Source organism: Dama dama, chromosome 30, assembly GCF_033118175.1.
Source record: "Dama dama isolate Ldn47 chromosome 30, ASM3311817v1, whole genome shotgun sequence".
Classification (NCBI taxonomy): Eukaryota; Metazoa; Chordata; class Mammalia; order Artiodactyla; family Cervidae; genus Dama; species Dama dama.
In genome coordinates, this window is record NC_083710.1 from 88134172 (window position 1) to 88262599 (window position 128428).

Genomic DNA, 128428 nt, shown 5'->3' on the forward strand with positions numbered 1-128428 from the left:
GATGCATGAGACTGGACACACATCCAGCCCTGGGACGGCTGCCCCGAGCGGCGCTGAGCTACGGCTGTGCCGGGACCTGGCGTGGAACTGGGCCCCTAGGCGTAGGCAGGACGGTCAAGGCCATGCACGGCCACCTTGATTGCCAGGGCTGACCCCTCCTCCTACCTCCCCTCCCCTTTCCTGATATCTTCTGGGGCAAAGAGAACGCCGTCGTGATCGGGATGTGTGAGTAGCTAGCCCCTTCACTGGCAGTTTCGCCACTAAAAGACCTCATTAAGCAAAGCATCTGAGAGTGACCAAATGGAATTATTAGCTTGGGGGAGTTCCAGTGTGGTCTGCATTAGACCATGACTGGAGAAGTTCACTCCAACGACAAGCCGAGTGCTGGTGTTTCCTTCTGAAAAAGTGACTTTTAGGCGGCAGCCCTGGTGCTCTTTCCAAAGAGCTGTTATGTGATACTGTGTGAACTGCAGGAATTTTCCAAGTGAACGCATGAAAGCAGTGCTGCTTGGTGGGCCGGGATTCCTTGGACAGAGACATGAAAGAAAATGTGCCCTAAAAATAAAGCCCAGAAAGAGAACCTCAGTTTCCAGCTGGAGGTCCCCCAAAGCGTGGCTCAGGAGCTGTGCTGATTCTCCAAGGTCTGTCCCGGGAAGGCAGTGAGGAGGGAGCTGAGCTTCCTCTCGGGCTTCGTCCGAGTCCCTGCTTCTCCTCCGTCCCAGGCTGCGCTGATCCCTGAGGGTTTACTGGTGGTTTCCAGCCCAGTCTTCCGCCCTGGTCAGGCTCACATACAGGGTAAAGCTGGGAAAACAGCGAAGAGACGGGGTGTCTCCCTTGTGCAGCCTGAGCCCCTGAGAGGCCTCGAGGGTCCTGGGTGAACAGACGGACCCTGCAGGGTGGCGATGGAGACTCCCGACCGCGTGTCACCTGACAAGAGGTGGCGGGGGTCACACCAAAGCCCGTGCTGCCTTTCCCCAAGGCTGCAAGAGGCAGCAGGTCACAGCACCCAGCACCAGCCACTGGCTGATGACCGTGGCCGGGGGATGGCTGAGCAGTGTCTTGAAGGAAACAGTGTCCCCCCTCCCCCACGCGTTGTTTGTGAAAGCTGACTGATGGCGATAATCCGACCCCTGTCCGTGCGCTGCTTCAATAAACATTGGTGCAATCGAACAATAGAATATATTTAGTGAGTTTAGTGAAGTCGCTCAGTCGTGTCCGACTCTTTGCGACCCCATGGACAGTAGCCTGCAGCAGGCTCCTCTGTCCATGGGATTTTCTAGGCAAGAGTACTGGAGTGGGTTGCCATTTCCCCATTTCAAATAATGAAGATGCTCTACATGTACTGCCATGAAACAGCTTCCAATACCTAAGGTGAGGCAGTGGGGTTAGCATGCTCTCCTTTGTATGAAATAGATTATACACATGTGTGTACAGACACCGATTGCACACATGTACAGTGATTGCACACACTGCACACATGTGTACAGACACTGATTGCACACGTGTGTATGTTGATTGCACATGCATGTACAGATGCATTGCACACATGTGTACAGACATTGGTTGCACATGTGTGTATGTTGATTGCACATGCATGTACAGACACATTGTACACATGTGTACAGACACTGGTTGCACATGTGTGTATGTTGGTTGCACATGCATGTACAGACACATTGTACACACGTGTACAGACACTGGTTGCACATGTGTGTGTTGATTGTACATGCATGTACAGACGCATTGCACACATGTATACACACTCTGGTTGCACACCCATGTACATTGATTGCACACACATGTACAGACACATTGCACACACGTGTACAGACACTGGTTGCACACACTGCACATGTGTGTACAGACACTGGTTGCACACACATGTATATTGATTGCACATGCATGTGTGGACACATTGCACACACGTGTACACACACTGGTTGCACATGCGTGTACAGACACTGGGGATGTAGACGAACGTAACTTTGCATATGACATCTGTGGTGTCACAAAGCTGGCACCAGCACTCACTCGTCTCTGGATGGAAGAGCAGGAGCCGGGGGAGGCCTGATGCTCCTGTTACACACGCAGAGAAGGTCACAAACGTGAGCGTGAAGTGGAATGATTAAAAATCGCTCCGTCTTCCTATTGGCCATGTTTACTAACCACCCATGGCTCGCCCTGCGTGAGGTGCTGGGGTGAGATGGAGAGTGAGAGTCAGGCCTGGAGGCGAGGTGGGGACGTGGGTAGTGGGGCTTCCCCGTGCAGCCGGGAGCCCAACGTGGGCCACCCCGGGGGTCCCGGGACGCTGCTCCCCGAGGGGCTGTGGGCTCCAGGGGCTGTTGGGAAGCCCTGGGCTGGCGGGGGGCTGTGTCTGCAGGGTCCCGGCACCTTCTGGGTCCACACTGCTGTCTGCAGGTGCAAGCATCAGCACCACTTTGCCTTCAGGGAGCTCAGCCTCTGGCCTCAGTTAGATGGTGTTTCCCAGAGCAGGGAGGGGGGAGCTCTGTCTGCTCATGTCTGCCTGGGACAGTCAGGGTAGACGGGCAGGGTGGGCAGTGAAGGATGGACACTGCAGGATGCTGGGGTGTGGGTCCTCTGGGCTAACAGAACTTTCTGGTTAAGAGCAGGGCTTTCATTGTGTGCACTGCCAGTCCGTTTGCAAAGCGCCTTAGCTGGAATGATTCCGACTCGCTCTCCTGCCTCAGAGGCGCCTCAGCGCTCAGGGTCACCCTAGAAGCCCATTGTGGTTTCACGGGAGAACAGAAGATTAAGTACTCTAACATTTGCTGGGAAGTGGGGTCTCCTGCCTCCGAATTCCCCCTGTGCCTGGGGGCTGGCCCTTCGCCAGAGGACAGCCCTGCACTTGGACGGCAGATTCCTTGTGCGAGGTACCAGGCAGCAAGGCCAGGGGTCTCCAAGCGGAGGAGACAGGCTGCAAGCATCACACTCTTCATCTCACTCTTAAATGGCAGGAGGAAACAAACTACAAGTGTCAGATCTTTCCCCTTCTCTATTCAAATTTAAAAAGAGGTTTCTCTTAAAGTTCTATGTCGCCATGATGACACCCAGTTCCACCTGAATTTAACTTTTCTCAAACCTTGAGCTAACCAATGCATTTTTCTTAAGGAAATGTTGTCTTAAGCGTTGTTAAAGAACTATGTATTTACCCTAGACTGTGTCTTTCTTCACGTCTGTTCTGCTTAAGACTCAGAACCGATTTTGAGTTTATTTTTGTGTATGGTGTTAGAAAGTGTTCTAGTTTCATTCTTTTACAAGTGGTTGACCAGTTTTCCAAGCATCACTTGTTAAAGAGGTTGTCTTTTGTCCATTGTATATCCTTGCCTCCTTTGTCAAAGATAAGGTGTCCATAGGTTCGTGGATTTATCTCTGGGCTTTCTATTCTGTTCCATTGGTCTATATTTCTGTCTTTGTGCCAGTACCATACTGTCTTGATGACTGTGGCTTTGTAGTAGAGTCTGAAGTCAGGCAGGTTGATTCCTCCAGTTCCATTCTTCTTTCTCAAGATTACTTTGGCTATTCGAGGTTTTTTGTATTTCCGTACAAATTGTGAAATTCTTTGGTCTAGTTCTGTGAAAAATACCGTTGGTAGCTTGATAGGGATTGCATTGAATCTATAGATTGCTTTGGGTAGAATAGCCATTTTGACAATATTGATTCTTCCAATCCATGAACACAGTATGTTTCTCCATCTGTTTGTGTCCTCTTTGATTTCTTTCATCAGTGTTTTATAGTTTTCTATGTATAGGTCCTTTGTTTCTTTAGGTAGATATACTCCTAAGTATTTTATTCTTTTTGTTGCAATGGTGAATGGTATTGTTTCCTTAATTTCTCTTTCTGTTTTTTCATTGTTAGTATATAGGAATGCAAGGGATTTCTGTGTGTTAATTTTATATCCTGCAACTTTACTATATTCATTGATTAGCTCTAGTAATTTTCTGGAAGAGTCTTTAGGGTTTTCTATGTAGAGGATCATGTCATCTGCAAACAGTGAGAGTTTCACTTCTTCTTTTCCTATTTGGATTCCTTTTACTTCTTTTTCTGCTCTGATTGCTGTGGCCAAAACTTCCAACACTATGTTGAATAGTAGTGGTGAGAGTGGGCACCCTTGTCTTGTTCCTGATTTCAGGGGAAATGCTTTGAATTTTTCACCATTGAGGGTGATGCTTGCTGTGGGTTTGTCATATATAGCTTTTATTATGTTGAGGTATGTTCCTTCTATTCCTGCTTTCTGGAGAGTTTTAATCATAAATGAGTGTTGAATTTTGTCAAAGGCTTTCTCTGCATCTATTGAGATAATCATATGGTTTTTATCTTTCAATTTGTTAATGTGGTGTATTACATTGGATTAAAGATCTAAATGTAAGACCAGAAACTATAAAACTCCTAGAGGAGAACAGAGGCAAAACACTCTCCGACATAAACCACAGCAAGATCCTCTATGACCCACCTCCCAGAATATTGGAAATAAAAGCAAAACTAAACAAATGGGACCTAATGAAACTTAAAAGCTTTTGCACTACAAAGGAAACTATAAGTAAGGTGAAAAGATAGCCCTCAGATTGGGAGAAAATAATAGCAAATGAAGAAACAGACAAAGGATTAATCTCAAAAATATACAAGCAACTCCTGCAGCTCAATCCCAGAAAAATAAATGACCCAATCAAAAAATGGGCCAAAGAACTAAACAGACATTTCTCCAAAGAAGACTTACAGATGGCTAACAAACACATGAAAAGATGCTCAACATCACTCATTATTAGAGAAATGCAAATAAAAACCACAATGAGGTACCATTACACGCCAGTCAGGATGGCTGCTATCCAAAAGTCTACAAGCAATAAATGCTGGAGAGGGTGTGGAGAAAAGGGAACCCTCTTACACTGTTGGTGGGAATGCAAACTAGTACAGCCACTATGGAAAACAGTGTGGAGATTTCTTCAAAAACTGGAAATAGAACTGCCATGTGACCCAGCAATCCCACTTCTGGGCATACACACTGAGGAAACCAGATCTGAAAGAGACACGTGCACCCCAATGTTCATCGCAGCACTGTTTATAATAGCCAGGACATGGAAGCAACCTAGATGCCCATCAGCAGATGAATGGATAAGGAAGCTGTGGTACATATACACCATGGAATATTACTCAGCTGTTAAAAATAATTCATTTGAATCAGTGCTAATGAGATGGATGAAACTGGAGCCCATTATACAGAGTGAAGTAAGCCGGAAAGATAACATTACAACATACTAACACATATATATGGAATCTAGAAAGATGGTAACGATAACCCTATATGCAAAACAGAAAAAGAGACACAGAAATACAGAACAGACTTTTGAACTCTGTGGGAGAAGGTGAGGGTGGGATGTTTCAAAAGAACAGCATGTATACTATCTATGGTGAAACAGATCACCAGCCCAGGTGGGATGCATGAGACAAGTGCTCGGGCCTGGTGCACTGGGAAGACCCAGAGGAATCGGGTGGAGAGGGAGGTGGGAGGGGGGATCGGGATGGGGAATACGTGTAAATCTATGGCTGATTCATGTCAATGTATGACAAAACCCACTGAAATGTTGTGAAGTAATTAGCCTCCAACTAATTAAAAAAAAAAAAAAAAAAAAGACTCAGAACCGATAAGGGCTCAGCAAAGCTGTATATTTTGCTCATACATTGTTCTCCTAATCCATGTTAATGAAACTATATATTTACTTGGAAACCTGCCTTTCTTCAGGATTCATGTCAACCGTTTGATGGCCTGGGATGACTCACCCGGTGCCAAGGTTATCTCAAAATGCATGGTTGTGGGTGAGGGGCCTGGGGCCACTCTCTGAGCTCTGGGACATCTTTCTCTCATTAACAGCCTGCTTATAGGAAGATAACCTGCGGTTAAAGGTTAGCAGGGGGCGCTCTTTCTGCCCCCTCTGATGTCTATGTCAGAAGCGTTCTGATCTCTTTTATACTTAAATAAAACTTTATCACACAAAAGCTCTGAGTGATCAAGCCTCGTCACCGGATTGAATTACTCTCCTCCGGAGGCCAAGAATCCCGGCATCTTTCCTGGTTCAGCGACAACCTTTCAGTTGCCTGAAGTCTGAACCCTGAGTGCCCGAGCGATGAACAGCGTGGGACAGCGCCAGCGCCTCGATTTCAGCGGCAGGGAGTCTTGGGTTCCCGAGCTTGGCCTTCATGGCAGGGCGTGGTGGGCGAGGTCTGCTCTGAAAGGACGCGGCGCAGGCCTGCGGCAGACGCTGACCGCCAGGCTCGTGGGTGACTCCTGCGCCCCGCCGGCCACCTCGCGGGGGCGGGGGGGGGGGGGGGGGAGCTGTCTGCTCCCCAGGAAGCTCTCCACTCCTCTCACCCCACGCTTTGAATCTACAGGAAGGAGCATTCCCCCGCGGGCCTCACCGACCTCAGTTGATTAGTGAGCTAGGATTAGGGAGACACAGCTGCCCAGCATCCGCGTCGGGCCTGACTCTCCCCGCAGCCGGCCGCCCGCACCTGTGAGTCGGTGAGTGACGGTGCATTCGGGCCTCACGGAACTTTCACTCACACCCTCAACAGCCCTTTAAAGCGGGCGTTTCCTCCTCGGTGTTGCGGAGGAGAGAATTCGGGGAGGTGGGCCGCCTGCCCGCCTCGCCACGTAGACGTTTAAGGGTGCCTCGGCCCCGCACGCGGAGATGCTCAGGAAAGAGTGCATCACCTCCCAGCACGCAGCGTCGCGGCCCTCCCCGTGGCCGGCGGTGACGCCGGGGTGATGCTGGCTCCCCCGGCCCGGCGCTGGGACGGAGCAGAGGCCGGCTGCCGGCATCCTCGCCGCGGAGGGCCAGCGCAGGGTCCCCCTGCCCTGGGGACGTGAGGGCCGCCAGCCTCTGCTTGGAGCCCGTCCTGGACGGAGTGTGCGGAGCAGGGACGGGGCGTCATTTCCCTCGGTTTCGGGGTTCTGCCTCGGCACTGTCCGTGAACGGCGCTTCCTGTTTTTCAAACAGGCGCCCCGACTCTAATGCAGGCTGTGCAGGTATGACGGGGCGTGGTCCTCGGCGCCCCCTGCTGTCCGGCTGTCCGTCTGTGCGTCCCCCTGTCCTCCCACGCGGTGCTCCCGGCTCAGCCCTGCGCTGTCCTCCTCTCTGGAGGGCAGCTGCCCCAAGCTTGCTTTTCTTCCATGTGACCTCGGCTACGCTGGGTCCTTCATTTTTTCCATAATAAATTGGAGAATTTTCCGTAAGGAAAGAAAGCCCTCTGTGATTTAAATAAAATTCTACTGAATCTACCAGACTCTGGTTTTACCTTTTTTATTGTTATTTTCTAGAGTAACATTTTTACTCAAAACAAGATTCAAGGTTCATGTAGAAAACTGGAAAACCTATTAAAACAAAAACACAATAAAAGAAAAATTGCTAGGGAATTCTCTGGCAGTCCAGTTGTTAGGAGTCTACGCCCTCAGAGCTGAGGGTTGGGGTTCAATCCCTGGTCAGGGAACTAAAATTCCATAAGCCCCCAGGCACAGCCAAAAAAGAAAAAGAAAAAAGAAAACTAAAAAGAAAAAAAGAAAAATCACTAAATCAAATCTTACCATTAGAGAGAAGCACTGCTAACATTTTATTTATTTTTTTACTGCTAACATTTTAAAGGCTATTTAATCATATTTTTATATGCAATTATATACAAAATACTTATTGGATAAATGCGCACATGTATGGAGCATATATGAATATAATCCATGCATATAATTATAGGGTCTTCCTGGATGGCTCAGTGGTAAAGAAACCACCTGCCAATGTGGGAGACGTGGGTTCCATCCCTGGGTTGGGAAGATCCCCTGGAGAATGAAATGGCAACCCACTCCAGTGTTCTTGCCTGGGAAATCTGCCAAGGACAGAGGAGCCTGGCCGGTACAGTCCATGTGGTCACAGAGTTGGACACGATTAAGTGACTAATACTTAACTTACTTTAAAGTAAGACAAAAAGAGCTCTTTTGACAAGTATAAAGTGAAAATTCTAAATGTTGAGAGGAGCAGGGTTTTTCGTTTAATTGTGAACACTTTCCCTCTTAACTGGATATGGACTGATGGGATGTACCACGTGTCTGCGGATGGCTCACGATCCACTGGTTCGGTTTAGTGTGGTCCGCACTAGGGGCCGCTCCTAAGTGGGAGGTGTGGGGGCGTTAGTCCACGTGCTGAGCTGCCTGGTTCACAGCGGTTGCAGGGCCTGGAAACCCCTGCATCCCCCATAATTGGGAATCAGCTGTAGTTTTGTCTTGACTGACATGAGTTATCAGTGGCTCCTGCTACTTACCACGCCCAGATTGAGATGTGACGTTGCGTTTTAAGTACCATAGGTACTATGTATTTTTGTTTATTTATGCCGAGTCTTAGTTGAGGCATGGGGCGTCTTTTCTCAGTTGCGGCGTGCAGACTCTTTGCTGCTGCAGAGCGGATCTAGCTTTGACCAGGTAGGTGTCAGACCCTGGCCCTCTGGTTGGGACGGGGGTTCAGTGGGCATCTCCAGGGGCCCGGGCAGATGATGCGGATGGCACCGCTGCCCCCTGCTGGTGGAGGGGAGCATCGTAGGTCAGCGGAGCAAAGGTCACAGAGTTCCACATTCCAGGGGAGCTTTCCCACAGGCGGCACCGCTAATTTGATGCGGAATCTGGGATTGTCCTGTAACGTCCAAGTGAATACCACCTGGATACACAGCTCCGAAGCACTAAGGCGTTGCTACTAGAGTCAAGCTAGTTTCAGGCAGAATTTGTATGTATTTCCTACTGCTCACCAAGTTCTAGATATTTATGGTGAAGCTGTTTTTCCTGGGTACCTGACATTGTAATGATCTCAAATGTATTATTTTGTCCTACGTTGTGTGTTCACCTTTATTAGCTTCTTAACTTGCAGATGGCTACCCTTTAAAGGAATCATGTAAGTTTATTTTACTCTGCTGTGGGTTTTGTGCCAATTTTTAGCATTTGTTTTGTCAATATGATTTTTTAATTTTAATTTTTAAAATTATGAAAGTATAGTAACACATTTATAGGAGACTTGGAAAATACAGAATAAGGTTACATGTAGTCTACTATATTTTATAATCTTTATAAGTAGATAAGATTTTTAGTTGGGAGTTTCAATAGTAAACTCTCAAAAATTAATAGAATGAATCTACAGAGAAGTAGTCTGTATTTTATACACATTTATTCTAGTTTGTTTTATGTTGCTGCTTGCTTTTTATTTACAGGTATTTCCTGACATACAGTTCCCATGTTGGCTTTTAATGGTACATGAAGTGCTTGTAAATTTACTAGTAAATTTGTTGTGTTTACTTGTACCCTATATAACAGTACTTAAAATACAATTTATCTCTTGTTGGCTATATGGCTTTCCATTTTTCTTTCTCAGGTTTAAATTACTGTGATTGAAAACATCCCAACTGGATTCTAATTTAAAGAATTAAAGAATTTAATTTAAAACATCCCAACTGGATTCTAATTTAAAGAATTTAAAGAATCCCAACTGGATTCTAATGTACAGAATAACTTTATGTATGTGCACTCCTATAATAACACTTCAAACTAGCTTTCAGTACATAAGTGATTTTTAAAAAATCTGAAGACTTTGTGGTTCAAAATAGTCCTTGTTGGGTCAGGAGCCTATATTCTGCATGTGGGTGGGGCTGGGTGGGGACATTGGCTGCTGTCCCCGTGGTGGTCACGACGCGGAGCTGACGATGTGCCGAGGATGGGAACATAAATGACCTTTGTGGGTCAAGGACTCTGGGGGCGGCCTCTCTCGGCAGCAGGTGACGCCACCGTTAAAAGTTTCCTCTGAGGCAGCCACTTCCTGCCACTTTCCCCAGGAAAATCTTGGGAAATGAGGATTTATTGTCTCCAAGGCCGTAGCTGTAAGCACACACAGGGTGGGAACACAGGCCTGCAGACTGCCTTCACCCCCGAGGACATGCCCTGGCGTCTCTGGAGGGCGAGGCTGTGGTCAGAGTTCCGGCCCCGCTGCGCCGCCCGGGTGCACGCGCGCCCTCAACGGCCCCCTCCCCGCTGCAGGGGGCGGCACGCGGGGACCCTGCCGGCCCTGAACCGGGCTGCCCCTTCCGCCAGCTCATCTCTGCCTGCAATTGCGTGGGTTCATGGAAATCAGAGACCTAGGAAAGTCAGTCGGGGTGGGGGGACACAGGGAGACACTGGCCCAGAGTCCAGCCGCCAGGGACAGAGCTAGACTCCTTCCCTTCCGCGCCCACTCTTGGAGGGAGACCGCTTTCCCAGAGGTCAGTCTCCTGAGTGAACTTCTGTGCCGGCTGGGGGATGGCGTCCAGCTTCTCAGCCTGCCTGTGGAGCCCGCCCAGCGGAGGGTGTGTTGGGGAGATGCTGGCGGCCGGGCCCCACGCCCGTCTGCAATGAGGGCTTCAGGATCCAGAGCGGTCTGCTGTCCGCAGTCACCGATGGCCTCCTCACGTCACGGTGGGAAGGAGGGTTCAAGGCGCCCATGCTGCGGCTGACACCGCGGTGACTGGTTAAGACATTTAAAGGGGGTGGCCCCCAAGTCCTGCAGCGAGCTGAGCAGGTGGGGGTGGCTGGCCACAGCAAGTCCAGCAGGTGTATCCCCTCCATTGAATCTGAGCTGCCCTTTCTTCCAAGGAAGGTCCTGTCAAAGTACATAAACCACTGGACATGCCCAGAAAAGCCCAGACCTCACACTGCATTCATGTGATCATGGTTCCTCCGTCTGCCATGAAGAGGACACGGTGTGCGGGAATGGGGCTGGGCGCAGAATAGAGCCAGCGCGAGCACTTCTGGGCGCTTTCCAGCCCTGGTGGGCGGTGGGGTCGGGCGGTGGGGGGACTGAGGTCCATCGGGTCCACGACCCCTCCCGCGGGTCCCCAGCCCCGTTCAGGTGCGGCTGGCTTCCGGGAGACCCCACCCCTTGGATCTCCCACATCCAGGGTCACAGGCTGTGGTCACCGCCAGCAGCAGGCTTGGGTTGAACACCGCCGTTTCTCTTAGCAAACACAGACGCCCCCTGGGGCAGCCCAGCAAGGCTGAAGACTCACTGGCTCCTCAGCTGCTCTCCGCCCGGCAGACAGGCCTGACGGTGGGCTGCCTTCCCAGAGAAGCCTCTCAGCTGGGCAGTGAGGGGCTCCGGTCCAGGGTCCCCTGCAGACCCCCGCCCCTCTCCTGGGACCGTCCACTGCCCCCTCCCGGAGCCTCCAGGAAGGAGACTTGGCCCAGAGCCCCTCCCCACCTCCTGCCCGGAAACACTGCCCTGCACCTCCTCTGTGTGAGGGCTCCCTGGACCCTCCTGCTCTGCAAAGGGGAGCCGGCCTCAGGGAGGGGAACTGCAGCCCCTTCCCGCCAAGGCCCCGGGGCCTGGGGAGGAGCCGCCCCACACGTGAAGAGGGCGTCTGTGCAGCGTCCTGCCCCCCGGCCGCCCCGCCCCAGCCATACTCGGGGGAATCGATGCTGGATAAATACGTGAAGATGGAGCCAAGTCTGGGGAAGATGGAGTCACGTGCAGGCCCCAGGCTCCCTCCTCACTGCAGAGCTCGCCTTCTCAGCACCCTGAAAGCTCCCCAGCGGACGCCCCTCCCCTACCAGGACTTCAGTGCCCCCAAACCTTTGGGTTTCCTGCTGGTAATTTCCTGAAGGGCAGTTTTCAGGTTGAGAGAGGGATCAGGTTTGATAGTTTACAACTTACTTTGTAAATTATTTACCTTTCAAGCCAACTCACTGATCCAACATGTATGTGTACATGAGTGTTACTTGCTTAGTCGTGTCTGACTCTTTGTGACCCCAAGGACTGTAGCCCGCCAGGCTCCTCTGTCCACGGGAATACTGAAGTGGGCTGCCATTTCCTTCTCCAGGGGATCTTCCTGACCCAGGGCTCGAACCCAGGTCTCCTTCATTCCCGGCAGATTCTTTACCGACTGAGCTTCAGGGAGGTCAAACATGAATTTCACTCAACACCTCATTGAAAATTGAAGCCAGAAGCAAACACGCTCCGTGTGAAGATGAGAGCTGCAGACGCGGTCTCCCTGCAGCTCCCCTCATGGGTCCCTTCTTCCTGCCTTCATCGCCCACAAAGCCTCAGCTGCTGGAGCACCAGAGAGACCAGGTCGGGGGCCCAGCGAGGCTTCTCCCGGCTGCGTACAGCCTCTGAGCCCCAAGGCTGCTCTGCTGCCCTCACACAAAGGAACCTGGTCCTCTGGGGCCGAGTCGTGAATGAGCCGGTGCCATGGCAGAGGCCAGGGTTTGTCTTTGGCTGAATTGCGGGTTGCCCAGGTGCCGGGCCCATTGAAGGCTCTGGAGTCTGAAGCGGGGGTTGGGGTGATGCTCCTGCCCGCCATGGGCCGGGATGGCTGGGGGCCCCCAGGAGCTGCAGGAGGCAGGCAGGATGCTGCCCGTCGCGCCTCCAGACTGTGGGGGTCCCTGCTGCTGAGGCCGCGTGGTGCGTCCCCCTGCGTCACATCAGTGCTGGGGGCTCCTGACCCGAAGTCGAGGGGGGGCGGGCGGCGGGGGCACCTCTGGGTCCCGACGAGCAGACGGGTGCAGGGAGCCAGGCTTCGTCCCCGCGTGGCCCGGCGGGGCTGCTCTGTCATCCACCCTCTCGGGGCAGGGTCGTCATCAGGGACCCTCCGGGGTGACCGCCAGGACCTCTGGGCGCTGCTGTCCCGAGAGTGAAATTGTCAGTCGCTCAGTTGTGTCCAACGCTCTGTGACCCCGTGGACTGTAGCCCGCCGGGCTCCCCGGTCCACGGGATCTCCCAGGTTAGAACCCTGGGGCAGGCTGCCTTTCCCTTCTGCAGGGGGCCTTCCTGGCCCAGGGATTGAACCCGGGGCTCCTGCATTGCAGGCAGAGTCTTACCATCTGAGCCACAGGGAAGCCGCTGCTCCCCGAAGCCTCATCTGATTCCTGCCTGTGGTCCTCCGGCTGGAGGCGGGTTCCCGCTCCTGTGCGACCACATGCCAGCCCTGTCGTTTGTCCAACCCCGTGATGCCAGACGGTGTCACTTCTCTCAAAGAAAGGTGAGGCAATCAGGCGTTCATGGCCCGCAGGCTCAGACGGCAGCAAAGCACTTCAATCCCGGGACCTGTCAGCGCCTCCGGCCAGGACCAAGGGGCCAGGAGGCCGGCAGGACAGTGCCCCTTCAGGCCCTGTGCCCGGGACGACCGCCTCACCTTCCCACGTGCCCCCGGCCCTCTCCTGGGCAGGGTTCCTCCTCATCCTGCCTTCCCACGACCGCGGGGCCGGCCTGGGAGCATGCTCTGGGCTGAGGCTGGGCCCCCGGAGCCCCCCACGCCGCCCCCTCCTGTTGCGTCCTCCCACTGCGGGGTCAGGGACAGTGGGGAGGCCTGAAGCGCTGGTTCTGCTGGGACACGGACGCTCCCAGCTGTCTCCTCCTGCCCCTGAAACGCAGGTCTTCCGTTCCGCTTTGGTACAAAGCTCAAGCCAGAAACCTGGTACTTTTCTCTGGCTGGGGTGCCTAGTGGCGCGAGGAGACCCTTCTGTGGGGCTTCACGGTGGACGGGCAGGGCTGGGGGACAGGCCTCACAGCCCTGCTGCCCTGCCGTCCCCTCCCATCCCCTGGGCGCACCCGCCACATGTCCTGGACAGAGAGCAAGGCCCTGAGCAGGGAGACGTGCTGGGGCGGGGTGTGAGCCTGGGGCCCCTCTGAGACCCCGCACATCCTCCCTGCCCTGGGCCCCGGGCCCCTCGGGGAGACACCGTCCTGCCTCCGGGGACAGCTAAGAGATGGCAGAGAAGAGTCTGATCAGGGGGCCCAGGGCCCATCCCAGGGGGAACTCCTGGGGTGGCAGGGGGGAGGGACGGGGGCAACCTGGGGGCGGGTACAGTCAAGCACATAGGCCAGGTTGCCAAGGACGGGGTGGTCGGCAGGCCCGACTGAACGAAGTGGAATTCAACCGGACAATACCCGGTCAGACGGTCCTCAAAGCTGTCCACAAGGGTCAGAGCCGACGGACAGGGTGAGGGTGGTGAGTGACCCCCATTACCTCAAACCCGGGGCCCTCGGGAGCTCTGAGACCCCAAAGTCTCCTCCCATCACACCCAGGGCCCTCGGAAACACAGAGACCTCAAAGTCTCCTCCCATCACACCCGGGGCCCTCCGGAGGTGGTCTGTCTGGAATAGCCCTCCACGCACAAACTCTAATTAGTGACCTGCACTGCCGTGAGTGTGACCGGGGGTTTAGGCGCCTGAAGTGTAAACCGTCAGGCCCCTCCGCGTCTGAGGCGCGGGGCTGAGGTCTGTCTCCCCGGCCGTCTCTGCAGCTGCGCGGGCGCTGCCCGTCTCTGGCCTGTTTCTCTCCCTCGGGGCAGCGCTTCGTCTGCTGAATCTGAACTTCCGTCTAGGTTGGACTTTCCTAACGTGTCTTCCCTGGTGGCTCAGTCGGTAAACACTCCGCCTGCAATGCGGGAGACCCAGGTTCCATCTGGGTGGGGAAGATCCCCTGGAGGAGGGAACGGCTCCCTACCCGTGTTCTACCCTGGAAAGTCCCATGGACAGAGGGGCCTGGTGGGCTGCAGTCCGCGGGGTCGCAGAGCCGGACACGGCTGAGTGACCCACACCACCACACTCCCTGACGGTAAGACCTGATCATCAGCCGCCCCTTCAGTTTCCGGTGGCGGGGGTCGCCCCCCACCGCCCCCTCCCCTCAGGCAGACCCTGGCTGCGCCCCTCCCGTCCTGAAGGCCAAAGGCCCCCTGTCCCCTGCAGCCGTGTATGCGGTCCTCTCCGCTAAGGCTCCCCGTTCCATGTGCAGGCACGTTATGGGGAGCTGCCCCCCGCGCTCCCCAGCCTTGCTGTCTGCTGTGGCCCCTCTTCCACAGCCCAATCGCACGTGGGGACCCTACCCCCCCCCGCCCCGGCTTGAGGCTCGTGTGCCCACTTCTGACGCAGCTCCGGCCTGGCCAAGCACCCCTCCTTCCTGAAGGCTCGCTCCCCGCGTCCAGTCAGCCGGCTCTCCGCGCTCCTCCGGCAGTCTGCCCACGTCTTCTCTGCTCGGGTCCCGGTCCTCCGGCATCCTTCACACAGAGACGTCTCCCTGTCTTCTCTCCCCACACACCTCTCTGGCTGAGGTCACCCTTCCCACTACCGCCAGCTAAGCGCGTCTCAAGCTCCACCTTACTAGGTCTTGCCGAGGCTCGGACCCAAAGCCCTGAGCCTGCACCGGCAGCTGGTACCCTTCGTGCCCGTGTGACGGGTTACCCGGGCCCCCCTGGAAGCGCCTGTGGCCCCAAGCCCCGCCAGTTGCTCACGGGACCTGATTTGGAAATCATCTTCGGAGAGAGCCAGGCTAGCCTGAGCCCAGACCTCTGTGTTCTTACAAAAAGCGGAGAGTTGGACATGGAGGCAGCTGCCTCCCAGGGAGAACGCCCGTGAGGGTGAGGGCGGGGGTCTGGAACAGGGCCTCCCCTGCCCACAAGGGACCAGCCCTCGGGCACCTTCCTGTCAAGACATCTGGGCTGCAGAATCCTTCCGTTGTCTGAGCCTCCAGTTTGCTGCACTTTGTTACATTATATATAACATACGTAACATCTTTCAGGGAGCCAAGGGCCCTTGAAGTCTGTTCCAGGCGTTAACCAATAAAATCCTCACCAGCTGGTGAAGCAGAGGCCGTTTCCCCATTTCTCAGCTGGGAAGACTGAGGCTGTGGAGGAAGCCCCAGGCTGCACGGGTCCCCAGAGCCTGCGGTACAGCCTTTCTGCTCCCCTCTGACCCACCAGACCACCCTGTCCAGGGGATAAAGGAAGAGTCCGTGCAAAAAGGTCAACAGCCAGCGCACCAAACCACACACATCAGGCTAAGACACCAGGGAGAATTTGTAAATCTTGGTTCCAGTGGGAAGCCGTAACACCCCCTCTCAGAATCTGACCAGTTAAGAAGGAAATAAACAGACATTCAAGATGCAAATAGGAAACAAATAAAAAGATGCAAATAGGAATCAGGGAGTGTGTGTGCGTAAGACACTCTCTTCTTGTGAAAACAGAAATTTCCTAATTTCTTTGATGTCAAAGGACTTTTCCATAAATTGCGAAAAATAGAGTTCTTACAGACCACACTAATCTGGAAATTAATAATAAAAAGCCAAAGCAATTATCTACTTGGAAATTTGAAAAAAAAAATTTTGATTATAGTTCCCTGTGTATGTAGGACCTTGTTTATCCATCTTATATATGATAGCTTATATCTGTGAACCCCAAACTCCAAATACTTCGCTCCCTTACCTCTCCTCTGCCTTGACAACCATAAGTCTGTTCTCTACGCGTGTGAGTCTGAGAAACACTTTAAAAAGTGATTCCCAGATCAAAAGGCAAATAACTTATAAGTGACTAGTTATATAGATCTGTGAGGTGAGTACATGCGTGTGTGCTTAGCCGCTTCAGCTGTGTCTGACTTTTTGCGACCCGATGGACCGTAGCCCACCAGGCTCCTCTGCCCCTGGAATTCTCCAGGCAAGAATGCTGCAGTGGGTTGCCACGCCCTCCTCCAGGGGATCTTCCCGACCCAGGGATTGAACCCAGGTCTCCCGCACTGCAGGCGGATTCTTTACCATCCGAGCCACAAGGGAAGCCAAGGAACATTGGAGTGGGAGCCTATCCCTTCTCCAGGGGATCTGCCCGACCCAGGGATCGAACCTGGGTCTCCATCATTGCAGGTGGATTCTTTACCAGCTGAGCCACCAGGGAAACCTCAAGGTGAGTATATTGCATCTTAAAACCTTTAAGATGAAGCTAATGTCATAAACAGAGAAGATTTTGTAGCTTTATCCATAATTTCACTGTTGAGCAGGAAAGTTTGAAATGAACAAGTTAAGCATTCATTATAAGAAACCAGAAAAAGAACGAACAAAAGAGGCTAAGAAGGATAAAATTAAGAGTGATAAAATTGATAGAGTGTCAAAAATCCCTGAACTAATAAAAATACCTAAACCTGGCTATTTAAAAATATATATATTAGGAAAGAGAAGTTCCTGGCAAGCCTGACTTTTAGGAAAACTGAGAGGGAACACACACAATCCAGTCGAGAAATGTGCGCAGAGAGGCGAGAGATGAAGAGAGCTGTAATCTCTGTCTGGCTACCTTTCTGTCAATGTGGATGAAATTAATGACTCTGTGGAGACTCACCCTCGGGGTGGGAGTGAGCCTGGGTGGGTAGCCTGATCACCCTGTGATCCCGTGAAGAGCAGAGCAAAGACTCTCCGTCAGATAAGGGTGAAGAGCTGCCAAAGCCAGCCCGTTTCTCAGGTGACTTTACCAGATATCCAGGGAACACTCACACCGTCCCTGCTTACACAAACTGTTCCAGAACAGAGGAGAATGGGGCACCAATCACTTATAAAACCTTCACAAACAGCCTAACAAAGATCCCCGCCACCCCCACACCGTAGGAACTGCCCTTCCTCCAGACAAGCACACACACCACGGGAATGGTGAGCAGGCTGGACCCAGCTGTGACACGCTCAGCACATACTGGTCCAGAGCACGCAGGCTGCTTTCTCACTGAGCGACCCCCCAACGCCACTCAGCACACCCCACCTTCGAGAGCAGTCCTGGGATCTGATCACCGCATGCCCAACGCGTATCTGGTGACCTCATGTTTCCTAATCACAAGGCGGGTGTCAAGAGAACTTAAAGACTATAAGAAGAGTATCTTCCGGAAAGCAGCAACAAATATCTCAACTGAGGAGACTCTGATGGTGCGAGAAGCCCGTTTATGTAACATCACCGCAGACGTTTCAATCAAAGCCGCAAAGCAAGAGAGCTGAGGATAAGAATATTGTCAGAGAAAAGTATTAGACCAAGGGAATTCAGCAAGATGACTGGACATGGGACAAATTTATGCAAAAAAACTTTCATATTGACATTATTGTTAGAAAATGAACTGGAAGAAATCCCATTTGTAACGGCAGCCAAAAGCAAGAAACATCCAAGAAGAAGTATAGCGAGTGTCTACGGGACGCAGTTTGTGTGTGTGGGCGTTAGTCGCTCAGCCGCGTCTGACTCCGTAGTTTACATACTCAGGAATAACCAGCATCACCGCAGAGCCAGGCTGGAGCGACACGTGCTGAATGGGACGACAGTCACGTGCAAAGGCCCGTTCTTTTTCAGTTAACACAGAGATGCAATGCAGCTGGTCACTAAATTCTCATGTACGGCAGGAGAAGTAAGCGCATAAGAGGATCGAGAACAGAAACGGTGACGAATAGAGAGGAAACAGTGTAAAGAGGCGTGAACACCGTCTAATGGCCAGAGAGCAGGACAGAACCCGGGTGCCCTTCCAAGCGCCGGAACTTACTCTCGGACAAAGGTCACGTCGCAAACCCGCGTGAAAGGACGCTACTCCGTCAGTGTCTGTGGCATGGTGCCTGGATACGTAGGAGAAAACAGACGTTGATGCTGGTCTCATCCCATATGCAAAAATAAATTTCAACTGGATTAAGAGCAACTGTAAGGAGACCCAACCAGTCCATCCTGAAGGAGATCAGCCCTGGGTTGTTCACTGGAAGGACTGATGCTGAAGCTGAAACTCCAATACTTTGGCCACCTCATGCGAAGAGTTGACTCACTGGGAAAGACCCTGATGATGGGAGGGAATGGGGGCAGGAGGAGAAGGGGACGACAGAGGAGGAGATGGCTGGATGGCATCACTGACTCAGTGGACATGAGTTTGAGTAAACTCCAGGAGCTGGTGATGGACAGGGAGGCCTGGTGTGCTGTGATTCATGGGGTCGCAAAGAGTCAGACACGACTGAGTGACTGAAGTGAACTGAAGAACAACATAGAAAAACAAGATCATAAAAGCATTAAAGGAACACACAGCGCAGTATTATTGGAATCCTGTGGCTGGGAAAGCAATTTTATCTAAGAAGTTAAATTCAAACAGGAGGACAAATTTGGCAAAAACCTTCTATAGTTTAAAGACAGCAGAACAAAGTTAAAAAACAAGAGATAGAAGGGCCAAAATGTGCCATACATAGAAGATTGATACAAAAGCTGATATAAATCAATAAAAACGGCAATCCAGTAGAAACGTACATAGAGCATACAAGTCACAGAAAAAGTAATTTAGATGACCGATACGCTTATAAAAGGATTGTTACTGAGATCTCTCTGTATTGAAACTGGCTTCGAACTATGGCCAAGTCCTTGTTTAAATTCAGTTGAAAATGTTTTGTCCCAGAGAAACATACTGAAGCTTTAAGACACGGATTCTGGGGACCCTGAGACAGAAGCAGCTTATGGTCTGGGGCTGCTCCAGCTGCCCCCTGACCGGGGTCCATGACTCCTCATTTTCACATTTGATCAAGTCTGACAGGCGCTAGAGACAGTTCCTGTTTTGTCTCTTAAATTTGCATATCTTTATTCATTATGCAGACTGATCGGCAGAGCTGTCTCGTCACTTTGCGGGAGCACTCCTGAATTTGGCAGATATATTCTGTCGCACTCCATAAATAAGTTTCTGAGACGAGTTTGTGTGCTTCACATTCAGAAATTAAAGGCGGGGCAGGAGGGCTTGGGTGATGACTTGCATGTGGCAGCGTGTGTAACTCAGGCAAATCTACACTCCACCGAAGCTGTGTTTTATTCTAACTTCTTTGCTATGTGCAGCCTCTCTCAAGGTGAAGCAACTACTCCCTTTCCAGTTTCAAAACCAGCCTCAGATACTTTAAATATCCCCATTCCGGCTTTAAAAATCCCCACCCAGTCAAGGAGCCAACTTACTCAATCTCAAGTAATTTGAATCAGATGGTGAAATTAAAGGCAGACCCGACCGTGGTGAGCATCTGGGATAAATCAGAGATGGCCATTCCCGAAGGCTTTCCGGGGAGCGCTGTTGGTTAATCAGGAGCAAGGCGCCCCGCGGCCCCCACGGAGGGTCTTGTTCTTGACTCTGTGATGCTAGAAGCAAAATTAAACTTGGCTCCGTCGGGTCCCAGACGTCCTATGAAATGCTAATTTCTCTGTCATCTCGTTCCCCATTTCTCTGTGCCAGTTTTCAGCTTTTCCAGAGAGATCTCTCCTGTGACTTGGCTGTATACATTTTTTTCATCAGACAGGTGAGCCCTCGTTATATTCAGGGAGGAAGGAGGGGCTCTCAGCCTCTTTCTAAGACGTCATTACCGGCGTCACTTAATTTTCAACCACAAACACTAACCAGGTACCTGCGGACGCTCTGGGCACAGACTGGCCTTGCTTATCTTCAGGGCCTCCTACAGTTTCCGCCAAATGACCCCTGACACCTCGGTTCCCAACCCCTCCCCTCCCCCACGAGCATTGCAGAATTTAACCCCATCTTCCTCTTTGAGGTTAAGTGGGTCATGTATACCCAGAGCCTGGAGATACTGCATCCGCAGTCCCTTCCTGGGGCCTGTGTGAGCTGCCTGGTCTTCCCTGCTCCCACCTGCACCCTGGACGGGGATGTGTGTGTGCACGCTGGGGTGCATGTGCAGTCACACCCGGATCTGCTTTGGTATCTACTGCGTTCACAGGGACGCCTCCGGATCGGCTCGGGGCCACGGTCTGGTCTAGTCTCTCTTCCCAGTCTGAGGGGCGTGGGCTTTGCTCACGTGTTCAGGGAGGGCGCCCTCAGGCGGGTGTTAGGTGTCAGGTCCCCACATGGTGGGCTTCCTGAGTGGTTCAGCGCTAAAGCATCTGCCTGCCAATGCAGGAAGCGCGGGCTTGATCCCTGGGTCGGGACGATCCCCTGGAGGAGGGCATGGCAACCCACTCCAGTGTTCTTGCCTGGAGAATCCCATGGACGGAGGAGCCTGGCGGGCTACAGTCCGTGGGGTCACAGAGTCAGACACGACTGAAGCGACTTAGCACACTTAGACTTAGGCACTCCAGAGAGGATAAAGCACGTTCATCAAAGTGAGCGCTTCAGTTCACGTCCAGTAGAAACCATTCGGATAAATGAACTTTGCAGCAACTCCTGTGACAGTGCCTTTCCTGCCTGATCCCCTGAGGGGTGAGGGGGGTCGGCCTCCAGGCTCCCTGACTGTGACCCACTAACGCTCCATCCGCCACCCCCGTGAGCACGCCTCTCAGCCCGGTTTCCTGCGGCTCAGGGGGCCCCTCTCTCCCGCGTCCCCTCCCTCTTCCTGCTGCTGCTCTCGGCTGGAGCCTGGGGGGCCGACTGCTGACCCCCCCCATCCCAGGAAGCCCCCGAGAAACGCTGGGAGGGGTCAGGAAGGCCGCCGTCTGTCAGGGGCCTCCCGGATCCCGGTCAAATGGGAGACTGGCTCACATCACCACCGTGTGCGGCGTCTGCGCCTGGGGTCAAGGCAGAGACTCCACCTGGGGCTGGGAACGGCTTGTCTGCGGGGCGGGCTGGCGGCTCGGAGGGCCTTTCCTGTTTCTGGAAGGTTGGTGGGGAACACAGGTGAGCAGGGCCTCCTGGGCTTGTCAGCCAGGGCCCGTGAGGGCGCAAATAGCTGGTTGCTTTGAGAAGAGAGGCAGGCAGAGAAGGTTCGGGAGGAGTGAGGAGTCAGCTGCACGCGCCTGCAGCACGGCCTGGCCAGGCTCTCCCGGTCCCCCTAGCCGGGCGCGCTCTCGTCACGTGTCCCGCCGCTGGGAGAAGCTGCTGCCTCCAACAAGGCTGAGGCTCCTCTGCCTCGCAAGCTGCGCGTGTCCCTGCAGCCAGCCTCCACCAGCCCGAGCCGGCACGTCCCCTGAGGGGACCCCTCCTTCCACGTCAACCCCGAGAGTCCTGAGCTCTGCCGTCCTGAGACCCGGCTGCCCGCGGAAGGCCGTGGGGCACGGGGCCATCGCTGGCACGTGGATCAGAGCTTTGTCCTCTTCCGGGACCTCACCCTCATCTCCCACTGCAGCAGCGGCCACGGCTGCAATCCCAGCCCCGGGCGTCGCCGGCTCCGGGCAGACGGTCGGTCTCTGGGGGTGAAAGCTGCCCTGTGCTGTCGGGGCCCTTCACGTCCTCTCCTTTTCCAGAGTTCCAAGCGCCGGGAATACAGAATCGTGTCATTGTTGTGAGCTGGAGAGTTAATGTCGTTTGATGTCTGGGCCCATGTTGTTTTGCTGGCAAAATCAGCTCAGGCTATTCTGAGTTACAGGAAGTGTCAGGAAAGCCCTAAAGCAGGGCATGAGACGATTCTTTTAGCAGGAGGGGGCGGGACCAGCTCGCTGAGAAGTCTGCTGCGATTTTTGTAGCTGTTTCTGAAAACACTGGAGATGAATTCACTGGTGACAGCGCTGTGGCGGTGGTCAACGGTGAAACAGAAAAACCTAAATTTTTTCCAGCTTTCCAGCTGCACGGGAGTCTTGACGTTGAGGGAGGTGCCGGGGAAGGGGTGGTAGGTAGAAAGCTTGGGCAGTGGGCTTAGGATAACCCAGTCAAGTTGTTCTAATCTGATCTCTTATTTTATCCTTAGAACATTTTAATGTCTTTGTCTCAGATCTTCCTAAACAAACAAAAAAACCCACAACAGCAATGAAATGAAAAGGCGGCTGTCTCCTTCGCCTGCTCCCCCGTCGCCCCCAGCCCTCCGGCCCTCCGGTGTTGCTGGGAGGGGGTGGACGCCCCTCCCGGCCCCGAGGTCCACTCCTCTCCTGCACGTGCGCGTGTCTCCACCAGCGGCTCGCAGGGTGGGTCTGCACCTTTAAACGTGCACGCACGCACCTGCGCTGTAGGCGCCACCCTGCACTGCTCCCTGCCGTCCAGGTCACGCCTTTCGGTCCCCGCGACCCCCGGGAAGCCCCGGCTCGTGTCCACGGATGGCCATGCAGGGTCACGGTTCACGGTCACAGCGGTCCGTGAGTCCAGCTGCCACGGCTGGACGCATAGGTCGCCTCTGATTGTTCGCTCTTACGATGAACATCCTTGGATGTGTCGGGGTCACACAGTGTCTGAGACGGTCCAGGGGCTTCTAGGGAGACGGCAGCGGGGCCGAGGAGCCTGGGGGCCGCCCTCTCGCGCGCTCCCTTGCGCCGCCGTGAGCTCCCTGCGCGGAGGGCCTCGTTTCTCCCCTGCCTGCTCCGCCCTGCGGCCTTAGCGGAAGTGACGGCCCCTTGGACTCCGCGGCCAATGCCTCTGCCGCCCTCCACCTCTGCGGCCCGACGGGTCACTGGAGCACACGTGGAGAGCCTTCTCCGGGACCCCGGACGCTCGGCGCTGGGCGCTCTCACCCCGCCTGGCCCACGCAGTCTCGCCCCCTCCGCAATCCCTCCCTCCTGGCCGAGGCTGCCCGGGTCACCCTGGCCCTTCACTCTGCTCGTGGTTGCTGTCATCTCATCTCCCTCCCCCGGGGCCCTTGCCTAGCCGCATACCCCACATTTAAAGGCAAATTCCTAGGCGGCTTATGGTTTTGATGTTACTGTTAAGTGCATTTCTTTATTTCATTTTCCAGCTGCTTGCCACTGGTATTTAACACAAGGGCCGATAAGGCTCTTCAGATCAAACACAGAACCAGTGACAGTTCGGCATGAAGTTGATTTTGGTGAGTTAAGCAGAGGAAAATCTGAGCGTATTCCTAGTCAGTGTGAAAATGACGCCCACATTAAAAAAAAAAAGTATTAATGAGAACATTCGTTTTCTTCTTAAAAGTCCTAATTTAAACATTTCTTCCCCATCTATATTATTCTGAAGCCGATTCCAGGCAAAATAGAATTCCAGTGTAACAATTCAGTGTCATGGCTTTGAACCACGATGTATCAATCACCCAGGGAAGTGAGGAGGCTGCCCAGGCAGAGCTTCTATGAAGCATTCTCACCCCCAAGAAACAGTCGAATTCTGTGCAATTCCAGGACAAACCAGATGTCCTGATCTTTAGCAGATTTTAGCAGATTCAGTTAATGCTTTCCAGTAACTGTCATTAGCGGTTCACCATGAAGTCTTTGAGATTCTCTAAGACACAGTCCGCAGAGGGAATGAGCGAATGGCATTAAGTTTCCCCTCTCTTGCAACTCGGCCATCCTGGTGACTTCAGGATCAGTCCCTTGAAACGGCTTCCGAGGGCACCTGGGCTCGGGCGTGATGACAGGTGCCAGCCCGGGAGAAGGTGGCAGGGACTCGGCATGCAGTGACTTCTGGGACACTTCCGAACAGTGGCCCAGGGCGCTTTTTCCTAACGTACAGAGAGGACTGAACGTTTTAAATGACACACCAGGTATGCCAGAATGGCTGTTCTGTTGCCACTTGTTAACTAAGATTTCTGTATTTAAAAGGCTTCCATGTATTAATATGTGCTGGCTCAAAGAAGCTGAGGAAGCTATGGCTGTGGTTCTTTGTGAAAAGAAGCCTGCAGGGACAGTACTGTCAGCTGACAGCAATTCATAACGCCCCCTACCCTCCTCCCAAGAGAGACCCAGTGTCTCCCAGGAGAGCGCCAGTGTGCCTGTAGACGGAAAGCAGGGACAAACCGGAGGTGGTAACAGGTTTCCAACGGGCGTGCCCGACGGGCAATCAGAAGAGGGAACCACAGCTCACCAGCAGGACCAAGCCAACAGCTCCCGCCACAAGCCCCACCGCCCCCACACGCGGGCAGGCACACCCAGAAGCACACTGAGTGTGAGAGTTTTTTATTCAATCTGTAAAGGACAGTTTAAAAACAAAATGTTAGTGACACTCAGAGAACACTGCTTTTGTTCATCTGACACATCTTCTATCTTCACCAATTTTTATTACAAAAATCAGAAAAGTAAAAATTCATGACAACTGTCACACAGTGTAACCACTAGTTGCCTAAACAAAAGCTAATTTCTATAAAACCATAAACTTAATGCAGCTTTATTAAGAGAGATTCAAAATTCTCTCAGTTAACTGGATACACATAGTGGTATATATTTTAAAGCAGAAAACCCCAAGAAACAAAAGCAAGGAAAAAAGAAAGTATAGGTCGAAAGAGTCAGTTAAATATGTTGAGCTGACAGTCCCTACAAAGAGTAACTTCCACTGCATATAGAGGAAACCGTTATCTGTGGTAAAAATCCTCAAGCCCGAGTAGGAAACGTGGGTAAAAACGCATCAGCTCGGCAATCAGGCCCAGGCCGCACGCGCTGTCGGTGAAATCAGGGCGGCGACCGCCACCATTCGAGGAGGCACCGCGGCTGTCCTCAGACCACTGCGTGTTCCACAAGGAAGAGCTTCACCCCGCGGCGGGCAGCAAACTTTCCAGGAAAAGGCTTTGAAAAAGACAAACGCTCTTTTCTTCATACAAATCACTGCAAGAAATCTGTGTAAGGCTGTACCTTGCATAGGGAAAGAGTTGTCTTCCGTCAAAAATTCTACAGGGAAGAGGAAAAGCAAGCTCTTCAAAATGATACCCACGTGCCAAGGGGCGGGTTTACCAGGCACCTCACTCACTGTCTCCGATTCTTCATCAGATAAAATTTAATTTGACAGAAGGTAAAACAGCAACTTATGGTGACGTTATTCAAAAGAGAATATCGAGACTGGCAGCAGAAAACGTGAGTTCCAAAAGCGCGTCCTGAAAGAGGCCCCCGGTCCGGCGGAGAGACAGCCGTGCGCTGAGTGAGCCCTGCGGCACTCGCGTTAGGACTCGGCCTGCCGCACGGAGCGCGCTTTTCCGGAAAGCGCCGTCGGGCGGGGCGCCGCGGCGGAGGCCCGCGCCCTAGGAGCCGTGGGACAGGTGCGCGGCGCCCAGCACGGCGCTGTGGTAGCCCTGCTCCACGCTGACGGAGCTGGCGTGCTCCACCACGCTGCTGAGCTCGGGGATGCTCTCGGCCGTGTCCCCGAAGCCGTGGTAGTGTCCGTACTGCAGACTCTCCTCCGCCCAGGACGGCCTGCTGGCCACGCAGCTGCTCGGGCTCCCGTTGAGGTGCAGAGAGCCGCACGTCTCCGGGCCGACGCGCGCGCTCGTTTCCGGCTCCTCAGGCCCGGGAACGCCGGGGGCGCCCTGGCTGCTCCGGAAAGGCGGCCCGGGAACAGGGCCAGTGCCGACTCCGCCAAGTCCTGCCGCGCACTGGCCACGCCTGCTGTCCATCCCACCGGGCTGGGCCGTGGAGGGGAAGTCCAAGTGTCCATTGGCGACACATCCATTTGTCAGTGTATTCGATACGGAGCTACTGTTTTTCATATCTGCATTAAGAAATACACCTGTCACCAAAATTCAGAACCAGAAGGGAGGAGAGACTATAAAACGCTTCCTTGCTGCTACTGTTTTACAGGATTTATTTAGCTTCTTTTCTTTACACAAACCAGTTTCTTTTGCAAGGCAAAAAAACTGTGCGTAAGTGATTTAAAAATAAAATGTAACCAGTTGCATTTGCCTGGTAAGATAGGAAACACTCAGAAATTTCACTAGTGTAGGGGAACCAAATGGAAAAAAACCAGCTGACAAATATGCCACGTGAAAAATACCAATAGCATTGAACTGTTCTCAGTTTAAGACTAGGTTTGGAGAGCAGTTTTAAAAATCATGACCCTCGAAAAAGTCCGTCAGAAATGAACGTTTAAGTGTTCCCAACAAAGGGTTAAAAAAACAGAAAACTTCAAGCTTTTTTTTTTTTTAAGAAAAAAAAAAAGAACAGCAAAGCAATTGATGAAGCGTGTGAATTAAGGAAGCTCCCAGGATGACGTTGACAGCGTCACCGGAGCTCCTCACCGTGCCTCCTCCAAGGCGGGGGAGCCCACAGGAGTGGGAGCGGGGCTGTGGCTCCTTAGCAACACCCGGATCACACAGCATTTCTGCAAGATGCCAGAGCAGCACGGGCAGACCGCAGAAGACCACGAACCCCAAGATCCCATGCGTGCAGTCCCGAGTCACGAGCACGTCCTGAAGTGTCCTCTGGGTTCAGCAATTACAGTGACTATGGTGTCCAAGGATCCACTGTCAAAACCCATAATCTGCATATACAGACATCCGTTAAGAAGGGATGTCTTATGGGAAAAAAAAGTCAGTCACAAAACATTTGGCCACATGGGAACAGGCAATGACAAGGTATTTTTCTGTATAACAAAACTCGAGGATTAATTCACATTCACAGGAATTCACACAACAGTACAGAAACGATCTAAGATTATGACTTGCTTGATGATGTTCAATTTTACCCCAGTGTCCTGCACTATTAAAGCAAGGCATGACATTAACTACAGAAGCACGGACTCTGTCACCTTCAGAGTGAGGACAGATTGCTGTGTGTCCCCTGACCTTATCACAGCCCCCACACCGTTACCCCGCCCCCTGCATTTGCACTCAGATAGGTTTCTGTGTGTCCCGCAAGTTTTCCTGATGATGGAAAATCATGGCTCATTCAATGAACAAAAACATCTAAATGTGTCACTAATTTTCAATTTTCTGGCAGTTTAAGTGATAGTTTAAGAAGTTCTATAAATTCTTCAGAAGATTGTGGATTATTTCTTTTCAAATTATTATGACGCTTTTCTATTTAGTTAAACTCAAGGCTGGAGAACAAGTCTTTCAAAAACTAAACATGAGGTAAAATTAAAAATAACACAAGCTATTCCCAGAGGAGTATTTGTTTTTTCAAAAACCAGAAGCTTTCCCTGGGTAATAAAACTCATGGGTAGGATGGTGACCTTGATAGTTATTAAGACAACCATGCCACTGCTAACAGAGATGGAAGTTGTATTTTCAGGGGACTGGGCCTCAGGAATCCGGGTTAACTAGGCTGGTGTTGTTTCGTTTAATGTTCTCTGTGTGTGCACTGTTCTCTGCTGCCCAGTTAGAGTACACCAGTTCCATTATGCAACCTCAAAACCAAGGTTAGCGGAACCTAACATCATTATGGAACATCTAGTAAAACTGAGTGTGAAAACGGCAAGCATCCCAAAGACAGGCTGAGACTAACGCCGCTGGGCCAGACCTGCCTGCTGACGGCCTCTGGTACCGCTGGCCTGGGACCCCGCAAACTCTGCTCCAGTCTGCCTCCCAGGACTCGCCCCTCCCCCCTGTCCACCCACTGCAGGTAATCTCTAGCAATTTAATTTTGTTTATTGAAAGTGTTATAAATGAAATGATGAAAAATATGGAGAATGCTTACTTGATACCCATTACATGGGATGAGCTGAGTTTAAATAATGGCCTGTTCAACGTCAGGTTCAAGTGTGGCATTAAATTTAACTTCAAAACCCAGGGAAATAAAATGTTTGAAGATCAAAGAGTGATTACTTCTGTCTTTTTAAAAGCATGTAGGAATGCCATTTTTTCTTTAAAGCTGGCTTTGAGTTTTGTTCTTTATCTTTAGCCAAGATTTTTAAATGTATTTTTCAATCAGAACTTCCCTTGGAAAATCTACCCACTTCATTTAATTACCCGGCAAAATGGTGACTCTACCCGTAACAGTTCTGTAGCTTCTAAAAAGATGCACACATTTTCATTATATGAACAAATATGATTTTTTCATGTACCCCTGGGAAACAAAATGTATAATCTTTTATCTCAAGTAAAGAATTTAGCATACAGACATAATAATAAAACTGTAAAAAAAAAAACAGTATCTATTTCCAAATGCATTAAAACATTAGGAGAATGGCTGAAATGTTTTCATGCTCATCTAAATAAAAGAATGATAGAAAAAAGCATTAACTAAATGGCTAAATGTTTACTCTAAATACTAACAGGAACAGAGCCCTTACCTTTTAAAAACCAAAAGTGACTATCAACTGTTTTAATATACTAAGGATTTTAGTGAAAAATGTGTTTTGTGCTGATATGGTCCTCAGCATTTTAGTAGATTCAGAGTGAATGTCACACAAACCAAAGCAACCAGGAGGGTTGAGTGGAAGATTCCACACTGGCCTGACTGGTTACAGGTCAAAACCATGACATCGGCTAGTTCTCAGTGTTTACAGCCAGCCATTCCTTTCGCTGTTTATCCCTTTGAAACTACTAGCAATAGCTATTTGTTTGATAAATTCACCCCAAGGTCCTGTATCAGAAAATGAAAAATGTTAAACCTCACTAAAATCAAACAAGGCACATTAAGCAAAAGCCTCAAATCAAAATTGCACTTATATTTTTCATATCCATAAAATGCACCAAAACACTTAATTCTTGTATCTACAAACTTGTCCAAATCATAGCATAACATTTGTTAAAACGCTGGACAAAGTGCAAAAATTGTCTGAGCCAACTCATGTTAGAAATAACACGCATACTGGTTCTTGCAACGACAGGGGGTCTGCATTGCCGAAACAGTATAGATTTCTATTTCTTTTGGTCCAACGGAACCACCCTCCGGCAGTTTGGTGTCTTCGACCGTTGGACCGTGGCTGCGGCTAACGGGAAACTGTCCGCCCCCACCTGTGACAAGGTCTCTGTCCACGTGCATCTTGTCGGGGTCGTCTTCCGCCTCACCACTCGCAAGCGGCATGGACTCATCCAGACTGTGGGCTGCACAGAAAACAGACAAGTTTAGGTTCCTTGCACCTACGCAGAGAACTTCAAGACAGATGCGTCTCACTCCTTGTTGTCAGAGCACTGGATGCTCCCAAACTGTCAAATGGCTTAATAATCTATGGATCACCAATGACTTTGGCACACTACCAAGAAACTTACTTTCCCACAACAGAGAGTAATTTCTGAAACGTGCAGCTTTGATGAAATCATGGCAATTCAGACACCTACTTGAGATTTACTTGCTGGTGTAAATTCTCATTTAGGCTGGTATTTGGGCAACATAAAGCAGTTATGTAACTTGAAGTTACATAAGTATTTCTAAATACTTTTAAAGATTCAGGACACTCTGTTACACACACACCCCCAAATGTTCCTTCAGTTTTCATAAAGAAATGATAATTCTTGAGTAACAAAAAACCATTACAATGATCCTCAAATTAAAAAATCAGTGATTTCATTAATAGAAAACAAAGTAAATCCCAAGATCAAGACAAGCTCATCCGATACGGGCTGAGAGCAGCTCTGGCCCTGTGCCCCAAAATGTGACGCAACTGGAAACACCCAGTAAGCTTCTGGGCTCCAGGACGTCACACGCCTCAGGGCACGCCCACGCTCACATCGTGCAGAACAGCGAGTGTGCACACTTGGTACCCCTTCCTGCGGGGGTCACACACTCTGTGTAGAGACACCTCCTGCTAACCCGGGGGCCCCTACTTCTCAGGGGCAGCCACTGCCACGCTGCGCGTGGCTCTCCAGGCTTAAGAACCAGGCATTTTTACAGCATCGGATCTGAAAGGTCACTTGCACATCTTGCCTATATTCATTTACCATGAAATGAACACATCCCAACAACTAAATTCAAAAGGATCCTTAAAGCTGAGTAACAGCTCCCTGAATGGCTGGACCACCAACAGCTCACCCACCACCCAGCTCCCCACTGCTGCCTGAGTGGGGCTCCTTTTCCATCATGAACACCGTAATTAACTACCATCCCTATAAACGCACTTTTGCATACACTTCTGCTTCTTCACCAAGATAAACTAGAATGGTTTCTGGGTCACAGCATATATACAACAAGTCAGTAAAAACACTCAGTGCTTTTTCTTACAAATAAACATTTAAAAACAGAAAGACTTGAACTTTGCAGCTTCAACTACTCCTAGAGGCACATGAATCATTTTCAATATCGGAATGAACGTTATTAGTTTCAGGGTATCCCCAAACTGCTAAGTTTTAGAGGACAGTCTTAACAAGAGAAACACAAATTCTCGATGATTAGTATGCGGAAGAAACCAACAGAATGGTGTGACTTGTGCCGATAAGAAAAAACAGAAATGTGCACAGACACGAGGCCACAGACACCCGAGAAACAGAAATGCTTTAAAACCAGACGCAACAAACTGAGGCCCTCAATGGTCTTCAGAGCTTTTCTTAATCCTCCACAGGCCCCACTGAGGTCAGTGATAGGCTAGGTTCCAGCTTCACTATCAAACAAGGTACTTTCAAGAAATCAGTGGTAGACAGACCATCTTTTCTTAAAGAAAAAAAAAAAGAGTGGGGGTGGTTGGGGGAGGGAAGTTCAGGTAGCAGCTGACAAAACCCTCCCAACCTCCGATTCTGTCTCCGCAGTGACGCGGGACCCACGGCTGATAAGCCAGACCAGGCAGTTGACTGGGAAGCAGTGTGGGCTACTGGGCAAAGCCACAGACGGCCTCGAGTGAAAGGTCAGACCTCACTGGGGACACAGCAGCTTGACGTGGCCATCCTCCCGATGCCTGGCTTTGTTCTGGAACTCAGGGCCAGTGCTCCTCAGGGAAAGGGACATCTAGGTTTCAGCTGCAACTTCAGATACCTAGCAGGTTTTAAAAAGAAAAGCGGACAGGTACCACACGCGGACCCCCTCCTCCCCAAAAAGCACGACAGAACAGCTTCACGAAAGCAGGTAAACTGTCCCTTCACGCCCCAAGCCCAGCGCCTGGAGTGTCTATTAGTGAACGAAGCCCTTTGTAGCCAGAAAGGGGACAGGCAGAGAGAGCAGGCAACACCATCAAGAACAGGTAATCGAGACTGGCAACGAAATGAAGCAGGACAGGATGGGAGACCTGCCACTAGGGGGCCAGAAGAGCTGGTGGCGGAGGGAGCCAGAGGACATTCAAAGGAAAAATGCATATAGAAAGGAGCAAGACCCAGCGCCACTTTAAAGCAGAAGCTGACCCCTTAACTAGACACCTACGCGGGGCACCAGGGTGCTCCTCCCAAGGCTCTCCTTTTGGGTGCGTCTTGTTAATGCAGTTTCTCACCAGCAGAGCAGGATAAAAATGTAACAATGAGACAGACTAAAGGCTTTCAGATTTTAAGTAAAGAAACTCTACTAGACGTGGGAGGCATACATGCAAACGTGGACAGGCTACAGTTACTTTCTCCATAGACATCCTTTGTGAGGCGTTTTCCCCATGAAGGACCTATCTGCCAGGACATGCAGCCACTTGTCTGCTGCCCCAGCTGCCTAGACCCCCTCGTAATGCACCTTATACCGTCTCCGTGTTTTTCTTTCCAGCACCTGGAATTAGGAAGGGCTCAGACAGTGCCCCGGGAGCGCAGAGGGTGTCACCACTTACCTTTCAAAACTGCATTAGAAGTCACGACACTAAACCCAGCCTTGCAGCACCGGAAGAACACGGATCTGGACTTGACTCCCCTCTCCCACACATCGCTACCGCCATCACCAACGCAACTACCGCAACGCCTCATGCTGCCTCTGAGAAAGGTGTCTTGTAGACACTTCAGAAAAAGACTTCCTTCCAAAATGTTTGATTCTATGTTTTAGAAAAGAAGTATTTCCCTATCTTCCTACTCCAGTTAAAAGGAAAAATGACCAAACACTTGTTAAGTGTCCTTAGCCTTTGACTTCCAAAGCAGTTATCTGTTGACATGACTCTGATACATGTCAGACAAGGCATACTTATGACAGAACATCACCTAGGATCGCCTCAGAATAAATCCGGTTTTCTTCTCTCAGAGGTAGTCAGGACCAGGTGTGACCACTGCCCAAGAAGCCTTCTGTTGTTGACGCTGGGGCTAGGAAAGATGTTCCATTCGGGAAGGTGCCCTGGGGCAGCATGGAAACCTGCCCCTGAATTTTCATATAAACCAGAGAGCTGAATAAAACTAAAGCCAGGTACCAGAGTGAATCTAAAACTACAAAACTATTCCTGATCAAGGATTTATGAAAACGTCGGGAAAACCTTCCTTAGCTTTCAAAGACAGGGGTCTGCAGCACCATAGCCACTGTACCACCAAGGAAGCTTCCCTCTGTGCTGGCTGGGTCAGCTCGGGGAGATGTGCCCGAAATCCTGATGCAGAACGTGTACGCAGGACTGATCGCCAGGCACACTTACAAAGGTACCTAGGGCTTATGAAGAACACCTCATCAGGCTTCTTTTAACTTTAAAGGCAGAGAAATCTCTCAGTAGGCAAAACCCAGTCTACCCTGTCCTGTACTTGATGTTAAGTGCTTCAGTTAGCTCACGGGGCGTCATCCTCTAGACACCACCTGACGTGCACACACTGCCAGGCACGTGCCCGTGTGGAGCCCAGTGAAGCCTGGGGTCAGAGTAGCAACCTCCTGCCTTCTGTGCCTCTTGAAGCGAAGTCCTAAAAGCTGAACCACAGCCAAGGTCACTCCCACCCCTCCAGCCTCCCCACTGATGAAACCCCATTCCCCAAGGAATGGCTTCCCTCCGTTACTAACTAGACTGTCCTCTTCTCCTACACAGCACCTTTTACCCAGACCCCTTTAAAGGAAAGGCCCCGTCAGAACCTGAACACTGCAAAAGGCCGGCGGGAAGGCGGTCCTTCCTACCCGCAGCCTCTCCCGGGACTCCCACCAGAGCCCACACTGCGGCAGACGGGGGTGGGGGGGTTTAAGGGGGCAGGTGAAGGAAGGCGCCAACTACAGAGGAGTGACTGCCGCGGAAACACTGAGCAGGGAGCTGGGGTCTTGTTAATAGAGGATGGAGGGGAAGGTGCGTGTGACACAGAGGACCCGCTCCTGGCCGACGCGTGCCGCAGCCACTGTACGCGCGGAAGGCAGACGGGCCTGTTGAGCTCTGCTGAGCTCAAGACTAACCCGAAAGAGACTGGGCTTTTAAATGTAATTCATTCAGGTTATATATATATATATAAAACACTATGTCTTTGGAGATCAGAATCATCTTTTAACTGGAACACAATTACAAACGTTTGGTCAAATTTTAAAAAGCAAGTACAGGTATTTACTGCAAGTTGGAGAACACTAAGGACACATCAAAGGTTAAAGTCTTTTGCGGTCAGATACATGGACCTAAACTAGAAGGAACTACATTACAAATTTGATTTCTGGAGAAGGAAATGGCAACTCACTCCAGTATTCTTGCCTGGGAAATCTCATGGACAGAGGAGCCTGGTGGGCTAGTCCATGGGGCCACAGAGGTGGACAGACTTGGTGACTGAGCATGATCACTCAGCTATCTCAAGTCACATCCATCCTCCTTTCTCCTTGTCTTTTTAAGCCTGGTCATCCATGAACAATTAAGAACAGAAGGTGGAGATTGTTATTTCACCCTCAGGAATGTGGGCTGAGCAACTTCCTATGACTGATTTTAAGCAGTCAACCTGTATTTTTCCTAAACAGTGTTTTTCAATACCTAACATGTTATACATGAGATGCTAAGCTCAGTAACATACTTATTAAAACAAAAACCACGAAGTCAACTTAACATCTGAGATTGACCTGGCACCACCATAGCCTCCTGGGGATGGCAACTGTTCACCCAAATAAAACTAGGTACCTGGGTCAGTCTGTCACTCACTGCCTCTCCCCAGTCAAGGCTCTGGAGCTGCACCCAAAGTACTAAAGATTAAAAACAAGATGAAGCTTCTCTCATGGGTGGGAGTGGCATTTTTCTCTATCCTAGATCACTGATAATTTGGACAAGTTTCCAAGGAGTACACTTGTGAACAATTGTACTGTTACTCCTATAAGCTAGAATGCTAACAGACCTAACACATTTTATTCAATAGCCGCAGCTGAAGTCCTGAGGCCCACCTGTCACTCTATCCTGAGCAAATGGTTGGTCAACGTGGAAGGGACAGAAAAAAACCCCAAACCTAGCTATTATGAACTGGTATTAACTTGCATTGTCCTAAATGAACCAAATCTCCCACACCAGGGAAAATATTACCCTGAAATACTTTTCATCAGTATCAATCTTGGATTTTAACTCACCCTCCTGACCAGGGTGCATGCTGACCCTGGTGTGAACGACTGCAAAGACATCTTCAAGTACCCATGTCTGCTGGACTACTTGCTTTCAAAGGATAGTTTGTATTTGAGCCATACAAATATCAGTGCCTTAAATTCTTTTACATCATATGGTTTTCAAAGGAAAAACCACTCCAATTACCTTAAAATATTTAAAAACAATTTATTAAGGAAGAGATCCTACTCTCTATGGATTAGAGTAGGTAACTTTCACAATCGTGACACCAAACTTGAGTCAATTTTGCAGGATACATCCATCTTTTAAGAGTTGGCTTAGCCAGAAAAATCTCTGGAATTAACAGCTTTTGGGTATACTCCACACTAAAAACATCAGTACGTGTAATTTATTAAATTCTAGGAATACAGAACAGACTAAATTTATTGATAAGGTCCAAGTTATGTATTTATGTAGCCAAGATACTTCAGGCATGTTTTTAAAAAGGTAAAAGAGATTTAACGCCCAGCCTTAGGTGTGTGTAATCACCTGTGAACTCAAATGCCAGGTTCCAACCTCATTTTCTTAACTGGCTTCCTTGAGCTGACTGCTAGGAATGGGGCAGTAAGGGAAAGTTGTACCTTGAGCTGAACGTGCAGAACATGAATCTCTAACCCAGCTGACCAAGATGAATCCTTGTCTGGAAGAGGAAAATAAAATCCCCTAACACCTGTATAATTCTTCAAACCCAATTTGTGCAGCAACAGGGCCTAGGATGTAAATTCTTAAGTTTCCAGGAACCCTTGGAAAGGCTCTTCCAGACACTTCAATAATGAGATACTGGCCAATGCAACTGAACTTGAAACCTGAAGAGACTAGTTTAAAACTCTTTAGGTACATTTGAATCATCATAGAATGTTAAGTGGTATCTCTTTTAAAAAGCTGAACAGAATTTAAGATTTATCCTGTATGCTATCCTGTATCCTGACATGGACACGTATGATTCCTGCACCAGGGCACAGTGAAACTAATGATACCATTCCAAAATATGAACCAGGCATTAAATAAAACAGGGAATAGTTTTTGAAGTTTAGACGTATCTTCATGTTCTGGGTATGACTTTTACAACATCTTTCTAAAAATTAGGCCCATAATTTATACAAGTTATGAATTTTAGAAACTATTAAGGTCATATATTCATTTCTATGGAAAAGTTGCATAATCACAACTTTTCACAGTGCCAACATCTTAAATGTTGTGAAGGAGATAATTCACTTTTTATTGACTCTGGGAGAAATGCTTTTGTCTGGATACGTGCCAGTTACACTAAAGAGGCACAGCGCTGGGAGGGTCAGGCTGACACATCAAATTTAAAGGCACGAGCCACTCAGACTATACTTGAACAGTTGCTTTTTTTTTAAAAGCCAAAGGGCATGATTTTGTATTTATCCTTGGCAAATCTTACCTGAGCACATAATTTCAGTGATTACTTTGACAGTCACCTCTAAACTTCCCTTTCCATGTAAGTTTGCTAAACATTCCTGCCAAGCTACTAATGTCTTCTGATTATATATATTAACTTTTTCCCCCTAAATGAAAGGGGAACCTCAAAGAGTGACCAGCTGACTCTGTTTATTTACACGTCCTGAAACCATCTAGAGATAAAAAGCTGGAAGGACAGAGAACTGAAACAACTTACCTTGGAGACTGAGCCCCTCAGTGTGGAAGCGGCACGCCAGGCCCCGCTGTGACATACACCACACCGGGGTGCTGAGGCCAGCTGAGGCCACGCAGCAGTGCAAGCACAAACACCTACCTTCCCCGATGTGAAACTGTATTTTACTATCAGACCAACAATTGTTGTAAGTCCAGGAAAATTCACAGGAAAAAAAAATGAGGCACAGGGGCAGATTTTTTTAATAGTTATATTTCAAACAGGTACAACAAATGAGAAGACTCTAATTCATGGCAGGTAAACCTGGGTGTGCAGAAAGTTACACACACACATTTACACTTGGGCAGTAACTGCCCTCTTATATCCTCCCCTCTCGTTAAATGGCCAATCTTCCAAGAAGCAACACAGGAAAACCTCCTCGATCACTGCACCAGAGTCCTCCGGGCACATACCCTTAGTGAGGGAGTCATCTCCAAGGCGCGCTCAGCAGTAAAAGAGAAAACACGTTAGAGGAGGAGACAGGTGTGCTCGCCCACCCACAACGCGGTCTCACCTGCGGTTCTAGCTTTCTTCACTCCAAAGGGTTCCGCATCTTCCAAGCATCTCTTGCGGTTTATTCCCACACTAACGTGATTGGGAAATACACTCAGATGGCCTCCGTTTAAGGTGCCATTGTGACAGAAACGAGTCAGATGACAATTCTGGAGGTTCAAGAGAAACTGGGTACACTCTTGGAAACCCTGGGTTTGAGCAATGTCTGCTGCCGTCAGGCCACTGGCATTTCTCAGGCTGTACGACACAAAAACACTGGATTACGTCCCGTCAGCGCGCGCGTCGGGTTTCTGCTCCTGCGCACTGACTGACTATCTGAAGGTGACATGAGAGGGCATACAGATTTACGGCAAGTCTTCAGTAAAGAAGGGGCTGCTCTTCCTATCTCCGTAACTAACTTCTCTCTTACGCACATTTGATTACTAAACAAGATCTGGGAGATAGTAATTTAAAAATCAACATACTAAACTTAAAAAAATAAAAGGCATCTTCCTATTTAACGTCTCAAAATCATGTTTTATGTTAGTCTGAAGAATGAAAATTTATGCTAACTTCAGACTTAACCTGAAACTGAATTCTATATTATCTGCACTTAATAATTCATTCCTTTAGCTCCAATAAAATCATAACAAACAAACATTTACTGAATTGTCCATGGCATTCATAACAATTGACTTCCTAAAAGCAAAGACAAGTGGCTTAATGACAAGCCAGAATTTGTGCTGACATGTGACACCATAAGTGGAAGTTTAGATGGATGCCCTGAAATTGATTTATTGTCAGCCTGGAGATCTGAAAAGCTGAGTTCTTTGAGATTTTGATATTTTGGCCATAGGAAAACTCGCAGGAGTTTAGATTTTGGCATTTGAAAGCATGTGAGTGGATGTCTTCTTCTAATACTGTCCAAGGAGCTCATCCCTGAGGCCAAGTCCTACCACCAAGAATCAACATCACTCTGTGGTTCATCCCACTGACAAGCACAGGCCTGATGTCTCTGCACCAGCTAAGATTCAGACTAGTCAGGAGGGGTGGCAGAGTATAAATGAAGGCTCTGAGTAAGATGGAAAGAACCCGTTGAAACTGTAAGTCTTAATTAGGAAACAATAAAAATCAAGGGAACAAAAGCAACTCCACTATGAAGTTCCCCTGGAAGACAAGAAAATACACTGCTCTGTGAAATGAATCAGTAGCAAATCAGGCTGTCAGCTGCAGGCTGATACAGAAACTGGAGAAGCCGAGGAAGCACCCACACCTCACGGCAGACGGCTCAGCTCTGACCAAACACAGGCCTCGCCTTGTCTCGAAAGAACAATGCACAGCCCTGGACGCTTGTTTAACACGTTAATGGGGGGAAAAAACCATTTCAGAGAGAAAACTACAGAATCAGGGACAAATAAGGATCTTCCATTTTAAAGATAATGATAAGCCCCGTATTCCTAGTTCCAGCCATAATACATAAGACAGTCCAAATTCAGGAATGAAACATCCATACACTTTTGGACAATCACTAGATATGTTTCCATGTTTAAAAGCATGAAAAAAAGAAATAATTTATACAGTTTGAAGAAGGGAAAAAGCCTGAACTCAATTTGGTCAGATATAAATGAGACAAGACTTGAGAATCCCCCAAACCAACGATATTTTCTTAAAAATGAGAGGCATTGGATGGAGGACTACTGGGAACTAAAACTGACATTTGCTTTGTGGCTATGATTTCTGATAATTATTCTAAAATTTCATAATGTTTTAATTTTGACATATAAAAAAAGGAAATACCAAAATTTTGGCAGAGTTAATTACATTAATTATCTGCTTATAAAATAATCATATACTTGATTTTTAGTATCAGCATGCTATAGAAATTTAACACTCAAGTAACTAAGACTGAATAATTTTTTTAAAGGGTGTATTTCCTTTTCAGAAGATACCATGAGTGAATGGTCCAAAAAGGTCTACTCTATCAAGAATGTGAACAGAGTAAGTTGCCACAATTAAAAAAAAAAATTTAACTCAACAAAATTTGAAAAGATGAAGACCTAGAATAAGCAGAGATTATAAAATGATTTCTATAGACATAAATATGAACTTGCTCTCCGAAATCAAATGCAGAAACGAGAAACCGTTGCTTAAAACGAGGACACACAAAGTTGTCAGTAAAAATTACTCCTCCAGTGGATGATAAAATAAAGAACAGCACACAGACTTTTAAAATGGCATTTACACCATAAATGCCAGTTCACCAAAGAAGCTGAGATGCTCAGGGAGCATGCCAACTTTTTAAAGTCATTGAAAACAAAGCTATCCAAATTACATTCAGTTCCTTCACTCCTAAGCAGCCCCGAGTCTGAGTTGGAATAGCAAGTTTACTGTTCTTCCAAGGAAATACAAAGAAACACAACAAGTAAGGCCGGCATCTAGAGATCACAGAGACTGTCTGTGTCTGAGGGGGCGCAGCTGAGGGAGCACAGGCAGGGTCTCCTGCCACCATGGGGGTTCCAACACTAGCACGTCACTCGGCTTGGCTGGAGCCCACCAAATTTCCAGGTGGGGTGACGTAGTACCTTCACAACTCCAAAGAACAGTCACCAGAGTCAACTCATGCTATGTGCCCCCATGTGTGGACCAAGAAAGAAAGAGCAATCATAAGCCAAGCTGAACTTCAACTGACTCCTCAAATAACTCTGAGGGGTTGATGAGTGATCCAAAAGGGAGTTCCAAACATTTCAGAAGACATACGGACAGACATCAGAACCTGGGACACATGGTAGCTGTTGAAGAACTACTGGAATCATAATGTCGGCATTATCTGTGCAGTGTTATTAGAAATGGGGACATATAGTATCCTTTCTCCACTTCTGGTGAAACTACGGAAGACTTCAACTATGTGATCTCTCAGTTCCTAAGGACTGAATGCAACGTCCAGTTTAATAGTGCTCGTGTTCCTCTAAAGCAAAAAGATCTGTGAATACCTGACCCCGCAGAGGACAGCAAACCTCCCTTTCCCTCTCTGACCTCCCGTGCGACTTTCCTACGTGCCCACACTCACGCCTCCTTTCTCCACCTAGTTTAACACGCTCCTCTGCTCCGCTCACCCTTAAAACCTGCTCTACTGGCCGTGCAATTGTATGGTGCACAAAAAGTGGGTGGGAAGGAATGGAGGGGACCACTGATTCAGGGAGCAGGCACTTTTTCTGTAAAGGGCTGGCCAAGCTTTCCAGGCCGGACTCCACGCTCTCGCTGTCGCCTGAAAGCAGCCTGAGATAGGTGAGCAATACAGTGCTGGCTATGTTCTAATAAACCTTTAGCTACAGGCACTGGAATCTGAGTTTCATATATTTTCACATATCGTGAAATTAAATATTATTCTTTTGATTTTCACTCAACCATTTAAAAAATGTAAAAACCACTCTTAGTTTATGGGCCATATAGAAACAAACAGTGGGCTGGACCAGCTGAGTAACATCTAACCAACAGACGGTATCAGTAACTCGTCTTCTACTGTTTTAAAATTCTGTGCAGCAGACACACAAGGTTAATTTCTGGTGTGCAGCAAAGCAGCTCAGTTCTATATACATTCTTTTTCACATTCTCTTCCATTATGGTTTGTCATAATTGAACTTATGATACTGCAGTTTCTTGTGCTGTAAGTGGGACCTTGTTGTTTATCCATCCTGGATCTAAGAGTTTACACCAGCCAACCCCAAACTCCCAATCCTTGCCTTCCCCACCCCTCTTACCCTAGGCACCGGGTCTGTTCTCTCTGTGAATCTGTTTCTGTTCTGTAGATAAGTTCACCTGTGTCCTATTTTAGATTCCACATACAAGTGATATCGTTTATGGTATTTGTCTTTCTCCGACTAGTCCTCTAACCCTTAATAAGAGATGTCTGTTGGTTCCTGAAAAATGTCTCTCTGGTAATTTTGCACACTGTTCAATTCAAACAAAATCGAACTTTTTTAAAAGGCTGCCAAATCTGTTAAACCACAATGTCAAATACCAAGAAAAATATCTAAAGGTAAACTTCAGAAGAATGTAAAAATAAAAGGCTCTGAGAGAGCTCGCAGAAGTAATACAATCATTCCTATTTCATTTGAGTGTTTTCAGTTGAAAGTTCAGAGTGTCTCACAACTGAATCAGGCAAAGTGCTTAATGTGAAGAAGGCGAAACTGCCTTTATAGGTCTGAATCCTCAAACCACCTCTTTATACTTCCTAAGTAAAGGGCTTTCAAGTGTACTCCACAGAGGCTGAAAATCATGCTGGTTTTTTGCTAAAGACTAGAATAAATAATAATTAAGTAGGGTAGTTCCCAAGACACTTTAACAAAACAGGCTCAGGTCTTTAAATTCATTTTTTAATATACGCTTTCTTGAGCATGTTTCAATTTTGACATTTTAAGAGTTGAAACAGTTGCCCTGGTTACAATGTATCCTCAATTTATGAAGCCTTCAAATTCTAGTGTTCCAAGTGTAAGCAGATTTTAAACCTAGTGATTTTGCTAAAAATCCAATGGGAGCTGGGAACATGAATGTGATTTAGGATTTACAGGCTCTAGGATAATTTTACATTCGAATGTGGTCTCTTGTTCTGTTACGGTTCTTTTTAAACAGTCAGGTCTTAACTCTTCAATCCTGAGGTGTTCACTACACTTATGCTGACCACGCCTACCAACCCCACAAGAGACTGCTGAAGACAGTTATTCTGGACTGCAGCCCGCACACACCAGTCCAAAGGGAAATTCACAGTATCTGGCAGATACTGTGCAAAATTACTCTAAAGAACTGTGCTCTGCATGAAAGCTGGGGTAGTAATCAAAGTGTATACGTTATTTTTAGATTAAACCATTAAACATACATACCAATTCAATGTCTTTGGTTGATTGTACTTGGGCAAACAGACTAAACCTGACCTAAAATTTACCTGTGCCCTGTTCTGAAAGCAAAATGCCACACATGGAATGTGCTGTGAGGCTGTTCAAATTCTACTTCACCTCTCTGGCCCCCTCTGGTATCCAACTGAAAAGTCTTTGAAATTGGGCAGAGATTTTAAAAAACCAGACATCAGTCAACCTGGGTGTTCAAATTGGGTCTACTCTGTTGAAGTTTTAAAACTGACTTTCTTTAAAAGCTGATCCGATCAGATTCAGAGGCTAGTAAAATCAATCTGCTACAATTCATTACGAAAGCTAAGACAACTGTCTTGTGTCGACAGACTTTGGTTCCTGTAGTTTTCACTGAGACTACAGAGTCATTCTACCCATATTCTCCCAATAGTTCCTAGTGTTCTTTCAAAATTGGAATATGAAAACATGGGAAGACAAAGAATAACATCTGCTGTGAATTATTCTGCTGAATAACTGGCAAAATAAACCAAACTTTTTAAACTATACTAAAGTTAAAACATAAATGCTCATAAACTCTATTTTCTGTAATAAAATTCTGAATGGTTTATTACATCTTATTATACCTAACATATATCCCCAAAGAACTTCAAAACAAAGCTCCACACTGCTGCCAGCTAATCCCCCACCTATTTTCCACTTATAGTGTCACAGCATCAGAATATGAGAAACTGTTCTAATAAAGTTTTTTTTTTTAATTCGAAAAACCACGGATCCAAAGTATCTGAAATATATTTAGAATCTGAGTTGTCACATCACCTTCAGGATGTTTTCTTTTTAGTTAATGCCATGTGACAATAAAAGATAACCACAATGTTTATATAAATAATATTTCTGTTAAAATTCTGATCTCAACTTAACTATTGTTAGTTTACAAATAAAAAGGTAGATATCATAAATTAGGGTAAGCAAAGCATGCAAATCTAAAGAATCTATATCTGAATTCCTAGATTAGCATTAAAACCAATCACCGCAACAAATACCTCAACAGTATGCCTCGTGTGGAGAAAGGAAGCCATACTGAACATTCAATGCCACAACTGTAAGGTTTCGGAGAAGCACCTGTGGCAGTTTCAGCAGTTTCTATATGGAATGCTCCCCCTTTCTAGGATTACTTGAAAAAATCAAGTCAATTCGAATTACGTAGCTGTAAAACATTGACATGTGTAGTTTTTACAGATTCAGAATCTTCTAAGTGATTTAAAACGGGCAATGGTTCATAAAACAGGAAACTTAAATAATAAGGGATCACATATTTGCAGGCAACATTTTGATTAAAAATACATATACATACATGAGGTGCAGAAGCACATTTACTGAGCGTAAGCCATTGTCATGTGACCACCTTGACCAAGAGCTATCGCTCTAAAACACTGCCTTTTCAATTACTTCTAGTAATTTTTAGCATGAAGCCAATTTAATTATGTCAGTATTTCAACAAAAGTTTAACAGTATGGACTAAAAACCATTAACTCACGATTCTGGTTACTTTAAAATTTGGTATGCTGTATCTCAAATACATTAGTAACTATTCCTAGATGGAAATAAGCAAATACATGGAATCATTAAAAAAAAAAAAAGATAAAACATTACTAAATGCCCATTTGTAAAGACAGAACATTACAAACATCTAAAATGTCTTCAATAAAAGAAAAACGTGTATTTTTAACCCTTTGGTATCCAAACTCTTAAATAAGTAATTATGAAAACGTTCATAAATATATTTTTCAGGTAACAATAGGAAGAAACTATTTTTTAAAGTTTCTACTTGAATAAAATTTGGTGCCAAGTTTTCATTTCAAGTTCAACACTACTGGGGATAGTTTTAATTTGCAACTGAACCCCAACTATGTTTGCATACATTAAAATACAACAGCATCATTCAAAGAGTCTGACAAAATAGTTAACAGGCTCCCACTGTAATTTGGCAAAGGAAAAGACATCTGAATTTAGAAATCACTGATTTTATTTGAAAGCACTATTTATAAAAGCAGCAATTAAACAAATATTGAAACATGGGTACTACACAGGCTGCTGTGACAAGTCTAGAGCACCACAGACACCCCCCATCTACCTGCTCCTTCCCAGCAAGCAGATCCCAGCAGCTGCCTCGGAGTGATCCCTCCACCTGCCTGCAGTCGCTTAATAAAGGAAACCAGAGTCAGGAAACCCAGTGTGCTGCAGTGACAAGGTCAGAATGGAACACACAGGATCCCAAGATCAGAAACTAGTAACTCAGATGACACTTCTCCTACATTTCATATTTGCACTATTACTCTCAAGGGCAAATAGGTGAACAAATGAAACTTCAAATGTGAATAAATGTCTAATAAAGTAAATACAGATTACATTTTGCCAAGGGCAAAAGTGGCAAACCAACTTTCAACACTAACATTAAATATGCTTGTCACATGATTTGCCCCAATGAAAAAATTCTGCTTCTAGACAGAGCTCTATGGGTCAACAAATAAAGGTGGGTCATAAACCTGAACCATACTAAACCAACTCCATTTCAATTATGAATTCTTAAAAGTTCAGCAGAACACTTTTTTTCCCAACACTGAAAAATCTATTAAGATCCCATGTGAAGACTTTTGTAACTATAATCACCTGTGTCCATTTTCTAAATCAGGCAAGAAAGACTTTTTCAGAGTGAATCACTGAACTTGCCTATATAAGGCCATGATGCGTCTCTCCCTATCTGATGATCATAACTAACTTTCTCTTGGGATCAAAATAATTAAGTTAAAATATATGTAGCTCATTGGAAGATCTATCCAGTCACCAGAGAACCAATGGTTTTTATGAAATACTCTCTTATAGAAAGCTGTGGGACTCTGTCACAACATAATTAAACACTAGCACCTGTATAAAGTGATATGAAAATAGACTAGCAAACTGGCCTTCAATGCAAGCAATTCTGAATCTCTAAATCTTATTAAATCTATTTTTCTACTCTGAGGCATTAAAAAATCTACTTTTATAGACTGATATGGAAACTTTCTCCATTATCTCTCAAGACAATAAAAATATTAAAAATCAATCAGTGTCAAAGTACTGAAGTAAAGCTAATTCAAGGGTAGAAATCCGTAGATTACAAAATTGGTAGTAAAAGGTCATCTTAACTATCAGCAGACAGCAAATGTTCAAGATTCTTTCTTGGAATCACATTAAAACTTAATTTTGTATTGTTACTTGTTTAATCATCCAAAAGAAGAATCAACTTTTCCATGTTATGATTCGCCCTTCTTCCAATCAAACACCCTCTATGTGTAGCAAGCAGCATTCAAATCGTGACTGCAAAGAACTGAAATGTCACATAAGCAAAGTTAAAGATGGTGACAGTTTAGCTTCATGAAAACTCCTTACTTGAGAAAAAAATGAGTGAGAAGCATCTGTAGAGGTTTGGTTCATTTAAAGCATACACATATTTAATCTGGCCACAGAACCGCCACAATCCTGTTGGTTCTTAGTTGTGGATGTAAACAGCGGCAAATAGCAACGACAATCATATAAGCAGAAGCAAAACCTCACATGAAAAAGAAAACTTGGCACCAAAACTCAAGATGTAAAATAAGAGAAGAGAAAGAAACTCCATCAACATACTCACGTGTGGTGCTAGAAAGTGCGCCGCAGTGCACGGCAGCGGCAAGCGTTACCTTACAGACGCGGCCTACATTGACAAGTAGGTTATGTAACAAACCGCTCTAGCCACGATCGCCTGGCCCGCGGGCCCTCACCATTATCTACCCCATGACCAAAAAAGCAGCAACTTCAGATTTTGGCCACTTTATGTAGCAGATATATAAAAAGCAAAGTAGGAGTTAATAACAAAATTATTAATTACCACCAAGTGTGATAAATCACTGATACAAGATAGCTCTTAATCTAATCACAGAAAAAGGAAAATTTCCACGACTGTGTCTGCAGCATGTGATGTTAAAGTTAACACTCCAGTTCAGTCCGGACTGGGGGAAAAATTAGTAACTTTAAGGAAGTTAATTTTGTGCCCCTTGATGCTCTTAGAACAAAAAGGCACTGGTCAGGACTGCACCTTACCGTATGGGCAGCCTAACAGAAAACAAAAGACCTAAGTATCATAATTTGGCGGGGGGAATCAAACTATTACTTGTTGGTAGACTAAAAGTGTTACACTATATAAATGTGCAGAATAGACATTAAAAAGCAACTTACAGTTTGGCTTACTGGCAAAATTGACATTTTATCTGTATGTTAAAGCTGAACAACCACATACACAACAGCAATTAACAATGACCACTTGTGCTCTATCTCCAGGCCAGAGACTTATAACTTTAAAACCTGCTTTTGGCTAGGTGGCTCGGGCTAAGTATTTGCTGTAAACCTATGTGGAAGCTCAGACAAGGGAGTCGCCACGTGCAGGGAGCCGGGGGCGGCTTATACTGAGAAGGGAGGCAAGCTGGCACTCGAGGCCATGCTCTGTCACACTGGGTGGGAAAGAGACACTCGAGGGTCCTGGAACAAGGACAGAACTGTAAATAAAACGATCTCATTTAAAAAAGACACCTATTAAAAAAAAGGACATAGCGAAAAGAAAGATATTTATTGGCTCAAAGGATTAAGCTATCCATTAAAGTGAATAAAACTAATATCTTAGCAATAAAATGCTCAGGACCAATATATTGTTTAGAAAAACAAGTCATTGAGAAGATCAGCTTCTGATTATTCATTATTTTAATAAATGACAATTAAGGAATTTAATCAATTATTATGACTCTGTATTTCATAATCAAAGCTTCTGTTATTAAAATTAAGGATCAGAGTTTTAAAGCTAAAAACAGCTAACAAAATGGCATCTATAACTTTGCTTTAAAGCAATGCATTGAGAATCAGCTCAGTGCTTTTTAAAACTGTGTAATATATTCATTAGGGAATCATCAATTGTTTTTACATTACCTTAAGTTATAACTACATATGAAGTCACAAGGCTCCCTGCAATGTAACAGTTAATACAGGTCACAGTTATAATACTAAATGGTTATATAGGTAAATGATCCAAGCCCATACTAATGTCCAATCTTAACAATATAATACTTAATGAAACAGAAGCTAAGATACTAAGAGCCTAATGATAGCCCTTGGTATTACAGGCCTTACATTAATGTATATGGTTCTGCTGTCCAGGATCTATTTTCAATATTTATTATAACACAGAGTCAAAACAATGAAGTGGAAACCAAAGGGTTAAACTAAGTTAGTTTTGTGGGTTTTATTTTTCCCAAAGTCTAAATTTTCACATTTCCAATTAGAATAAAGTGATTTGTAATTAATTTTAATGAAATATTCAATACACTCAAGGTAAAACAAAAAAGCTGATATTATCACAGTTATTTTGGTTATTACAGCTCTATAGCTTACACTCAACATTTAAGGGTGAAAACCGCATCCATTTTGTTAATGCTGTGAACTGCAGAAGAAAAATTTTTATAATAAATCTTTAAGAGAAAGTTAATACAAATGAATTTAATACTAAAATAAATGTATAATGCCATGTCTAGCTAATGATTTGCATACACAATCACATTTTAAAATTAATACACTTAAATGCTAATATTGTTCTATGAAGCTATAAATAGACCAGTTGATGTAAACTGGGCTAAGACAAGGATATTCTAAAATAATGACATCAGTATCAAAAACTCAGAACGAGCTTGAAGTCTTTATTGTATATAGTTCCATATTACATGGAATTATAAAATCATTAAAAATCGTAGTTAGGTTTTAAAACATAAAATGTTCTCACATCTAATAATAGATGAGGAAATAAAAATTTAGAAAAGCTAATTGTCTGCAAGATATTTTGAGCCAGAGAGGCCTGAAAAGATAACGTAATCCAATTCAAGGCACTCATTTGGAAATTAAAACTTGGCAAAGCTTGAAGACTCGCCCACAGTGACACAGCTAGGTGGTGGTAAAGTCAACAATGCCAGGCTCCAAACTTAATGAGTTAACTGTCATCTCCACCCTAGTACCCTCGCTCGCTCTCTCTCCCTCTCATGCCAGGAATTCCAAGGCTGCTGTGATCAAGGCCCCTTCTGCTAGTGGTCAACTTTACCCACACAACAACCTGCTTACTACTGCCAACTGATCTAAAAAGCAGAACTATATTACTAATGTTAAAAACAAAGCTCAGAACTTGTGCTTGCTCTAAGCCTGTCTCTAAACACAGCACCCCTGACTACATATTTGGTTGGCATGAATAAATGAAGATGCTTACTCGACTTGAGCCCCGTTAGCCACCAGGGCACTAATGCAGTCCAGGCTCCCAGAGCGAGCCGCCTTGTGAATAGGAGTCTCGCCCTCACAGTCCTGAAACGACAAAATGATACACAACAGTGAAGACATTCAGATCCACATTCTAGAGTCATTAATGAAGGCCATGGACCATCTCAGCCTTCTTTGAAACAGAATAAGGTGAGCCGAATTTGATGCAAAACACAAAGAAATGTAGATCAAAGAGCAGAGCAGACCAAGGAAGGAGCACACTGCTGGACTCTCAGGACGAGAACAAAACAATCAAGGGGCCTTCGCAGCAATGACAGCATGGACACTATAGGCACCATTTAGAAATAATTCTTACGGTGAAAGAAAGTGAAGTCGCTCAGGCATGTCCGACCCTTTGCGACCCCATGGACTGTAGCCTACCAGGCTCCTCCATCCATGGGATTTTCCAGGCAAGAGTACTGGAGTGGGTTGCCATTTCCTTCTCCAGGGGATCTTTCCGACCCAGGGATTGAACCTGGGTCTCCCCCATTGTAGGCAGACGCTTTTATCGTCTGAGCCACCAGGGAAGTCTTCACTGTGCGAATGCATATACAACCCAAAATCATTGTCCTCAGACAAAGCTAGTAATCCAGGCCTAACATCCAACGTCTGGTCTAGTCTACCCACGTTCATCTAAGTCTCCCATAGGACAGCCGGAGGCCACACATCATCTCAGGCACACCCAGTGCCCTCACTGCCCCGGATGTTTTATCCTGAGCGCCAATCAGGCCTACACTTTAGACAAGACTGCTGAGATAAAGGGTCGAGAAAAAATAGGAAGAGAGAACACGGGAGTCAGACGCAGGCAGCTCCGTACACAATTTAGGCTGTTTGTGACAGGCAACTTTGTTTAAGGACTTTCAGAAAGGCTGCATTAGAACCTGACTGACCCTTCAGAAAACAACGTTGAAGGAGGCAGAGAAGTGAGCAACTCAGGGAAATGACTCTGAAGAATAATACAGTCATTAAAAAAAAGAATTACTCTACACTGTATGAAAGAACCAAACAAATCTGAAATACAATTTCATTCATAGACTCTGGGGTAAAATAAAAGGTCAAGAAAGACAGCAATCAAGAGAAGCTGTTTCCATTAGAACAACTGATTTAGGACTTTCTGCCTCAGAAACACCATCATATCCCATCATCACTGAACGTGAACTTGGTACAGAAGACCACACATAGGTAAGGGAAAAGGCGCAAAGCAGGAGTGGGGCAACTGCTCACGGTGCGCAGCACAGGGGAAACTAGGTGAGGGCTGGAGTAGAAAGAGGGGTAGAGCATTTTATTAAAAAACATAATGTGAAAGACTCAGCTGCTTACTGGAGGCAAAAGCATGTGTATTTAAGTTCAAAAGCGACATAAAAATTCCCAGCAGAATTGTCCCATTTTTGAAGAAAGAAGCAGAAAATCATGAGGCTATACAGTAAACTGTTTGGTAAAGTCAGACTTAAAACAACTACAAAAACCTACCCCTATTCTCTGAAAAGGGAAGGGAGGGGAGAGGAGGCACATACTAAGGACATGTAAAAACGAGGACATGTAAAAAAATCTCCTACGTGTATTGCCAGGAAAAGCAGAACTAAGATTTAGATGAGATTTTGCCAAATAACACAGAAACTAAAGAAAACAAAAAAGGATTTTAAAAACTATCTTTAGTACAAGAAAAAAGGTTTTCTATGTTATTTCAAGAAGATGGTGGGATAGCAACAGAAGCCAGAGAAGAAAGCAAAACTACCCTGCTTCTACTTTGTGTTATACGAGGAGACCACATAAGCTGGGAAGGGCAGAAGGAACACTATTTAAAGAAAACTGCAACCAACAGAACGAGAGTCAAGAGCCATTTTATGGTTACTCACATCTCAAGTTCAGACCAGTCATATTTCAAAAATACCAAACAGCTTGTAATATGACTCTAGAACTACTGCTGGCAAACTCTGAGTCATAAAAGACAGAGGGAGAAGTGCCAGAAATCTGAAGCAGACAAGTCACCTTGAATTTTAATTGGAAAAAAACAAAAATTCTCATTTCTAATCTAGTTGTAAGAAACTAAAGGCAGTGTCAAACACCAGCACCATTCTAGAAGGGGTATTAAAGAGGTGACTTATGGACTACAAAAATACCACTTAAAAACTAACTTCACTTCCTCTTTGGGTAATCTCAGAGCACTGAGCCTCGAGACAGCACATCCATGCTTCAGTAACCACTCGTGCCAATCTTAGCGATGGCAGCCAAAGTCTCCATTAAACTTGAGGAAAATGAACTAGAAAGGTTAGTAACTAACATGCCAAAAGATTAAGACTAAAACATGAGTTAAAACAAAATTTATTAAGAAGACTAGGTTCCAAAAATCATATGCACACAAAGAATAAGAAAAAGTTGGATCTGGCTATGTATGTTTATGTGGGAACTGAGGAAAAACCATCTACCTTGAGATGATCCAACAGGAAGCCTCCTGGGCCTCGGGATGCCGGTCACCGCAGCCCAGTCTGGCAGCAGCGCCTCAGACGGGTCGAAGTTCCACATGTGAGACCAGTCAGCCAAGGCCCTCCCAAGAGCAACGTCAGGAAATTAAGACACCCGAGCAATACCCCCGCCCGTGAGAGGACTGGGGGTGTGGAGCCAGGTGGGCTGTTTCAACACTAGAGGAGAGCTGCAAGGAGACTGGGATCTGGGGACGTCTGCCCTGGGAGCAGAACTGAGGAGGGCTTCCACACAGTACCATCCAGAGCAGCTCAGGGAAGGGGTGTCTGTGGAAAATACCAAGCTGCTATAAATCATTATATGAAAAGGGGGCTTCTGGGCTTCAAAATCTTTGAAACACAGCATTCGACGACATCTTTAGAGCTCTCCAAATTAAATGTTATGTAACAACTAAATTAAAATCATCATAAAGAATGTTCTACACTTAAAACTCCACATATATACTAAACAGTAATTACTGCTATTCACACTATCCTATCTCACTGATAAGGAAAATGAGTCACAACCAAGGAAACAGCTTGCCCAAGGCGAGAGAGACAGGAGGCAGGGCGCGCCCTTTCCACCAGGAGGAAGAGGGAGGAGAGCCCAGGAGCAGGAAGGAGACCAGTGGGGACAGGCAACGCCTAGCGCCACAACCACACACAGCTGCCCACTTGGAACTCCTGAATTCTCGGACAACGGCAATAAGGCACAGAAGGACCATGTCTGAGAGGAGGCGGCGTGGAGGGTAACAGGTAAGCAGAACAGCAAGAAATGGGCCTAAATCCAGGCTCTCCTCATAGCCCTTCCTTCCTACCCAGTCTCACAAAGAGAATAAACAGCCCTCACCCCTCACTCCCCTTTCTCACTGACCCTTGACTTAAACGACTGCTACAACACCTTTCCTCAATCTGGTGTCCAGGAGTCACTTTCTACACGACACCGGACTACCTCCCTCCATCTGGGCATCATCCCCACCTAGTACCTGGAGTGACATAACTCAGGTGGTAAACCTGCCAAAGCTAACGTAACCAGATGATTGTCGATGACTTCACAGCCATTCTCCTGCTCAAACAGGTGTGTTCTCACAACTAATGGTGGACATGAAGCTAAGGCAGCTGTGAGCGAGGGAGCCAGGAAACCTAGGCTCAAGACCAGACTCCTTCCCTCACCAGCTGTGACCTTGGGCAGCTTGCTGTGGATCACAGGAGGCCACACAACAGGTGAAAGCACTCTGAACAGAAAGCATTGCTATGTGAAGGCCAATTATCCACAAATAGTTTAATAAACTTAAGTTCCAGTTGGCCCACAGGTAAAGATCTCAAACTCTAATTAAGGCCTCAATGTAAAACTCAACACCGTGTAATTACAGCTGCAAGGAGAAAACAAAAACAAACCACGTCAGTCACAGGCACTCCCTTACCGGTTTGTTAATGCTGGCTCCTGCTTGGATCAACCAGACGAGGCACTGAGGGTGTCCCCCAAAAGCAGCGATGTGGGCTGGGGTCTGTGAGTAACGGGTGGTGGAGACGTCCAGGGTGGCTCCGGCTCTCACCAACTGTATCAAGCATTCCAACTTGGGGAAGAGCAGGAGAGGATGAAACAGGCACAAAAGTCAGTACACTAGTAACATAACTCAATCTAAATTCTATGGTGGAGATGAGTGGTGTCTTGCTAAACTTTTTTCTATTTAACAAAGTCATGCCTTCCCAATATCACAAAATTTAAAAGACCTATTTAAAAACACATTTTTTCTCTTTTTGTAAAAAAGCTGGTACACAGGAATAGGAAGTCAAAATGACGGACACAATACAAATTTAAATGTTTTTCCTACAACTAACAAAACCAATATAATGCTGTAAATCAACTATAATTTGATTTTTAAAAAAGCCCAAATCAGAAGAGACTAGATTGTATATTCAAGGATTTTGATCAGAGCTAAGCTTTGCCACCTTCACGAACTATTCTAAAAAATTATAAACAGTTAAGAGTGATTGGTTGGATTTTCTGCATCCTGCACAGGCCACACTCAGGCCCAGCTCCAGATCTCAGGGAGAAGACGGTGCAGGGCAGGTGAGAGGGGAGCACTTCATCTTGTCATCGTCTGTAAGGACCCCTCCCCCCATCAAGGATAAAACTAGCAGAGAGGGGCACAGGTGAGCTCTGCCCAGGCAGGTGACTCAGACAGACAGATGGGCGGGAGTCAAGATGAGACTCTGCAGGCAGGCAGTATTCAGCAAGTGCCCACGCTGTGCCCAGCACTGTGAGGGAAGGTCCTCTGTCCTCAGAGACGCCCACTGTTCCACCCAGTGTGTCCTCAGATCGAGGACGATCGCCTGTTTCTCCTCCCCAACCACCACGCAGAGTCAACGGGGAAGGGTCTCACCCCGTGTCTCTTATCCTCTTTCAGCAATTTCATTGTTTCCTTCCAAAGGACAGAGCACTGCCATCAATGATTTTGTGAGGATGAACTCACAGTTGGTGGTATAGATTTAAAATATGATTTGTCTTCAAGAAACCTGAATCAGAGTAAAGGCTGAAAAAGAGGTGCTATTTTGGTATATTTTTATATATTGCTTTTATTAATGTACTGAGTGAAAAATGAAGGCCAATAATAGTAACAAGATGAGCAGGTCTCAAAGTCAACAAAAATGAAACAAGAATAAAAATAGCTTGACATGCCAAATGTGGTTAATCTTAGTATGAACTGAGAGGTCCCCGGACTTAAATTTGTTAACCGCGGTTTGACGAAGGAAACCAGGTTTGGAATTTTGTAAAGATACTGTTCAACACGACATCTTGTAAAAACAAGGTGTAATTATAGTTTTTAAATGATATCTGGTTTAGTCCTCTGGAGTGAACAAGCCTCATAAAATGGTTAGGTAATTTGTGCGCAGTTGGCACATTTCTAGGAACACAGATTGAGGGCCGAGAGCAGTTCACGATGCGCTAAGTGCTCAGCTGGCTCTCTCGCAGCGAGAACAATGAAGGCTTGCTTGCATGCTCAGTTGCATCTGACTCTTGCAACGCCACGGACTGTAGCCCGCCAAGCTCCTCTGCCCATGGGATTTCCCAGGCAAGAACACTGAAATGAGCTGCCACTTTCTTCTCCAGGGACTATTCCCAACCCAGGGATGGAACCCACGTCTCCTGCATTGGCGGGAGAGGGGTGGGGTGGGTGGTTCTTTACCACTGAGCCACCTGCGATGCCCTGAGAGTAGTTCGCAACATGCTAAATGGTTGGCTGGCTTTTGCACAGGCAGAGAATAGTGAAGGCTTGTGTGTACACCAAAGGAGGGAAGCTGCTGGCAGGGTGCGGGGAGACAGGGCTGAGAACCCTCAGTCTGGAGTCCTGGCCTAACTTCTGCCCTAACAGCCTTTTCTCACGGCCCCTTCTGTATCTAAGACCCAACAGTCAGAGTAAAGACAAGGGAAGGCACTAAAATAAAAGGCTCCAGTTACAACTTTCGGTCTCTGAGGGTCATCTACTACTTGGTGTCCAACGTGTACTACTCATGTTCTGTAGAAGTAGAGACTTGGTGAATTCAGCTGGTTTCATTTTTATTACAAAACACACATGCATAAAATACACATGCATGAAATTCACCATCTCCATCATCATAGCCATCCTCCAGTTATGGCTATTTTTAATTCCTAGATACCTGAAGGTACCTGTGCCTTGGTAAACACTCCAAACAGCCCTTTGTGAAGAGTCCGTAGGCGTTTTACAGAACGTTTGGGGTTGCCCTGCTGTGTCTTCTCAACCAGGCTAGCGAGGGTCAGAATCAATAGGGGAACCTTTCCCCCCAAAATCTGCCTTGCCTATTACAAGGGTGGTGGTGGTTCTGTTTAGTCCCTAAGTCGAGTCCGACACTTTGGGACCCCACTGACTGTAGCCCGCCAGGCTCCTCTGTCCACGGGATTTCCCAGACAAGAATACTGGAGGGAGTTGCCATTTCCTTCTCCAGGGGATCTTCCCAACCCGGGATGGAACCGTCCCCTGCATTGGCAGCCGAATTCCTTATCCTTGGGCCACCTAGGAGGCCCGTTACCAGGGTGTCTTCACCCCCCACCCCCAACACTAAGATGCCAAGAACCAATGCTTTATAGTTTAATGTAAAAATGAAGCAAGATGCGCTCAGCAGGGACATGGCTCCCGAGCTAATTGACCGGCTGGGGAAATCCACATTCCAGGCAGAAGGGAGAAGCACCGGAAGGCGCTTTTATTCTTGTTTGTTGACACTGATTTCCCCCGGGCACGCGGGGTGTCGGAGGATCTCACGGTCCCGGACGACTAGCCTCCTCGCCCCGCCGTCGTGACTCCCTCTCACTTCTCTCACTGAAATAAACCCGACTTCGTTTTCCTGGGGGCCGGGAAGCTGCTTCCCAAAAGTTCTCGCTGGGCTGTGACCGCAGCGGGCACAAATAAGTCATTACGGCCGCTTCTGAGAAGCCTGGCGGACCTCCCTGGACGAGCACTCCTCGGGTCAAGCAACCCCACGGACCGCGCGGACGGGGCACGCCGGTGCCTCTCGTCAGATTTAAAGCGGCGCCAGTACTCTTGCCTGGAGAATCCCATGGACAGAGGAGCTTGACAGGCTACAGTCCATGGGGTCGCGAGAGTCGGACACGACTGAGCGACTAAACCACCATCCGCTCCGCCCAGTCCCGAGGTAACTGACGCGCCGTGGACGTGACCAACCCGGGCAACACGCGGCACGGAGCCCCCCAGAAGCTTCCAGCGCAGCGTCCGACAGGCTGCCGGGGACGCGGCCGCCTGACCTCGAAACCCTCCAACTCGGCGCTCTGGTGGCGGCCCCGCCTCGTGAACTGAGGGCGGCTCCCCACCCACCCCCCCACCCCCCGGGCGCGAGGAGGCCCGGTAGGGGCTCCGCTCGGAGAAGTTCCCCTCAGAGAACCTTCCCTCAGAGACGCGCCCGGGCGGCGTGTCAGAGCGGCGCGAGGAGGCTCCGCTGGGAGAAGTTCCCCTCAAGAGACACTCGCGCCGGCGCGCCGCGTCTCCATCACGGGCTGCCCGGCCCTTGGCCTCGCCGGCTGCGGACTAACCTCGTCGCCAGGGTGGCGCCTCTGGGCGGCAGCCCGCGTCCGAAACTTGCGCCGCCGCACATGCGCCGCGCGCCCCGGGCCCGTTTCCGCCGGCGCTCCCGGCACGCCCCGCGCGCCCCTCGCGGCCGCGGTCGCCCCCCCGCGCCGCCGACCAAACGCCCGGGCCCCTCGGGGCGCCGCCGCGGCACCCCCGGTTTCCGCCCCCCGTCCCCGATACGCCCCGCGACCCCCAAGCCTCGGCCCCCGGCCCCCGCAGTAAAGCCGCGGAAGATGGCGCCTTAAAGGGCCCGCGCCCACCTTGCCGAAGTGCGCGGCCCAGTGCACTGGCGTCCAGCCGTAGAAGGAGTCCTCGGCGGCCAGGTGAGCGCGCGGCGTCTGCTGCAGCAGCGAGCAGAGCGTGGCCAGGTCCCCGTCGCGGCAGGCGCGGTGCAGCGGGAAGCGGAGCGACAGCAGCTCCTCGCTGGAGAAGCCCGCCTCCACGCCCGCGCCCGCTCCCACCGCCGACATGGTCCGTCACGGAAGATCGCGGACTGGCGAGCAGAGAAGACGCCTCAGGGAGGACCCGAGAGGCCACCGCCGCCGTCCGAGCACAAAGGAGCAAGAGCAGCGCGGCCGCCGCGTCCCGCCCGCTGCCGAGCCGAGAGAGCACAGGGACGGGGCGGGGCGGGGCGGGGCGGGGGCGTGGCCTGCGGCGCGGGGCTGGGGCGTGGCCTGAAGCGTCGCGGGTGGAGCCAGGATCCCTGGGGGCGGGGCCGATGCCGACGCTGGAGGGGCGGGGCGGGGCTAGGCCCTTCTCGGGCCCTGCGGGTGGACTTGCGTCTCCTGCCCAGACTTTAGGGCTGACCCTGTCTTGACCCCCTTAATGAAAACTTCCCGGAGCCGCAGGTTTGGGATGCGGGCGCGGCCCCCTCAGGCTACGGCCGCGCGGCTCTAATTCTCGCAGTGAAACAGGCGGGGCGTCCCTGGGGCCCCGAGAGCTGTTCCCGCGCTCTGGGTCCTGCTTCTCAGGTGGGCTGCACGCTTCCGAGAACCCAGGGCAAAATCGCTGAGAAGTCCTGCAGCACGCAAGGAAATACCAAATGCTCTCTCTGTGGTCGAGATCACAGGTCTTTGAAGATTTTTTTTATGATTTGAGTAATATGTGAAAATCATCAATCATTTCATTATCAAGGAGTAACGTCTATTAGGGAGAAGGGAATGGCAACCCACTCCAGTATTCTTGCCTGGGAAATTCCATGGATAGAGGAGCCTGGTGGGCTACAGTCCATGGAATCGCAAAGAGTCGGACACGACTGAGCGACTGAGTGCAACCTCTTTTAACGTGTGTTCCTGCTTAGTCGTGTCTGACTCTGCGACCCCATGGACTGTAGCCCACCAGGCTCCTCTGTCCATGGAATTTCCCAAGCAAGAATACTGGAGTGGGTTGCCATTTCCTTCTCCAGGGGGTCTTCCCAACCCAGGGATCGAACCCCGGTCTCCTGCACTGCAGGCAGATTCTTTATCACTGAACCAGGGGATTGCAAGTAGTCCCACAGGACTGAGCCGCTAAGCACACATACAATTTAAGTAGCTGTCCCGAAATAGGCCAAAAGGATGATGGCTGCCTAAGACATCCACATGGTGGCTGTGGATATGAGAAAGATAAGGGGTGGTCTTGGGAGTCCTGCTAAAGCCAATAGTCCAGTTGTTTGGTCCCAGGTTTTGCCCAACTTTTACAATTATTACTAATTACAGATTTTCTTTAGGGCTGTTGTTTTTAAAATGTCCTAGGAGGAGAAAAGTATATTCATAACTCACATCCTTTGATTTTATTTGATAAAGCAACTGTATATAAATGACAAGGGTTCTCTCCTTGACTGAACTCTACTCAGGCTCCCCTAAATTTCAGCAAGGCCTCAGCATTTGGACTTGTGTGTTCATCTCTGCATTGTCCGATTTTAGTGAGAATGTAAGTTGGTTTGGCTAGACTCCCCCATCTCTGATAACCATCTATATCTAACCAGGTTCTTCATCCTCCCCCCAGGTGACATCTGCTCTCCCTGGCCTGCCTTCAGCAAGAATCCTGTTAGGTCAGTTTAGCCAGAATCCTGGACGTTTAGTTGACCTCTTAGTTATCCTCCTCTTAGTAATTCCCCATCCACTGACACCCTCCCTGCTCCTTGGCCTGAGTCCCCACTTACCCTTGACATATTCAGAGTTCAGTCCAATCCTTCTGGACTGCAAGAAAAAATGAGATCTCCCCAGTCCCATTGTGGTGACCCCTGCACCCATTTGAAGGCTCCCATTGAATTAAGTCTGCCTTTCTACACTTTAACAAGTGTCTTTGAATAATGTCTTCTTTAACAGTTTGAAAGAATTTTTTTCTTTTTTTGGTAGTTTTTTTCTTTAATGTAAGCAAAATTGGGTATTTGAAGATGTGATGGAAAAAAGGAAGATCCAAAACTCAGTATATGTGTTAGAAACAAAGCCAAACCCAGCCCTACCTTTAGGATTGGCATTGTGTTTTCCTAAAGGGGATTGTGTGTGTGAGGAACTGCTCGCACAGGCCGGGCTCAGAGGAGGAAAGTTCCCATGAGAGATGCACAGAGGGGTCCACAGCCTTGGTGGGCAGCGGCGAGCCTCTTCTGGCGCTGTGGTCACCCTGGAAACTGGACCCAGTGGATGGGGCGTCTCGGGAGACGAGGCTGGAGAGGAGGTGGGCGGCGCTGTCCACCACACGCAGAGCCTCTATGGTTCCTCAAAGTGTCAGTCCTCGAGGGCTCTGCTGTGCTGAGTACGGGAGGGGTGGGGTGCAGACGGGGGACAAAGAGGGGGTGCAGTGGCTCGCGAGGGGCGGGAGGGGCGGGAGGGGTGGGAGGGCCCACTGCGGTGGCGCCTCGCCAAGGCCTAAGAGCGGGATCAGAGCCCCTACTGTCCTGTTCTCCCTGCGGCCCCTTCTCCCCGCCCCTCCGCCTCCCACCACGCTGCCAGGTCCGCCTGTGGAGACGGCAAGTCTGCGTGAACTTGGCCTTGAGAGCCTCAGTCCACTCAAGGGCTGCCATCAGAACTGCTGCATCTGCCTGGCTCAGACGGCAGAGATGTGTTTCCTGCAGCTCTGGGCATCCGGGTCCGGGTGCCAGCACTGTGGGATCCAGGGAGGCAGGCGTCTCCGCCCGGTTCAGAGGCCTTGTCCTTACACCATGGACAGTCGCCCCGTTCCTATAAACCCTCAGTACAGACTTGCTGAGCTTGGCAAGTGCCGCTCACAGTGACAGCCTGCTCTCTACTGTGCTTTGGGGCGCTAAGAGGAAGGGGCCACCCTGTGGAAGGGGCAGTGTTCAGGAGGGGCCGTCTCCCAAGGGCCAGCAGTCCCAGGAGCCGGGCGAGCTCCGTGAAGTGCAGGCTGAGACTCAGATCTGATGGATGGCCCCTCCTTTTCAGAAACAGAGCCTTGCCCTGGGCCAGGGATCTCCGCTACAAACAGCACGAAGGCTCTGGAATCTTACCGATTGTCCTGTTTGCCTTAAATCTTTTTAGAAAAGTGATTAGCACAAGTCCCCTTGCAATGAAATAGAAACAGAAGTTCTGTGCTCCCCTAGAAGCAGAACGTGAAAGCAGAACCGTGGGGGACGGAGGGTGAAGGTTTGCCGAAGGAAAGGGGAACAGCAGGCTGGCGCCCAGAGATGGGCAGATGGGTCGGGCTGCTCGGGGTCAGGGCCCCGCTCGCCGCTGAGAGTGACTGCAGGCCCCTCCCAACTGCTTGACCTTTAACTTGCCAACTCGTGGGAGAGAAGAGCCCCATTGAGCCCCAGCTATTATTAAATGTGCTGGCCATTCCTGGCAGGCAGAGGGGTGGGTGGGTTGAGTGGCCCGGAAGTCCCCTGGAGGCCACCCTGTGGGCAGAGCCCTTGGGCAGAGGCTGCTGACAGCTGTGGGCTGGACTGACCACGGGCACCTGCTGTCTGTCATGTCATCCTCGCCCATCCTGACACGCCCACCCCTGAATGTGTTCGTTAAGAATGTTCCAGAAGCAAGAGGACACAGCCAGCCTGGGAATCTCTGTTACCGAGGAGAGTGGGATCCTAGCCCCCTGATGAAATAACTGGAGGGAGGCTGTCACAGTAAAAGCACCCTTGCCCCGGAGGCGAGGTGGGAGAGAAAAGCTCCTGTCTCTTGATCCCCAGGTGTCTACCGGGAAGACTACCGCGTGGACGCCACTGTAGTCCCACTCTGCTGGAGCCCTGCACCCCTTCCTGGCCGCGTGGGGCTGGGGGTGGGGGAGGTGGCCAGAGACAGGCAGGGTGGACGGAGCGGCGGCCCAGGGCGCGGTGGCCGGTCCTCCAGCCCTGCCCCGTCTCCCCCAACTCAGGCTGAAGAAAGGTTCAGCTCGGTTCAGGGGTCTCCCTGGGCTTCCCTGGCAGCTCCAATGGTAAAGAATCTGCCTGCAATGCAGGAGGCCTGGGTTTGATCCCTGGGTTGGGAAGATCCCCTGGAGAAGGGAATGCCAACTCACTCCAGTGTTCTTGCCCGGAGAATTCCATAGACATTAGAGCCTGGTGGGCGACCGTCCATGGACATGACTGAGCAGCTGACACTTCACACTTGGTTGCAGGAATGTTTCTCAGCCTGTTGGCATGATCTGCTTATTCATTAAAGAAGATCAACATTATTACCGCTGGTTCTGCACAAGGGTCCCGGTCAGGGTCAGAGAGGTTGTGGGTGTGGAGGGGTTTTAGATGGAGAGGCTCTAGGTTACTCACTGTTCTCCAAAGCCTCTGTATTATCCTGCCCCCTGCCCCGCCCCGCCACCAACAGTTTATAAAATTTCAGTGACGCAGTGTCCCTGGCATGAGCCGTTGCTGTTAGGTGTGTCTTTTCTCTTGGAGACCGAGTCACAGTGACAAGGCACCCAGGGCTCTTGTTGTCAGACACGGGCACCGCTCAGGGTGTGAGCCAGCCGCTCCAAGTGTCCCCTTGGAGCCTGCCTGGCTCCCGGCACCGCCGGCGCTTGGGAGACGGCCCCTCCTGGACACTGCCCTTCCCTGACCCCCTCGTCCCCGGTGCAGGGTGGCCCCTTTCTCCTCACGCCCCGAAGCACAGCGCAGAGCAGGCTGTCATGCGAGAGGCACTTGCCAAAGGTTCGGAGACAGTGGCGAGGGCTTGCTCCTCTCCCAAGAAGAGTCGGGGACCAGGAGCTGGCGTCACCGTCGCTCACTGGACCCTGCCTGCCTCCGTGCCCCAGGGGTGAGAAGAGGGTAAGTCAGAGAGTCATGCCACACTCAAAATCTGGTCCGTGTGGACTAGAAATGTGGAAGCAAAAGTGAAAATGGTTCACAAGGAGACAGCAGACCATCTTTATGGCGTTAGAGTAGTGAAAGATTTCTTAACAAGACCCACAAAGCTACCCACAAAGAAGAACACATGACTACATTATAATCGATAACTTCATTTTGACGAAAGTCACCAGACACAAAGTGAAAGGTAAGCAGCAGACAGAAGGAAAGAGTTTGCAAGTCATTCGACAAAGCATTGGTATTCAGCACACACAGAGTCCACAAGAGAAAGATGAACAGCAAAAGGAAGCCGGCAAAGGCCGTGGACAGGTGGTTGGCCGACAGGAAGTGGAAGTATCCCATAAGCGCGTGGTCGGCGTTGCTCCAGCCCTGCTACCTGGGGCAACACGGTCTACGGGTGAGCCGGGACGCTCTGCCCTGGGACGGCAGCGCTTCACTAGGTGTACCCTCTCAGCTGCTGCGAACCGGGTCCAACGTCAGAGAAGCCTCGTGTTCCCTCCTCCGAGTGTTCCAGCCGGGCGTCAGCCCCGGCATGCCGCGCCCCCCAACCCCGTGACAGCACAGACCTTCCTGTCGCCAAGCCCGTGATCAACCCTGCATCCTAGTCTTCCTCCACGGACGCTCGGCAGGTTGGCCCTGACCACCTGGCTTCAGGGACTCCCCAGCTCTCCTGTCGCACCTCCAGATGTTCAAGGATCCCAGGCCTGGGTCCTGGGTCATCCGTTGCTCTCCCTGCGCTCTTCCTGGGATGTCATCACATCCCGTGCCCTTCTGAAGTAAAAGTGAAAGTGTTGGTCGCTCAGTCGTGTCCAGCTCTTTGCCACTCTGCAGGCTATTGCCCTCCAGGCTCCTCTGTCCATGGAATTCTCCAGGCAAGGATACTGGAGTGGGTTGTCAGTCCCTCCTCTAGGGATCTTCCTGACCCAGGGATTGAACCAGGGTCTCCTGCACTGCAGGCAGAATTCTTTTTTTTTTTTTTTTTGCAGGCAGAATTCTTTACCACCAGGGAAGACCAGGAAGATGGTTCCTAAATTCACCTCTCCCACCCTGACCCCAGTTGGGGTTTAAATCCAGTTTGCGGCTGCGTTTGGCAATCTGCCAGATGTCTCTGCTTGGCCCCAGCTGAGATGCTTGGGGTGCCCCACACGTGCTACCCCTACTCACCCCCCACCCCTGGCTGGGCTCTCTGCCTCTCTTCTCAGAGGACCCCCATGTCTCTGCCTTGGCTCACACCCAGCACTGGGTCAGCACTTTCCCCTCCGGCTTGCATCCCCACACAGGTCCTGGTGGCCCTGTGCCCAGCGGTGCCTGCAGGGGCCAGATCCTTCTCCTTCCCCACCCCCCCACTCCCCACCACTGCCTCTTTATCTACAATCAGTCTCTTGCTTAAAACCAGCCTGATGGCTTCTTCACTTCTCCTGGATCTTCTCAACGTGCAAAACTAACAGCACTGCCGGCCAGTACCTTTTCATTGAACTTAAGATCCAAATGGCACAGACTTAAAAACGTTCAACAGTACTTAATCTTCATCAGTTCAGTTCAGTCGCTCAGTCGTGTCCGACTCTTTGCGACCACATGAATCGCAGCACACCAGGCCTCCCTGTCCATCACCAACTCCTGGAGTTTACTCAAACTCATGTCCATCGAGTCGGTGATGCCGTCCAACCATCTCATCCTCTGTCGTCCCCTTCTCCTCCTGCCCCCAATCCCTCCCAGCATCAGGGTCTTTTCCAATGAGTCAGCTCTCCGCGTCAGGTGGTCAAAGTACTGGAGTTTCAGCTTCAGCATCAGTCCTTCCAGTGAACACCCAGGACTGATGTCCTTTAGGATGGACTGGTTGGATCTCCTTGCAGTCCAAGTGACTCTCAAGAGTCTTCTCGAACGCCACAGTTCAAAAGCATCAATTCTTCGGCACTCAGCTTTCTTTATAGTCCAACTCTCACATCCATACATGACCACTGGAAAAAACATAGCCTTGACTAGACGAACCTTGGTTGGCAAAGTAATGTCTCTGCTTTTTAATATGCTATCAAGGTTGGTCATAACTTTCCTTCCCAGGAGTAAGCATCTTTTAACTTCATGGCTGCAATCACCATCTGCAGTGATTTTGCAGCCCCCCAAAAATAAAGTCTGACACTGTTTCCACTGTTTCCCCATCTATTTGCCATGAAGTGATGGGACCAGATGCCATGATCTTAGTTTTCTGAATGTTGAGCTTTAAGCCAATTTTTTCACTCTCCTCTTTCACTTTCATGAAGAGGCTCTTCAGTTCTTCTTCACTTTCTGCCATAAGGGTGGTGTCATCTGCATATCTGAGGTTATTGATATTTCTCCTGGCAATCTTGATTCCAGCTTGTGCTTCTTCCAGCCCAGCGTTTCTCATGTTGTACTCTGCATAGAAGTTAAATAAGCAGGGTGACAATATACAGCCTTGACGTACTCCTCTTCCTATTTGGAAACAGTCTGTTGTTCCATGTCCAGTTCTAATTGTTGCTTCCTGACCTGCACATAGGTGTCTCAAGAGGCAGGTCAGGTGGTCTGGTATTCCCATCTCTTTCAGAGTTTTCCACAGTTTATTGTGATCCACACAGTCAAAGGCTTTGGTATTGTCAATTTGAATTTAAAATCTTAAACTTGATTCTGTGATTGGAAAAAATGTTAAGTATTTTTAAACAGCCTGAAAACAACTTGGGGATGAGTGGCTTCTGTTTTAACTGTAAATATTCTGAAATGATCCCCTGGAGAAGGAAATGGCAACCCACTCTAGTATTCTTGCCTGGAGAATCCCATGGAAGGAGGAGCCCGGTATGCTAGAGTCCACGGGGTCGCAAAGAGTCGGACATGACTGAGCGACTTACATTCTTTTCTTTTCTTTCTTATTCTGAAACCTAAATACAGACCAGGTATTCCCAGTGGAAACCGAATGCTCCAGTTGAGATGCGTTGTAACGGTTAAGTGCATGCTGTAAAATCTTGGTAAGAATAGAAGAATATGAAATATCTTACCAGTAATTTTCAACACTGAGTGCATGTCAGACTTATAATGTGTTGTATGTGCTGTGCTGTGCTTAGTCGCTCAGCCGTGTCTGACACGTTGTGACCCCACGGACTGTAGCCCACCAGGCTCCTGTCTGTGGGGATTCTTCAGGCAAGAGTCCTGGAGTGGGGTACCATGTTCTCCTCCAGGGGATCTTCCTGACCCAGGGATCGAACCCAGGTGTCCTGCATTGTAGGTGGAAATATTTTGGTTACATTGGGTTAAATAAAAAACATTATTCAAGTTGATATCACAGTTTATTTTTATTTATTTTTAGTGTGGCTAGTGGAAAATTTTAAATTACATTTATGTACCCTGTATTTCGTGTCTGTTGGTCAGCTCTGGCAAGCTGGAAGCTAATATATCATGTAACAATAAGTCAGCATGACTAGTTGAGTTTTTTTTTCCTACTGAGGGAAGTCTAACCATCCCTCTGAGTACTAGGCTTGACTGAAGGCCTGTTTTCTTTGGAAAACTGTGTGTTCAGAGGTTTTGTCCATTTTTTTGGGGTCACTTGTCTTTCTATTATTGAGTTGTAATAGATCTTTTATTTATCTTTTAATCTTTGTTTTATGTTGGCGCACAGCTGATTAACAATGCCATCAGTTTCAGGTGTACTGCAAAGTGATTCAGTTACACATACACACGCATCCACTCTTTTTAAAATTATTTTCCCACTTCAGTTATTATAGAATATTGAGCAGAGTTTCTTGTGCCATAAGTAGGTCTTTGTTGGTTATCTGTTTTAAATATGGTACTGTATATATGTTAATCCCAATCTCCCAATTTATCCCTCCCCACAAATAGATCTAAAAAGCAGCATGCTAAAAAGCAAAGACTTTACTTTGCCAACAAAGGTCCATCTAGTCAAGGCTATGGTTTTTCCAGTGGTCATGTATGGATGTGAGAGTTGGACCCTAAAGAAAACTGATCGCCGCAGAATTGATGCTTTTGAACTGTGGTGTTGGAGAAGACTCTTGAGAGTCTCTTGGACTGCAAGGAGATCCCACCAGTCAATCCTAAAGGAAATCAGTCCTGAAAATTTACTGGAAGGATTGATGCTGAAGCTGAAGCTCCAGTCTTTGGTCACCTGATACGAGAAGTCAACACATTGGAAAAGACCCTGATGCTGGGAAAGATTGAAGGCAAGAGGAGAAGGGATGAGATGGATGGCCGGCAGCACTGACTCAGCGGACATGAGTTTGAATATGCTCTGGGAGTTGGTGATGGACAGGAAAGCCTGATGTGCTGCAGTCCACGGGGTCGCAGAGTCGGACGTGACTAAGCGATGGAGTGAGCAACAAATAGATCTTTTTATGTTTTAGATACAAGTCTCTTATCAGATATGTGATCACAAAACATTTTTTTTTATTCTGTGGATGCTCTTTTCACTTTCTTCACAGTGCAGCTGTGGCTATACACTTTAAGGTATTCTTTTTTTTTTTATTGTGTTAGAAAAACCATAGCATTGAATTTACCAGCTTAACCCTTTTTAAGTGTACAACTCTGTACGTTGAGTGTATTTACGCTGTTGGACAGCAGATCTCCAGGGAACGGGAGCTCAACTCTGTGCTGGGGGCCCAATGTGCTGTCTCAGCTGTTGTGGATATTGTCACTTAGATTGGGGGCAGTTTTGTGTGGTCAAAATATTAAATCATGGCACTTGCAGGATCCTAAAACTGCTGTACTGAGAGAAGTTAAAAGGATTAGGATTGATGCTGAAGCTGAAGCTCCAATACTTTGGCCACTTGATGCAAAAAGCAGAGTCATTGGAAAAGACCCTGATGCTGGGAAAGACTGAGTGCAAGAGAAATGAGTGACATTATTAGAGACATGCAAATCAAAACCACAATGAGGTACCATTTCACGCTAGTCAGAATGGCTGCTATCCAAAAGTCTACAAGCAATAAATGCTGGAGAGGGTGTGGAGAAAAGGGAACCCTCTTACACTGTTGGTGGGAATGCAAACTAGTACAGCCACTATGGAGAACAGTGTGGAGATTCCTGAAAAAACTGGAAATAGAACTGCCATGTGACCCAGCAATCCCACTTCTGGGCATACACAGCAAGGAAACCAGATCTGAAAGAGACACATGCACCCCAATGTTCATCGCAGCACTGTTTATAATAGCCAGGACATGGAAGCAACCTAGATGCCCATCAGCAGACGAATGGATAAGAAAGCTGTGATACATATACACCATGAAATATTACTCAGCCATTAAAAAGAATTCATTTGAATCAGTTCTAATGAGATGGATGAAACTGGAGCCCATTATACAGAGTGAAGTAAGCCAGAAAGATAAAGACCAATACAGTATACTAACACATATATATGGAATTTAGAAAGATGCTGTGAAAGGCCGTTTGATGCTGTGACAATGAGAAAGTCAATGTCTCTGAGTCGGGGTGACTTCTCCCTCCCAGATGCTGTGATGAGGGCTGGATGGCACTCTGTGCCTGCAGACAGTGCACAAACCACAGAATATGCCACAAATGGGGGGTTCTGGGCAGAGCTGTGTCCCCTCGAAGTCCTTTAGAAAGATAACCCTATATGCAAGACAGAAAAAGAGACACAGATGTATAGAACAGACTTTTGGACTCTGTGGGAGAAGGTGAGGGTGGGATGATCTGAGAGAATAGCATTGAAACATGTATATTATCAATTGTGAAACAGATCACCAGTCCAGGTTGTATGCATGAGACAAATGCTCAGGGCTGGTGCACTAGGATGACCCAGAGGGTTTGGATGGGGAGGGAGGTGGGAGGGGGGTTCAGGTGGGGAACACATGTAAATCCATGGCTGATTCATGTCAATGTATGGCAAAAACCACTACAATATTGTAAAGTAATTAGCCTCCAACTAATATAAATAAATGAAAAAAAAAAAAAAAAGAGAAGTGAGTGACAGAGGATGAGATGGCTGGATGGCATCACCAACTCGATGGACATGAGTGTGAGCAAACTTTGGGAGACAGTGAAGGACGGGAAGCCTGGCATACTGCAGTCCATGGGTCACAGAAAGCTGGACATGACTTAGCGAATGAACAACAAAGACAACATAAGGTTCAGAGGTGGACCGGGGAAGGTCGAGGTCAAACTTGAGTTTAATCTGCAGAAGGTCATGAAAGGGGCTTTGTAATATCTTCCCTACCTGGGGGCAGCAGTGCTGAGGAAAGTGATTATATCAATATGTGCTGATGGGCAAACAGTGATGGGCGTGATTTCATAACATTTAGTGAGAAGACCCTGGCCTCCAGATTAGAAGGCCTGCTGGCGTATGGGGTCCACCATGGGCCGTTTGATGCTGTGACAATGAGAAAGTCAATGTCTCTGAGTCGGGGTGACTTCTCCCTCCCAGACGCTGTGATGAGGGCTGGATGGCACTCTGTGCCTGCAGACAGTGCACAAACCACAGAATATGCCACAAATGGGGGGGTTCTGGGCAGAGCTATGTCCCCTCGAAGTTCACATGCTGAAGCCCTAACACCCAGGAACTCAGAATGTGACTGTATCTGAAGATGGGTTCTTAAAGGAGTGCTCATTAGGGTGGGCTCTAATCCATTCTAACAGGTTTGGACACATACGGGGGAAAGACCATGGGAGGATGCAGGGAGAAGATGGCCGTCTGCAGGCCAGAGAGCAGCCTCAGAAGGAACCAGTGCTGCCCCTGATCTGGGACGTCCAGACGCCAGGCTGGGAGACAGTACACTGCTGCTGTTTAGGCCACCCCATCATCCGATGCTGGGATGGCAATCTGAGTAAGCTGATACAGGAGTCAAGTAGGAAACAAAAGCAGAAGTAATGTCTGTGAAACGTCCATTTATTATCAGGGGGCTGCAGAATGGGGCTGTGGAAACGAGAGAGGCTGGAAATCAGAGCTCTTTGCTTCCTGCTTGGCCACCGACTTTCTTGGTGACCAGCGAGTCTTGGGACCTCTCTCTGCCTCAGGTTCCTCGTCTGAGAACTCAGGGTTGGATTAAGGCCTTGTTCTCTGACTCCAGTCCCCCAGTCCTCCATTTTACAGTCATCTTGATGACATCTGGGAAAGAGGGGGTAAGGGTCTTGTCTGACTGAGAAAAGCATACAGCCAGCAAATCACAAATAAGATGGTTTAGTTTGATTCTATCTCTGTTGTTGTTCAGTCGCTAAGTCATGTCCAGCTCTGCGACCCCCTGGACTGTAGCATGCCAGGCTTACCCTGTCCTTCGCCACCTCCTGGAGTTTGCTCAAGCTCATGTCCATGAGTCGGTGATGCCATCCAAACAACTCATCCTCTGTTGCCCCTGTCTCCTCCTGCCCTCAATCTTTCCCAGCATCAGGGTCTTTTCCAATGAGTTGGCTCTTTGTATCAGGTGACCAAAGTATGGAGCTTCAGCTTCAGCATCAGTTCTTCCAAAGAATATTCAGGGCTGATTTCCCTTAGGATGGACTGGTTTGATCTCCTTACTCTCCAAGGGACTCTCAAGAGTCTTCTCCAGCACCACAGTTCGAAAACATCAATGATTCTGTCTCCAGCTGCCTTTGAAAGTGGTGTTTTAGAACCAACATCAGTCTGCTGCCGAGTCTGCACCTTGGACCAGAAGTTCTCTCTCCGTGGCTGTTTTTAAGACAAGCTTCATAAACTTTCCCCAAACCTGCCTTCCTGGAGAAATGCGGAAATCTCCCTTTCCAGCCTGCTCACCTCACAGTGCTGATCTTGCCCACAACCAAAACCTATTTGGACAAAAAACCACTGAAGACGTGTTGACAGCTGCTGAGAAAAAATTTTCACCATCTCCCAGAAAACACTGGTGGGCCAAGACCTCTGCAGCTGAAGCCCTGGTGGTGACAAGCCTTACTGTCTCGAGGGTCGCTGGCTCCTGGAGCGTGTTCGGTCTCTGTGCCACAGCCACCTGCATTCTGATAAAACAGAGTTCCAATGCAGTGAAATTTACGTGGACTTGGGTCATTCGGGACCTGAAAGCTTTCCTCTCTGTAGGGATCTTGGTTTCACTCAGGGATCAGATTCAAAACAGTTAGGCATCCTTCGGGTTGGACGTGGCCGTGAACCAGCTGGCCCCAGGGAGGTGTGGTATCGGCACGGTCCCCCGTGAGGGTCAAACCACACGGCTCCCTGGAACGAGGGTTCATCGTCACAGAAACCCAGAGTGTGTTTTCTGATCCTTCACGAGGCCATGGGGTGCACACACTGTATACCCGGCCGTGCCCCCTGCATGATGCTGGGCAGGAGGGGGGCGTGGAAGGGCTGGTTGTCAGGACGTCATAGGTTCTGGTCTTCATGGACAGATGTGAATGTTAATTTCATGCGTTAGCTTGACTGGGCCTTGGGGTGCCCAGACACTTGGTCAAACATTATCCTGGGTGTTTCTATGAGGTTGTTTCTGGATGAAGTGGGAGGGCCTGGTCTGAGCAGCAGAAGGCCCAAATAGAACAGAAATCTGATCCTCTCCAGAGTAGGAGAGGACTCCTCCCACCAGATGGCCTTCCAACCGGGATACCAGCCTTTTCCTGCCTTTGGACTTGAACTGACACACGGGCTCTTCCTGGGTCTCCAGGCTGTCAGGCTTCAGACTCAGACTAAAACCACACCGTCGTCTCTCCTGGAAGCAGCTCTCGGGACTTGTCAGCCTCCATGATCACGTGATCCAATGCTTCATGACTCTTATGATCTTTCTACGTTTGTACTCCCATCTTGCAGGTTCTGCTCCTCTGGAGGAAACTGATGGTGGCACAGTCTCTGAGGTTACGTTTTTTTCCAAAGCTCCTCCTGGTAGGCAATAGAAGCTTTGGACGCTCCTATTTTTCAGGCTCAATTAGATTTTCATTTCTTTTTTTGTTTAAGGAAAAAAAAAACCACATTGCCTCTAACTTAATATTTAAATAGGTTCATTTTATTTGGCACTCCTTGAATAAACGGTTCTTCTTTATACAGAATGGTTAGTAACTCTACTCCCTCTTCCTTCCTAGCGGTGGGGGTGAGTGGGCAGTCCCTCGGGCAGTCCTGGTTTTTCAGTCGAGGCTCTCTCTCCGCTTGCGGTATTTGCCTCCCCTAAACAAATGTTTATACTTCTTTCTTCTTTTCATGAGTGAGCTCCCTGTTTGGAAAGAGGAGATTTTCTTGAGAAATTCTAGGTATTCCTGTGAGCCTGCATTTCAGACCTGCCCCCTATGGCTCACTCACCCAGGAGAGCCCGGGCCGAGAGATAGGGCTCCGGGTTCATTGATGGCACAGAGGGCTGCGGGGCGGTGCTGGGTCCCCTCACCTGTGGTCCCTGACCCAGGACAGATGCCTTCCTGGGGTCGCCAGAGGTGCGGCCCTCCCACTGGTCCAGTCGAGCGGGTATGTGTCAGACCCTGGGCTAAACACTCAGCCAGCATCAGCCCCCTCAACCCCCTGCCCCACCAAGGAGGCAGCTGCCCTGAAGAACCCACTTGGAGGACAAAGATGCTGAGGCTTCCTGTGTGCTGTCCCTTGCCCAAAGTCACCCCAAGGTCACCCAAGTCACTGGGTGCCCAAAGGGGATTTGACCCAGGTCAGGGAGCTTCAAATCCTTCATTCTTAGCTGCAGCCAAGGCCCGAGGGCTGGCAGCTGGGCCAGGCCCTCAGGGAAGGGCAGGGTCCCGCTCAGTTTCCCCAGAGGAACCAGATGGCTGGAAAGAGACGGGGGAAGAGCGGGTCCCGGGAGGGGGACAGAGGCGGCCCGGGCCTTCCGAGTCTCCAGTGCTGGGCTGGGCACCAGCCCTGTCGGCCTCAGAGGGTGTCACAGATGCGGGACAGAGCCCCAGATTATGGGGCATGTTTGTTTGGAGGGAAAGCGGGAAACGTGGATTTAGGGGAGGTTGTCAGAGAGCGAGGAGCGGATGGAGAACCAGCAACTTTGGGGGAATAAGAGGCCTTGGCCGAGGTCTGGGAGGAGCCTCGGGACCAGCTCTGGCCCCCAGCGGCTTTTAATTTGATAAAGTCCAAGGAGGGAAGGCCCTGCCTCACCCTGAAGCCCTGGGAGGTCGCAATGCTGAGCCTAGACCCAGTCCTCATGGGCGCTGAGCCAAGGATAGGACGGCAGTCTTGCTGCCAGAGGACAGCAGGGCCCTGGAAGAGCAGCCATAGTACGCTTCACCACCCAGCAGTTCCCGGTGGGGCTGTGTGTGTGTGTGCGGGTGCGGGCTCCGTCTCTTCAGGCGTGTCTGACTGTTTGTGGTCCTGTGGACTGTAGCCCACCCGGCTCCTCTGTTCATGACATTGCCCAGGCAAGAATACTCGAGTGGGTGGCCATGCCCTCCTCCAGGGGATCTCTCCGACTCAGGGATTGAACCCACGTCTCCTGTGTCTCCTGCTTTGCAGGCTGATTCTTACAGCCGAGCCAGTGGGGAAGCCCTTCTGCGTGTGGGTGGGGAGGGGGCAGATAATCCCGGGAGCTGAGCCCAGCGCCTGGCGCGGGGCACGGGCTCGGTCCACGGGAGATGAGGTTGAATGCGGGTGGGCGCGTGGCGCGTGTGATGCTGCAGGAGTTCCTGGAACCTTCAGCATGGTGGCCAGGTCTGACTCAGAGAGGCCCGGAGGCCGCGAGGCCGGCCTCGGAGAGGCTCGGAGGTGTTCTGGAGAGTTCCAGGGACAAGAGTGGGGCCGGAGGCAGAAGCGGAGGGGAACAGCGCGGGTGACTTCAGTAGTGAGGAGGCTGCGGCCCAGGAGGGGCGGGAGGCCGGCCCCCAGGGGAAGGTGCCTGTGGAGAGGGGCGTGTCTGCCTTCCTGGGCCTGGTCATCGGGGACACGGTGGGCTTGGGGAGGGGTGTGTGTGAAGCCCTCCTCCGCATCACTCCTGGGAAAGAGGCTCGGCCTTGCTCAGTTCAGTTCAGCTGAGAAGTGCGGGAAGCCTGCTAGCGGCCCCGTGACTCCTGGACTGTAGACTCGTGAGTGGGGCTTACAGGGTCCCCCAGGATAGAGTCACTTGCTTGTCCAGAGCTGCTCACGGCTCACGCGGGTCCCTGGAGTGGATGAGGTACCTCCCTTCTCACCAGGGGGGACAGCCCCAGCTCAAGGACCGATCCTCCACACTCATCTATAGCCAAGGTGGCCCCTGGTTCCCTTTACCTAAAGATTTCCGGAGACTTTCAATGATTCTTTCCAGAGCCGCTAAGCTTTTAATCTGATAAAGTATTTCTTTGTCCTCGTCTGTAGGAAAAAGTAAGCACAGTGATCAAGATTTGCTGCACAACTGTGGTTTAATTCCGCAGTGTTTTTCTCTCTCCACAGTTGCTATCTGTCCTGAAGGACTCCTGACAATATGAAAATACATGTGCATCAGTTACCCATCTCAACACTGCTTGCAAAATGTTGGAAAGAGGCTGAATGCCCATGCATAGAAGGGTGGTTGAATCACCTACATGATGTCCACACAGTGGATAACCATGCAGCTGTAAAAAAGAGAGACAATGAGGAAGCTTCCTACAAACGGACCTAGAGAGCTTTACAGTGTATGCTGTTATGTTAAAAGAAGGGAAAGTGAAATCCCTCCCGTGTGCTAGATTTCATGTAAGAAAGAGGGAGTGAGAAAACGTTCATGATCATAGCTCAGTACAGTGGCTTAATACACACTGGATAAGAAGGCAGGCACTATAATGGTATTGTGCTAAGTGAAATAAGTCAGACGGAGAAAAGATAAATATTGTATGATCTCATTTACATGTCGAACCTAAAAAAAACAAAGCAAACGTAACAAAATGAAGACAGTCTCATCGATACAGAGAGTGACGGAGGGGTTGCCAGAGGGGAGGGGAGTTGGCAAAATAGTTGAAGGGGATTGAGAAGTGCCAACCTCCGGTTATAACGTAATTAAGCCTTGGGGCTGTAATAAGCAACGTAAAGAATATGCATAATAATACTGTAATAACTGTTTAGGGACAGATGGTTAATAGACTTATCCTGACGATCATTTCATAACATATGCAAATGTCAAGCCTCTATGCAGCACACTTGAAACTAACATGATATTGTATGTCAACTGTATTTCAACTGGAAAAAAAAAAGATGTAAAACAATAAACAGAACAATCTTGTACCCAGAAAAGGAGCATTTGCGTGTACTTGTTCCTTTGTGTCCAAGAAAATGCAGAAAGGACAAGCCAGAAAGTGGTGAGGCTGACTGCGGCAGGAGGCAGGAGGGAGCAGGTAGAAAGAAGCGGGTGGGAACGTGTTTGAGGATTGAGGGTTAGACTCCCAGTGTTCGATGTTTTCTATTAGAGCCTGGGTCATGTTTCACACAAGGGCTTCCCAGGTGGCTCAGGGGTAAAGAACCTGCCTGCCAATGCCGGAGATGCGGGTTCCATCCCTGGGTCAGGAAGATCTCCTGGAGAAGGAAATGGCAACCCACTTCAGGATTCCTGCCTGGGAAATCCCATGGACAGAGCCTGGCGGGCTACAGTCCATAGGGTCACGAAAAGAGTCAGGCACAACTTTAGCGACTAAACAACAACATGTTTCACACACTCCAAAACAAATTAGTAAAATCAGCCAAGAGGGAGACAGATCCAAAATGGAATACAAGACCCAAATGGAATTATAGGTGAATAAGAGAGCCCCATGGGAGAGCGGGCTTCCCAGGTGGTAAAGAACGTGCCTGCTAATGCAGGAGATATAAGAGACGTGGGTTCGATTTCTGGATTGGGAAGATCCCCTTTAGAAGAGTGTGGCAACCCACTCCAGTATTCTTGCCTGGAGAATCCCATGGACAGAGGAGCCGGGTGGGCTACAGTCCCTGGGGTCGCAGAGTCAGACACGACTGAAGTGACTTGGCATGCACAGAGCAGGCATGCAGGAAGGGTGTGGGAAGAAAAGAACTAATAAGGAACTTTGGAGAGCAGGTCGCCAGTGCACACGGCAAGGCTGAGAGCGAAAGGCTGGACCTGCCTCTGGTCTGACAGCAGCTCCGTTTCCCGCAGGGGTGGGGATCCACCGGGAAGTCTGCTCCTGTGTCCTGGAATTCCAGAACTGGGTCAGGGGGTCCGCCCTCGTGGCGTCTGGGGGTCGGGTTTCTCTCAGTGAAGAGGAGAGGAGGACTGGAGGGAAGGGATAGTTAGGGACTTTGGGAAGGTCATGTACACACTGCTGTATTTAAAATGGACAACCAGCAAACACCTATGCATAGCACAGGGAACTCTGCCCAGCGTCACGTGGCAGCCTGGATGGGAGTCTGGGGGAGAATGGATACGTGTCTATGCATGGCTGAGTCCCTTTGCTGTCCACCTCAAGCTACCACAACCTTGTTCATTGGCTATACTCCAATATAAAATGTTTTTGGTGTTAAAAAAATTTAAAAAATTATAAAGGCAAAAAAAAGAGGCTGCGGCTCAGGTGAGCCCGAAGGTCAGGTGGGGTCAGTCTGAACTCATGGAGTCTGACATCTGAACAGGGAAGTGTAGAATAGACAGATCTGCACACCCAAATCTTCCCGGCCCTGTCTGCGGGGAGGGCCTGGAAACCACGACAGGTCAGGAGTGGGGAGCACGTGCAGCCCCAGACCTTGACGTCCAGCCACCGTCCCCCAGGACGAGGACTCAGGGCTCCTTGGAGATGTGGGGTGGGGCTAGGGAAAGGGAGGGAGCGGCCTGGGGCTTCTCGTGTTGCCAGAAAGCTAGAAGGTGCTCCAAAGTGATGACAGCATGCCGAGCTCCTAGGAAACAAGTCTGAGAGCCTGAGAAACTAAATATTCATGGTTTATTGCCCACTATTAGTATCAGCTGTTAGTATAGTTCATAGAGATGTAAACACATAATGGAATAAACAATGAATAAAGGGAGGAGAAAAAAGCGTTCTTCCTTGCAGTAAAATTCTAACCAGTTCGTGTGGAAGGAATGATGGAAACAGGAACTGACCTTTTGGCAAATAGATGGGGAGACGATGGAAACAGAGACAGACTTTATTTTCTTGGGCTCCAAAATCACTGCAGATGGTGACTGCAGCCATGGAATTAAAAGACACTTGCTTCTTGGAAGGAAAGCTATGACATACCTTGCCAGTGTATTAAAAAGCAGAGACACCACTTTGCTGACATAGGTCCGAGCTGTCAAAGCTATGGTTTTTCCAGTAGTCGTGTATGGATGTGAGGATTGGATCATAAAGAAGGCTGAGCGCTGAAGAATTGATGCTTTTGAACTGTGGTGTTGGAGAAGACTCTTGAGAGTCCCTTGGACTGCAAGGAGATCAAACCAGCCAGTCCTAAAGGAAATCAGTCCTGAATATTCTTTGAAAGAACTGATGCTGAAGCGGAAACTCCAGTACTTTGGCCACCTGACGCGAAGTGTCAACTCATTGGAAAAGACCCTGATGCTGGGAAAGATTGAAGGCAGGAGGAGAAGGGGACCACAGAGGGTGGATGCCTCTGGGAGATGGTGAAGGACAGGGAAGCCTGGTGTGCTACAGTCCATGGGGTCTCAAAGAGTTGAGAGTGGACAACAACAAAAGCAGTGGTTATTCCCGCAGGCAAGAAGCAAAGGACACTAAATCCATAGGTGAAAATAAGATGAGAAAGAAAGATATTTTCAGAATCTGAAAGTGTCTCCCCACAAGATATTAATTATTTACACATGCAAAAACTTTTAACTTGATTATGGAGAAACCAGGTATTTACCACCTTAACCCAGCAATGAAGCAAACTTCCCTGACAAAGAGACATATTTGCATCACATCTTTCACATTTTTGCCCCAAATGCATAACCTAAATTTAGTCGTGGAAAAATGTGAGACAAACTCAAATGGAAAGAGAGTCTATGAAAGAACTAGCCCGCGCTATCTTCAAGGCCGTGAAGGACAGATCAGGAAACTTCCCAGGTTGGAAGAGACTAAAAGTGACATGAGAGATAAATACAGTGTGGATTCCTGGATGGATCCTGGAGCCAGAAAGAAAAATTGGGAAAATAATAGACCAACTTGGCACTGGGTCTGTAGGTCACCTGACCGTGATGCATCAGCAGAGCTGCATGGTTTTTGTGGTTGTGTTTGGGTTATGTGAGATGTCCATGGCAGGCAGCGCCTTGGAAAGGGAGAACGGGAAGCTGTCTGTATTGCTGTTACAAGTTTGTTTTGCATAAGTCCGAAAAGATCTCACAAAGAAGACTGGATTAAACGCTTGCATTGTCCTCGTTTTGCACGAGGTATTGTTTCCCAGACACGCTGCCACATGTGCACGCACACTCAGGGTTACACGGCAGCAACCCACTTCCGTTTATAAATCGCTGGAGACGGCCTGCCTGTGGCCAAGAGCACGTGGCGAGGACGTGTCTCTGTTCAGAGGCACTGTCGTGGTCGCTGCTGAGGGTGACAGTCCTCTGCCCCGCTCACAACTTCCTTCTGTTCCTGCTCTGGCACTCGGGAGACCCCATCTGCACCCAAGTGCCACCCCTTCCCCTCTTGGAGCTGTCCCTTCGAGCTCCTAGGTGACCACGCTAAGGCTTTTGTCTCCTCTCGCAAACCTCCAACGCCCTCTCTGCCCCGTCTCACGTCCTGCCCCGATGCCAGTTCCCCATGGACTTCTCCCAGAACAGCCGCGGTCCAGGCACCCAGCCCTCTAACGTGAGGAGGTGGATGAGGCCAGAATCAGGAGCACCCTCGCCATGGCTGGCGGCTCTGCTGGCGACCGCGTCGCCCGCTGGAATTCGGCGTGATGAGAGCCGGGGAGCGGGGGTCTGGCCTCCTTCCATGTGCCTCACTCGCCTGCCTCCTGTATGGGTCGCCAGCTTTGCTCCAGGTCACCCTCGGCCTTGACTCTCATGGGACAGTGGCCATTGGTCAAGAAGCTGGGGGCCCAGACATAGCGCGGGCCAGCACCGGCCCCTGCTCCCAGGACACACCGCAAGGGCAGCTGCCCCGGAGGTGGGGTCTCTGCGTCCTGAGCCTGGGGCTCATGGCCACCCCCAGTGGCATCCCGGGCCCTGGTTTCACGGGGCGGGGTGGTCATCTCAGGACAGAGGGGAGCGGCTTCTTCGCTCAGGGAACTTTCCGCCCCACCCTACCCCGCTCCCAGGTCCTCCCCCAGGCCGGCCCTCACCCGCCTGCCCTGCCCCAAGCTCATAACTCACCTCTGCTTTCTCTCATTCACACCTGGCGGTTAGGAGCAACACACTTCCATTAACGGATCCACCGGCTCTGAAGCCCCGGGGCCCTCAGGAATCTACCGTGGTGCCAGCAGCTCAGGGAGCCGCCCACGGGATGCCCCGCTGGGCCCTCGGGTCAGTCTCAGGATGGAGGGGCGGCCAGGGACACGCATAGTGGCGGGTGTGGTCCCCACTGCGTCCGTCCACCACGCGGCCGGCTGGGGAATCTCACAGTCCCTCTGAGGACCCCGGTGCGTCCTCGGACAGTGGACTGGCCCCACCCGGTCCTTCCCGCCTCACCCCTGACCCCCGACAGCCCCTCCAAGGACTCCCATCCCGGGACACTCAGCCCATTCTCCCCTCTTCAGTGACTGCGATGGGCGGGATGCAGGGAGCCTGTGCCCCCAGGCCAGGCCAGCTCATGCTCAGACCTCTCGGTACAGACTCGCCCCATAACTTCTCCCACCGTGGGCCCGCAAGAAGATGTCCAACTTTATTTATCTCATAACCACCAGGCCGTTTGCACAGTTAAGGAGCGGGCTGCGCCCAGAGGTCTTAGAAGTGTTAACTGGACTGGACTCCTGTTACTGCTCCAGCTTCCAAACCCAGAGGCTGGCTCCCGGGAGAGCCCGGAGACCAGGGACAGACTGAAACCTGAGGCCCTGGCCCTGCCTTAGCGGAGCTCAGTGGGGCCCGGGAGTGAGTACTGGAGTCAGCGCCCGTCCCCCAGGACCTCGTCTCGCTTCCAGACCTCAGACTGGGGCACAGAGGGAGGCCCGGGAGCTGTGTGACGCCCCCTTTCTTGTGCTTGGCCTCCAGGCTAAAGGGCTGCTCTGTGACCCCAAAGGATGCTGGCTCTGCAGCCTCAGAGCCCTATCTCACTGCTCTTCATCCCCTTCCCTGGGGGCGCTCCCCTCGGGGACACTGGGCTCTCCCCGCCCCCCCTCGCCCCGGGAAGGAGCAGTGACCGCCAATGGAATTGCGGGGGCAAGGGGTGGGGCAGCACCAGGATGCCCTCCCCTGCTGGGGCGGCCGCCTGCCTGCAGGACGGCGTGCTCCTCAGACCCACGGGCAGGGGTGGGGCTGGGCCCCCTGTCCCCACGAGGCGGGGACCTGCCCGACCCGACCTGGGGCAGTGGCCTCACTCTCCGTCCAGGCTGTTCACCCCGGGAAGGAGGCATCTCTGTCTGCAGACTCTGGTCCTCCCACCACGGCTGAGCTCTGGCGGGGCCCACCGGGGTGCGTTTACCGTTAAAGAAGAGTTTGTCGTCCTTCTTGGCAGAGAGCTGACTTTCATGTTGCATCTTCTTATTAGTGCTGGCCTGATAATTCATTTTAATACGGGCTTCTTTGATGAAGAGCATGGAAAAAAAAAAAGCCAGGGAAAGCATGATGCAGGGTTGCTCTGACCCACACTGCACTTTGGAGCCTGCGGCGGGGGCGCTAACACACTTTCCAGCTTCTCCTGACAACGTGCTCTAGGGAGTCAATGTGCACAGGCGGGCATTCTCTGACCTCTGTGAACCCAGCCGTTTGGCGGATGTTCTGAGAGCTAATTCCAGAAACTGGCATTGACATATGGATGCAGAATTTCAAGTAAACGCTGACCTTCCCTGCTGCTGAATGCGTTCCATGACCGGTTGTAATTTCAGACACGCGGCTCTCACCATCGTTGAGGGTTAACCGAGTGTTCTGCTTGGAACTCAGGGTGCTATTTCCCTTTTCTGTGTATGTTTGGACCACGCTAAGCTGCAAACTCTGGGAGATGGTGAAGGACAGGGAAGCCTGGCGTGCTGCAGTCCATGGGGTTGCCAAGAGTTGGACACAACTGAGCGACTGAGCAACAACAAAATTTCACTTGGGAAAAGCACGCTGTTTTGTTCACTATCAGCTCTGTGGCCGGGGCCAGTCCATTCAGACCCTAGTTTTGTCCCCTGTCGACTGGGCTCAATTCCCCGCCCCTGCTCTCAGGAGGCTTAGGGGAGCGTCACACTCGCCGGGTAGTCAGAAGCTCCGACCTGCATGCATCCTGGGGTCCTGCAGTGACTAAACCCCACATGCACCCCGAGCACCAGGCCTCTCCTGCACGTGCCCCCAGAGACCCCCCCAGAGTACAGGAGCTTGTATCTGCACGTCTGGATTTGACCTTCCTGCCTCGGGAAGATTACAGAAAATATGGGACTACTGTGTCCTTCACATCTCCGTCTGCTTTCGCCCCAGGAGTAGCTGAGCTCAAAGATGCTGCCAAGATGAAACTGTGCATACACACCACAGACCTCCAGGAATACAGGCAATTAAGGCTTGAAAAAGTGTATACTTGCTTTTTTTCTTTGTCGGGGTCGTTGTTAATGTTGTTGAGGTTGTTCTTGTTGGGAATGTTGGTAGTGGTTTTTGTGCGTCAAAAAATGATGATCTATTTGACTCCATCATCTCCTGGACTAGAATTTCATCTTGGGAAAAGCACAGAAGGACACGTGTTAAACCCTTCTGCTCTGCATGGCCCTCAGGCAGTCGGAGAAAGCAGGACTGGACACAGGGACCCAAGGCCATGGAGAGATGGACTTGGTTACTGAAAACCTTGTCCAGGGGCGGGGAGACCACTGCCTCCCTAAGCAACTTCTGGAAACCTGAGCTTATCCGGGTCCCTGGACACGCCTGCTGGAGACGGGATGCTGGACGCCTGACCCTGCGTGGTCATGATTCTCCTTCTGCCCCGGGGGCCGCTCTGTCCCCTCTGAGACACCCTGCCTCCGTGAGCTGCACCTGGCAGGCAGGCAGGCGCGAGCGTCTTTCCTGATTTCTACCCAAGGCGGCCGGCTTCTGCCTGCGCATCCCCGCATCGCCCAGGGAGCGTCTACCGCGGGCCCTGGCCTTGCTGTCGGCAGCCCTGGACCACACCTGGCTCTGTCCTCACTGCACGTCCTCTGACACACGTGTCTCTTGGGCCTCGGGCTTCCTTGTCTGTACGATGGGGTCTGCACTTATCTCATCAGGATTTGTTTGAGGTTCAAACGAAGCCGTGCGTATAGGACACGGTTAACACAGTCAGGGACCGGGGTGGGAGCTACATGAACACACGTCAGAGCCAAGCCCCAGCCTTGACCCCCGCGGCCGAGCTGACCAGCCTGTCCACACGCCGGGTTTGGGCTGACTCCCGCCCCGCGGGGTGACCCACCCGCCCCTGTTTGCCCTGCTTTTCCTGTTTTATCAAGAACGTCCCACATCCCAGGAGCCCCTCGGTCCCAGCAAGGAGGCCGGCTGGTCCCCCAGCTCCAGCTCATGTGGAGACACATGGAAACATCCACACCTGTGGGCGTCATACGTGTAACTGTCTCTGGAAAAAACCCCAGGTAGAGATGAGCCCAACAGTCGTGCAAGGTGAGAAAAGCCCAAAGGTGCTTTTAAACCTCGTGTATTTCCTAATGTAAACTTTCCTTTCAGAGAAAGGAGATGCTGAACGTGCACACGGACAACGACCAGACCTGCTTCACACAGAGCGCGCGCTGAGCCCCGTGTGAACGCCCGCGGGGCAGCCGGCGGCCTCTGGACGTCACACCTGCAGGACGCTGACCGCTGACCCCGCAACGGTCCTGGAGACTGGACACCCGCCGTGGGCACTGTCAGACCCTCCAGGACAGCGTGCCCAAGCGGGCACCTGACCCCGGCCCCGGGGCTGCGGGCGCCCCCGTCACCGCTCCCGTCGGGCGGGGCCTCAGACCCGGCCACCTCCCCCGCCTGTGCAGCTTGCACCAGGGTATCTGGGCGACGGCCCCGCACCCCCCATCCTACCCAGACGTGGCCGTGTTTGAGAGGAGGAGGTTCCTTACCAAATATTGTAGCCATATCATCATCCAGACTACTTAAATTTGCTGGCGTTTCAGTGCTTGAAGCTAGGGGAGAAATAAAAACCCTAGTAGGTTAACAACGTTCCTTGAACTGGCACTGACTTCTCTCTAAATAGGTTTGGTTTTGTGGGCCCACCAGCCTGCTCGAGGGGAGGGAGACCTGCTTGGGATCTGGGGACCCAGGGCTCTTCTGGAAGGAGGTAGGAGGGTGATGATGGTGGCCCTGCCCTGGGAACTAGCCCCACTCCTGGCAGGCTCACTGGTGCCGCCCTCGGGGAGGGTAAGAAGGGACACATGCGTCCTTCTGTGAAAACCACACTCTTCTCCCCGATGATGAGTTCCAGCCACGAGCCTGTCTGGGGGCCGAGGACGTGGCGGGGAGGAAAGGAGACGGGCACGGCCGCCCGCCCTCTGCCCCTCTGGTTGGGGACCTAGAGAGCCCCGCCCCTGCGGCTCCTCGTCTGTAAACAGCGATCCCCGGGGGGCTCGGTCCCCGGGGGCTGGCCTCTGGAAGCCAGTCCTCCGTGGGGCCCTGGACCCCTGTCTCCACCTTCCCGGCCTCGCTGACCTGAATCAGCCATGCGGAGCCGGGCAGGGTGCGGGGCCCTGAGTGCCGGTCCCCGCTGCACCCCCAGGGTGTCTCCCACTCTTCGCAGAGCTGGGGTTGGGGCCCACGTCCTCCACTCAAGGTCAAGATCAGCCTTGTCCTCCAGCCCCGGGGAGACCAGAGAGCAGACGGCCACCCCCAGGATCCCCGGGGACCCCAGGAGACCAGAGAGCAGACGGCCGCCCCCCAGGACTCCTGGGGACCCCAGGAGGCCAGAGAGCAGACGGCCGTCCCCTAGGAGCCCCGGGCAAGGCCGCCTTCCCACTGCGGCACTCAGAGCGTTCAGGTGGTGTCTGCGGGCATTCAAGTTCCTGCACTAAACCAATGACGACGCTGATTTTGAAATGGTTTTAGTGACGGACAATCTGCATAGCAATCGCTCATCTGCACGCACGCGGGCTTAGAACAATGCAGGAAAACTGCAGAGAAAGGTCTGTGCTGTGATGACAATCGCCTCCCAGTGCGCTGACCTCCGTCAGCGCCGCAAACAGAAGCACAGTCCTCTTCGGAGGCGACGTTAGCGAGTCATTACTGACGGGCACAGCTGCTCCTGTGAGCGCTTTGTTAAAAACATTCTTCTCGTTTTGCGTCTGTCCCTAATTATAATGGAGCCATTGTGCAAGCCCGCCCGCGCGCGTGTGCAGAGAAATATTGATGTTTGGTGACATCCGCCCGGCCCGTGCAGCACGCGGTCAGGTGTGGTTGCCTGTCCACCTGTGTCTCCTCCGCCGTCCGGGGGTCCCCCAGCCCTGTGCCCGCGCGGGGACGACGCTGCTTGCCCCGTGTCTGCACAGTGCGCGTCCTGGCCCCGCACGGGCTCGCGTGGAGCTCTGCGGGCGCACTCTGCTCCATCCGGGGAGTCAGGATGATGACCTCTGCCCTCGCGGGGCCCAGGGCTGCCCCCTTCCTGGCCTCGGGGTCAGGCCAGCCCGGTGTCTGCCGAGGCTGGAGGCCGGAGCAGAGACCACGGCCCGGGACCCCCCTGAGCTGGCCTCGGGGTCAGGCCAGCCCAGTGTCCGCCGAGGCTGGAGGCCGGAGAGAGACCACGGCCCAGGAACCCCCTTCCCAGCCTCGGGGTCAGGCCAGCCCGGTGTCCGCCGAGGCTGGAGGCTGAGAGCAGAGACCACGGCCCGGGACCCCCCTGAGCTGTCCTCGGGGTCAGGCCAGCCTGGTGTCCGCCGAGGCTGGAGGCCAAGAGCAGAGACCACGGCCCGGGACCCCCCTGAGCTGTCCTCGAGGTCAGGCCAGCCCGGTGTCCACCGAGGCTGGGGGCCGAGAGCAGAGACCACGGCCCGGGACCCCCCTGAGCTGTCCTCGAGGTCAGGCCAGCCCGGTGTCTGCCGAGGCTGGAGGCCGAGAGCAGAGACCATGGTCCGGGACCCGCCCTGAGCTCCCTCAGGGTCGCCGCGGACGCTCTGTTGGGACGAGGAGCCGGCCGGGCTCAGGGCTGCATCGGGAGACTCGGGTCAGTCCCAGCGGGAGCCGTTTCAGCCGACGCCGGGGCGGAGAGCCACAAAAGGAGCTGCAGTGGGGAGCCAGCGCGGGGTGAGTCCCCGTCCCCGCCTGTCACAGACCCCGCGTCCCGGCACCCAGGGGATGCCTCCCTGCAGGAGCCTCAAAACTCAGTGTCCTGAGGAAAGACCGCTGGAGACGCCAGCTTCTTCACGGCGAGGTCAGGCAGGGGACCCCCTGCCCTCCCGCCCAGACCCGGAGTGGGCTGGGCCTCCCCGGTCACTTGGGGCCGGGCCGAGGCCGTGTCCTCCCCCGGGGGAGCTGCCCGAGCCCTGTGGGGATCCCCCAGGCCGCTCGTCCACTGGGAGCCGGGCAGGGGGCCTGGCAGGGCCTCGTTCCTTGGGCTCGTCCCTCTGAGGAGGGTGAGAGGGGGCCTGGGCTCAGGTCTCCCGGCAGAAAAGTGGGGTCATGGGGGACCCCGCCCCCGCACTCCTTGGGCAGCGAGTCACATCCCAGGAAGGGGGCATCCACTGTCGCCTTCCTCCACCCAGGGGTCGGGATGCAGCGGCCGGAGCCCAGCGGGGCCTGCCCGGGCGGGATTCGAACCTGCCACCTGTAAGGGACATTCTGAGACCCGGGGGGAGGTTTGGGCCGGGATCGGCCCTGCTGGGGAGCTTTCTTCATTTTGTCAGTGCTTCAGTGACACTGCAGGTGCGTGAAAGGAAAATGCCCTTATCTTAGCAAGACGCGTTTGCAGGGAATCCTAAGACATTTTGGGCGATGGCAAAATACTCCAATAACCACAAAAGTGTGTGTGTGTGTGTGCAAAACAAGATGGCAAAATGTATATGACTGAAACCAGGTAATGGAGTTTCTTTCCATGACTCCTCTACTCTTGGGTAAGCTAGAAATTTCCATCATGAAAGCTAAAGTATATAATGCACGCTACTCTCCCATGGAGTGTGGGATCCGAAAAATTCTTTGAATATAGGATAGCTGTGCAGCTTGCTCCGTCCTCCAGGAATAAGTGGTAAATCTGGGGCGGCACACAGGGGAAGGGCCTGGGAGAACCCCGCACCCCCGGACTCACCCGGGGGCCACATGTCCTCCCGGCCACGACCGCCCCGAGGCTGTACCTGAGGTCACGTTGATCGGCGGGAGCTCGGCTCCCTGCCCGCAGTAGAGCAGCAGGACCAGGAGGGTCACTCCCGTGGTGGCCGCCATCCCCTCCAGCAGAAGGAGGACCCTCTCCTGAAGGCCCCTCAGCTTCTCCCGCCTCGGTCTCCAGGACGCAGCGGAATGCCCAGGGTGTGTGACATCATGGCAGGAGAGGAGCCGGGTCCTGCCCGTATGTAGGGGGGCAGAGAGAGTTGTGCTCAGGGTCTGTAGCTGGCAAGGGGGTGGGAGGTGGGCTGGGGTCCTGTTCTGGCTCCTTCTTTACTCCCGGAGACCCGCTGGCTGTTTCCCCAGCTGTCCTGGAAGGTGAGGACGCGGGGACAGCTCAGATCCGCTGAGTCAGAACCTATATCTTCACAGATGCCCGGGAGACACACGTGTGTAGTGAGTTTGGACTACAGGGTATGGTTTTCAGTGGTGGCTCAGTGGAAAATAACCCGCCTGCCAATGGAAGAGATGCAAGAGACCTGGGTTCGATCCCTGGGTTGGGAAGATGCCCTGGAGTAAGAAATGGCAAGCCTCTCCAGTATTCTTATCTGGAGAAGCCCATGGACAGAGGAGCCTGGTGGGCTACAGTCCATGGGGTTGCAAAGAGTCGGCCATGACTGAGGCTGAGCACACACTGGCTCTCCCAGGGCAGGAAAAGGTTTTCCTCTGCTCGTTGGGGGTTCCTGACTGGGTCTGAAAGTTACACTGACAAAGAGAGACCCCCAGGAGAAAAGCATACACATTGATTTAATGTGTCTGACGTGAAATGGAAACCTTCACAAGGAAATGAAGGTGTGAGGAGACGGTTGGATGGACTTGAGGGTTTTCATCCTGGCTCTGATGAGGAAGGGACAGTCCTGGAGGGATGCGGTTGGTCAAGGAGTAGGAGGCAGGTGTCGTGAACAGGGCCCACTGGTGGGGATTTTTTTTTTCCTTTTTATTGTGTATTGGAGTGTAGCCAATTCACAGTGTCATGAGAGTTTCAGGTGAGCAGCAATGGGCCTCAGTCAGACATGTGCACGTATCCGCTCTCCCCAAGCCCCTCTCCCATCCAGGCTGCCGCGTAACATTGGCAGAGGTCCCTGAACTGTACAGTAGGTCCTTGCTAGTAGTGTATTTTAATTAAAATTTTTTTATTTTGTATTATAGCCAGTTAACAATGCTAACAATAATTAATAATGTCAATTATAGCCGATTAACAACGATGTGCTAGTTTCAGGAGGACAGCAAAGGGACTCAGCCGTACACACACACTCTTCGTCCGTTGTCCCCCAGGCCCCCTTCCCGTGACCCTGAGCAAAGCCCCCTGAGCTGTACGGCAGGTCCGTGTCGTCTTGGGCTTCTTCTCGGCGCACATTTGTCTTCAGAGACGAGGCTGCTCCTTTCTTCCGGGTGTGGAGTGGATTCCAGGGAAGGAGGGTGGAGGCAAGGTCAGAAGACCTTCCTGTTTCTGCCTCCTCATGTTCTTCAGCGTAAGGAGTGGTCCTGGGTTTTGGAAGAGCTTTTCCTGCACCCCATCGTTCTCCTGTCTGAAACTTTCCCAGGAAGACTCACAGTCCAGAATCTGATCTCTACCGAGTGGCCCAGACTCTCAGCCCTGCACCTGTCTATGGAGACAAACTGAACCAAAAAGGATTCCTCGAGGATCCTGAAGGGTGCATGGCCACACGTGGCCTGCCAGGACCACACGGTGAGGTTGTGGGAAGAGCAAGCCTGAACCTGGGGCTCTGCCCTCATCGGGGTCCAAGGGTGGAGTGTCTGGGGTTTCACCCGCACACTCTTTATAGGTGGCTTGAAACGTAGGAGTGGGAATTTGAGCACGGATGGGAGAAGCAGGCCACTCAAATGGTCAGTTATCCGGTTTACCCAGGACTTCCTAACAGGGGAACTTGGCGGGTGGGGCAGCCTGGCCCCTTCTTCAGTTGTTTGGCTAGTAACTATACCATATAGCTGGCAATACGTTTATTTGAGATGGATGTCTTCGAAGCTGATGCCGTTGCAGTCAAAACCTCAATGTCAAGCACTTAGATTACAATCAAAAGCTTTATGTCAGGTACAACAATGTACATCCTCCAAAACCAAATCCAGTCAAAGCTTTGTTGCATAACCAGAGTTTCCCACCGTGTCCTGCTATAAGGAGAACAGAGTCTTATTGGACTCAAGGGAATAACCAGACTTCTATGACGATAAGAATACTCAGGAAGAGTTTTCCAGTCCTGGAGAGATCAGGGAGAAAGCTAAGTGGTTCTGTTCTGTTTGCAAAGGTATAACTCAGCAACTGGCTCTGAGTTACAGGTAGCTTATGGCTTCCCTGGCGGCTCAGTGGTAAAGACCCCACCTGCCAATGCAGGAGATGCTGGTTTAATTCCTGGGTGGGAAAGAACCCCTGGAAGGAAAAGGCAACCCCCTTGAGTATTCTGGCCTGGAGAATCCCATGGACAGAGGCTTCTGGCAGGCTAGGGTCCATAGGGTCACAAAAGTGTCGGATGCGACTGAGCAATTGGACAATAACAGGTAGCTTAAGAGAAAAGAGGAAAGTGGTCCCTTAAATCTGGAAAAACAGACGTTGAAGAATCTGAAGTTTTAACAGAAAAGCCATAAAAATCTTAGCTAACCATTCTTCCTCAGTTCATTTAGTCCCTCCCCTGTATTGAATTCTTGTTCTGCTTGATCTGAGTCGGCAGTTACATGAATCCATCAGCTTCTCCACCCATCCTGAAGAATTTTGCCCCGCACAGTGGTGTGACCTTAAAGTTATTTAAGCAAAGGGGCCAGGAATCTTTGCTCCCAGAGGACCGTCCTTCCCCATGTCCCAAGGGTGGTGCTTTTTTTGTTTAAGATGAAGAACTTTGGCCTATATTTGATTACAAGAGCAATTGGGAAAATACCACAGTGAAAAAAATAGCTGTCTGTAAATGATAAAAGGCTTAAAATGACTACAGGTAAAGATTTGATGAGAGTTTACAATTGGCAAGGCAATTTGGTTGTTCCTGTGAAGGTAACTGGAACGATAAATAGCACTATATTAGGACATACCATGGAAAGCAAGGATGTTGACAAATTTTTAGGAACTTCTTATAATTTCTGAAACAAACTTTCATCCATATAAATATAACCTATGGAAGATTAAGTATCACTTTTTATTTGAGAATGTTTCCAATACCGTTTAACATAGCAAATATACCTAAGGAGTTCAGCATCTCTTTTTACAAAATGGGAGACCAAATCCTTTGAGATCTTCTGAGATTCTCTGGGAAATTTCTGAGTCTCAAGGTCAGGAAGATTGCATTTGGAATTTGATTTTGGAAAGTTGTCCAAAATGTCAAAAAGTTTTGAATACTTGACTAAATAGGTTCACAAATCACTATGAAAAATATTTATCTGACCAAAATGACAACAAAAGACTTCACAAATGAGTATAGGGAATAACATGATTAAAAAAAAACTTAGCACTTCCAGTATTGGGAAGACTCAGCTTTCTTTCATAATCAAAGACATGAGAAAGACAACCGGAAGTATGTGGAATCTTTGCTTCCTAGGTGGCTATTCAAAATATAAAGCGAAAGGGCCTGGGGGCCCAGGAGAGGGGTGTGGAGCGGAGGGTCCAGCCAGCACCCGCCAGCTTCTTTCTCCCAGGCCCAAAGCAGGAGCCCTAGTTGGCTGCAGCCGAGCAAGCTGCTCCACACAGGTGCTTGGGCTGTCACGGAAGACCGAGGGACACAGGAGGGACCTAGGGGGCTGCCTGGCCTGCCAGCCCCAGAGACGGTTGTCAGGAAGAAACTCACCGCTGGCTTGGTCTCTCCAGCCATGGCAGGGGAGGGGCACCGGCCCCTCAATAAACTTGTCTCTTTTCCTCTTTGAAAAAAAAAAAAAAAAAAAATATATATATATATATATATATATATATATATATATATATATATATATAAAGCAAGTCTTTCACAGTCTCTTATTAAGAATCTCTCTCTCTTGGAACAAGTATACTATCAAGGGTGAACAGACCACCAGCCCAGGTTGGATGCATGAGACAAGTGCTCAGGCTGGTGCACTGGGAAGACCCAGAGGGATGGGATGGGGAGGGAGGCGGGAGGGGGGATCAGGATGGGGAACACATGTAAATCCATGGCTGATTCATGTCAATGTATGGCAAAAACCACTACAATATTGTAAAGTAATCAGCCTCCAACTAATAAAAATAAATGAAAAAAAAAAAGAATCTCTCTCTTTAGTCGTTTAGTCATGTCTGACTCTTGCGACCCCATGGACTGTAGCCTGCAAGGCTCCTCTGTCCATGGGATTCTCCAGGCAAGAATAGGGAGTGGGTTGCCATGTCCTTCTCTAAGGGATCTTCCCGACCCAGGAATCGAACTGGGGTCTCCTGCAGTGCAGGCAGATTCTTTACCAACTGAGCTATGAGGGAAGCCCTTATTGTTATTCTTATTAAGAATAGTCCAGGGAAAAAAAAGAACAGTCCAGTAGTCCAAGATGACTTATCCCATATCACATGAATTTGAAAAACACTTGAGTCAGTTCCAATATTTCTAAGAATTTTAGGAATATTTACTTTACATAAGTGATTATTTTTCTCAAAGCCAATTAAAATAGAGCTCTTCAAGAAGTTTTTCAAGTTCATTTTGACAGTATCATTCTTAGATAGAAAAACAGTACATACACATAAATACATAAACACACAGACAGATGCTCTAAAACAATGACCAGTATCAACTTGGGATTTTAAGAATCGAAACTCAAGAGTCACGGATTCAGATAAAACCCACAGAGCATTCTGGGGGAGAGAAAGAGTCAGGGACTTATAAGGGCAAAAGGACACACAGCTGTTCGAGTTTGCCTGGCAAGAATTATAATTAACTCTGACAGAAGAAAGGAAATATTCTTCCGTGAGGGATAGGCTATCTCAGGTTATTTAGGGCAAGGGTCTGATAAGTATCTTGAGTTTCTGGAAAGTGTGCAGATGTTCTGGAGGCCAGCATCAAGACCATAAATGGTCAGGGTGCAGATCCCACTGGGGCTGAGACGTGCACAACCCCAACTTCATCCACGGCCTCCGGTCCATTCAGAGGCTCTCTTGGCAAGACTGGTGCGATTTTGATTTCCCCTCACAATGCAAATAGAGTTCTACAGTCATCAGGAAACAGACTGCCTGTGCTTTTTTCTTTTCCCCAAGTGCAGGATAGTTCCATCCCAACGTTTGATCTCTTGCAGCACCCGCAAGCATAGTGACAGGGGTTGACGAGCAGGATGGTTGGGTGTGGGTTTTACTTCTAGAGTTACATTTCTGTGTTGCAAAGACTCCATGAATAGGACAAGGACTGTTATTTTTAATTCTTCCAAGAAGTGGTGCAGCCTCAGTGATAACATTAACAAGTCTTCCTGCCCATCCAACCACACTATTGTTTAGTGTCGGGAAGACTTTTTGGCTGGGCAGGGATTAAAGACGCCACGGTGCCTCAGGTTTAATTCTGCTTTTCTGTAAGCTATTCCACAATGGCTTCAGGGTGCTTGCCCTCCTCTCTCGAGTGCAAGTTCTAAACGGCTTCTACCAGGCCTGATCTCAGCCTCCTACCGGGCCACCCTCTGCCAGGACAGCAGGTCCCAGGGGAGGGTCTGGCTGTTTGCTATCTTGATTGGGGGGTAGGGTGGGAGGGTCTCTCCAGGGAGTCGATGGGCCTGTCGCAGAACTCCAGGGCGATCGGGTGCGGAGGACAGCCCTTAGCAGCCAGCCCTGCTGAGTGAGTTGTGGGTGTTCATGGATGTTCTCAGCTCTAAATCTGGTAGAATCTCCTGAGAGGGAGGTGGGGAAGGCGGGCAAAGGGCTCCATGATTTAACAGATCTGTTACCGTCCAGAGGCCACGAGTTCTTCCTGGTGGGGGACCGGGGCGCACTTGCACGGGGGCTGCGTGGGGGGCCTGGGGCTGAGGGCGTCTGAAGACAGAGCACCAGGGTCCCAGGCCCAGTGCTGAAGGCGGTTCCTGGGTGTCAGCATCCATAGACATCTGCCTCATGCCTGGAGGTCAGGCTGGTGTTCTGTGAAAGAAGAAGTTAAAAGCAGACAGCTGTATATTTGTGGCTGATCTATGTGTCGTATGGGCTTCCCAATGCAGGAGATGTAAGACATGCAGGTTGGATCCCTGGCTTCGGAAGATCCCCTGGAGAAGGAAATGGCAACCCACTCCAGTATTCTTGCCTGGAGAATCCCATGGACAGAGGAGCCTGGTGGGCTACAGTCCACGGGGTCACACAGAGTCGGACATGACTGAGTGATTTAACACGCACAGGATGAAGTGCAATAGCAGGCAAGACCAGAGCCCTGTAAGAATTTACAGATGTCCTGAATGTTAGTACAGAGAGTATATGCAATGTTTGGGAAGAAATTTCTAGATATTTTTGGAAGGAGAAGATACACTACATAAGAAAACCACATTTTCTATTATTTGTTACTGAAACAGTCAGAGAAACCATATCCTTATGCTTCTTTGTGGCTTAAAGGTTTCTGGCCTCATAAACTGATGGAGGTGAACATGTCTGTGTGTTGTGGGTGAGAATGGATGGTCTCGGTGTTAAGTGGATCAGAGTGAAGAGTCTGGGACAGACTTGCCAGAGATACAATAGACTGAGCTTCACATGGGCAGCAAGAGGGGAAAGTTAGAGGCCAGCAGCAGTGGTTAAAATTAAGAAACTTTCAGATAGCAATCAGAGGTTCACGGAAACCCTCGGGATGCTCTCCAGTCTGCGTCTTGGGTCGGAGGCCGGTGCGCTCACCAGGGGCAAACCGCGGGCGCTGCTCCCTGGACTGTCTCTGTGGACACACTCACACTCTAGTTACCTTGTTCCTCTTACACGTTTGCAAGGAATTACTGGCTTTAAAAGTGACCACGCCCGTCTTACACTTTGGTGCCTTCACGCCCAGCCCTGAGAGCCGTCCTCTGCCAGCCTGCCCGGGCAGCTCCCCTCACCTCCCCTGGTCCAGGGTGGCCAAGTTTTTTTCCATGTGGCCGGAGAAGGGCCTCTTGGTGGTTGCCTGCCTGCTGACCGGTTGAGGTTGGGGTCCTTTGTGGTCTGAATGAATGGATCTGGCCCTAAAGAATAATCACCTTCTTCTGTCTGTTCTTAGCAGGGAGGCCTTGGCATCTGTCCAGCACTTAATGAGAAATCATGGTCCAATTATGCTTTATTTTTTTCTCCTCACTTCTTTGTGTGTTTGACATAATGGTGACAATGAAAGAAACTTGAGTGGCAAACGCGTCAATAAAATAAAAGCATGTTGCAATTATATTCTGACCTTGATGTTTTTGCTCCATAACTGTAATTTCTGCAAGATGCATTCTGTGTAATAATGTGTGTTCATGCCTCTCAGTGTTTGCGTCTCGATGTTTGCTAGTAGGGTTAGCGACTGCTACTTTGCCCTCAGAGGAAGTGACACTTTTAAAACTTGTCAACATGACTGAATGCCCAAGTTTTTTATATTAAAAAATTAATTTTTTTTGTTTTTCATGCTGATAAAAATCTGGCTGCATTCCAGTTATCAGGATAAATGAGTGTGCTGTCCATAGAAACAAGCTCTTCTATTTAAATGAAGAGCAGATAAAGCTATACCTGTGATGAATCTACTCTATTCAGAGGCAGATCATAGCACCGTGATCTATGAAGTGGTTTATGCAGGCTGGGTAGCTTTTTAGAGGAGGGCTCCTCACCTTCACCTCGAACTTCTCGGGCTAAGTTCTCTGTGTCTCTGGAACCTAGATCATTTTAGACAAAAGGGGAAAGATAGAAAAGGCCGAGTCTCCCTCTCCTCTTTCACGTGCGAGGCATTTCTCTTTCATTGGTGTCTTGGGCGATCGGGCTTTAAGCGCTATCTTTCCTTGGGATTTACAGCACCGGAGAGGACAGAGTGACCCCGCATGGCCCCTGGGAAAGGGACAGGGCAGGCTGGGCCTTCCAAAACTCTTCTGCTCACCCTGCCAGCCGTCTGCCCAGAGCAGCTGTCCACGGAATGCTAGGGTTGTGCAGGAATACTAGTTCTGATAATTCAGGAAGCTTTTCCGTCACAGGTCGTTTTCTGGGAGGAGTGTGGTAAGGACGGCAGTTTCGTTATCAGGTTAATAAAGTCCTGTAGGCTGTGCTCTGTAGCTGAGTGTGGTGCCGTTTACAGACCTGTGCTGCTTTCCTAGGTTTCAGTAGCAAATTTACATGTAGGAGAATCATAATATTGACCTCTGTACTAGCCAGTCATTTTATGTCAAGTTGCTTTTCTAAAAAACACATCATGGAGAATTGACCACGAGGCTGAGAAAATGAAAGGCTATTTTTTCGAGTCATGTTTCAATGAACTTTAACAAAAACAAGCGGACCACTAGATTCACTTGGAGTAACGTCCGATGACTTCTAAGGTCGTAGAGGCGGTCTCAGCTTGGAGAGGTTGGTGTGCTGAGGGTGGCTTGCCTGGCTTTGCACAGGCGGGTCTGCCAAAGTTCACAAAGCGGTTCCTACATTTCTGATTAAGTTACAGCTAACACAGCTGTGGAAGAGAGGCCTGGGTGGATGGACTGCGAGTGTAAGCTTTAGTCCACAGATACTTTAAAGGGAAGATTTAAGACTCCGTTTTCTGAACATCTCTGATCCATGTAATCATTGTTTTGATCAAAATGTCTTTCTAACTGAAACTTCTTTTAAACTATTTGTTGGGACCTCCTGATCCCAGATGTCTCGTGGCCCAAAAATCAAAACATAAAACAGAAGCACTATGGCAACAAATTCAATGAAGACTTTTAAAATGGTCCACAAAAAAAAAAAAAAATCCAGAAAACAAACAGAAGCCCTCAGGGCAGCAGAACGCTCCGCCGTGTCCGACTCCTTGTGGCCCTGTGGACTGCAGCCCGCCGGGCTCCTCTGTCCGTGGGATTTTCCAGGCAAGAATACTGGCGTGGGTTGCCGTTTCCTCCTCCAGGGGATCTTCCCGACCCAGAGGTTGAACCCGTGTCTCCCGTGCTCCTGCATTGACAGTCTGGGCTTTCACCAGTAGCCCCACTTGGGAAGCCCAAAATCCAGTGTACTTTTGGTTTAAGGAAGGCGGGAAGGACTGAATGAATGAACTCTGTGGGTAATTAGCTAGGATGACAAGCCATTCTTTTAAGTAGATTCACAAGAAGGAAAATCATCTTTCTTTCCTGCCTGTGATGAATTGAGTTTTTTTAATAGAAAAATTCATTACTAAATTTAACTTTTATGCCATTAACTGGGAATAAGGAAAAGGATGGGAATTTTAAAAAAGCGTCATTAAGTAGATGATTATATATCATTTAAATTAAAATCGCTTCCTTAAAACTCTACTCTTAGGCTTTAAAAACCTCTATAAAGCTATTACCATAGCTTTTTTTTTTCTAACCTGTGCTTTGCAGGAGAAATAATGAATAAATATTAAAAGGTATGTTTTTTACACCCCAATTTTTAAAAAATTAAATTTAGAATTCCAACTTCTTTATGTTTTCTATGTAATATGTTCCACACCTATTAGTAATTCCAAACATCTAGTAACATTTGGGAGGAAAACAATATTGCACTTTAATACTAGCCTAACCTGCTGTGATGAAAGAGGAGGGTGAAAAAGTTGACTGAAAACTCAACGTTCAGAAAATTAAGATCATGGCATCCGGTCCCATCACTTCATGGCAAATAGATGGTGAAACAATGGAAACAGTGAGAGATTTTATTTTCTTGGGCTCCAAAATTATTGCAGATTGTGACCACAGCCATGAAATTAAAAGACGCTTGCTCCTTGGAAGAAAAGCTATGACCAACCTAGACAGCATAAGAAAAAGCAGAGACATTACTTTGCCAACAAAGGTCCTTCTAGTCAAGGCTATGGTTTCTCCAGTGGTCATGTATGGATGTGAGAGTTGGACTGTGAAGAAAGCTGAGCGCCGAAGAATTGGTGCTTTTGAACTGTGGTGTTGGAGAAGACTCTTGAGAGTCCCTTGGACTGCAAGGAGATCCAACCAGTCCATCCTAAAGGAGGTCAGTCCTGGGTGTTCATTGGAAGGACTGATGTTGAAGCTGAAACTCCAATACTTTGGCCACCTGATGTGAAGAGCTGACTCATTGGAAAAGACTATGATGCTGGGACGGACTGGGGGCAGGAGGAGACGGGGACGACAGAGGATGAGATGGCTGGATGGCATCACCGACTTGATGAACTTGAGTTTGGGTAGACTCCGGGAGTTGGAGATGGACAGGGAGGCCTGGCGTGCTGCAGTCCATGGGGTTGCAAAGGGTCAGACACGACTGAGAGACTGAACTGAACTGAACTGAACCTGCTGTGTCTGCCAGGCGTCTGCGGGGGGTGGGTGGTGCCAGCCCAGGGCTGGCGCTCAGCTGTGGGCCGCGGGGGTGGGCTCTCGAGAAAGGAGTCTCGGCAGGAGCGTTGGGAGGAAGGCGGAGGTGGTGTCCACCCCCCTCACCTGTGAGTGTAGGTGCACGGTTGGCGTGCAGGCCACGCACTCGCATCCCACCTCCTTCTCCCGATTGGCTTCCTGGCCGTGTGAGCAGAGGGCTCGGAGGTGTGGGTCTCCGGTGACCAGCACGTGTACCTGCCCCTTCTGAGCGGGGTCCCAATTCCAGGCTGAGCCCTGGGCATGGGGGCACAGCCCCGGCTGGACGCAGAGGCTCCGCAGGCGAGGTGAGGGAGGCCCACGAGGGTGGCCAGGGCTCGGGACCTCCTCTGCGACTGATCGGGCTGTGAGCTCCCCTCGGCCTCTGTTCTCCTGTCTGTAAAGTGGTGACAAGCGCTGCCTTGCCGAGCCGGGGAGGGACGTCAGCGAGGTGACGGGGTCAGGGCCAGCCGGGCACGGGGCGACCTCCTGGGCGACTCCTGCGCCTGCCTCAGTCTGCTCAGGTCTCCCGGGCCTGTGGGGCCTTATGGAGCTGGGTGGCCCCTTCACCGTCGCCCTCAGGGGCCTGGAGGAGGTTCTCGGGGCCTGTGGGACAGCCGGTCACCCCGGGTCACTTGGAGGGCACCCAAGAGTTCGGGCAGCTAATCTGAAGTGGAAAGACGCTGGGCTAGAGGAGCCTTGGTGGGTCCTAAGCTTCGAGGAGGCACGAAAGTTGGCAGGCTCCCGGGAGCCCATGTGTGGCTGAGGCGTCGTGTCCCGGGCGCTGCTGCAGTCTATGGGCCGAGGTTCTGTGTTTAATGTATGTTCCGGCCGTTGCTCATCTGTTCAATCTCTCAGTGTGTGTGAGCGACAGAAGATTCTGAACATGTAACTGAACTGGTTGAGGAGATGGACGTTTGATGTCTCTCCAGAGTCTTCTTGCAGAGAACCCCAAAGTGTGGCTTGAACTCAGCAGTTGTGTTCCCAGAAACGTCCCTGAGAAGCAACATCTGCTGCTATTTAAAAGCTTCCTTCAGACCCACCGCCCAGAGGGCTGAGCTGGTGGAGGTGCGGGCGCCCTGGCCCAGAGCTGGCAGGGCGGGGGCCGGAGCCCGTGTCCCCAGGCACCCTGTGCTCCTTGCCTGCCGTCAGGCCCAGGATCACAGAACTGGAAGGGGCCCAAAAAGCAATTCGTCCAACCCCTGCCCTGGAAGAGCATTTGTAAACGGTTTTTTAAAAAAAAGTCCAGCTGAGGTCGAGACACGATCCTGTCACTTGGCAGCGGCTGAGCGTGGGATTAAAACTTCCAGAAAGTCAAATGGAAAAAAGCCGCCGTGACAGAAGGAGATGAGAGGCCGTGACTTTACGGGGAGGAGCGTGCTGCTGCCTGAGGCCGATAGGCTTGCGTAGACAGTTTGGTTGCCATGTTGTTGCTGTTTAGATGCTAAGTCGCGTCCGACTCGGCGACCCCATGGACTGCAGCCTGCCAGGCTCCTCTGTCCACGGGATTCTCCAGGCAAGAGTACTGGAGTGGGTTGCCATTTCCTCCTCCAGGGGATCTTCCCGTCCCAGGCATCGAACCCAGGTCTCCTGCCGTGGCAGGCAGGCTCTTTGCCGCTGAGCCTCCGGGGAAGCCCAGGGTGTTGTATGGAGGGTGTTAACTCGGCAAACTGCTCCTCAGCTGCCGCGCCTCTTTTCTGAACTGGACAACTTTGCAGGTACATTCACAGCCTATTGGCTAAACACATGCATTCCTAGCCCCTGTTTAAGTTTTCACTCCCTTAGAAGCAGGCAACTCCAATTATTTGTTTAAATTAACAAGGAAAAACCTTAAACTTACATAAAGGCTGCATAAACTTACATAAAGTAGTAGTACAATAAAGCAGTTTTTCCTGAACCGTTTGAGAGTAAGTTGAGGTTGTGATACTCCATCACTCTGATGTGCTTCATTATGTATTTTTTTTTTTTTTACAAACAATGCCTACATGACTTAAAATACTATCAGAATCAGGAAAGTAGTGTTGATGCATTATATGTTGTGCAGTAACACATTCCTTAAAATTACCCCTATCTAGTCTTCAACCCCATTTACGATTAACCCTTAAACTTCAAGTTTATAATTGTAATAAAATGAAGTAAATAGCTTTTCTATATCTTAGTAACATCCAACTATAAGATGTGATAAAAATATTCTTCACATTAGAGCAAAAACTATACCAGGTGAGGGATATCACCGTAAAACACCCAAGATATACAAAGTAATTTTGTATATACAAAAGATGTCTCTGTGGGGGGGATGTAATGAAGTGAGGTGTTTCCTTTTAACTGCCCAGAAATGGACCCAAAGTTGACAGGAGCATAAGAAACAGAAGCACAAACTCCATCACATAAAATATGAAGACATTAAAACTCTAACCCTTTAAACAGGAGAAAGTGCTACTAAAGCAGTGACGATCTCATGGGTGCAGGGATTCAAGTGTGCAGTTAAAAAATAAATACAAAGGGACATGGCAGAGCTGTTTTTAACATATCATTAAGTTTATGGGTTAAAGAAAACCACACAAAATGACACTCCATATTTTAATTCTACTTTGCATTTTCTCTGAGAAAGCATGCTTGCAAATGTATAAAAAATCTGAAAAAAGCATAGTAAATTGATGAGAATTGCAGGGTTAGGGAGTAGGGGGAGGTACGGCTGTTGTTTATTATTACTTGTTAGTTTTCTGGAACTGTTCAAAATGTACTTGTATTGCTCGTATAGTTAAATTTTGATTAGAAAGATAATTGTAAAAATTACCAATTTTTTCTCCTGTTGTCAAGCAATAGCGATCAGACCAGGTCAACTTCTTTTCCTTTCCTGTGTCTCCCACTGACTTGAACTTGCAGAAGTGTAGCTAAAGATGGTCTGAAATGACTAAATAACACCGGGAGAAATAGAAAATAACCTCTTGTGACTGGAGAAGTAGTTACTACAACCGCATCCCCGGATAGAGAGGTTCATGGCTCAAGTCAGGGTGAGACACGGGCTGGATGCAAAAGAACCTCAGTAATGATTTCAGACACAGCAGACCCATCTGGGCTTCCTTGGGGCGTGGTGGCGGGGTTTCCAGAGCGGGTGCCTCAGAAGAACCAGGTCAAAATGCAGGACATTTTTACAGCATCACCTAGCCTCGGAGGTCACCTCACATCAATCCAGCCACACTCTGCTGGTCAGCACGTCACAGAGTCGGCCCAGAGTCAAGTGCAGGAAATGGTTGACTCGAGAGAAGAGCATTGAGGTCACAGTTTGGAAAAAAAAAAAAACCTTGGGATGAGATACTGTGGCTATTCTTAGGAATTACAACCTGCCACTGAACCGTATGCAAAAGAGTGTTTGACAAAGATTCCAGACATCTGTGCTTCCCAGGGAGCAGGAAACACAGATCATCCTTGTGAAGTGAGTTAAGACACAGTGAGGCATTTCAGTGTATGTTTACTAGTTTGCTGACTTAATAGGCAGGCTTCCCTGGTGACTCAGTAGGAAAAATCTGCCTGTAATGTAGGAGGATGCAAGTTCAGTCTCCAGGTTGCGAAGATCCCCTGAAGAAGGAAATGGCTACCCGCTCCAGTATCCTTGCCTGGGAAATCCCATGGACGGAGGAGCCTGGTAGGTGGCAGTCCACGGGGTCACAAAAAGTCAGACACGACTTAAGGACTAAACAGCAACAACACTGATCTAGAAACAAGATGAGACAAAATACAAGAAGCCATCCATCACCGTTCAGCGACTTTTTCGGATTTTATAAAATGCGTGAAAAAGCTGCGGTGGTAAATAAAATAACTGTGTGCCTCTGCATTTAGAACTCTGCAGGGCTCGCTCCCTCTGCTCCCAGCCTGGGTGGCCTCTCTGAGGTTGTCAAGGGCTCCGGGGAGGGTCAACCTCAACTTAATAACAGCGCAGGAAAAGCGACAGAAGCGTACAGGCTCCTGCCGTTTAGAATCCGGCTTTGGTGGCATGAAGAATAAAGAAAATACCATCTTCTGAAACAAACACTATTACTGCGCTGGTGTGTGACCACGCGCGCAAGAAACGCGCTCTCTGACACAGCCGGCGCGGGGTGGGACAGGCGGGGGCGTGGTCTCTTTTCAGATCCGTGTTAACACTACTGATTCCTACTCTTGCCCCTTTTCATCAGCTCAGGGTCCATGGGCCGTCCCGCCACTGTCTCTGTCTGCCTGCTTCTCTTCAAGGCTGTTCCTTTTCTTTGACAAAAAGCTTTGGACCCGCTCTGCCGGCTCCCACCTTCCTGATCTAGAAGAAGTTGCTTTCCCATCTGTGCTCTGGAGGCCAGCTCAACTAGGCTGGGTTTTTCTAGATGAAATTGGGGCTAGAGTCGTCCTGTGCCCCAGGGGTGTTGAGACCGCCGTCTTGATGCAGGTTCGGTGCCACCTGGGTTCCTGCCGCTGGCATCTCAGCCCAGCTGCCTCCAGCTGCTGGGATGGCCTCTCTGACTCCGGGGCTCCTTCCTTACCTGGCTCCCATGGCACAGGGGTGACCGAGATTTCTGGGGGCACCGTGTCCTCTGGACAGAGTCCAGGCCACCGAGAGGACACTTATGCCGCCCAGCACAGACCTGACTAGGTACCATCATCGTTAGCCTCTGCTTTTCCCTTTCTGTGATGGGTAGAAAAATGAGCCAACCCATCCCCCTGCCTGGACCACCTTCAGAGCACCACCCCGCCTGCAAAGGCTTTCTAGAGCGCCCTCAGATGCTGCTGTAAGAACCAGGCCTTCTTGCAGATGCTGCTTTGACATTCTTTGCATCTTCCCCCCCGTCTTCCCCTGCACACAGATGACAACTCTGACCCCAAGACAAAGTCCTGCTCTTTGTAAAGCGACTGATGTTGGCTTCTGGAGATGAACACAAATTAGAACTCCAGAATTAGAATCATTGATTAGACCAAATGAATGCAAATCGTTCACCTTTGGCAGTACGTTTGATTTTTTAAAGAAATAATTTTCCTTATCTCCTCGTTGGCTGCACTGGCTCTTTGCTGCTCTGCGGGCTTCTCTGCAGTTGCCGTGAATGGGGGCTACGCTCTGGTTGCGGCGGTGACGGCTTCTCATTGCAGCGGCGCCTCTCGCTCCAGGGCGTGTGGGCTCGGCAGCTGTGGCCCACGGGCGTAGCTGCTCAGCAGCACGTGAGCTCTCTGCTGACCAGGCTCGAACCCGTGTCTCCTGCATTGGCAGGTGAGTTCTTTACCTCTGAGCCACGAGGGAAGCCCCGGGTTTGATTTTCAGAGTGTTTAAGTTTAAATGTCTAGTCCTCTCTTGATGGTCACTTTTTAAAGTTCTCTGCATCAAAGCTCTAACCCCAGAGCACTCGGGGTCTGCTCCCGAGACGCGCATCCTGTGCCCAGCATGCAGGTGACTCCTCAGGGGGCGCTGCCGTGAAATCACCCCCTCTTCCCCAGCCTCTCCCCCAGCCCTTTGCCCTGCTTTTAACGGCCGTTTCTCTGACAAGAGTCCGTCTGCCGAACGACAGACCTCACGCCGTGCTCCTCGGCCTGGATAGCACCAGGCGTCGCCCCGTTGGAACGGGCAGAGAGCTTGTTCCCGGAGGCCCGGCCTTCCCGGGTGAGCGGGCAGCTGGAGGGACACAGCTGGCCCACGGGAAGCGGCAGAAACCCCAGCTCGCTCACGGATCACCCAGGCCTCACAGGCCCAGCTGTCCCCTGATCTGAACCAGTGACCTCGAAACCCGAGTCTTCTCCCAGCTGGAACGTCCCGTCACATGCTGTTTTATTTTAAACTCTGGCTTCTCCGCAGAGTCCCGCGCTCAGACGCCCCCGCAGGGTCAGATGGCTGCGGGCACCGCCTGCCCAGGGCCCAGTGGCCGTGGAGGCCCGGGATGCGGGCTCCTCACTGGCGCCTGGGGGCGAGCCCCTGCCTTGCCCGGGGGGACGAGCCACCAGCAGGGCCCGCTCAGGACTGGCCCCACCCCGCAGGCCTGGCCTGGAGAGTGTCAGAGGTCAAGGGTGGCTGCCCCTCACCCCCACCCACCCAAAGCGGCTCCCCAGCCAGTCGTCCCACCCCGACTCAAGCTGGCCCTTCCCCCACACCCCCGACGGGACTTGAATGAGAACTATCAGGGCAGCGGTGACTGGAGGGGCTTCCAGCTTGCCCCCCCCCCCCCCACTGGTCCTCCCGCCGCTGGGGGGGCCCTCCGGGCCTCCTGTTAGGATGGTGACCCAGGCCCTGGAGCCTGGTCGCACCCTCAGGGCTCTGCTCCTGGGGGATGGTGTCCAAGGGTGCGTCAGGCCTGCTGGGCCTCTGGAATTCTCTCTTTGGGGCCACAGCGTCCTGCCTGCTGGGTTGGCTGTGAGTCCCCTCCAGGGAGCTTGCCCCGCACCCTCCTACGACGGCCATTGATGTTGGGGACACCGGTGCCGAGGTCACATCCTCCCCCCAGGCCCCCAGACTGAGGCGGGTGCTCAGGAGCTGGACAGATTGTATTTCTGGTCAAGCCGGACTTGAGAGCAGAGCTTGGACCTGCGCCCCAGCCTGCACGAAGGTGGGCTGAGTCACAGGCCGGCCAGACCGCCGTAGCCGGTCCTGGGGAGGGAGGCCGGTGAGTCCGTCCTCTCTGGGGAGGGACGACCAGGGAGGGAGAGGAAGCCGTTTTTCCCATTTGCCTCAAGGAGGCAGAACTCCGAACGCATGACTGCCGTGGGCTGAGCAGGGTTGCCCGGCTTCCTGTCCACCCCGAACCTCAGGATGTCCGAATCAGGGTGTGTGCTGAGGCTCCTGAGAGGGGATGGTCCTGGGCTGGGGTGGGCCCTCGGTCCGATGGCTGGTGTCCCTGTAAGAGGAGGAGGACATCAGACGCAGAGGGCGGGCGGCCGAGTGAAGCGGGCGGCAGAGCGGGGGTGACGCGGCCTCAGTCCTCGGAAGCCTGGGCCCGGGAGCTGGGGGAGCGGGAGGACCCCCTGCCCGGAGGCCGCAGGGGCGTGCAGCACACCCTGATCTCGGACTTCTAGCTCCAGGCCTGTCGGGGGACGCACCTCTGCCGTGTGAAGTCACCCCGTGTCTGGTTCTTGGCTGCGGCGGCCTTTGCTGTTGCTGCTGCTAGTCGCTCAGGCGGGTCTGACTCTTTGCAGCCCCGTGGCCTCCCTGTCGAGTTTGCTCGAGTTCTTGTCCATTGAATCAGGGGTGCCATCCGACCAGGTCATCATGGCGGCCTCGGGAGACGAACAAAGGCGCCAGGCAGAAATAAGGACATGGTCGGCCGGGGGGCTGTTCTCTGTAAAACCTCAGGGCCCACGACCTTGGCGTCAGGCCCAACTCCTCCAGCCACAGGGACGCACACGTGTTGTGTGACCCTCGGTGGGCCGCTGGGTCCAGCGCTCCCTCCTGCCCCTCCTGGAAACCTTGGCTTGTGGTGCGTCCCGCACGCAGGGTGGCTCTGCAGAGGGCCCTGGGCTGGTCACTGCAGCCTGAGGTCCCCCTCCTCAGGGACAGGGAATGGGGGCACCCCTTCCCCGAGCCGCCCCCCCTTCTGTGTGAGGTCCTCATTCACGGATCCACAGGGCCCGCCCAGCCTCAGAACTGCTTCCAACAATCTGTTCCACGAGACTGCTTTCCCCGTCAGGGGTGAGTCATAACACTGAGTCACAATCTGTATTAAAGCTATGATTCCCGATTCCAACGCACTCGGAAGTTTACTAATCCACCCTTAGAGTTGACTGAAGGTTTTATCCACTGTAAGAATCTGACACCAAAGCCATCGTACTGGCATCTTGGAGGTGACTGATTTTGGTGGGAATAGGAAGAAGAAAAATTCGGGCAGAGCACCGTCTGCCTGGAAGCGTTTCCTGGTGCCCGTCAGCTCTGCCCCCCGTCCTGAGCCAGTAGGAAGTGACAGGCCAGCCCTTGTGACCGAGTTAACAATGAGAACGTTCAAGAACATTCTTTCGTCCCCACACTAATCAGCGCACATTCTTCCCAAGCCGTTTCACAGCGTGTCGGTAGACGAGTCTGACTCCTGTCCTTAACCGACAGCTAGGAAACACCCCCATCACCCCTCAGGCTCTCCGGAAGATGTACAGTCACTGGGTGATTCAGAGCTTTGTCCTTTGGGATAGTTTTGAACGAGGAGGATTTTCTTTGCTTAAGTTTTGCAGATGAGCTGTTTGCTTCAAGTTCTGGTGTAAATTATCTCTCAGCCACTGAACTTTTGAAGACAGAGTTTCTTGACTGTTTTCTGCCGGTGTGTTCTCCGCTGTGCGGCTGTCCTGGGCCGTGGGGTGTGTAGCGGCCTCGCTAGCCGCTACTCACTGCAGCAGAGACCTAGCTGGCCTGGCACGGCCTCGTCTGTTCGTTGGGAAGTCATCCTGCAGTTTGTCTACCCCTGGACCCCCTTTTGGGCCTTCCCGGTGGCTCAGTGGTAGAGAACCCGTCTGCCAATGCAGGAGATGTGGGTTCAATTCCTGGGTCAGGAAGATCCCCTGGAGAAGGGCATGGCAACCCACTCCAGTAGTCTTGTCTGGGAAACCCCATGGACAGAGGAGCCTGGCAGGCTACAGTCCATGGGGTTGCAAAGAGTTGGACACAACTGAAGCAGCTGGGCAAGGACCCCTTTTGCCTGGAAGGGGCCAGCTTTGGGATACATGGGCATCTTGCCAAAGCGACCTCTGAGCACTCCGTAAGCTCACCAGGCTGGGGGGAGCTGCAGTAGACCCAGCCCTCCCGCTGCACAGGTGGAGCTCCGTGAGAAGGTGCCCACCTCCACAGCACACCTGTGGCTCTGCCTTGACCACCCAGCAAGGCAGCCACCCCCTGGCTCCACCCCTCTTGACTGTCCAGGGCTCTCTGCCGCCTGAGGCAGTCGGGCTCATCTTCTGCCATCGAGGGGAAGTGCTGTAGCTGGACAGGGCAGCTGTGGGCCTGACGGGTCTCCATGCCTGCTTGCTTCCAGAATTCCTCGGAGACACCTTGCAGGGAAAACCACAGCTTCTTGCAGATGTGATCACAGCTGATGACTGACATTCGCATTTGAACCTTGAGCTCTTCCGAGAAGGACAAGAGTAAATAAAACAACCAGTCTAGATTGCTGGCCTCGGCTGGGACTCAGGTGTGTTTAGGTCACATTGGCTGGTGAAGTGACTCCATCTCCTGGCAAAAATCTGCTTCATTTTGTACCCTGAAGTAATTTTTGGCTGAAATACGCCATCCCAGCCAAGTCCATTTGGATTTATGCATCTTGCCCTTGCCCACAAATGTTAGAAAAGCTTCCTAAGGAAATTAAATGTACAAAAGTGGCTGAACTTCTGGTCAAAAGTGACCTGTTATAGGGAATGTTAATTCTAAGTCAAACAGAGGCGATGGGTGTGGAACAAAAACCAAATCTTCTGGATGATTCGTGATCGCTTTCATGACAGCATGTACATGAACCATTATCTCAGAGAAAGACTCTGCACACTCTTGCTGCTTGTTAGACGCTAGTCTAATGGGTTTTTCTATTTTTAGAGATTAACTATGTCATCCAGTGGAAAAAGAAACCACACTCAGTAAATTCCACAGCTTTAAATATCCTATTTCCCAAAAGGGTTACGTTAAGACCTTCCGACCTCCCTAATTCTGGTTTAAAATTTTCACAAGTGACTCTGTGTGACATTATCTGGCTCATATTTTTATGTCTTTATCGCCAGTGCTGTGATGCGCTCAGTTATGTCCGACTCTCTGTGACCCCACAGACTCTAGCCCTCCAGGCTCCTCTGTCCACGGGATTCTCCAGGCAAGAATACTGGAGTGGGTTGCCATTTCTTCCTCTAGGGGATCTTCCCGACCCAGGGATCGAAGCTGCATCTCCTCCGTCTCCTGCATGGGCGGTGGATTCCTGACCACTGAGCCCACCTGGGAAGCCTGGATAGCCAGTAGCTTGAACTAAATATCAGAAAGTGTGGGTGACAAAATAGATGGTGAGGGGACAGAAACATATGAAATCAACAACATTTAGACCAGGCTTTCTCAGATGAAATTTTGTAGGGAAACTCGTCGATTCTAGTCAAACAACTAGACATTTTAAAATAACCGATTAATAATTCATTCCATTTTCAAACTCGTTCAATACATTTCAACATTTAAAAAGATTGGTTTGAATGATGTACACAAATGAATAAACACATCTCTGGGGAGACTGGAAACTCTCAGAGGAGCAGAAATCACGGGGTGAGAAGACCATCACTTAGAACCGTCACGGTAACCCGGCCAGTGGTTCAGCCTGCTGAGCTGCGGGCTCTTGACCGCCTCTCAAAGTATCGACCCATCCCCACAAAGTGCTGATCACAGAGAAGGGAAAGAAGCTGGCAGACACCCTCAGGAGTCTTGCCTGGAGAATCCCCTGGACAGAGGAGCCTGATGGGCTACAGTCCCTGGGGTCACAGAGTTGGACACGACTGAGTGAGTAACATGCACACACGTGTTGCAGAGACATGCTCAGCCCCCGGTAAGTGGCCAGCCGGCTGCACCCAGCACATGAGTGAGTACATCACCGGGGCTGGGAAACCGTGGGACCCTTCAATGTTCACCCAAAACTGTCACAACATTGTTAACTGTAAAACAATACAAAATAAAGGCTTTTTTTTTTTTTTTTAAATTTCCATCATGGGACAGAAAAGACTCGACAGAACTAGGCTGTTTTTGAAGCCGCTGAGAGCATAGGGACCCACCACCCCAGGCTGCGCCTGTGGCGGTGGATCCGTCCTGCGCGTCCCGCCCGGCTGTGGTCCCACCCCGGCCGCCCTGACCCGGCGCCGGGCTCAGGGAGGCGTCCGCGGGGCCGGCGGGACCACGGCCAGGAGGGCTTCCTTTCCAGAGTGGCAGTTGTCCCAGCTGCCACCAACGCCTCCACACCTGACCCTCTCATTCACGGCTTCGGATTCTTCACCGCGTCCCCAAACCACCCCTGAGCAGCTGGGCCATCCCAGCGCCTTTGCTGTCCTTTCTCAGCCGCCTGGGGGAGAAGTTCTAGCTGCGCTCGCTCCGGGCTCCGCTCTCTGGCTCCGGCTCCCTCTGTCCTGAGGCGGGGATGTCTCCCTCAGTCTTAGGACACAGCCTCCTGGACAGTGACCTGTCACTTTGAACTCCTCTGCGGTGGCATGGGGCTGCGACCAAGTTCTCCTGCTCAACTGAACACCTTGCAAACAGCAAACAGAAACTTCAAACTGAAACATGATAGGTTAGCTGTTTGTTTGTTTTTTTAATATTTTTTGTCCCATAAAATGGAAACCATCACATTTTATCTCTTTATTATAGACATGCTTTCCTAATCTCCTATAAATATGCAACCTCAGTAGAAATCAAATATGAAACTCATGTTGAAGGAGAAACGTCCCCAAGATGCTCTGGATTCTGCATCAGAATGAGAGCGCCTGAGCCCAGCTCTTGTATCCAGTAAATTAAAACCAGAGATGCAGACGTTTGCCCAAGATCACATGAAGTGTGACGTAACGTAATTGATTTTAAAGCGCCCAGTTTACACGAGAAATAAGACACTGAGGACCACAAAGGGGAGCCGGAACCACAGTGTGGGTGAGACAGGGCACCCGGGGGGCACAGACCACTCCCAGCCGGTCGCCAGGTGTGCCCAGCTCTGGTGCCGAAGCTGGCACATAGTAGGTGCTCAGGAAAGGTCCCCTAGGCTGTTAATGATTAGACACGAGAGGATGGCCCAGTCAGCACGTCACCGCTTTTCCTCATTTACATGCTGACTCTACAAAATGGGAAATCATACGTCTTGTCCACAGGAAAATGCCAATTTATGGCCACAATTGGTTATGAAATAGAAACATGAGCTGAGAAAATGTGGAGCTTGGCAAGATGAATCTGGAGCTCTTTGTGGGTATCTTCTGTCCTTAGCTGTTTAAAACATGTTTCTAAAGTCTGTGGCTTTCTCTCTCTGTTGGGAACAGAATTCGGGCCTCAAGATACACAGCAGGTGGGGGAAGCTCACCTTCCAGACCAGTCACATTGGCGAAGGGCCCTCCCTGCTCGGACACGAGCTCGTCTGTACTCCTGACATCTGTAGAGGTTTTGGGGGTTGGGATGTGAGCCCGTTCTTTCAGGGACTCTGCTGCTGCTTACTCACTCATCCGTGTCTAACTCTTTGCGATGCTATGGACTGTAGCCCGCGAGGCTCCTCTGTCCATGGGAGTCTCCAGGCAAGAATGTCGCAGTGGGTTGCCATTTCCTCCTCCAGGGGATCTTCCCGACCCAGGGATCGAACCTGAGTCTCCTGTGTCTCCGCATTGGCAGGCGGATTCTTTACCAGAGCCCCTGGAAAGCCTTTTCGGGGTGCAGTTCAGCCCATCACATGCATCCCTGGGGCCCCTTTCCCCTCCCTCTGGTTGTGCAGGGACCCCAGAGCCTCCCGGCTCAGCGCAGCCCTGCCCTCCCTCAGGACTCAGGGCCCACTCCTCTCCCGCCGCCGGGAAGCTGCCCCTCCTCACCTGCCAACTGTTGACTCAGGAACTCCTCTCCTCCTTAGAAGCCCAGGAGGGTCCCCGGGGTATGGTCAGTCATCTGGTCTCCTTGGAGGGTAAAAGATGCAGTGGCCCGGGTGAAGACTCTTCACTTTCCTTAAGGCATCTACACCCACTTCGTCCTGTTTTGTGGAAACACGAGAGGTAACTACTCCCTGGGGCCCAGGGGGGCGCTGGTGAGTGAACCCCACTGACCACGGGCAGGCCAAACACAACCGTCCGGGTTCTCCGAGAGCCATCGCCACACATGCGTCCTTAGAGGTCCCTTCCAGTGAAGCCATGGAGTATGGGAATAAGGCGGAAAACCAGGAGAGGGGGAGTAAAACGCACTAGAACAAGAGGCGGGAAGGACTAGTGAAAAAGGATTAAAGCAGAGAGGAAGACAAAAAATCACAAAGAGACAGAACGGTGAAGGGAGTGGGGTTCATGAAGCAAATGATATAGGAATAGGCAGAGTTTATTAAAAATTCTGGCCAATCTTTCTTGTTAAAAATAAACATAAACAATAAGCCAGTCACAAAAAGACAAACCTGGGTGACTCCACGTTTATGAGACCACGGAGTCGTCACACAGAGCAGCTAATGCAGATGCGGACGCCAGAATCGAGAAGGACGAGGTCTCCCCTCTCCACTGACCGCGTGTCATGTCCAGTGTGGGAACCGAGGGGTTTGGAGCACGCGCGCCTGGACGGTTAAATGAGAGACCCAGATGTTCTGAGTCAAAGATGCAGCCCTCACAGCTCTGTCCACTCACCAGAGAGCGTTTTTACAGCCCAACCACTTTCCCCCTTTTCTGCTAAACTTCAATGCTGACTTGTAGCTCCTATGAGCAAAGGTGGTGTCAGAGCTCACAACCACTGATGGTCTCCTGCATTGATTCTACCTGCACTTACCACTGACGGCCAATAGGGGGTGTTAACCCACAGCTTTATTCCTATTCTGCTCAGTGATATCAATCAAGAAGCACACCAATGTGTCAAATTTCAATGCATTTATTAAAACATAAATATTTAACTTCTTGAATCTCATAGGACTTTTATCACTCATTAACTTCACTTATGTAGTCTTTAGTCTCAAAGCTAATTCTTAATGTCTACAAATACACTTTAAAGGATATGGATGCATTTTAAAGTCAACATCTAAATGGAAACAGCTTACATACAGAAAAGCTCAGAAATCCTAAATGTACCACTAGAAGAATTGTTTATAAAGGCGCTGCATCTGTGGGGACACCGGGACAAGATCTAGGGTGTTACCTGGCCACTCCTTCCTACCCCTGCCAGTCATCACTGCTGAAGAGTAAGTGCTTTTCTAGATGGCTTCATTGTAGGGGTCTTGCTGTTTTTAAACTTGAAAAAAACTGCACTATATTGTGTGTCCGAATTCTTCTCAATGTAATGTCCACAAGATTGTCCATATTTTGAGTGAGCAGTGTTGCATGGTAGTATGCATGCAATACACATGTAGTACATGTGTAGCATGTGTGCACTACCATGCAGCGCACACAACATAGACAACGTGTATGTGGCATGTGTGTGACACACAAGTACTGTGTATGCACCACACATGACATGTGTATAGTGTGCAACACACATGTGGTACATGTGTAGTGTGTGCAGCACAAATGTAGTATACATGTAGTATGTATGCAGCATATATGTACGTGTGCTGTACACATGTAGCATGTATAGAGCATGTGTGCAGTACACATGTAGTATATATACAGCATGTAAGCAGTGTGTTGTGGGTTCACAGATCACCGCAGTGTAACATCTACAGTCTGAATATACCGCGTTCACTTATCCCTCCTACTGCAAGCCGGCAACAGGGCCGCTCCCAGCGCTGGCTGTTGCGAGTGATGTGGTTGTGAACATTTCATACGTGTGTTTCGGTGCACACACATAGGTATTTCTGAGAGCTGCACATTTAGGAGTAGAATTGCTGAACAAGTTGCTGAGAGGTGGTATGAGTTTACGCTCCCACCAGCTGCAATTTTTCTTGCTCCACACCCTTACCAACGTTTGATATCACAACCTATTTTTCATTGTGTGACTTGTTCTTACTCGATATACAGCTTTCCCACAGTTTTCCAAACAGTGTAACTTTAGCTGGATATGAGGAAAAGAGTAATGACGCTTAGGAGCTGTGTAGCCATGAGCACAGGCGTCCCGGGCAGCTCAGTGGTAAAGAACCCACCTGCCAGTGCAGCAGACACAGCTTCCACCCCCGGGCTGGGAAGATCCCCAGGAGAAGGAATGGAACCCTCTCCAGTATTTTGCCTGGAGAATCCCACGGACAGAGGAGCCTGGTGGGCTACAGTCCACGGGGTCGCAGAGAGTCGGACACGACTTGGTGACTAAAGAGCAACAATAACCGTTACAAGCTCTGGGAATTCTTATGCAGCGCACAGAATATTCTGATGGCGCTCGCACGACCTTCCTCAAGTTAGGGAGATGGGGGTGTTGTGGATACAGTCCTTCACCCGTACGCATTTTAAGCCCATGTTACATTTAAGTTGCTGCCGTGCTAACCCCCAGGCCCTAGCGCCATCAGCACCGGGGTGGACGGGGAGCGTCTAACACCGGTGGGAGAGCTGGCCCTTCCGTGCACAAGGGGGCGTCACAGGCTCAGCCTCGTTCCCGTCACTCGTCACCGGTCCAGAGGTGACGTTTGTGTTACGACGCCAACACGCCCTCAGTGCTGTTTGCAGCTGAAGTCAGGAGGCAGTGGGCTGCAGGGGGCGAGCGTGTCCAGCGTGTATGGAGTGGGGCTGGTTCTGTCTCTTCTTTGGACCTGTGAACTGTGAACACACAGGGGAAAACACAAGCGTGGATGCTGGGTGTCCTGCCTTGGCCAGGTCACTCCACGAGCGTGGACCAGTTAGAGAAGCTTCCAGAATCATGACATTCACGCCTCTTAGCACAAACGAGTGACTTCAACAGACAACGTTTCTTTCACGTTCCATCTTTCTTGGAGAATTCTGTAGTTCTCTGAGCAGAGGTCAGCACATCTGCCCAGTCTATCCAGGTGGCCCACCGCCTCCAGGTCACGGCCACACCCACCCTACCACCTGCCTCTGTCCTGCCCGACCTCTCCGGCCAGGGGAGTGGACCCTGACGAAGGCGCTCAGCGGCACAGCCGACTCATCCGCGGCTGGGGAGGATTTTGTAGGCTAAGCGGTTCCTCTGATGCGCCTCCGCGCGCGTCGTGTGTTTGCAAAACTCCCTGCTCAGGAGTCCGGAGGGGTCCTCTCTCCACGGGGGCAGCTCTGCTGGCACCGCAGAAATCAGTCTCTTAGGACCAGGTTGGGCTTCCCTCGGAGCTCAGTCGGTAAAGAATCTGCCTGCAATGCAGGAGACCCAGGTTCGATCCCTGAGTCTGGAAGATCCTCTGGAGAAGGGCGTGGCAGCCCACTCCAGTGTTCTTGCCTGGAGAATCCCGTGGACAGAGGAGCCTGGTGGGCTGCAGTCCGTGGGGTCACATGAGTTGGCCGCGACTTAGTGACTAAACCACCACCACAGGACCAGGTAGTGCCAGGTTCTACCTAAATGAGCTGATCAGACATAAAACATGCTTTTTGGAACCAAAATAAAGTTTTTTCCCCTGTGTTTAGAAAGTCAGTTGTAATGAATTTTTTTTATTGTAGTAAAATATTGTTGTTGTTGTTTAGTCACTAAGGCATGTCCAACTTTTTGTGATCCCATGGACCACAGCATTCAGTAAAATATACAACACGTAAAATTTGCCATTTTAACCATTTTAGTTACAGTTTAGTACATTCAGTATAGTTCAATGGCACTAAATACATCCACAATGCTGGGTAACCGTCACCACCATCAGCTCCAGAACTGATTCATCTTCCCAACCAGAAAATCTGCCCCCATTAAACAGCAGCTCCCAGCCCCCACCCCCAGCAGGCAGCCACCATCTACTTATTTCTCTGCTAATGTGACTCTTCTTGTTGTCGCTCAGTCAATAAGTCATGTCTGACTCATTGCGGCCCCACGGACTGCAGCACGCCAGGCCTCCCTGTCCCTCACTATCTCCCGAAATTTGCCCAAGTTTATGTCCATTGAATCAGTGATGCCATCCAACCACCTCATCCTCTGCCTTCCTCCTCTGAAAGTGAAAGTGAAGTCCCTCAGTCGTGCGGACTCTCTGCTACCCCATGGACTGTAGCCCACCAGGCTCCTCTGTCCATGGGATTTTCCAGGCAAGAATACTGGAGTGGGTTGCCATTTCCTTCTCCAGGGGATCTTCCCAACCCAGGGATCAAACCCAGGTCTTCCACATTGCAGGCAGATGCTTTAACCTCTGTACCACCAGGGAAGCCTCCTCTAGAGACCTCATATTAGTGGATCAGACAGTATTTGTCCTTTTCTGTCTGGCCTGTTTCAGTCAGCATCATGTCTTCCAGGTTCATCCACGTCAGTGCCTGTGTCAGAATCTTCTTCCTCTTTATGGCTGAATAATATCCCTTTTTATAGATGGACTGCATTTTGCTTATTCATTTAGCTGTTGATGGACACTGGAGTTGTTCCCATCTTTCGACTGCTGAGAATAGTGCTGCTCTGAACATGGGTGGACAAGTATCTGTCTGAGTTCTTGTTTTAGATTCTTTTGGGTCTATGCTAAGAAGGCTTCCCAGGTGGCACTAGTGATAAAAAAAGACCCGCCTACCAATGCAGGAGACTCAAGAGATGCAGGTTTGATCCTGGGTCAGGAAGATTCCCCAGAAGAGGAAATGGCAACCCACTCCAGTACTCTTGCCTGGGAAAATCCCATGGACAGAGGAGCCTGGCGAGCTATGGTCCACAGGGTCGCAAAAGAGTCAGACACGACTTAGCGACTAAGCATGCATACCAAGAAGTGGGACTGCTATGGTAATTCTGTTTATTTTTTGAGATAGCACCATACTTTTTTCCACAGTGGCTGTACCATTTCACATTCCCGCATAAAGAATTCTCATTGTGTTGCCAGGGCCTTTCTTTTCTTCGTTTGAAGGTTTTTAATGATAAGTTTAGTTTATTTGTTAGAGATAAGGCTGTTCAGATGATTTCTTCTTGAGCAGGCTGTTGGTTTGGCCTTCCACGTCAGTCACCCGTGTAGTGCACATTATTGCTGCGCTGAACTCCGTTGCTGTCTCTTCCCGTGGACGAGGTCTCTCAGCGCCTACCGCATAAGCTGGGTGCTCGCAGTGCCCACCAGGGGGTCGTCTTGGGCCCATCGATGTTCAGCGTCAGGAGAGCACCAGGGGCCTCGCGCAGAAGGACGGGGCTAGGTGCACGCGGACACCCGGCGCCAAGAGCAGAATCAGCCACTGCCCCCCGGGAGGAGTCCTCGCAGGCTCTGTAAAGCGGCTCGGGGACCCTTCCCCAGCCACCAAGGCTCAGCCCAAGGCGGGACGAGGAGCAACACAGATCCTGCATCGGACTGCCGGCCGGGAGCAGCCTCGGCGAGGGCTGGGGGGTTCCGCGGCGTTCTCACGAGCTCCTGGCCGTCCGCTTGGTGAGGAGAGGCCGCCCGCCCTGCGCACGGACGGCAGCCACGCTCAGATGCTCCCAGCGGGGGAGGCGTGGAGGGGGACAGAACGCAGCCCTCGGGGCCACACGGGGGATGGCAGGGAGCAGAAGGAACCGGGGCTGAGAGTGGAAGACGCGGCAGTAACCTGAGGCTGGGGGCCCCAGGGCGCACGACCGGGCCGGCAGGGAGGCCGAGGACCGGGCAGCGGGGGACTGGCTCCAGCCGCTGGGGCCCTTCCCTGGGGGTGAGGGGCGGGGGGCAGAGCTGCTGAGGCCGGGGGCTGCAGTCAGGCCTCTGGGGCCCCGTGAGGCTGAGAGATGCCGAGGCAGCTCGCGGAATTCCAAGTCTCACGCGCAGGGCGCTGACGAGCCCGGCTGGAGATGGCCCCACCCCGGGGCCCCGACACACACAGGCCTCCCCGTCCAGAGGCAGGGTGGTCATTCCCGCCACCAGCAAAGGTACCTGGGAACACAGGGGACACCCGGTACCGCTTTCGGGGGGCACAGCTGGGAAGTGAACCCAAGGTTTCCAGGGTCAGGGAGAAACACGGACACACACGCTGACCTGCGTCTCAGGCTGGCGACGGGAAATGTTTACACGTAGACGCGCGGATGAATCGAAAAGTGAGACAGCTCTCCATCTCCATCATTTCCAGAGTTACTTTTTATACGTGATACTCAGTTATAAAAACTGGTGTGCTGCACTGTTTTTATCAATTGTGAACGGAAAAGAAATTACAACGATATAACCTAGAGTAAATGTTTTTGACACCTACGGCTTTTGGATCATATTAAAAATATGTATTTCTGTTGTATATGTATTTTGTAGGCAGAGAAGTATGCTTGAGTGATTAGTAAAAGTCTAACATAACAGGACATCACATTAAATTTAAAAGCAAGTCACATTAGACAAAGCGCGCTACCGGGTAATGTTACACGTTGTTGTACGGCCTTCCTGTTTCTCTCGTTCTGGGATATTTTATCCAGGCGTTTGGACCCACTTCTTTTTCGTTTGTTTTTAGGACTGCATAGAATTAATTGCTTCTAATCTTTTCTTATGACAAATAATGCTGTAATAGCCAACCTCTTACCTATGTTATCTCACATTTGAAGATTAAATTTAAATTCCTAGAAGTGGAATTACTGATTTAGAGAGTAAGTCCTTTTGTAATTGTGAAAGACGTGGCCATATTACATTTGTCAGATGTTGTGTCAATATATACTCCGCTTTCTGTGGAGAAAGTATATTAAAAATACAATTTTAAGGGAAAGAAGTAAAATGTAAATTTAGACCTTTGAAGAAGAACTTAGTGCATTTTAAAATGGATAATGGCGGGTGTGAAATTTTTATGGTTAGAGATGCCATTGAATACCAAGGAGGGACCTGATTTTATTGTTAAGCCAATGTTTATAACTGACTGAACATTACATTCTTAATTATTTTAACTTGCAAATAAAACTTTTAGAAACCAACTTAAAAATTTGCAAGGCTACAATGGTTTTTCCATGAGTAAAAATGTATGAGAACCACTGCTCTAAACCCCAGCTTACACCTGGTTTGGTGGCTGGATTTTGAGGTCTGACAGAGCTGATACCAACACTTCAGCCATCCGCTACTGTCCTGACCTGAGACCCCTGAGCAGCTCCTCGTGGGGGTCCCAGCCGTGGATGGCTGTAAGTGAACCTGTGTCAGACGCATCTATTATTTTATGACAGTAAACATTAGCTTGAGGACAGAACAATAAAATTATTAAGTTGTAAGATAGACAAGCACATGGAGAATAATTGTAAGGTGTCTGTGAGAATGAATTTCAAGTCTTGTCTGTCAGTCTGGGTTTTGGACACCTGTGTGTGTGAGTTGTTCAGTTGCGTCTGACTCTTTGCGACCCCATGGACTGTAGCCCGCCAGGTTCCTCTGTCCATGGGATTCTCCAGGCAAGAATACTGGAGTGGGTTGCCATGTCCTTCTCTGATATCTGGGTTACTAAAACATTCTTTATGGAAAAACAGGTAGACGCATCTTAGCTTTGGTATATGCTCATGATGAAAACTGTCCACATAACTTGAGATTTCCTACATCACACTGAGCTGACCAGTAGGTCAGTCCAATGCTCTTACCCATCCTATCAGCCGTTCAGAAGCTGCAGTCACTGCCTCGTGAGGAATAAGGTAAGATGCTGCTATGACTGCAAACAGCTTTTCCTGCGCCTAGGTCTGTGTTGAAACCTGTCCCCCAGCCTCTTTCCCTGAGACCCTCCTCCCCACCAGCCACCCCACCAGCCAGCCACCCTGCCCTCGGACGTCAACCACCTGGAGGTGGAGGTGGAGACAGTGGCCGCATAGGTTCTGAGCTGCCCGGGACAGGCGTGCCGACCCCGGTCAGCGACAGACAGTGGGTGCACGCCTCTCACCACCACGGCCAGGGCTGAACTCTTCCCGGGAGAGACAGGAGGACGGGGCACCTTCTCAGCCCTGGGTGGGGCAGAGCTGTCTCGCCAGCAGGCGGCCACTCACCTGTGGAGACACTGAAGCCTGGGCCCGAACGTTCAGGACCAAGAAGCAGACCTCGGCCGTGGGCAGGAAGGGGGGCTCTGCACGCTCAGAACGCCAGCTTGTTCCCTGGGTTAGAAGGTGACTTGTGAGAGTGCAGACCAGCGCTCAGGTCTTCTCCCCGGCAGGAGTACGCTCTCAGGAGGACGCCCCTCTCCCTTTGGACCCCCTGCTCCCCCGTCCCGGTCACACCCTCCTCTGTGGTCCCAGCGCCCCCTGCTCTCCCGTCCCAGGCCACGCCCCCCTCTGTGGTCCCAGCGCCCCCTGCTCTCCCGTCCCAGGCCACGCCCCCCTCTGTGGTCTCAGTGCCCCCTGCTCCCCCGTCCCTGGCCACGCCCCCCTCTGTGGTCCCAGCGCCCCCTGCTCTCCTGTCCCAGGCCACGCCCCCCTCTGTGGTCTCAGTGCCCCCTGCTCTCCTGTCCCAGGCCACGCCCCCCTCTGTGGTCCCAGCGCCCCCTGCTCCCCTGTCCCAGGCCACGCCCCCCTCTGTGGTCTCAGTGCCCCCTGCTCCCCCGTCCCTGGCCACGCCCCCCTCTGTGGTCCCAGCGCCCCCTGCTCCCCTGTCCCAGGCCACGCCCCCCTCTGTGGTCTCAGTGCCCCCTGCTCCCCCGTCCCTGGCCACGCCCCCCTCTGTGGTCCCAGCGCCCCCTGCTCCCCTGTCCCAGGCCACGCCCCCCTCTGTGGTCCCAGCGCCCCCTGCTCCCCCGTCCCTGGCCACGCCCCCCTCTGTGGTCCCAGCGCCCCCTGCTCCCCTGTCCCAGGCCACGCCCCCCTCTGTGGTCCCAGCGCCCCCTGCTCTCCCGCCCCAGGCCACACCCCCCTCTGTGGTCCCAGCGCCCCCTGCTTTCCTGTCCCAGGCCACGCCCCCCTCTGTGGTCTCAGTGCCCCTGCTCTCCCGCCCCAGGCCACGCCCCCCTCTGTGGTCCCAGCGCCCCCTGCTCCCCCGTCCCTGGCCACGCCCCCCTCTGTGGTCCCAGCGCCCCCTGCTCCCCGGTCCCAGGCCACGCCCCCCTCTGTGGTCTCAGTGCCCCCTGCTCCCCCGTCCCTGGCCACGCCCCCCTCTGTGGTCCCAGCGCCCCCTGCTCCCCCGTCCCTGGCCACGCCCCCCTCTGTGGTCCCAGCGCCCCCTGCTCCCCCGTCCCTGGCCACGCCCCCCTCTGTGGTCTCAGTGCCCCCTGCTCCCCCGTCCCTGGCCACGGCCCCCTCTGTGGTCCCAGCGCCCCCTGCTCCCCTGTCCCAGGCCACGCCCCCCTCTGTGGTCCCAGCGCCCCCTGCTCCCCCGTCCCTGGCCACGCCCCCCTCTGTGGTCCCAGCGCCCCCTGCTCTCCCGTCCCTGGCCACGCCCCTCTCTGTGGTCTCAGTGCCCCTGCTCTCCCATCCCAGGCCACGCCCCCCTCTGTGGTCCCAGCGCCCCCTGCTTTCCTATCCCAGGCCACGCCCCCCTCTGTGGTCCCAGCGCCCCCTGCTTTCCTATCCCAGGCCACGCCCCCCTCTGTGGTCCCAGCGCCCCCTGCTCCCCCGTCCCTGGCCACGCCCCCCTCTGTGGTCCCAGCGCCCCCTGCTTTCCTGTCCCAGGCCACGCCCCCCTCTGTGGTCCCAGCGCCCCCTGCTCCCCCGTCCCTGGCCACGCCCCCCTCTGTGGTCCCAGCGCCCCCTGCTCCCCTGTCCCAGGCCACGCACCCCTCTGTGGTCCCAGCGCCCCCTGCTCCCCCGTCCCTGGCCACGCCCCCCTCTGTGGTCCCAGCGCCCCCTGCTCTCCCGTCCCTGGCCACGCCCCTCTCTGTGGTCTCAGTGCCCCTGCTCTCCCATCCCAGGCCACGCCCCTCTCTGTGGTCCCAGCGCCCCCTGCTTTCCTATCCCAGGCCACGCCCCCCTCTGTGGTCCCAGCGCCCCCTGCTTTCCTATCCCAGGCCACGCCCCCCTCTGTGGTCCCAGCGCCCCCTGCTCCCCCGTCCCAGGCCACGCCCCCCTCTGTGGTCCCAGCGCCCCCTGCTCTCCCGTCCCAGGCCACGCCCCCCTCTGTGGTCCCAGCGCCCCCTGCTTTCCTGTCCCAGGCCACGCCCCCCTCTGTGGTCCCAGCGCCCCCTGCTCCCCCGTCCCTGGCCACGCCCCCCTCTGTGGTCCCAGCGCCCCCTGCTCCCCTGCCCCAGGCCACGCCCCCCTCTGTGGTCCCAGCGCCCCCTGCTTTCCTATCCCAGGCCACGCCCCCCTCTGTGGTCCCAGCGCCCCCTGCTCCCCTGTCCCAGGCCACGCCCCCCTCTGTGGTCCCAGCGCCCCCTGCTCTCCCGTCCCAGGCCACGCCCCCCTCTGTGGTCCCAGCGCCCCCTGCTCTCCCGTCCCAGGCCACGCCCCCCTCTGTGGTCTCAGTGCCCCTGCTCTCCCGTCCCAGGCCACGCCCCCCTCTGTGGTCCCAGCGCCCCCTGCTTTCCTGTCCCAGGCCACGCCCCCCTCTGTGGTCCCAGCGCCCCCTGCTCTCCCGTCCCAGGCCACGCCCCCCTCTGTGGTCCCAGCGCCCCCTGCTCTCCCGTCCCAGGCCACGCCCCCCTCTGTGGTCCCAGCGCCCCCTGCTCTCCTGTCCCTGGCCACGCCCCCGCTCTGTGGTCCTCAGCAGTTTCCCACTCCTGGCCCCCACCCCAGCTTCACGCTGTGTTGTCAGAACGTTCTTTTTCACAGGAGAGTGTCTGCAGTGTATTACACACAATTATATGTGTATTAATACACAGTAAGAGGACTTCAGCAGGACGACAACAGAAGCCCTCTTGCTCCTCCTGTCTGGCCCTGTCCCCACGGGCAGCCCAGGAACGCACTGCGGGAGCTCGGGGGCAGAGGGCACCGCCTCTCTGGTCCTTGGCAGGTGTTAACCAAGAATCACATTTTTTCGGTATAGAAACTTCCCCGGCCACTGTAATGTGAAGGCTTCCATGTCTCATTCAGATGGAAGCTGCCCTCCTCCCCAGCCTGGTCCCGACCTTGAACCAGACGTGGAGTGGGTGGGGGTGCCAGGCTTCCAGCACACTCCCGCCTGGGGCTTCTCTCCGCCCCCTCCCCACTCGCAGTGGGCTTGGAGTCTCCTGCCGATGGGGTTGCCTGGGTGGCCCTTCATGGCCCTTGGGGGGGTCCTGCCTGCAGGCCCCAGGCGTGCTCCTGAGCCTTCCCCTGCACCCCGAGACTGGGCCTTTGCCATCCCCTCACTCCCCCCGAGTCTGCCGCAAGGGTGCCCTTTCAGAGGCGCCGAGTCTGGACACAGGGTTCCCGCCGGCCCGTCCCACCACTCAGGGCTGTCAGCTGTGCTGGTTGCTGTCCCCCCAAGCCGGGAGTGGGCAAAGCTCTGCGTGGCCCCCTAACCCCCTCCTGTGGGGGTGAGGCGGCCCTTCCTTCTCCAGGGAGGGCGGGGAGTGCCTGGGCCCCCTTTCCAGAGGAGCTCCTACTGCGCTCTGCCCCGATTCCTGGGCTCCCCTTCGGAGCCCAGACATGGTGATGGGTGAGGGGGGGCTGGCAGGACACTCATTTCCGGCACCCCGGCACCTGACTTTGCAGACTGTGGGGTCCCTGCAGGCCTGTCTCCGTGGAGCCCAGCTATTCCCCCGTCGCTTCCTTTGGCTTGGTGACCGCTCCAGCAGGCTGTTTATCCCGCCCCACACACCCCTGCCTCCTGGTTTCACCTGGCATCATCCTCAGCCTCTCGCATCTCCCCTGACCTACTTCCAACTGGACTGGACGCCCCACTGCTCGGGATCCTGTGTCAGCCAGGGTCTTACCAGGAGGGTGGATGCTGCACGATTGTCCAAACCCAAAACTCATCTAAGGAGCGGGCTGGCGAGTGGGAGGTACTGGAGGATGGGGGATCAGGGATGCTGAGGGGAGAGGGGGAGAGGCTGAGGGAAGTGGACGTGGGTCCAACCTCCGAGGGCAGGAGGCTGGACTGCGGGCAGCCAAGCGCTCAGTCCTCAGGCCGGGGTCTGCAACCCCCCGCCGTCTTGGGACCTCAGGGATGATGGCGTGCACCCCTGCAGCATCTCTTGGGTCGAGGACCCCCTCCGGTTCCCGCCAGGCAGCAGTCACAGTGGCCACGCTCTGGCCTTACTCCTCACCCACTTCCTCCCCACCCATCACGAGCCCGCCTCGTTGATCTCACAGCCAGCTCACTCGCCGAGCTCTTTCCCAACGACGTGCACGTCTTCCTGATCTCACGCTGGCAGATGCTGCTGCTATGACAGCGCACGTGCGTGACTCCCCCTCACTGGACGCATCGCCCTTTACTCCCAGGCCAGCTCCATGATCCGGGGGAGTCACCTGGTCCCCACACCCACGTGTGACTGCAGCATCCCTGCCCACCCTGTGTCCTTGGCCGGTCCCTCTGCCCTGCCGTCCTTCCTGGTTCTGTGACTGATCCCTCTTCTGCCCGACAGTTCCAGCCGCGCTTTCTCAGCTCTTCTATGAACCCACACGCTGCTCCACCCCTTCGTCTCTGCTCAGCGTCCTTGAGCTCAGAGGACCTCCTCCACCAGAAATGGTTCTATGGACTGAGACGTTTCATGCCAGGCTCATCTGCTCGTGGTCCAGGCAGCATCAAAATGAAATTTAGTATCTGGACAAGCACGAAGGCCTTGTTTCCCAAGGGACTTCTCTATTTCCAATTTTCAATAATTTGTGGCTTCTAAAAATTGGGTTCCAATTAATCAAACCCATTATCTGTTTAATATACTTTTTTCTGGAGTTAAGTCAAAAGGATAGAAAATGGGGGCGATTAAAAATGCTTCCTTTGGGAAACAGATTCTACATCTAAATGGATGAAGCCATTTATAAAAGGAGTTCACGTGAGATGCATTTTGTTGCCCCTGTATAAAATATGACAGTGGCTACTTATTAAGTTTGAGCAAGCTCTGGGAGTTGGTGATGGACAGGGAAGCTTGGCGTGCTGCAGTCCATGAGGTCGCAAAGAGTTGGGACACGACTGAGCTGAACTTATGTCAACAAATATTTATTTGTCAGTGTCTGCTGCTGTTCTTTTTCAAAAAGTACCCCAACAGAGAGATATTTTTAGGTTTTGCAGGAAATACAGGTAAAATATCAATGGGTATTTTAAAATAAAAATCAAAGCACTGCCTATGTTTAGGGACAATGTTTATGTCAGGCTTTATGACAGATCTGTGGAATTAAAAGACACTTGCTCCTTGGAAGAAAAGCTATTACAAACCTAGATAGCATAACAAAAAGCAGAGACATCACTTTGCCAACAAAGTCTACATAGTCAAAGCTATGGTTTTTGCAGTGGTCATGTATGGATGTGAGAGTTGGACTATAAAGAAAGCTGAGCACTGAAGAATTGATGCTTTTGAACTGTGGTGTTGGAGAAGACTCTTGAGAGTCCCTTGGACTGCAAGGAGATCCAACCAGTCCATCCTAAAGGAGATCGGTCCTGGGTATTCATTGGAAGGACTGATGCTGAAGCTGAAACTCCAGTACTTTGGTCACCTTATGCGAAGAGCCGACCCATTAGAAAAGACCCTGATGCTGGGAAAGACTGAGGGCAGGAGGATAAGGGGATGACAGAGGAGGAGATGGTTGGATGGCATCACTGACTCGATGGACATGAACCTAAGTAAGCTCCGGGAGATAGAGAAGGACAGGGAAGCCTGGTGTGTTGCAGTCCACAAGTCGCGAAGAGTCGGACACAACTGGGCGACTGAACAACAGCAAGGGCAGACCCACAGAACCCCGGCACACAGTCGTTCACTCCTGTCTGGGGTTTTGTACGTATTTTTTATTTTTATGTAACTTCCAGGCAGAGGCATTGAGAATGACACTCAGCGCTGTCCCCAGAGTAAACCGCCTGCGGAGGGGACACACGTGTGAAACGCTCCGCTTCCTAAAATGCTTGTCTACTGCAGCCTCATCACGGATCACACAAACACAAACGATTGGACATTTTCATCCTAGCGCCTGCTGCTCTTGTTTAAGGCAGTCCACTCAGCCACCACAGGCGTGAGGCGCGTGTGTTCTGCTCGCATCTGCTCTCTATCCCGCACGGCCGTGACCTGAGGCCGGTGGAGACACTCTGCCTCCCAGGAGGGTTTTCTGTTTCCATCAGCGCTCAAAGGGCTTCTTAACCCCCAGACCTTGAAGAGCCTTGTGAAGGGCCCAAGAACCTCGGATTCGTGCTCCCTACGGAGGTAAGAAAAGTGTGGGAGGCGTTCAACCCCGGCGAGGATCCGGTACCAGCCAGGGGGTTAACTCTGCTCAACAGGAACCGGGCTTCGTGACAAGCCAGGGATGGAGACTCAGCGCGGGGGCCTGGGGGAGGGGCCGGGGCAGGAGCGAGCCCACAGGATGGCGGGGTGAGGGGGTCGGGGTGGCGGAGGGGTCACTGCAGGCTGGGGTGGGCCGGGAAGGGCGGGCAGGACCGAGGACGAGTTAGCGGAGGATAGGAGGGGGCCGGGCGCGGTGGAAGGGGACAAAAGGGTGGGGAGGCCAGCAGAGCCCCCTCCAGGGGACAGGCACGAGCTCAGTATGAAGAACAGACCGCACATCCGAGCAGGCACCACTGTGGGTTCCAGATGTTCTAGGCAGAAGGGAGCGGGGACATCTGCACAGGGCAGAAACACTGAGGGTGGTGACAAATGAGACAAGAGGGCCGCCCAGTCCCCACAAACCTCCTGAAGCCCCCTTGACCTCTCTGCTTGGGCCACAAAATGATGGAGTCATCCCTTTACTCCATCAAGCGCTGAGTCGCTCAGTCCTGTCTGAGTCTTTTTGACTCCACAGACTGTAGCCCGCCAGGCTCCCCGTCCATGGGATTTCCCAGGCAAGAACACTGGAGTGGATTGCCATTTCCTTCTCCATTTAACCACCGTAAATCCCCTCAATTCTGGGATTATGTTTCCTACCAAAATATACATTCTTTCCTAAAATTATAAACGTGAGACAAAAACAGGCTTAAAGGAGTTTCAAGTACAACACAAAAACGACTTCCTAAAGCTAAAAGAAAAATGTAAGTGCTGAATGGGAGGAGAACACCCGTGATATTGGGCTGGCATATAAAATGGAGGCCGTACCTCAGAGCACAGAGTAAAAATACAGAGATAGAAATCACGAGGGAAAAATAGCAACATTGAGAATCATAAAGAAGAGCTAACAGGAAAATAAGAGGGGTTCCAGGGTGTTAAAAAAAAAAAAAAGAGGAGAAGGAGCGGTATTAAGTATAAGTGATTGAAGCACATTTCCCTGAACTGCAGAGAGATGGGAGTCACCAGTTTGAAAAGGCCATCAAGCTCCAGACAGCAATGAGGGTAAACACATGCGCATGTGCACACACACACATGCACACACACAGATCAGGCCCTGATAAAATCCTGATCTTTAACAATAAAGAGAAAAATCTGACCAGTCTCTAGACCAAAAGACCAAGTCACCTACACAGAGTAAGAGGATCAGCCTCACATAGAGCCCCCGTCTGTAACAGCAGAAGCTGTAAGAGGATGGAAGAGCTTCCTGCCAGGGGCGGGGTGAGCAGAGGGCTGGTCTGTGTAACTCTCCGGATCGCTCTGTCGGGGGATACGGACAGTTACACAAACATGGATCAATAACATAGTCTATCACTCACGTGCCCCACTAGAAGTGAACATCTGAGACACGAGACCAACAACAGCCAAACTTCAGGAGGCATGAAGACAGGGGCAAAGTGGTGGTGAGCAGTGACACATAGACACACGCACCCAAGTGTGTAACACAAGGGCTCGATGAAGACTCTTGGAAAACAAGGTATACTACAAATTAAATCCTAATGTCATGTCTGACTCTTGCGCGACCCAGTGTCTTTTGGACCATTGCCCGCCAGGCTCCTCTGTCCGTGGGATTCTCCAGGCAAGAATACTGGACTGAGTTGCCATTTCCTCCTCCAGGGGATCTTCCTGACCCAGGATGGAACCTGCGTCTGTTGAGGCTCCTGCACTTGCAGGAGGGTCTTTTATCATTAGGGCCCTCTGGGAAGCCTCATGATAGATAATCTGATGGCAGATTATGGGCATTGAGGGTATAGAAAGGGGAGAAGGCAAAGTTCTCCAGTGGGGTCTCTGGAAGTGGGGGGTTGAAGCTGATAAGCAGCGGGAGGTACAAGCCTTCTGCAAGTCTTGTCTCTGGGGGCAGGTGGTGAGCAGGAAGAAAATGGCACGTTGGTGGGGAACAGTGGGTCACGGCGGCTCACTTTTAAACGCAGAGCTATACCAGTCTGACTATAAGCCAAGCGAGGAAAGATAACCATTTATTAAATGAAAAACTATGATGCAACTTTTGAATTAAAAAAAAAATGGACAAAAAAATGGAACAAAGCCATCTGAACCCACCATCAAACACTCAGAAGAGGAAAGTAAACCTCAGCAATGTAAGGTAGAAGTAATTTATTTATAACGAAAGGGACAAAAATGAAGTCTATTGGTCAGTACACTAAACGTGAATGGACTTATTATGAAAAAGAAAACAGATCCTGTCAACAAGGCATAAAAAATAAACCCATTTATGCTCTTGGCACAATCTAACTTAAAGTGAGGAAGAGAGGCTGAAAATGAAAGGGAAAGAGTCATCAGGTAAGTATAAGTCAGAAGGAAACAGGAATGGAAAACTATGATCAGATCCATGGAAAATAAGCATAAAAGAAATAAGACAAAGTTGAACATTATGAATTGATTGAAGGCAGAATTTGTGAAAAGGAGATATGGTTTCAATTCACCTGTGCTTTGAACACCTCACATAAGATGTTTCAATGATTTGAGATTTAGGAAAAATGTGATTTTAACGTCTATATCTGTCGGGATCGGACATATCTCACAGAAAGGGTGGGGGCAAGACTCAAAGTCTCAGCGGGGCAGGGGTGACGCCCCAGGAACGTCAGCGGGGACTCTGGCTGCGGTGGCTGTTGTCAGCTTCGGCCCCCCACTTGCAGAAAGACCGCTGGAGACCTTTGCCCTCTGCGCTTTCTACTCCCTGCAGACGGCCGTTCTGCGCCTGTCTGGGTGGTGACGACACCACCTGCCCACGAGGTGGGGCTGATGAAGCACACACGCAAAGTACACATAAACCTATAGTTTGGCAAAGAGTCTTGAACCAACATCGACGCCCTGGCTTTGAACTGTTCTCTGGTTGTGTGACATTATCTCTGAAGGAAGCCAGGGGAAGGCTACCTGGGAGCCCTCTGTCCTATTTTTGCAATGTATTGTAGGTCTAAAATTATTTTGGCATAAAAAGTTCTTTTTAAAAAGGCACAAAAACCTTACCTGCTAAATAGAAGCTTATAGTCTCCTGAACAGAGAATATGCATCCTTTTATGTTCACGGCACATTTAAAAATCTTAGCAAATCTTGAAAACTAGAGATTTATATGTTCAGTTGACTAAGAGTCAGTGGCCAACAAACCTTCAATTTCTTGATAATTAAGAAATATATTCCTAGGAAAGATTTGCTCAAAGAGGAAATCAGAAGGGAAATTGGGAGTCCCCTTGGGAGCAATGAAAAAGAAAGTACCATCTAATAAAACTCATGGGACACAGTGAAAGCCGCATTCAGAGGGGAAAAAAAAAGGATAATTGATCACTAATCTTGGGAAATGAGTAAAGGACCATGAAGAATTATAATGGATCTGGGATTTTAGCCATTTGAAAGCTAACGCAGTTAAGCCAAAGCTTTGTGGCTGCTAGGAGGACACAAGACTCCCAGGTCAGAGAGAGAGGAAGGACCGCGTGACTCAGCATGGCCTTGGCTTCTCACCAGGACCCCCGATCCCAAGTCCAGGGCAAAGACGGGCGGGCTCAGCTGGGCACCACACACGGGGGGCTTGCGTCACTGCTGAGAACCCCAGGCTGGCAAACCCTGATCTTCAAAGGGACTGCAAAGTGAACCTGCCCAAACCTCGTCCCGGAGGAAACGTTATTTATAATCCTGCTGGTCAGCGAGAAAATTTGTCCTCTGCCCTGGAGGGAACCAACCACACATCTACCTTTAAAAGGCTGCTTGGTCCAAAATACTCCTGAAGAAGCCCAAATCAAAACGACAGTGAGCTAGCCCTCACACCAGTCAGAATGGCCATCATCAGAAAGTCTACAAACCACAGGGGAGAGAAGGGAACCCTCCTACACTGCTGGTGGGAATGTGAAGTGGTGCAGCTGCTGAGGAAAGCAGTAGGGGGTCATCTCCTCCCTTCCTCACGCGTCCTCCCTGGGGTCACTCCCCAAGTGAACTACTCGAATCCAAGTTGGCACAGGATCTGCTCTAGGGACCCAAACCAGGATGAGTGTCTTGTAGACATTAGGTATCACGATGATTACAATTTTCCTGCCCTGAGTAGCTGCTCAGCTCTATCTGTCCAGAAACTATATTTTCCTGCTTTGCATCTTTGATTTTTAGCATTTGACCCATTTAAGCCAAATAAGTAGTATACTGTTTTAGTTACAGTGAGCTTCACAGAACTGCTTCCCACTGCATGTTTCAATCTAGATGACCGTCCAATTCAATAAAAGCATCTCTACCGGGAGTGATGGCTAGATAAACAGCCATCTATCTGTCTGGCTTCCGGCTGGGGTAGGTTTTAACATTGCTGTAACACCATCCTCCAAGGACCAAGCTAACAAATGGAGTTAGCACTGTTCAGATGAGCTGTGGTAGCTCCAGGTTTGGGACTGTTTGTGGGTGGAACCCTAACAGTGGGCTGCATGTGGCCATTGGATGAACAGGCAGCCAAGCTGGGAATGAAGCTCAAGTCCTCATGAGAAATGAGGAAACTGAGGGGCCCGGGCCTGTGTGGAGAGCCCTTCAACGATCTTTTGGGGTGCATCAAAGGGCATCACAGACAAGGCCAAAATCCTCAGCCAGCAATATTCTTAACTGGCACCAACCCAGAAGAACAAAGAGTTCTCCTGCGCAGGAGCTTGGAAAAATGTTAAGCTTAACCAGACGCCCACCTTGGATAGTCAGCGCAATTATACCCTTAAAAACACCTAGGTCTGAGCAGTGTTACTTTCTAGAATGACTTCCAAATAATCTTTTTTGAAATAAATGTACATCCAAAGTAACAGAATGCTTCTGGTTGCTATAGAGCATTTAAACTTTCCGTGGTCTCCCTTCTGATAATGCTTGCCTGCCGGGTTCAGTGGCTACCTAAGGCCACTCCCTGGAGCCACCTTTCTGCAGGACCATTTGATTAAGTCAAGCTGACCCTTAAACCTGCTTTCCAGGTTATAAGCGCCGGATGTAATTTAACGCATCTGGAATTGTAACGACTCGACTCTAAATCATGCGTCCAATTCAGAAGTAATAAGATTAAACAGGAATCTTTTGAACAGCTACTCTTGGGTGAACACCCTTTTGTTGACAAAGCCTTGGGCACAAAAGTTGATGGAGCTGGGAGCTGTCCTGTTTCCTAGAAGCTGTAGATGGACGTGGTCTGGACAGCGGGTGCCGAGTGTGGGCCCTAGAGCTGCAGAACCCAGGCTTGAGTCCGTCCCACCACTAGTGGGACGTAACCTTCCCAAGGCTGCCGCAGTGACCGTGTCACAGGGAGCAGACCCTGGGAGCTCAGGAAGTGACCACCAAACACACGGCCCTTAAAATCCTGCTGCTCTCTTAAAATTCATGCTGCTCTCTGAACCACCCGGTGTTCACACCTGGAAAGAAAACTTAGCCACTTAACTCGAAGCTGGAAATAAATGCAATTCACAGTTGCAAAAGAAGTGCTCTGGAAGAAGGAGGAAGAGGAGAGTCAAGCCTCTGTTTTTTTTTTTTTTAAATCTTCATGTTTTCAAATACTTGTCACTAATGGGATTAATACATTCAATATGTGCCTGGCACAGAGTAAGCTCTTTGTGTGCGCGTTCAAGCTCAGTCACTTCAGTCGTGTCTAACTGTGATGCCATGAACTGCAGCCCTCCAGGCTCCTCGGTCGGTGGAATCTTCCAGGCAAGAGTAGTGGGGTGGGCTGCATTTCCTCCTCCAGGGGATATTCCAGACCAAGGGATTGAACCCACATCTCCTGCGGCTCCAGCACTGGCAGGCAGATTTCTTTCTTTTTATTTTTTTTTAACCACTGAGCCACCTGGGAAGTGCAAGCTCTCTGTAGGTGACCCTTTGAAATTGCCAGGGGCAGTCACAGCAAGCAAACAGGCAAAGCACTCAGGGACGGGATGGAGCAAACGGATACATGGACACCTTCAGGGTTCTTCTAAGCAGAGGCTCGCCTCCTCCCTCAGCATGCAGCGTCACTGTCATTCCTTGCTGGAAGAAGCTTCTTCGTCAAAACAGTCAGGTGGCTGAGTTTCTTAGGCCTGGCCCACTCGGTTCATAGCCGGGCCTCTGAGCATCTCTGAGCCACACGTGACCTGGCCAAGTGGCCTGTTTGGATTTGAGTCCTTCCTTCCCAGTCATCTGTGCAGACCCAGCTCAGGTCCTGCTGTTTTCTTGACCTTCCTCCCACAGTGTCTGGAACACCACCATCAATTTAACCTGCGGTGGCTTCAACGTTTCTGGTTCTGGAGGGTGGGCCGGCCGCACCCGGCCAGGGAGGTCACCTGAGCCGGGCAGACGGGCCTCCCAGCTGGGGGCAGGCTTACCACCGGTCACACGGCGCTCCGGCCGGTCACGTCCCCAAGGAGCGCAGCAGCAGCAGCAGGGATTTCAATGCCTCCCCGAAAGAGACCCATCTGGTTCCAGATTTAATTATCATTGTGTTCTGTAATTACTGGCTTGCAAGGTAGCGCAGAGAAGGAACCGTCTTGTTTTCAGCTCCCTCCACCCCCGACCTCTTGAAATAAAACTGGCAAAAATAAAAAGCTTTCTGGGAAGCACTTAATCATTTAAACATTCATGAATCAGGAATACAAACAAAGGTCCCGAGTCTCTCGAGGAGCGAAGGAGGCGGCAGAAGGGCCAGGACAGCGAGAGGAGCCCGGCTAGGGTCTCCACCTCCGAGGGGGCTGCCCCGGGCCCCGCCGGGCGCACCCGGTGAAGGGCGCGCGCGGCCCGCGGGCGGGGAGGCGCGGCGAGCTCTCGCGGCCGGCGGACTGTCGCCTCCTGGAGGTCACCGGGCCCTTGAGGCGGGGGCCCTCCAGCCCGCGGCGCAGGTGGGGACGCGCGCGCACCTCCGGCGGGGTGCGGAGGGCGCACGGCGGGGGCGCACGGCGGCGGGCCAGAACGCGGGGGCCGGCGCTGCCCGGCTTCGGCTCGGGTCCGGGCGGCCCCGGGTCGGGGCGCGGGGCCGCTCCGGCGCGGCGTCTTTCTTCTGCTCGCGGTGATGTCATCGGCGGCAGCGGCTGGGGGCCGGGAGGCGGCGGCGGGGGCGGCGCCGGGCGGCCGCCGCAGGTTCATGTGCATCTAATGAAAAGGCGCTTGACAGTCGGCCAGGACGCACGCGAGGGAGCGCGAGCCGGCC

The 128428-nt window shown here is 50.8% G+C and overlaps 1 protein-coding gene across 2 annotated transcripts; it reads right to left on the minus strand.

Annotated features, from left to right (window-relative positions):
* Positions 1-24564: 24564 nt before the first annotated feature.
* ANKRD10 (ankyrin repeat domain 10) lies at positions 24565-56224 on the minus strand. 2 transcript variants are annotated; one of them, XM_061133279.1, is made up of 7 exons: positions 55872-56224; positions 51931-52083; positions 48001-48092; positions 46680-46715; positions 36848-37083; positions 29287-29376; positions 24565-26099 (listed from the first exon to the last, which is right to left on the minus strand). In XM_061133279.1, the coding sequence occupies exons 1-7, from the start codon at positions 56079-56081 to the stop codon at positions 25633-25635; spliced, it is 1284 nt and encodes a 427-aa protein (XP_060989262.1). In that variant the 5' UTR covers positions 56082-56224; the 3' UTR covers positions 24565-25632. The 2 variants fall into 2 exon arrangements, with proteins under 2 accessions (XP_060989262.1, XP_060989263.1); XM_061133280.1 differs by lacking the exon at positions 46680-46715.
* Between the last annotated feature and the right edge of the window lie 72204 nt (positions 56225-128428).

Coding starts and splice junctions, on each gene's coding strand:
- ANKRD10 (XM_061133279.1), bottom strand. CDS start 56,081: ATGTCGGCGGTGGGAGCGGGCGCGGGCGTGGAGGCGGGCTTCTCCAGC. Junction 48,093..51,930: donor GAGCCAGCATTAACAAACCG/GTAAGGGAGTGC, acceptor TTGTCGTTTCAG/GACTGTGAGGGCGAGACTCC. Junction 26,100..29,286: donor GGACAGAGACCTTGTCACAG/GTGGGGGCGGAC, acceptor TTCTTAATGCAG/ATATGAAAAACAGTAGCTCC.